At 39.0% G+C, this 144179-nt stretch overlaps 3 protein-coding genes across 3 annotated transcripts in view; 1 reads left to right on the top strand and 2 right to left on the bottom strand.

The window, feature by feature from the left end:
* The window catches only part of CERS3 (ceramide synthase 3), a gene marked incomplete at its 3' end in the record, with an annotated part of 111922 nt that extends 81185 nt beyond the window's left edge, over positions 1 to 30737 (bottom strand). Inside the window, exons 1-3 of the mRNA XM_082649175.1 lie at positions 30659 to 30737; positions 17523 to 17696; positions 477 to 594 (exon numbers count right to left, since the gene is read on the bottom strand). Of these exons, the coding sequence (XP_082505301.1) occupies positions 477 to 594; positions 17523 to 17695 (291 nt within the window). The 5' untranslated portion in view covers position 17696; positions 30659 to 30737. The remainder of the gene's footprint in view (positions 1 to 476; positions 595 to 17522; positions 17697 to 30658) is intronic.
* A 28189-nt stretch (positions 30738 to 58926) lies between these two features.
* On the bottom strand, positions 58927 to 82089 carry LINS1 (lines homolog 1). Its single transcript, XM_082648418.1, has 7 exons — positions 82009 to 82089; positions 66216 to 66710; positions 66024 to 66113; positions 65047 to 65188; positions 63998 to 64588; positions 62613 to 62784; positions 58927 to 60759 (listed from the first exon to the last, which is right to left on the bottom strand). Exons 2-7 carry the CDS (start codon positions 66612 to 66614, stop codon positions 59874 to 59876), a joined length of 2280 nt encoding a protein of 759 aa, XP_082504544.1. The 5' UTR covers positions 66615 to 66710; positions 82009 to 82089; the 3' UTR covers positions 58927 to 59873.
* Positions 82090 to 82628: 539 nt separating this feature from the next.
* ASB7 (ankyrin repeat and SOCS box containing 7) lies at positions 82629 to 128502 on the top strand. Its single transcript, XM_082649180.1, has 6 exons — positions 82629 to 82916; positions 83087 to 83181; positions 89821 to 89944; positions 91851 to 92112; positions 113300 to 113905; positions 128149 to 128502. The coding sequence occupies exons 4-6, from the start codon at positions 91902 to 91904 to the stop codon at positions 128286 to 128288; spliced, it is 957 nt and encodes a 318-aa protein (XP_082505306.1). The 5' UTR covers positions 82629 to 82916; positions 83087 to 83181; positions 89821 to 89944; positions 91851 to 91901; the 3' UTR covers positions 128289 to 128502.
* Positions 128503 to 144179: the final 15677 nt, after the last annotated feature.

The raw sequence follows: 144179 nt of genomic DNA, 5'->3' as shown, positions 1-144179 counted from the left end.
GGGCACAGTATATTTCTGAGTATTTCGAGGCCTTGGATAAAGTAAAGTGTCCTGCTCAGGAAAGCCACCCAATAGACACTTTCATAGTGTGTGTAGTGTATATTGATGGTGTCACAATTATCAAAAGTGTCAGATATGGGCAACTCTGCCTTAACAATGATCTTTTTTCATTAGTATATTTGTATATATGCTACCATTAAAAATTAAATTTTGACATGTACACCCAAATTATGGCATTGATTGTTAGCATTCAACACTAGCAATGTTTGTAGTTTTATATTATAATATTTATTTGTCATTTTATATTATGCTCAGAATGCTGTATAACTTATCAATAAAGAAAAAAAAATCAAATGATTCAAGTCATTTGCTGCTCAACTGAAACAGATTTTTTTGCACAGATAAGGTAAACCACAGATGATTGAAACATTAAGAAAGGAGATTTTAAAATCCAAAAACGAAGAATCTGTACTTACTTGAGATGGTTTCCTTGTGGAATGTTTGAAAAAATTCTCTAAAACAGTATTTGGTATAATCTTCTTTCGAACTTCCTCTTTAATGCCAATTGTTTTTGCTAGAGGTGAAGCAATAAACCTACAAAAATATGAACAAAAGTAAGTTCAAAATCTGAGAATGAATTCACAATGTCACCAGAAAACTCAAGCTGTAATTTTAGATTCCAAATGAAAGATCAGTCATTGGGCTATCTAAAGCCAGTATCTGCCTTACAGAAACTCAAAGAGAGCAAAATTTGAGAACTTTTATACACGCAATAACTTAAAAAAATAAAATATAGTTGACTCTTTAACAACATGGGGGTTAGGGGTGTCAACCCTCAGCAGCACAGTTGAAAATCCTCCTTGTATAGCTTATAGTCAGCCCCCGTGTAAGTGGTTCCTCCATATCTGAGGTTCCACATCCATGGATTCAACCAACTAGTTGTACAGTACTAGATCTAGTACTGTAGTACTTACTATTGTAAAAATTCTGCTTATACGTGGAGCCTGCAGTTCAAACCCTTGTTGTTCAAGGGTCAACTGTACTTGCACAGTTCTAAAATCCATTTTATGTAAACCCAAATATATTTATATACAAGATCCAGGAACTGAGATAAGCCATTTTACTTAGAGTTTCATTTTTAAGACTACCAGGGATTAAAATAAATAATAGTTTTGTTATTATGGTTTTCTTTGGTGATACTATCTTCAAGAAATTATTATGTCCCTATTTGAAGTTCTAACTTATGAAAAATGGCATGACTCTTGGGTAAATATCTAGGAAAGGGATTGATGGGTTGTATGGCAAGTATACGTTTAACTTTATAAGAAACTGGCCCAATGTTTTCCAAAGTGTCTGCACTATTTTACATTCCCATCAATAAGGTGCCAGAGTTCCATTTATTCCATATCTCTGCCAGTAGATGATATTGCCAGTCTTTTTAATTTTAAATTCTATTGCAATTTTAAATTCTATTGCAATTCTATTGCATGTGTGGTGGTTTTTATTGATTTTTACATTCTAGTTTTTATTTCCTAACTTCTGCTTATTATAAATTTAGTTTGCTTTTTCCCCTTGTTTTTTAAGGTAGAAGGTATTGATTTGAGATCTTTCTTCTTTTTAAATATAGGTGTTTACAGCTATGAATGTCCCTCTAAGCACTGCTTTTGCTGAATCTCATAAGTTTTCGTATGGTGCTTTCTTTTTCACTCATCTCAAACTATTTGCTAATTTACCGTGTGATTTCTCCTTTGACCCATTGGTTATTTAGAAGTATGCTGTTTAATTTCCACATATTTGCTTATTTCTCAATTTCCTTCTGTTATGGACTTCTAATTTCACTCCATTGTGATCAGAAAACATGCTTTGTACGATTTCAATCCTCTCACATGTATTGAGATTTGTTTTATGGTTTACACGTGATCTATTCTGGAGAATGTTCCTTGTGCACACGAGAAGAATGTGTATTCTGCTATTATTGGTGGTGTGCTCTACAGATGTCTGTTAGGTCTAGTTTGTTTATAATGTTAATCAAGTCTTCTATTTTCTTGTTGATTTTCTGCCTAGTTGTTCTATCCATTATTGAAAATGGGGTACTGAAGTCTACAACTGTTATTGTTGAATTGTCGATTTCTCCCTTCAATTCTGTTTGTTTTTGCTTCACGTTTTTGGGACTATGTTGCCAGTTACATATATATTTATAAATGTTATATCTTCTTGATAGATTTACCCTGTTATAGTATAAAATGTCCTTTGTCTCTAATAACAATTTAAAGGCTGTTAAATTGTCTGGTATTAGTATAGCCACTCCAGCTCTCTTTTGGTTACTGCTTGCATGGTATATATTTTCTCATCCTTTTACTTTCAACCTATTTATTTCTTTGAACCTAAAGTGTTTCTCTTGTAGAAGCCATATAGTTGGATCATATATATCTATCAAGTCCTCCTATCTATGCCTTTTAGTTGGAGTATTTAATTCATTTACATTTAATGTAAATTACATTTAATTACTGATAAGACAGGATTTATATCTGCCATTTTGCTATTTATTTTCTGTATAGCTTATGCCTTTTTGTTTCTCATATCTTCTATTACTATCTTGTTCTGTGTTAAATAGATATTCTGGCGTACTTTTTAAATTTTTCTTTTACTGTTTTTAAAAATTACCTTCTTAGTGGTTCATCTAGGGATTACAATTAACATCTTAATTTATAACCTCCTAGCTCAGATTAATAGCCAAATAATTTCAGCACTATACAAAAATTCCATGATCTCTCCTCTCTGTGCTGTTACTGTCATATAAATTATATATTTATAAATTGTGTTCACATCAACATACATTTATGATTACTATTTTATGCAGTTGCCTTATAAATCAGATAGGAGAAAAACATGTTACAAGCAAAAAATGCATTTATATTTTCTTTTTATTTCTTATGTAGGTAACTTTACTGGTGTTCTTTATTTCTTCATGTGGATTCAAGTTAATGTCTGTGTCCTCTAATTTCAGCCTGTAGGACTCCCTTTATTATTTCTCATAGGGTAGGTCTGCTTAGCAACAAATTCTTCCAGGTTTTGTTTATCTGGGAATGTCTTAATTTCTCTTTCATTTTGAAGGATAGTTGTGCTTGTTTGACAGTTTTTTCTTTCTTTTTATTTGTCCTCCCATTGCCTTTGGCTTCTATGGTTGTTGATGAGAAATCAATTCAATCTTACTGAGGATCCCTTTTATGTGATGAGATGCTCCTTTCTTGCTGCTTTCAAGATTCTTTCTTTGTCTTTCAACATTTTGCTTATGATGTATCTAGATATGGATCTCTCTAAGTTCATCCTACTTGGAATTTGTTTAGCTTCTTGGATATATAGATTAATGTTTGTCATCAAATTTTGGGAAATTTTTAGCCAATTATTTCTTCAAATATTTTCAATTCTGTTCATTTTCTCCTCCTCTTCTGGAGTTCCTGTTATGCATATGTTGCTGTGCTTGATGGTGTCCCACAGGTCTCTGAGGCTCTTTGTTTTTCTACATTTTTTTTTTTCCTCAGACTGCTGACTTTTTCTTTTGCCTGCTCAAATATGCTGTTAAGGCCCTCCAGTGAATTTTTAATATAAGTTATTGTACTTTTCAAGTCCCAATTTCTATTTGATTTCTTTTTATAATTTTTATCTCTTTATTGATATTCTTAATTTAGTGAGACATTGTTCTCATTCTTTCCTTAGTTTTTAAGCATGGTTTTCTTTAGTTCTCTGAACATATTTAAAATAGCTGACTTAAAGTCTTGTCTAATGAGAAGTCCAACATCTAGGCTTTGTAAGGGACACTCTATTGATTGCTGTTTTTTTCCTGTGTATGGGCCATACTTTCTTGTTTCTTTGCATGTCTTATAATTTTTTGTTGAAAAGTGGACAAGTTTAATAATATAATGTGACAACTCTGGAAATCAGATTATCCCCATACTCAGAGTTTGTTGTTGTCCATTTGTTTGTTTACATTTTTGAACTGATCTGTAAAGTCTGTATTCTTTGTCATGTGTGGGCACTAAAGTATCTATTAGGTTAGCTTAGTGGTCTCCTAATGATTAGACAGATATTTCCTTAAATGCCTGGAACCAATAAGTCTTCCAGTGTTTACTAAGGGGCTCTGTGTATGTTTCAGGGCACACCTTCAACACTAAGATAGTGGGCAACTCTGCCTTAGCCTTCACTTCCTGTTTGCACAGAGCCTCAAGGTCATCCAGAGGTGAGAACTTAAGGTCTACTAAGGTCTTACCTGAGCATGTGGATGGCCCTGGGCATGCCCAAAGCTCTACAAATTCAAGTGGTCTTCTAATTTCCAAGAATAAGTCAGAGCTTTTCAAAACCCCCTATGGACATATCATTTCCCAGCTTATCCTTTAAAAAGAAAAGCTGTTAGTTTATTGTTTGCCCCAACTGCTATCCATTACCTCAGGCAGTTCCAAAGTTAATCGATTGCATTTAATTGTTTTAGACAAGCACCCTTCTTCTCCCCAAGGAAAAAGGCAAACAAAGACAGCTTGTGAGTAATGCCCTTCCAGGGAACCACTAGACAGGTCAGATAATGACAGCTTTTTGGGAATGATGCTTTGAAGGAGCTCCAACTCTGTTCTGCTTCCTTCAACGGCTGCCAGGCTGCTGGTTTCCACTGAAATTGTGGGCTGTTGGTTTTTCAAGACTATCACAGAGGAAGAAAGGTAAGGACAGAAATAGGGCAAGTTAAAATGCCACAAAGCTTGCTGTTCTTTCCAACAGTCAGCTATTTTTCTTAAATAACACTCTCCAGATTGCTGCAAGTCTTTGACTAATTCTAAATTTTGAAAAGTTGATCTTGACAGTTTTTGCTAGTTTTCTGATTTTAGGAAGGAGAAAATTTTCAGAGGCCCTTACTCTGACATTTTTGTTAACTTTCAGTGTGTAGTGGTTTTAATTTGCATTTTGCTAATGACTAATGATGTTGAACATCTCTTTATGTGTTTACTTGCTATTTGTATATCTCCTTTGGTGAGGTTTCTGCTCAAATATTCTGCCCATTAAAAAAAATCAAGTTATTTATTATTGAGTTACATATTCTGAATTTAATATATTATTGAGTTATATATTCTGAATTTAAGTCCCTCATCAGATATATGTTTTGTTCACATTTTCTCCTAGTCTGTCTTATCTTTTAATTTTACTGACATCTTTTAAAAATAACAATTAATGCATTTTTACATATCGTATAATTCACCATTTTCAAGTATACTACTCAGTGATTTTTTTCTTTTTTATTAAATTTACCAAACTGTACATTATCACCATGAGTCAGCTTTAGAACATTTTCATCATCCCACTATAATACCTCATACATATTTACGTTAGTCCCTCTTTCCTGTTAATCATGCCACAGGCAGTCACTAATCTACTTCCTGTCTTTATAGCTGTACCTTTTGTGGATATTTAACATAATGGAATCATACAATATGTGGTTGCTTGTGCCTGGCTTCTTTCATTGAGTTTAATGTTTTTGAGATACATCAAGGTATTTGGACGCATTTGGAGTTCAGTCCTTTTTATTGCCAAATAATCTATTGTATAGATACACATACATTAACAATGTCTTTTGAAGAACATTTTAGCAATTTAACAAGAGAAATAAAAGCATATGCCCAAATTCTTCTATTCAAATATTCAGAGAAGTTTTATTCATTATAGCCAAAAACTGTAAAGAATCCAAATTTCCATCAACTAATTAAAGGATAATAAATTGCAATATATCAATATGTTGAGACTACTCAGAAATGACAAGGAATCATTGATACATATAATGACATGAAAAAAATCTCAAAAGCATTATGCTAAGTGAAAGAAATCAGACACAAAAGACTATAATCTATATGATTCCATCTATAGGAGATCTTAGAAAAGGCAAAATTATACTGACAGAAAGCATTTTAGTGATTGTGAGGAGATAGTAAGTAGGAAGAGGATTAACTGAATAGGGTACAGGGGTGTTTTCAGCCAATGGAAATCTCCTATATCATAATCGTGGTGATAGTTACATGACTGTTTACTTTTGTCAAAATGTGTCAAATTTTGGATGAACTTTCTTGTATGTAAATCATACCTCAGTAAAGATGATTTTTTAAAAGCATGATATGTCCCTATTCTTCCTTCATTTCTAACAAAGGCTCCATTATCTGCCGGGTCAGGCTATTCTAGTACTTACTTAGAAGTTTCTGTGTTTAATTAAATGCTGGAAATTTTAGTTATGAATGATCATTTAACCCTTAAATTCATTGTTTATAACCACGGAGTTGAATAACAATTTTCCTAGGGACTTCCCTGGCGGTCCAGTGGTTGAGACTCCACATTCCCAATGCATGGGGCATGGGTTCAATCCCTGATAAGGGAACTAAGATCCCACATGCCACACTGCATGGCCAAAAATAAAAAAATAAAAATAAAAAAATTTTCCTAAAATACTCTGATAAAATATATAAGCCAATCCAACTTCCAGATGGCCTAAGTTCTCCTGAAAATGACCTATACATTTCAGAGACATAAAAAACAAACTTATTATGCACCATATGTACACAGAGCAATGTGGATAGATCATAAAGCACAGTGCTATATTAAAAAAAAAAGAAGATATGGAAGAAGGTCTTCTTACTATACCATTTATGTCAACTAACAATACATGTACTTTATGTTCATTCTCATGTTTGACTGGGTTATACAAACAAAAAGCCATCAAATACCTACAGCAAGAATGGCAACAGGACTAGGAAATGAGGATAAAAGGTAGTTAATGAAAAAGTTAATTGAAATCAGTCAATCAATCAAAAGAGATCTAATACAGACCAAAGACATGCTGTGGTTCAAGGAATATGATTAACTCCCCCTCTGCATAAAAGTTCCAAATAAAACAAAAACTTAGATGATCTTAAAACTAACAAAGACTCAAAAAACATATATGACAGGATTTTGGATAAATAACAGAATTGGGTCATTTATCTAACCTACTAGTTAAAAATTTTTATTGGAGAAAACACTCACTGTCTTTACTAGTAGAATAACGCAAATACAAAATGGTTTAATATGGCAGGGTTCTCAATCACACTCACTCAATGTTATCTCCTCAAATATTAGAAATGAAGAAATTAGCAAAAATAAAAAAGCAAAGCAGGATTAAGAAAAGAAGATTTATTCAGTAAGGGGTTACAACCAATCTCAAAGCCAAACGAAGTATAACATTCCCCTCTAGGGAATCATGTGAGAGATAAAGTGTGGATAAGTATAGACAATGGATAAAAATACATATCCATAGCATATTTGTGGATATGAGGATCATATCTACAGTCAAAGCATTAATTTAAAGAAGACTTGCTCCTTGGCAGGTACGGCACAAATTATGTGGTCTCGTCTGATCCCAGCAGGTCTGGGCCAAACCAGTGCCTAGCAGGTTCGAAGAGAAGAGAGCCATGTGGATGAAACGCTCTTGGTGCTGCAGCCAGGAGTCAGTGCTGTGCCTCTGAGGTGGGAGAGCCAACTTCAGGACACTGGTCCACAAGAGACCTCCCAGCTCCACATAAAAATCTCCCAGAGATCTCCATCTCAACACCAGCACCCAGCTTCACTCAACGACCACCAAGCTACAGTGCTGGACACCCTATGCCAAACAACTAGCAAGACAGGAACACAACCCCACCCATTAGCAGAGAGGCTGCCTAAAATCATAATAAGTCCACAGACACCCCAAAACATACCACCAGAGGTGGACCTGCCCACCAGAAAGACAAGATCCAGCCTCATCCACCAGAATACAGGCACTAGTCCCCTCCACCAGGAAGCCTACACAGCCCACTGAACCACCTTTAGCCACTGGGGACAGACACCGAAAACAACGGGAACTATGAACCTGCAGCGTGCGAAAAGGAGACCCCAAACACAGTAAGATAAGCAAAATGAGAAGACAGAAAAACACTCAGCAGATGAAGGAGCAAGATAAAAACCCAGCAGACCTAACAAATGAAGAGGAAATAGGCAGTCTACATGAAAAAGAATTCAGAATAATGATAGTAAAGATGATCCAAAATCTTGGAAATAGAATAGAGAAAATGCAAGAAACATTTAACAAGGATCTAGAAGAACTAAAGATACAAGCAACGATGAACAACACAATAAATGAAATTAAAAACACTCTAGATCGGGCTTCCCTGGTGGCACAGTGGTTGGGAGTCCGCCTGCCGATGCAGGGGGCGCGGGTTCGTGCCCCAGTCTGGGACGATCCCACATGCCACGGACTGGCTGGGCCTGTGAGCCATGGCTGCTGAGCCTGCGCGTCTGGAGCCTGTGCTCCGCAAAGGGAGAGGCCACAGCAGTGAAAGGCCCATGTACTGCAGAAAAATAAATAAATAAATAAATAAAATAAATACTCTAGAAGGGATCAATAGCAGAACAACTGAGGCAGAAGAACGGATAAGTGACCTGGAAGATAAAATAGTGGAAATAACTACTGCAGAGCAGAATAAAGAAAAAAGAATGAAAAGAACTAAGGACAGTCTCAGAGACCTCTGGGACAACCTTAAATGCACCAACATTCGAATTATAGGGGTTCCAGAAGAGGAAGAGAAAAAGAAAGGGACTGAGAAAATATTTGAAGAGATTATAGTTGAAAACTTCCCTAATCTGGGAAAGGAAATAGTTAATCAAGTCCAGGAAGCACAGAGAGTCCCATACAGGATAAATCCAAGGAGAAACACGCCAAGATACATATTAATCAAACTGTCAAAAATTAAATAGAAAGAAAACATATTAAAAGCAGCAAGGGAAAAACAACAAATAACACACAAAGGAATCCCCATAAGGTTAACAGCTGATCTTTCAGCAGAAACTCTGCAAGCTAGAAGGGACTGGCAGGATATATTTAAAGTGATGAAGGAGAAAAACCCAAAACCAAGATTACTCTACCCAGCAAGGATCTCATCCAGATTTGATGGAGAAATTAAAACCTTTACAGACAAGCAAAAGCTGAGAGAGTTCAGCACCACCAAACCAGCTTTACAGCAAATGCTAAAGGACCTTCTCTAGGCAAGAAACACAAGAGAAGGAAACGACCTACAATAACGAACCCAAAACAATTAAGAAAATGGGAATAGGAACATACATATTGATAATTACCTTAAATGTAAATGGATTAAATGCTCCCACCAAAAGACACAGATTGGCTGAATGGATACAAAAACAAGACCCATATATATGCTGTCTACAAGAGACCCACTTCAGACCTAGAGACACATACAGACTGAAAGTGAGGGGATGGAAAAAGATATTCCATGCAAATGGAAACCAAAAGAAAGCTGGAGTAGCAATTCTCATATCAGACAAAATAGACTTTAAAATAAAGACTATTACAAGAAACAAAGAAGGACACTACATAATGATCAAGGGATTGATCCAAGAAGAAGATATAACAATTGTAAATATTTATGCACCCAACATAGGAGCACCTCAATACATAAGGCAAATACTAACAGCCATTAATGGGGAAATCAACAGTAACACATTCATAGTAGGGGACTTTAACACCCCACTTTCACCAATGGACAGATCATCCAAAATGAAAATAAATAAGGAAACACAAGCTTTAAATGATACATTAAACAATATGGACTTAATTGATATCTATAGGACATTCCATCCAAAAACAACAGAATGCACACTTTTCTCAAGTGCTCATGGAACATTCTCCAGGATAGATCATATCTTGGGTCACAAATCAAGCCTTGGTAAATTTAAGAAAATTGAAATTGTATCAAGTATCTTTTCCGACCAAAATGCTATGAGACTAGATATCAATTACAGGAAAACATCTGTAAAAAATACAAACCCATGGAGGCTAAACAATACAGTACTTAATAACGAAGCGATCACCGAAGAAATCAAAGAGGAAATAAAAAAATACCTACAAACAAATGACAATGGAGACACGACGACCCAAAACCTATGGGATGCAGCAAAAGCAGTTCTAAGAGGGAAGTTTATAGTAATACAATCCTACTTTAAGAAACAGGAAACATCTCGAATAAAAAACCTAATCTTGCACCTAAAGCAATTAGAGAAAGAAGAAAAAAAAAAACCCAAAGTTAGCAGAAGGAAAGAAATCATAAAAATCAGATCAGAAATAAATGAAAAATAAATGAAGGAAACTATAGCAAAGATCCATAAAACTAAAAGCTGGTTCTTTGAGAAGATAAACAAAATGGATAAACCATTAGCCAGACTCATCAAGAAAAAAAGGGAGAAGACTCAAATCAATAGAATTAGAAATGAAAAAGGAGAAGTAACAACTGACACTGCAGAAATACAAAAGATCATGAGAGATTACTACAAGCAACTCTATGCCAATAAAATGGACAACCTGGAAGAAATGAACAAATTCTTAGAAAAGCACAACCTGCCAAGACTAAATCAGGAAGAAATAGAAAATATGAACAGACCGATCACAAGCACTGAAATTGAAACTGTGATTAAAAATCTTCCAACACACAAAAGCCCAGGACCAGATGGCTTTACAGGCAAATTCTATCAAACATTTAGAGAAGAGCTAACACCTATCCTTCTCAAACTCTTCCAAAATATAGCAGAGGGAGGAACACTCCCAAACTCATTCTACGAAGCCACCATCACCTTGATACCAAAACCAGACAAGGATGTCACAAAGAAAGAAAACTACAGCCCAATATCACTGATAAACATAGATGCAAAAATCCTCAACAAAATACTAGCGAACAGAATCCAACAGCACATTAAAAGGATCATACACCATGATCAAGTGGGGTTTATTCCTGGAATGCAAGGATTCTTCAATATATGCAAATCAATCAACGTGATACACCATATTAACAAATTGAAGGACAAAAACCATATGGTCATCTCAATAGATACAGAGAAAGCTTCTGAGAAAATTCAATACCCATTTATGATTAAAAAAAACCCTGCAGAAAGTAGGCATAGAGGGAACTTTCCTCAACATAATAAAGGCCATATATGACAAACCCACAGCCAAAATCGTCCTCGGTGGTGAAAAAGTGAAAGCATTTCCACTAAGATCAGGAAGAAGACAAGGTTGCCCACTCTCACCACTCTTATTCAACATAGTTTTGGAAGTTTTAGCCACAGCAATCAGAGAAGAAAAGGAAAGAAAAGGAATCCAAATTCGAAAAGAAGAAGTAAAGCTGTCACTTTTTGCAGATGACATGATACTATACATAGAGAATCCTAAAGATGCTACCAGAAAACTACTAGAGCTAAGCAATGAATTTGGTAAAGTAGCAGGATACAAAATTAATGCACAGAAATCTCTCGCATTCCTATACACTAATGATGAAAAATCTGAAAGTGAAATCAAGAAAACACTCCCATTTACCATTGCAACAAAAAGAATAAAATATCTAGGAATAAACCTACCTAAGGAGACCAAAGACCTATATGCAGAAAATTATAAGACACTGATGAAAGAAATTAAAGATGATACAAATAAATGGAGAGATATACCATGTTCTTCGATTGGAAGAATCAACATTGTGAAAATGACTCTACTACCCAAAGCAATCTACAGATTCAATGCAATTCCTATCAAACTACCACTGGCATTTTTCACAGAACTAGAAAAAAAAATTTCACAATTTGTACGGAAACACAAAAGACCCCAAAAAGCCAAAGCAATCTTGAGAACGAAAAACGGAGCTGGAGGAATCAGGCTCCCTGACTTCAGACTATACTACAAAGCTACAGTAATCAAGATAGTATGGTACTGGCACAAAAACAGAAATATAGATCAATAGAACAGGATAGAAAGTCCAGAGATAAACCCATGCACATATGGTCACCTTATCTTCGATAAAGGAGGCAGGAATGTACAGTGGAAAAAGGACAGCCTCTTCAATAAGTGGTGCTGTGGGCTTCCCTGGTGGCGCAGTGGTTGAGAATCTGCCTGCCAATGCAGGGGACACGGGTTCAAGCCCTGGTCTGGGAAGGTCCCACATGCCGCAGAGCAACTAGGCCCATGAGCCACACTACTGAGCCTGCAAGTCTGGAGCTTGTGCTCTGCAACAAGAGAGGCCGCGACAATGAGAGGCCCGCACACCACTATGAAGAGTGGCCCCCACTCGCCGCAACTAGAGAAAGCCCTCGCACAGAAACAAAGACCCAACACATCCCAAAATAAATAAATTAATTAATTAAAATTTAAAAAAATAAAAATAAATAAGTGGTGCTGGGAAAACAGACAGGTACATGTAAAAGTATGAGATTAGATCACTCCCTAACACCATACACAAAAATAAACTCAAAATGGTTTAAAGACCTAAATGTAAGGCCAGACACTATCAAACTCTTAAGAGGAAAACATAGGCAGAACACTCTATGACATAAAACACAGCAAGATCCTTTTTGACCCAACTCCCAGAGAAATGTAAATAAAAACAAAAATAAACAAATGGGACCTAAAGAAACTTCAAAGCTTTTGCACAGCAACGGAAACCATAAACAAGACCAAAACAGAACCCTCAGAATGGGAGAAAATATTTGCAAATGAAGCAACTGACAAAGGATTAATCTCCAAAATTTACAAGCAGCTCATGCAGCTCAATAACAAAAAAACAAACAACCCAATCCAAAAATGGGCAGAAGACCTAAATAGACATTTCTCCAAAGAAGATATACAGACTGCCAACAAACACATGAAAGAATGCTCAACATTATTAATCATTAGAGAAATGCAGATCAAAACTACAATGAGATATCATCTCACACCAGTCAGAATGGCCATCATCAAAAAATCTAGAAACAATAAATGCTGGAGAGGTTGTGGAGAAAAGGGAACACTCTTACACTGATGGTGGGAATGTGAATTGGTATAGCCACTATGGAGAACAGTATGGAGGTTCCTTAAAAAACTACAAATAGAACTACATTATGACCCAGCAATTGTACTACTGGGCATATACCCTGAGAAAACCATAATTCAAAAAGAGTCATGTACCAAAATGTTCATTGCAGCTCTATTTACAATAGCCAGGAGATGGAAACAACCTAAGTGTCCATTAGAGGATGAATGGATAAAGAAGATGTGGCACATATATACAATGGAATATTACTCAGCCATAAAAAGAAATGAAATTAAGCTATTTGTAATGAGGTGGATGGACCTGGAGTCTGTCTTATAGAGTGAAGTAAGTCAGAAAGAGAAAGACAAATACCATATGCTAACACATATATATGGAATTAAAAAAAAATGTCATGAAGAACCTAGGGGTAAGACAGGAGTAAAGACACAGACCTACTAGAGAATGGACTTGAAGATATGGGGAGGGGGAAGGGTAAGCTGTGACAAAGTAAGAGAGTGGCATGGACATATACACACTACCAAATGTAAAATAGATAGCTAGTGGGAAGCAGCCGCATAGCACAGGGAGATCAGCTCGGTGCTTTGTGACCACCTAGAGGTGTGGGATAAGGAGGGTGGGAGGGAGGGAGATGCAAGAGGTAAGGGATATGGGAACATATGTATATGTATAACTCATTCACTTTGTTATACAGCAGAAACTAGCACACCATTGTAAAGCAAATATACTCCAATAAAGATGAAAGAAAGAAAGAAAAGAAAGAAAGAAAGAAAGAAAGAGAAAGAAAGAAAGAAAGGAAAGAAAGAAAGAAAGGAAGGAAGGAAGGAAGGAAGGAAGGAAGGAAGAAAGAAAGAAAGAAAGAAAGAAAGAAAGAAAGAAAGAAAGAAAGAAAGAAAAAAAAAGAGAAATAATGGTCCTGTTTGTTAACATGTCCAGGCTTCAAGGACAGAAATAACATTTTCAGTAGAACAGAGGAAGTATATAAGTACAGTTTTCTACTTTAGCATTATCTTTTCATTTCAAAGAAATCTAGAAAATCAATCAATTCATGTTATGTAAGTGTAAATAAATATGAATAGGTACTTAATTAAAAACCTATTTTGAAAAAGGAGAGAATAAAGAAGCACAATAAGTATTTGATAAACTGAACTGAAGAGGGAAATGACAGATCTTAGCTCTAGAAGGACCTTAGACTAAGATGAAATTTCCTGAACTTTCATTTTATTGATATAGAATAGAAGGGAAAAGTCCAAGAGGAAGAAAAGAGAACGTGAACTTCTGCTCCCATGTAAATGGTTCAAAGTTAGGTTAATTACCAGGGAATGAGTCTCAGGTTTGCTACTACTGCAGAACTGAGCCCTCAGATGGCCTCATTCAGACACCCACATAGCCCGCTCTTCCTTTAGCACTACATCAGTTACCTGTGAGCCAAAAGCCAAGGAATCCCAGAGCACTACGCCCCACATATTTTTTTTTTCAATATTGTTTTGTAGAATAAAAAAGAAGGCAGGCCTAGGCTGATATTAAGCATGTGAGGGCTTCCCTGGTGGCGCAGTGGTTGAGAGTCCGCCTGCCGATGCAGGGGACGCGGGTTCATGCCACGGTCTGGGAGGATCCCACGTGCCGCGGAGCAGCTGCGCCCGTGGGCCATAGCCGCTGAGCCTGCGCGTCCGGAGCCTGTGCTCGGCAACGGGAGAGGCCACAGCAGTGAAAGGCCTGCGGCCCTCGAACCGCAAAAAAAAAAAAAAGCATGTGAAGTTTAAATACTTCTCCTAAACAGAAACAAGAGCCTATTGCCATTAAGATTGATTCCCATTTCCTAAGGTTTGAAAGGCTCTTTGACCAGATTTAATCAGAGGGTTTTATATGAGAGAACAAAATATCTGAAGTAATGCAAGTCTCAGATAACATTTAAGTCCAATGTACTATTTTGAGACTGTTTCAATTGAAGACGGTTAGCAACAATCCTTTTTCAACTCCTGTAAACTGCTACACCTACCCTTCTTTAAAGAATCCCATCATGCCCTCATGTTGCTCAGTGGAAATGGTAGAGGTGGGGTATCTATTCATTGTACCATTAAGTAAAAGCAAAAAGATTACCTTCTGATTTTACCACCCCCATCCCTGCCTTGGACTCTTCCAGGACCATAATTTACTCTGAGATAATGTGCTTATTCCACAAGTGCTTAAATTTGAGTAGCTTAGATCCTCTCTAAATCATACTTCAGACACAAAAAAGAATGTATAGAAGAGTCTGGATATACTAGTTAGAAATTGTTATTCTAGACCCCTCCCCACCAAAAAAATTAAAACATAAGGTAAAACTTGTAAGGAAAGGAAATTCTAAATACAAAGCAAATGTCAGTCACTTTCAAATGATCTACTTGTTTGTTCTTTATCCATCTGTCTCTCTACTCCTTTCTGGGAAGGGCCCTTACTTCCTCATCTTAAATGGCTCCTGGTTAGTACTAAAAGATAAAAATAAGCCAGCCAAATCACAACTCCTGGTCACTTCCTAGAATGAGGAGGTGTAACACAAACACAGTCCAGGACAAAAGAAGGAAGCGTTCTTGTGATACATATACCATAGGATATGCTGAAACACTGTGTCAAATTTATACGAATTTTTGATGGTTAAGAAAAGTTCACATTTGCTATCATTCCCTTAAGCCATGTCTTCTATACTCCCAAAGGATATTAATTTACTCTCTTTTGCCACCAGGAGTATTTCATTGTGAAAGTCCAAGAAGTACCGGTACAGGGGAAAATAAAAACCCAGCAACCCTGAACCTGGTGTCATACCATGGGGGTTAAAGTCCCAGATCTACTCCCGACATACTAACCATGTGACCTTGGCCATCTCACTTACCTCTCATTTTCTTGACTGAGATCACACCACTTATGATTTTCTGTACCTCTTAAAATATAAGTTTCTATTCAAATGCAAGGTGTAAGTAATATTTTATTTATGATCTAAGTGGTTTAGTCTAAGGCAAATGATATAGAAGCCCTGAAAAAATATAAACTTATACTTCAAAAAGCATGATCTTGCTCCCATGTTAAATTTTCCTTCCTTCTATTGCATTAAAAGAAATATGAAAAAAAAGAGAGATATGAGATTAGTGGAGCAACACATAGTTTTCTGTAGTGTCATGGGATGGAAAAAACTAAGCGTGAGTAATTGGTAGTTAAAGTTGTAAGGAGTTACAAAAGACTATACTTAACCCCTTGAGAAGAAGCAAGAATGGTCCTAGGAATTAAAAGAAGATTGGATTCCTTCCTGATAATTGTTGGAGAGGCCAAGACCAGGGCATAACAAGTTGGTCCTCCACAACTATGCTGCTTTGGCAAACAAAAATTTTTCTAGTTCACTGTCTGATCAAAATGTTAAAAATGGATCTGTCCACCAAAAAGTAGGAAATCTGCAGTGCAAATAAGTAGAGGACCTGGATGACAAGTTCAAAGATCACCAGACACTGCAAGAAAAGCAAGTATTTCAGGACAGCAGAGTAATTTGCTAATTTGGAAGTGCAGTGGCACAATGCTACTTTATTTAGGCATTCTTTGATGAATCCAAACATGTGAGTAAAAGTAAAATTAACTGTCAAAAAGGGAGAACATTTTCAAATGTTCTCAGCTAGAGCTTAGTGGTATTGAGGGGCTTTCTTTTCCTCCCAATAGCAATAGCACATTGTTGGCCCAAGTGAAGCTGTTATTTGTACAAAAACCTTTTGGACAATCCATGAAACAGAGTTGGTCAAACTAACTCTTGAGATAAGGACCCTGCAAATGGTTATAAACATGTGATCTGCATTACAGTTAGTCTTGGACAAAATGATCTTTATCAGATTTTGTCTTAAGTTTATCCAAATCTTGACATTTGAATATTGTTTTTGCTCCAAAAAAATTAATGTGCTAATAACAGTTTTTTGAAATAGAGACAACTACAGAGATTATAGATGAACATTTATCTTCAGTTATCATAACATTAGTACAGTTTTAATAGAAGGTTGGAGGTAATATCTATTTAAATTAAATTAAGAAAAAGAAAAGAAGTTTACTTTTTCTGAGAAAGCAAATTGATATTTTTCTTTGATTTCCTTATACCTTGGAATGAAGGTCTGCTATTAAAACTTTCAATAAACCTTTAAAGTAAACTATGCTATAAAGCAATATTAAGTTTGGTCTTTAATGAGCCATTTTTGCTATTTTATAGGCATTCTAAAATGATAATGCATCCCCTAGTCACACTCTCCTAATACTGCCAACAAAGACATGGGGATGCATATCCATTGTCAGACAACATGGTACATGGAACATAAGCTGAGTTCTTGTACCGTCATTGACACTAATAAGCTCTGTGATCCTTAACCTCTCTTGATCTCAATTTTCTTCATTGTAAAACTAATGTACTTGAGGAGATTGTGTTTCTAATTTTTATTTGTTCAGTCTAGATAATATTTAGTGTGCATTTAATTTCATGAACTCCCCTAAGAACCTGTAGCCCATTAGTGGTGACCTCCGAACAACACATTCTTTAAGAATCTTACCAAAATTCTTTATTCTAGAGGTGGGGCAAAGAAGGGGAATGGGGAGGAAAGACATACAAACACTACTTACTTTTCAAAAAAATGTCTGATAATTATCAAGACAAAAGCATATGGAATGGTCATACATAAATGAGAGGGTTTCACAAAGACGAGTCCATCATGATCTTCAAGATCTGACCACTTTATTGTTGGAGGAAGCCAGAATCTTTCCAACCAAAACCATTCTTTAAACATCTGAAACATTCTAGAGAGATGGAAAAAGAATACATTAGACTTATAGAACAAATACTTAAAATTGAGACAACATTGACACCTTTAATCAAAATACCTAAACCCGAGAGTTTAGAACACAGGGTACTATTATTGAACAGAACGGAGTACTATTATTTACCGGGCTTCATGGAGCTTCATTGCATTAAACAGGAATTACTCTGCCAACACTCTCAGAAGAATTTCAGCTGTGGCATGGCAAACTGAAGTTTAATACACCACTGTTCACACTCTTGGCACAACATGTGTTAATATTATGGGTATGTGTCTTCCTCTTATATGTTTCTATCATATGAAAATTAATCTAACAATAATCTCTACAACTTCAACATGCCAAAGGCCAACCTCATGAAAGTTCCAAGTATGTATAAACCTTCGCTAGTATCCTAAGAACTTCTCCAGGAGATAAAGGGCAAGCATATTTAACTTTGTATTACAATAAAGAATTCAAATTAGTCCATGTCAACAAATATTTACAGAGATTCTATTATTTGTCAAGCCCTGTGCTAGGCACTGAGGATGCAAAGATTAAAAAGACAGCGTTCTTGCCTTAAGGACCTTATATTCTGTGGGCAAGGCAGGCCTGACAGACGACTCTGACACACTTTTTTCAGGTACAATGAAACAGGTTTGTAGTGGGTGCTGTGGGAACAAGGTGACCAGCACTGAGCCCAGCCAAGATGCGTCGGGAAAGCCCACTGGAGCAGATGATATTGAACAATGTTCAAGATGTCTTAAACGGTAAGTGGAAGTAAACCAGAGAAAGGCAGGAAAATGGGAAAGAGGGAATAGAAGTTTTAAGGAGAGAAAGTACACTGATCAAGTAACCAGAAACATAGAAGAACATTTAGATGCTCCAATCTCATCATGTAGGCTATGACAATTTTAATCTTGACATTTTGACCTTGAGGATGTTTTGATGTAATCCTTTAACAGTTAATCAGACAAAGAAGTCAAACGTCCACAGATTCACAGCAGGGTGGTCAAAATAACTCTGTCAAAACCTCTTGATTTGTAAATACCACGTGCCCATGGAACACCACCAGCAGTGTGGTTCCACCACAGCCTAAGAATCCAAGGTGTGGGATGCTGGGTCACACACAAGTGCCCAGAGTCTCGGTTTATTGTCCTGGCATAATTAATAATAGTGCCCCTTCCTTTCATAAGTGTCCCAGTTTGGGTAATAAATCATACAGTAACTCTCATCAAAAGGCTGGTGAGGGCTTCCCTGGTGGCGCAGCGGTTGAGAATCTGCCTGCTAATGCAGGGGACACGGGTTTGAGCCCTGGTCTGGGAGGATCCCACATGCCGCAGAGCAACTAGGCCTGTGAGCCATAACTACTGAGCCTGCGCGTCTGGAGCCTGTGCTCCGCAACAAGAGAGGCCACGATAGTGAGAGGCCCACGCACCGTGATGAAGAGTGGCCCCCGTTTGCCACAACTAGAGAAAGCCCTCACACAGAAATGAAGACCCAACACAGCAAAAATAAATAAATTAATTAATAAACTCCTACTCCCAACATCTTCTTAAAAAAAAAAAAATGGCTGGTGAGACAGTTCAGACTTGGTCACAGAGTGTCTGCAATCCAGGCTAAGGAGCTTGGGCTTTAACCAATGGAACCCAGGAAGAGTATTATGCAGAGGAATAAAATAATCAGATATTTTAGAAAGGCTGCTTGGGCAGCCAGGTCCTCTGAGAGCCCACGTGGTATCTTTGTGTCGATTACAGGATGGTGTCCCCTCTGGGCAGACACAGCCCTTCTTGCCAGCAGAATGAGATCTGGGTTTCAGCCTCCAGAACCCTCGGCCAGGCACACACATGGCTGCTCTCTGGCAGCAATATGGAGTACATTTCAGGACACAGGAAGACTGAAGAGCAATTAGGAGTTTGAAGCACTAAATATGGTCAGAAATTGGAAGCTGCAGAGAGCAGTGGTATCAGGCAGCTGAACCTGCTGATCACGCCATTTATGAGATTACACGTGAGATCTAAACTGGGTAGAGAATAAAGAGAGGCCAAGAAAGAAATGAGAAGGAGGGAAAAAAATACAAAACTCAAGGGACCAGAGGCCAAAGAACAAGTCTGTTGGAAGTGGGACCCAAGAGAGCGGAAAGACTCAATCAGAGATGAGGATCAGAGTGGAGTATCAGCATTACAGATTTCTGATTTCAGATGAAGAAGAATTCCAGAGTGTGGACATCAATATGCTTCAGAAAAATCCACACCAAAACCAAATAACTAACCATGGTGAGATATTCCCTACTTTATTTCATTTCTCATCTGCTGCTCAGAGACACGTGCGTGCAAAGTAGCAGGAAACTGGTCACACCCACACCTGCAAGCCTTGTGTGGAGAAGGAGAGGGGCTGCCTTCTTTTTCATGTATTAATCATTTTACTGTAACTTCTACCCTGGAGGAGGGTAAGTAGCATTAATACAGTCGCAAAATTGTGCAAATATGGTGGAATAAAGATCATCAGGAAATATTTACTGAATACTTCCTATCAGTCTTTGGGTCTACAGAAAGGAAAGGGATGATCCTAGACTTCAGGGAGCTTACAACTGAGCCAGGACTGACCTGGATTTGGACTAGGGAGGAGACAGTGAGAACTGATGAAAGAGTTGTTAGGAAGGAAGAATTAACACACTTTGGCAAGGGAGCTGAGGATTCCAGCCTGGCTGCCTGGGCCATCTGACATAACTAACCAAAGAGGGAATTAAGAGAGGAAATCTGCATTGAAGTGCACAGCCGGATTGGGTCAGAACAAGAGCAGGCACAATTCTTTGAGTGAGACTACAGCTAAAATTCAAAATTCCTACAGATCTTAGAAATGAGCCCAGGTCACGGGAGTCTCTCCTGTAACGGACAAACCTTGTACCGTGCCTGTGTCCCTCACTGCGTCAGAACGACCTACTCCTGCAAGGGGAGGTCTATTTCTTCCTAAAAGTTTGCCTTAGCATGTTCATTACTATATTAGCTCCAAATTTAATAGGCTATGACTCAGGGAACAAATAGCAATGGCAGTGAGTTAGTTTTGATACTATTATAATAATCATTATACAAAATAGTTTGCTCACTCCTAAAATGTAACTCCAGGCAGTAAAGATTATTTTGTCCAGTGTGAAATATAACTAAATAAACAGCTTACAATGGTTATATAGGGGTTGCCACGCTAAATAATATGCAAGCAATGAAAAAAGATTTGTTGAAAGCCTAATAACTTTAATATCAAACAACCAAAAACATATATGGGGAGAGAGAAAGAACTCAGAAGTTAAGGGTGGCCCCCGGGTATATGTAGTTCAAATTGAGAAAAAAAATCTACACTATTTCCTCTTTCTTCATGTGCTGCCACCAAACATCAATTACTGCTGCTTCAAAAGAGTTAAGAATCTCTTCTTCACAGGACATACAAAAATTAACTCAAAATGAAGCACAGATCTAAATATAAGGGCTAAAATAATAACACTCTTAGAATATTATATAGGAGTAAATCTTCAACACCTGGGGTTAAGCAAAGCCTTCTTGCATATGACACCCAAAGCACAAACAACAAAATAAAAAATAGATAAATCGGACTTCATCAAAATTAACACATTTTGTGTTTCAATGGATACCATCAAGAAAGTTAAAAGACAATCCATATACAGAGTGTGGAGAAAAGGGAACCCTCTTGCACTGTTGGTGGGAATGTAAATTGATACAGCCACTATGGAGAACAGTATGGAGGTCCCTTAAAAAACTAAAAATAGAACTACCATACGACCCAGCAATCCCACTACTGGGCATATACCCTGAGAAAACCATAATTCAAAAAGAGTCATGTACCAAAATGTTCATTGCAGCTCTATTTACAATAGCCAGGACATGGAAGCAACCTAAGTGTCCATCGACAGATGAATGGATAAAGAAGATGTGGCACATATATACAATGGAATATTACTCAGCCATAAAAAGAAATAAATTGAGTTATTTGTAGTGAGATGGATGGACCTAGAGTCTGTCATACAGAGTGAAGTAAGTCCAAAAGAGAAAAACAAATACCCTATGCCAACACATATATATGGAAGCTAAGAAAAAAAAAAAAAAGGTCATGAAGAACCTAGGGGCAAGAAGGGAATAAAGACACAGACCTACTAGAGAATGGACTTGAGGATATGGGGAGGGGGAAGGGTAAGCTGTGACAAAGTGAGAGAGTGGCATGGACATATATACACTACCAAACGTAAAATAGATAGCTAGTGGGAAGCAGCCGCATAGCACAGGGAGATCAGCTCGGTGCTTTGTGACCACCTAGAGGTGTGGGATAGGGAGCGTGGGAGGGAGGGATACGCTAGAGGGAAGAGATATGGGAACATATGTATAACTCATTCACTTTGTTATAAAGCAGAAACTAACACACCATTGTAAAGCAATTATACTCCAATAAAGATGTTAAAAAAAAACAGACAATCCATCGAATGGGAGGAAATATTTGAAAATCATATATCTGATAAGGGACTTGTATTTAGAATATATGAAGAACACTTAGAACTCAATAATAAAAGGACAAATAACCCAATTTAAAAATGGGCAAAGGATCTTGAATAGACATTTCATCAAAGAAGATATACAAATGGCCAATAGGCACATGGAAAAATGCTCAACATCATTAACCATGAGGGGAATGCAAATAAGAAACAAACCCAGAGATATCCTTCATTATACCCACTAAGATGGCTATAATCAAAAAGATAACAATGTTGGCAGGATGTGGAGAAATTGGAACCCTCATATATTGCTTGAGGGAAAGTAAAATGGTGCAGCTGCTGTGGAAAATAGTCCGCAGTTCCTTGAAATGTTAAACACGGAGTTATCATATGACCCAGCAATTCTACTCCTAGGTATATACTCAAGAGAATTGAAAGGATTCATGCTACGACATGGATGGCTCTTGAAAACATGCTAAGTAAAAGAAGCCAGGCAGAAAAGGCACATATTGTATAATTCCGGTCATGTGAAATGTTCAGAATAGGCAAATATAGGGAGACAAACAGTAGTTTAGTAGTTCCTTAGGGTGTACACGGGGGTGTGGGGGGAAGTGGGGAGTGGCTGCTAATGGGTACAGGGTTTCTTTTGGGGGTGATGAAAATGTTCATAAATTGAATGTGGTGCTGGTTGCACAACTCTGTGAATATACTAAAAAAAACATTAAATTGCACACTTTGGGTGAATTCTATGGTATGTGAGTTATATCTAAAATAAAAAAAGTTAAAGTCTCCTTCTGACTTATATATACTACCAAATGTAAAATAGATAGCTAGTGGGAAGCAGCCACATAGTACAGGGAGATCAGCTCGGTGCTTTGTGACCACCTAGAGGGGTGGGATAGGGAGGGTGGGAGGGAGACGCAAGAGGGGATATGGGGATATATGTGTATGTATAGCTGATTCACTTTGTTATAAAGCAGAAACTAACACACCATTGCAAATCAATTATACTCCAATAAAGATGTTAAAAAAATTTTTTAATAAAATAAATAAATAAAAGTCTCCTTCTCAGCTTCATCCTCCTTTAACTTTTATATCTTTTAATCCATGACTCAGCCTGAACTTCATGCTAAAGCTTCCTATCATCTCATTTAAGGGTCTTGAGTTTTACCTCCCAAATTCACCTGAGTCAAGGTTGTGTCCACGGGAAATTCCCAGGCAGTGCAGTGGTTAGTGCTCCGCACTTTCACCGCCAAGGACGCGTGTTTGCTCCCTGGTCAAGGAACTAAGATCCCACAAGCTGTGTGGTGCAGCCAAAAAAAAAAAAAAAAAAAAAAAAAGATTGTGTTCATGAACCCAGAAAAATAAATAGTGAAGGAAAGACTATATCCAGATTCAGACTTCAGCATGATTTTGAAGTTAATGGCTTTCTGGGAGAAAATAAAAATTTCATGCTTTAAAACGTAAAAACAGACTAACTCCTCTGAAGGAGAAATGGCTCTCTCAGATGACAGACTTCGGTATAGAGTGTTCAGGTCAACAGTCTAGCTCTGGGCAGTGGGCTTTACTCATCCAGGCTAACCCTCCAGCCAGCCTCTCTACCATACTTGCTCTCAAGACGAGATCCAGGGCTAAGCAGAGAGAGAACTGGGACTGGCACTCTCCTCCTCTTTTCTGCCATTTCATTCTAGTAGCAAGAAGCAAGTCACATTCTCTTAGCCTCTCAGTAGCTGTCTTAAGGCCACAAGCCTGTTCCAGGACCTCTGGCATCCTTTACAGTCATCTTTCCCTGACTCTAGTGTACAGGACGTGCTGTTCTAGAGGTAGCCCAGCTTTCAGCCCTCCTAGTAGCAGAGGAAATCAGCAATGTGTGTAGAGTTGGTACCATGCCTTTCCCACTGTGAAAGCCAAGATGGACAATTTTCCATCTGCTAGCAGTTGACCTGGGATGGCCTGGGGTTGGCAAAATGGAAGCTTTACTCAGGACTTTGAATCTGGACCAGACCGGGACGAGCTGCATCAGCAGCAGATGGCATTCTGCCTAGGCTACTGCTGCTGAGAACACAGTTGTCATCTCTCAGCTTCCTGGCTTTCCTGATCACCTTAGTCTCTTGGTTTCTACTGTGGTCCAGGTCTGGTCCATCAGACCTGGTGCTGTGAGTCACTTTCAGTGAAGCCTTTTGTTTAAGGTAGTAAGAAAGAGGTGGATTCCATTGCTTACAATCAAGAGCACTGACTGATACACCTAGCATTTTCCCCACTCTCCTTCAGGAGAAACAGACAGCTCCAATTCAGTTGTCTGGACCTTAAATTTAGCAGAAGTGCCTGTTCTTAGGATTTCCTTCTAAAGTTTAAATGGGGAAGCAGGAACTCCCTTGAGTAACTGAGGAGGGACTGGCAGCCTGTAGCATCTGTCAGTTTCTCCCTCTGGTTAGCCTTCGATCTCATCTTGCCCACAATGGGCACTTGTTGGTCCCCTTTTCTTTCTTTCTCTCCCATTTTTGCTCCTGTTCCGCCTACATTTCAAATGCGACAGTGGCACTCAGTCACTACTTAAGGGTTTTTTGGTTGTTCAGTGTAACAGAGGCTGCTGGCTTCCCTGACTCAGCCTTAAAAAGATGCCTGGTGAATGACAAACATTCACACAGTGAGTGGAACAGTACCTGTATGCTGTGTTAACTAACTATTGTGATATTTAAACAATCCTCAGATGGAAAGAGAATTAGAAAATATTGAGATGGAGAGATACCTGTGTTTTTAAAACCCCACAAGTTACTGCTCTAAAAAAAAAAAAAATCCTGAGCATTTGCAACAATGAATCTGTCATTCAGGAGCCCTGCCTGTGACTCAGTCACTTTTGAACACTCTGAGAAGCTCACTGACTCCCACATCAAACTCATAGCCCATATCTCATCTTGATTCATTTGGCTGAACTCTAGGCCTTTCTGGCAACTGAAAATTGCCAACCGTATTGACAACTTTTCAGTCTCTGCTTAGTGTTCTCTCAGAAGCAAACGTATTCATTTACTCCTTGGCCATTCTCAGTCCCTTTTTTATCATCAGCTACTCAAACTCCATTTTTTCCCATCCTTCGTACATTCTCTAAGTACTGAAATTCCTACTTAACATAAAAAAAATCTGAAGGAACTACAATTTTTATTTATATAAAAGAATCTGAAGCTATTTTTAAAAATAGGAAATATTTACAAGAAAAGTACCTGCAGTTATTTCTTTTTACTTTGGGGAAGTTCAGTAATGGAGGTGGCATCATAGCCCAGCTGTGTTTTCCCACTAATACTGTGGAAATTTTAAACCCTATTTTCAACTCCAGCTACCAGTAGTTTGCAGGAAGACAATCTAATGAATGTAGGTTTTTATGACTCATTATTTTCTGACCTCATGGATACAGAACCCATCAGGGTGAAGGAAGCCTGTTGAGCCACTTTCTCAGACACACACCATTAAATCTGACCTTAGTACTTGAAGAAATAAAATTATCTGGGTTACAAGTTTATCACTATTTGAAGCAACATTTTTGTAAAGTACTGAAAAAATGTGGTACTCTAACTATTGCTGAGGTAAGAACTCCAAGTCAGGCTGAGTCTTTGGACAGCTTCTGGTAACTATCCATCTAATCCCTACTGTAAACATCACATCAGTTTAGAAGATAACTCTACAGAACATATCTCTTGGACGGAGGGGAGTGACAAGAAAGTATCTCTACAGAACAGAAAATATCTCTCAGATAGAGGACGGTGATGAGAAATGGGAAGTTAGGAAAACAAGTTAAATTGAAGTAAAGGCATATTCCTGAGCAATGCAGTGAGAGACACTCTTGAATCAGTATTCACAATTTCTGAGTATTATTATGGTTGGAGGATATGAGAGTTGGTGAGCGTTTTTGTGACTGGGTGACCAGCTGGATTACAGAGGGGCCAGGGTTCTCTGGTGAAGAGAAAGTCAGCTCCAGAAGAGCAAGGACTTTGCGTGGCTCATACACTACTGTATACCCAAAGTTTGCCACACAGTAGACACTATACAAGTGCTTGCTGAATGAACTGATGGAGGGTTTACTGAGGCTGGAATGGAGTTTTGAACAATAAAGGCATGACACTATGGCCAGAAATTATATCTAATTTATTGATAACTATGTACAACTTCATTTTCGTTAGCTGGAGAACAATTTTTAAAATTTGGTGTAGGAGGTCAGGTAAACATGTTTATCTAACTTTAGTCTACCTTAACTCTACTAACTCAACCAAAAGAACTGGTTTATGCCTTTAAGATAAAACACAAAAGAAAACATGAGCAGCTACTTGCTTCCTGTGAACAGTGTAAGGACTGAGCCAGCTGTAACTTCCAATTCTGAAAGCATTTTGAGTTGTGCCATTTCAAATGGATAAGACAATGCAAATGACAGAGCAACTTAACTCTGAAGGATATTTATTATGACTAAGTTAGTTTATAAAAATATAATAAATGCCTGGGCTTATAACTTTAGAAAACTGAAGAGAAGGAAAAAAAAAAAACCCTATACTTTATGTAAAGAAGTAATTAACTTACAACAAGATAAAAACAATTTTAATTCCCTCATATTGCATTTTACAATTATACCAATTTAAAGCCTCAAAGAAATTCAGAACAGATTTAGAAATGAAAAAGAAAATTTCAGAAGATCTGTAGCAGAAACATGGTATTGCCTCAAAGATGCCGTTGAGGGGTGTCGGGATGTCCTAAGTATCCATTGATTCTGCCTTTTAGTTACAGACACCACCCCCCCACCCCCAGTTTAACCTGGCATGTGGCTACCCTGCCACACGAGGCAACATTTCCCAACCTCCCTCTATCACGGCTAGGTGCGGCCATGCGTGACCATGTCTGGGTCAATGACACAGGAGTAGGAACTGATTTGGGTAATCTCCCTAAAGACCAAGCTGCATGTCCTGGCTTCTCTCTGTCTTCCTTCCTGACAGCTGGAAATGGGGATGACAGAACTGGAGCAATTTTTGAAGCCAATTAGCACATTAGCCCTGGTCCACCCATATCTGAACTGTTATGTACAAGAGAAATAAACTTCTATTTCATGTAAGTCATTAGATTTTGACCCTGTTTGCCTGCTCTGTGAAATAAGTCTGGTCCCTTTGGTCCCTTTACCTACTTCCTTTGCCAGCTGGCCCAGGACCTTTCCAAGTAGGGAGTAGTGGAGAGATACTGCAGGAGGAAGAAGTTTCGCTTTTGGCTCTGGTGCACTCCCAGTGAAGCCTCCAGCAGCCCCCATCAGCCAGCAGAATCCACCAGCACCTTCCTGGGGAGTTTTGTGGCCAGAGTGTCTCCAGCGAGACACCTCCCGATGAACAGCACCCTAGAGGGCAGATTTCCCGCAAGTTTCTGAGGGCTAGTTCCATAGCCAGCCAGTTCTGCTGGTTTTCCATAGCGACCCCTCTGTGCCCTCTTCATCAGGGTCTGCACATCAGCCCTGGAGGCCTCTTCCTTGTGTACTGTATCTCCGCCCCAGGGGTCGTGACTGCTTCCTATAGCTGTGATTCCTATACTCTTTAGAGTTCTTCCTACTGGCCAATCCTTCATTCTCTAATCCTGATTGACTTGATGGAAAAGTTCAACAAACTTTATGTGCTTACTCTAACACTAATTAACAAAAGCTTAAGTTATATGGAGCAAATCAAAAAGGCCTCTGAAATTGAAATTAGAAGAAAGGGCCTTCTCGTTTTCCCCTTCTAATACTGTATATAGAGTTTGCTTATAGAGTAAAAGTTGACTTGAGATTTTAGGAAGATGTGCTTCAGCCTTTTTGCTTCCACTGATTCCAAAGCATAGGTTAATGTCCCCATGAGCCAGCTATCACTTTCTACTAGAACAATACTCTTTCATTGTTAGTACACATTATGGAAAAATTTCCAGCAAAACTAATAAACCCCTAAAATGCCAACAAGGCACTTGGCATCTGTACGGGGTCATGTTCTCCCTCAAGCGAAGGCTCTCCCCTGGTGCTGTTCTCTTCAGGCCATGTTTCTCTTGGCTCTATAATAAGACTTCACAATATGCCTTGATCTAGGTTCCTAACTTAAATATCCCCTTCCTAACTCAAATAATGAGCCAGTGAAGTTTTAATTCCTAGAAAAGCACAGGCAGGGTCACCATTTGCTGTTGTGTGCAGAAGAAACCCCACCTGGGGATGGCTCTGCCTGAGGCTTATTGCCCAAAACAAACTCCAGCTGTGTCTGGAGGCAGCGCTCACCTTCCTCCCCCTGTGTGCACTCTTCTGTGAGTGAGAAGCTTGTGGCATGGCCCTGGACCACTGGACCCCTGTCTGCTTTTCCAGGCTCACTTGTGCATCCCCTTCCCCTCACTTTGTGATCCCACAAGCAAGCCGGTCAGCTTTATGACCCTTAGAGCAGAAGGGAAAGTCCTTTCCTGCCTCAGGGCATATGCATAGACTATTCCTTCTGCCTAGAATGCTCTTTTCACCCATCTTCACCCTACTCTCTCCTCCTTATCCTTCAAGTCTCAGTTTAAGTATCTCTAAGATCTTCACCAAGACTTTCCATGACCCCTGCACCCCCATCACTCTTACAGCTAAAAGAAATATTCCTGTTAGATGCTACCATCACTCCATTCTTTTTCTTCAAACATGTATCAAATTTGTAATTACATGTATGTTGATTTGATTAAAGTCTGGTTCCCTCTCCAGACTTCCAGATCCATGAGGTCAGGGGCTAAAATTGTTTTACTCACAATAGCACCCATAACTTGGCATACGGAAAGCGTACAAACAGTAAATGCTAAATAGATATTAAGGGAGCCAGTATAACACAGTCGTCAAGCACATGGACTCTGGAGCCAGACTGCCTGGGTTCTGACACTTAACTAGCTATGTGCCCTTGGACAACTAACTTAATGTCAGTTTCCCCATCTACAAAATGGAAATAATAATTGTACCACCGTGATGAGGTTGTTTAAATAACAAAGTGAGTAAATATTTGTAAATCACTGTATTACATGCCTGTTAAACGTAAATTGGAGTCAAGCTATCAAATACCAGGTTGCCCTTCTAAAGAGAGCAACTAAATGAACTTCCAGGTCATAAAATTCTATAATTTACACCTATTAAATTAGAAGACATTATTTAAAAATAATACTCAGTGCTAACTATGCTATAAATGTCTCATATATATCATTTACATATAAATGTACATTCCTATGTTACTGGTGGCAACGTAAATGATACTACCCTTTTGGAATCGGATAATAAATTTTAGGAGTCACCAAAATGTTCCTGCCTACCTAGAAATACATGTAAACTGGAAAGAAAACTTTTTAAACTATAGTTAATAAGTAACACTTCAGTACTAGTAAATAATGGATTTTTAAAATATGGAATGTTTAAGTACATTTTGAAATGTTAACTCTAATAATAATCAATGCTAAAATTGTAAAATTTATAAACATGAAAAGTGTTATGACACGTTTAAAAAAGAAAATTCAAAATTATATCTATACTATGATCATATGACAGTATATGATCTCGTATAATATACTATTTTAATCATACACATATATGTGTGTGAGCGTGTGTGTAAAGACAAAAACTAGAAAGAAACATGAAAAAATAATTGATATGCTAGAACAGTAAAACTCTGCATATTTAAGATTTTAAATTATTGTTTTCCCAGTATGCACCCAGCTTCCCATACTAAAAGGTGTTATTAAGGTGATTTATTTCACATTAATATATTTTAAGAGGCTAACTTTTTAAGTTAATGTTTCATATACAAAAAGTAATAGATGATTTGAAGTAAGGCAAGTTTGCTATCTACGTAAAACTTATCACAGCCTTTTTACACACACAAACAAACAGGTAACTGAAAATTTAAAATGTGCTTCCTTGGTCAACAGGAAGACAGGCTCTTGTGACCTATCTATAAACTGACTTTAGATTCTGGAGATAATAAAGATAATGCAGAAAAAGCCATTTAAGGAGGGAGTATTCACCAAAAAGTAATTCTCCTGGATGCCTCTTCACCTTTATCGGATCTCTGGTTCATCTCTGTCCTGGTCATTAATTGACAAAGATTGCCAAAGGCCAGCTCAGGAACAAGAGAGGTAAGTGACTGAGGAAGTTTATTTAGACTGGTAACATGGATAGGAGGTTGCAGAAAAACAGGTAAGACTGAAATCAGAAGGGTGTAAAGCAAAGTTACACAATGGATATGTTTTAGAAGAATGCAAATCCTGGGGTTCAAAGAAAAGGGGTCCAAGATGATTGAGAAGAAATCTATGAAAAAGTTACATAGATTTGATAATTCTGCCTTCAAAGGTGGAATTCCCTTCCCCTCTTCCCCCTGTTCCCGCCCCCGTTTTTAGTTAACTTTAGAAGTCTAAAATATAAATTAACAGCTGGGTAACCACGCAATGGTGTTGCAATGTAAAGAAATTTTAACCCAATTACCATCATGTCAGCATTTCCTTTCCAGTTGCTGTTAAATATGTTGCTCCTCTCCGCCGCGTCCTTCCTTGCAAGCTCTCCTCCCTTGCCTGGTGAGTCACACATCTTGCTTCATAAATTATACTGTTATTAGTCTCAGGCACAAGGGACTGATGCAGGCAAAAGCAAGGGAGTTGAGAACCTCGCTGCTGCTAGTGACTCACAGAGGAACCCGAGGTCAGGCCCTGATTCTGTCTCAGGTTTTCCCACTGGAGAAACTGGAGGATTGGCTGGGTGCAAAGCCCTCCTGTGCACTGTGGCAGGTTCTGCAGAAGCTCCCCACAGGCAAAAGCAAGGGAGTTGAGAACCTCGCTGCTGCTAGTGACTCACAGAGGAACCTGAGGCCAGGCCCTGATTCTGTCTCAGGTTTTCCCACTGGAGAAACTGGAGGATTGGCTGGGTGCAAAGCCCTCCTGTGCACTGTGGCAGGTTCTGCAGAAGCTCCCCACTCACTTAGCCTCAGGTCAGGAAGACCACCATACAAATCGCAAGCCTGCAATTTAAGAATTTTTTAAAAAGAATGCAGTGCTACATACACTGCCTCAAGTAGCTCACTGTCTTTCAAACACCTGAAAAAGAAAGAACCTTGGCCCTGGAGTCAGACAGCCCATTCAAGGGCCAGACCTGTCAATAGCTAGGTCTTGGACAACTCAATCTCTGAATCTTCGTCTGAATTAAATGGTGCTAATTCTACCTACTGCAAAGACCTGCTGTGGATTAGAGTGATTAGGTATGTATGTACTTTACCTGAATACAGTAAAGTACAGAATCATTGTTATGTAATGATACTATCTTATTATCCTGACTTTATTGGGTAGGGGCAAGAATCCCATGTCAGGCTGGTTTAAATAATAAGATTAAATGCTAAGTTTAAAAAGATTCTCCAAGGGAGAGGAATGGGACATCTGCTCCTTCACAGCTGCCTTCCCGCCACTATTTCCACATCTTTCACTACTGGGAAAAGATAACTGGTTTCATATTCTTCTTTCAGTAAAGGAAGCCCACATAATGGGCAAAAACTCTGCTAAACAGAAAGTCCAGAGACAAGTCCTGGAGAGGCTGTCCTGCATAGAGTCACCTAGTTCCAACCTTCCCAATGATCAGACTCACCTGGGGGGATGCCCAGACCTTCCCCCCACAACACACTGGGATAGAATTTCAGGACAGGACGCGTAGGAACCCAAGGCCTATTGGCTTGTCAATAATAGATGTTTGGGAATCTGAATGCCCATCCTACCCCTTTCCAGCTATATGACCTCATCTGTAAAACAAATATAATGATTTTTATGTTTGTAAACTCTAGGTCAGGATGAAATGAGGTCATGTGTCTAAATCACTTTGTAACGCTCGGTGTATAGTAAGTGCCCAGTAAGCTGCAAGTGTTGGTACTGTGGTCACTATTTACATTTCCTCATCAATGGCACTATGGATTTCCAAGTGGCATAACAGCCAGCCGTCATTCACTAATTTCCTATAATACCCTGATCAGTATTGAGGTTACCCGACCAAGTGTTGGTGGCAGAGCAGCTTTTCTGAGGGATAATCCATTTCCTTGACAGGGTAATTCATTTCCTCAGTGTCAGCAGGATTTCTTACAACACGGTAGTCGTCAGGGGCAGTGTCACCAAAGGAATCTCTTTTGAAAGAGAGTGAAATCTATAGAAGGGTACAGAGCCACACCTTGATCAAGAAGGAATCTGGAACATCTGTCTCACTCACTGATAAAGAGGAAGCAAGTTACTTTTAGGGAAGGACTTGGTGTTATTAGAGAACTGATGAAGAAAGCCTCCAATTTTAATATTTAAAATATATGCTTATGAAGTGTTTCCACTGCAGAAGGAAACATCCCTTAGAAAAGAACAAGATGACAAAGATTCCCATAATCTTCAGATGAGGGTGAGGTGCAGTGGGTGTGAGAACCTAGAGCAGAGGGCAGGGAAGCAGTGAAGGAGTACAGAAAAATAATCTCAATTACACGTTCCCAACAGTTTCCTTCTTTAACTCAGAAATCATTAATAAATAAATAAATAAATAAAAGGGGAGATTTCCCCCTGGCAAGAAGTGCTGGCATGAGATTAGGAAATTGGGCACCTGCTGGGATAGTCACTGTTTCCTCCTCTGAGCAAACAGGGATGGGTCATCTCCCTTTCTCAGCCCAGCCTCTCCCTCTGTCCATGGCCACTAGCTCTTGCTATTTACTCACCAAGAGTAAGTAACTCATAAGATCTCAAAACTGAAAAGAACTAGTCATTCCTATCTAGCTCTATCTAATGCAAGAAGCCCCTTAAAGAAAAAAAAAAATGCATAACACCCAGATTTTAAGTAGATAGGGGGAAAGACAGAGACACCGAGACAGACAGAGACATATAGGGTATCTGCAAAGTCTGCAACATAGAGAAAATATTTCATTTATTAATTATACTTTTGGGGGAGATTAATGATTAAATCCATGGCTTTAAATTTAGGCATCTTTTGGGATTTCCCCGGTGGTCCAGTGGTTAAGACTCCGTGCGCCCAATGCAGGGGGCCCAGGTTCAATCCCTAGTCAGGGAACTAGATCCTGAATGCTGCAACGAAGATCCCACGTGACGCAACTAAGACCCAGCATAGCCAAATAAATAAATATATTTTATTTATTTTATTTTATAAAAAATTAGGGATCTTTTGACTGCAAAAGTATCTGGAAGAAAAAACATTCTGGGTATATTATACGAAAATGTAACATATTTTAAAATAAAAATTTCCCTAGGTTTCCAGACTTTTCAAATATACATTCTTTTCAAAAGGGCATCCTTAAATTTCTGTCCAATATATATTTATATGATTTTCATTTGTCTCTGATTTCTGCCATTAGCTGTTGTGAATCAGAGAAAACACCATGCTGACACGTACCAAGCAAGGTACCAGGTCAGTGTCATGTCAGGCACAGAGCCAACTCCCGTTTCCCTGGTCGGGGGAAGTCCAACATGTGCCATGTGATCTGCTGGCTACTCCTTTATTGATCTTGATCTGGGGTCTATGGGTTTCTAAGCCTTCTTTTTAAAATCTTCTTCTCTAAACTAAGACTTATTGGGTATTTCCTCAGATTTTTTTCTGCCAAAACATACAGTTGCCATTAGTGCTACCATGAATGACTAGTCTGATTCTGTAAAGCAGGACCACATGTGAACCTAGATGAAAGTGGTGGAACTGGGGTTGGGTTGACTCGCAGGGCAGGTTGCTGGCTCCACATGCTGTAAGAGAGGATTCAAGTTCCCCTGTGTCATTCATGTCAGTGAAATTTAATTATAAATGTCTTAAGGTTAACCAAAAAGAAAAAGATGCTCTGAACGTGAACAAGAGAATCATGATATTCAATTTCTACTGCATGGAACAGTACAGATCCAGAAGTTATATTATTTTACCTGTCACATCCATACTAACATTTAGGTCTCTATATATTTTGAGGTTAGAAACAAGGTTAATTTTTTTCCATATGGATATTCAAATGGTCATTCTTTCCTTATATTATCAATACTGTCATAAATCAAGGGTCCAATATGTATTGGAGTAAATGTGTCCAATATGTAAAGTGGAGGTTTATTTCTGGAATTTCTAGTCCATTTTATTGGTCTGTTGTGCCTTTGGCTTTAGTATTTTTTTTAAAGTTTCCTAGTTGATTCTTACTTTCAGCCAGTATGGAGAACCACTACCAGCTACAAAATTAATTAGTAGATCATGACCAGAAATTTTATAGAGTGGAATGGAATAGAAGAGAAAACATCAATACATATCAAGTATTGTTTTGTGAAACTTTTATTCCAGTTAATGTGTGTGTGTGTTCTGAGTTGAGATCTAAAAGTATTTACCATCAGTGATCATTAAAAGAGGTTTGAAAACCACTGCAATAGTGTAATCTGTGAAACAATTACTTAGGAAAATCCAACTTGAATATTATTTTACAGTCATCATCTAGTAATGCTCTGACGTTTTCTCTTCCACAATTGGTTGTAGACCAGCATTCCACAGAAAGTGTATTTCCATTGGAAACAAGTCAGGGAAAGTCAGTTACAGCTAATGGAACAGGAGGAGCTCATTATAAGCCCTGTAACGCTGACCCAAGGTCAGAAGTGACAGTGAGCCTGTGGGAACATCACAAATGAAAATTGCGCATCTGTGCAGTTTGAGATTTGCTCAGCATCAGCATATTTTACATTTTTAATCAGATGGCAAGCAAGAAAACAAAATTTGAAGGGAAGAAATTGAAGCCAATTTAGTTATTAAATGATGTCAAGTCATCTTCATTATTGAAGAAAATGCTCTCAGAATTTTTGCTTGAATCTTGAAATAATTATTCTTCAGCCTGTGTCAGGATCAATCTAACCAACAAGTATTTATTGACTACCTGCTAAAGTATGTCTGGCAAATGAATCAAAATAAAACAAATAGGGCTTCCCTGGTGGCGCAGTGGTTGAGAATCCGCCTGCCGATGCAGGGGACACGGGTTCGTGCCCTGGTCCGGGAAGATCCCACATGCCGTGGAGCGGCTATGCCCGTGAGCCATGGCTGCTGAGCCTGCGCGTCCGGAGCCTGTGCTCCGCAACGGGAGAGACCACAACAGTGAGAGGCCCACGTACCGCAAAAAAACAAAATTAAAAAATAAATAAATAAAAGAAATAAGACTTGTTCTTGAACACAAGTACTCTATAAAGAACAAATGGATTGTGGCATATGCTTTTTCCTCCCTAATCACTTCATTTAAGAACATGGAAATATAAATAAAAATTATTTCAAGTCCCTTAATGTAATATTTTATCTCTTCATATAACCTAAATATATGCATTAGCTGTGAATTTTACAGTTTTCCCATTAACGAGAATTATGTTTGGTGATTATTTCACAATATATACAAATATTTAATTATTATGTAACAACACCTGAAGCCAGTATGTCAATTATATCTCAGTTTTAAAAAAAGCTAGAAAACTGCTTCCATTTCTCCCTTCTCCAGGCCCAGTGACCACACGTCACATGTTTCAGAAGGCAGAGCTACAGGATGGAAGAAGGCAGCACAATCTATGACAGGAGAACTAAACCGTTGCTGCACACATGCAAAAAGTATGTATCTTTTGATTTTGTTTTTATATTGTGCACATGCACACGAACGTGTGTGTGTGTCTGTGTAGTGTGTGTATGTGTATGTTTGTGTGTATCTGTGTCTATGTCGTGTGTGTGTGTATGTGCATCTGTGTGTCTGTGTGGTGTGTGTTTGTGTGTACCAATACTGAGCAGACAAATTTGGAAATTTTGATTAAATGTATTAGTTTCCTGGTATTTCCTGAAGATAAAATTCAGGGAAAAAAAAAAGGAAAGTTTCCATTGAATTGGAACTTCTGTAAACCGAATGCCAGCTATGCGTAAGGCCTCTGGTCTGTTCAGTTCACACTCCTTAGAACGCTGTACAGATACCCTCCACAGACTTTCCAGCAACCAGGTTGGCAAAAAAAAAAAAAAGAGGAAATGGTTTTTTAAATGAACCAAAACCCTTTAACTTTATATTTGAGCAGCATGTAAACACTCCCTGCCTGAGAAATTTTAAATCCTCCTACTTGGGAAAGGGGAAATGTGTCTCAAGGTCAAACTCCCTCTCACACAGCCCTCTTCTACTTGTTAATGGGCTTCCTCAGACTTTAAGGTCTGATAATAATGAAATTTGGAAATAATTTAACTGTTTCAAAAATACAGTGATTGCTGAAGTCCATTTACAATGGAATGTCTGTCTCCTATCCACAGAAATTCCTGGGGAAAGTTTAGGCTGTTACAGTGTTGTATAAGGTCAAAGGTTCTTTTTTAAAAAAATATTTATTTATTTTGGCTGTGCTGAGTCTTAGTTGCAGCATGCGGGCTCTTCGTTGAGACTTGCAGACTTCTTGGTTGTGGCATGCATGCGGGATCTAGTTCTCCAATCAGGGATTGAACCCAGGCCCCCTGCCTTGGGAGTGTGGAATCTCACCCTCTGGACCACCAGGGAAGTCCCAAGGTCAAAGGTTCTTAATCTCTCCATCCACGTGCTGTTTGATGTTTTTATACCTAAGCCCTAATTTATTCTAATTAGGCTTTTAACTTAGTTTATATTTTCATCATTTAAAATCCTTGCTATAAGACACAATCTTAAGGCAATATATAGTATGGCCCATAAAATGATGAGACTGATTGTTGCACTGGGCTTAGGAAAGTAAGTCCTGCCACTTAAGAAAGTCTTCTTTCAGAGTGCCAATTGTCTGGTCTGTCTGGGATGACACAAAGATTTCTTCAATCATTCTGGGTCTACCAGCTAAATAAAAACAAACTCACGATGTGTAAGACCAATAAGGTCAGTGGTATTGTGTGTGCAGGTGTCTCCAGGAAAAGGAAGAATACAATTGCATTTGATTCCAGAGGGAGCTTCCCTGTGTTCCTCTCCTATCTCTCTGCTATGACCTGCAGTTCAGTGGGATTCAAAGTTAGGGACAGATGCCGAAATGCCATTCCTGATGCCAACTGGCTTACTTAACTCCAGGCTTTTAGCCAGTAAATAAATCAATCACTCTTGTCCTGAATCTGTCTTTATAAAGGTATATTATCTCCAGTCAAGCTTTGTATTGCATCCCTAAATTCACACTATGAAGGCCTTGGAAAGCCCAAGGCTCCTGAGTAGATGGCCTGGGGCCCAAAGCAAATGAATGGTTGCCACACTATACTCTGTTCCATGAGTTCTTGGAGCCAGACCCTCCTCCCACATGCATCCTGCCAACAAGGTTTCTGCTATGGCTTTGGGAGCCCAGGAAAACTCAGATGAACTCTGTGTGTGTGTGTGTGTGTGTGTGTGTGTGTGTGTGTGTATGTATGTGTGAATGTGTGCATAAAAACACATCTTTCCTGACCTCTAACTCTGAAATGATTAGCACAACAAACTGACTTTTGTAAAACAAGTATCTGATGTTCTTGCTTTTTGCCTGATTTTACTATGCTTTAGGGGAATCTTGGCACAGGACTTTCACTACCCTGTTTCAGAGGCTATGTCAAAGCTGGATGGTAACCACTATAAAGGATCTCAATAATTACAACGTGATATTCAAAGAAAGTCAATCACACGATGTTATAATAAACAAGCACCAGGCAGCTCCATGAGGGCAGGTTCTTGCCTCCATTGTTCACTGCTGATACCCCCATGCCCAGAACAGGATCTAGCATGACAAAGCATCAACAAATAATTGGAGAAATGACTACTATTTATCGAAAGCCTACCATTTTTCAGTCATGCAGATGACACACTGCATAACTTGTCTCTCTATTCCTTATAACAAACAATGCCATGTGATGGACGTTATAATAAATAGCTTATAAATAAGGAAAGTGAGGTTTGAAGAATTTCACTGACTTGCCTAGGTCACATAATTAGTAACCAGGAAGGAGCTATTCAAATCTAGGTCTGTCTGCCTTTCTAGCCCATGTTCAGTCCACTTCATCATGCCTTCACCCCAAGAGTAGAAGCAAATTATAGATTGGCACTTGATCTTGCTATGACACCAAATTAACATATTTGCATATTATTTTGGATTCAGAAACACCTCCAGGTGACAAGGACTCTGTAAAGGGCTGATGGAATACAATAGGAGAATAGAAGGCTCCAATCATATATATATATGATTGTATATATATATATCTGTGTGTAGGAAGGCAACAGAGTTCTGGCTTTCTCACTTCCCTATTATACTGCTAAAATCTCACTGAGCCTAAATATCCTTATCTGAAAACTGCATAAGATGAGTCTTGCCTCACTGAATTAAATGGGAAATGCATATACATACAGCAAGAACCCAATAAGTGCAGACTATTGCTAACCCAGAATTATCTTCAGACTTATATAAATTTGATTGCTTTTAGAAAAGACAGAATATTTTTAATGGGAAGACTATACAATTACTGTCAGCATGAACATATGCCTATTTTTCCCTTCAAGAATTTGTACCTTTGTCCAGCAATCCTACTGATGAAATTTTAAGTGGAAACCCCCTTTTTAAAAAAGGCTTGTAGGGGAGAGGAATGAAAGGTGTTTAAAGTCTGAATCCTCACTCATGGTAGAGAAGGACCTTGGACATTATAGATTAATGAATAAATTAATATTCATCATCTGGTGAGTCCCAAAGGTTTCTTTCCTTTGCTCTGTGTAAGGCTTTTCAGGAAATAAAATTGCTTAAAAGAACATCTTCACTAAACATGGGTTAGAAAAAATAAAGTTTTGTTTTGGTTTCGTTTTTCTTCACAAAGCTGGCAGTTTTAGAATTAATCACCTAATGTCTTCTGGACATGACATTTAGACTATCTCCCTTAAGACAGAACCAGCTTAGAAAACCTTCTTACTGTGAGATGAGCAAATTCTGCCTTGTTCCAAATTTAAGACATTCTGAAATGGCTTTTGCTATGCTGCCTGGAGATCCTCGGTCACCCTTTGCATTTCAGCTTGAGTCAAGGCTTTCCAAATAAACCAAGCTATGCCGATTGAGCGTTCAGCCTCATGTGATTTCACTCTCTGAACAATTCTTCCTGTCCCTTCAGTGAATCAGTTTAAACTCGCCAAAGAGCAAGTAATACAAGTTAGAAGTTTGAATTCAACATTTACTCTCCACTACTAAAGACTTCTGTAGTAAAACTCATCAAGCAAATGGCTTCAAAGCTCTCTTTTCTGTATCTCTCCCACAATCAGGCCAAAAACAAACATTTTCATCATTTCTCTCTCCCTCTCTCTCTCTCTCTCTCTCTCTCTCTCTGTCTCTGTCTCTGTCTCTCTCTCTCTCTCTCACACACACACACAAACACACACACACACACACACAGAGCCAAGGCCAACTTGGTTTTGAAGTTTCTCAAATAGTAACAACATCCACAAGATGATGCCTACCTTTCTGAAACTTCAGTCCACAAAGATGCCCCTTGGTTGTGAAGAGACAGAGCCAGACTCTCAGTGCTCCAGCCAGCTTTGTTCTCATCAGAGAGCAACACACCTCAGCTCTGTGTAAGCTCTGAAATTCTTTCAGAGACCCACCCTCTAAAGTTGCAGGTCAAGATTTCTGACTGAGGGCAGTCAGTGACGTGAGGCACAGCTACTGGATGGCACCTTCAGATTCTTTCCTGATGCAATGTTGTTTCCTGTTTGACCACATGGAGAGGAGAAAACTGGAATTCAGTGGGACACCGAGTCACAAATGCATCAACTGCTTCATCATCATTGCATTTCAGTGCACACAGTCTTTAGTCAACTACTGAACAGGATAGTCTTGCTGTTTGTATTAAAAGGAAGGGGTTTATGTGGCAGAAAGAGACCTGCAACACTGCTGACAGCCCTGCACTATCCTCTGAGCTAGTCTGACAGCCGTAGTACTCTCCAGAAGCCTGGAACACAGGCAGGGCTTTTTGCTAACTAAATCACTACCACCAGCACTGCACCACAAAACTCATTACCAAGGAGCATCAGTCTCAGAAATGCAACTTTTCCACCTGTTTCCTAGCAATTGAAAAAGAAAACCCTTTTTTGAACCATAAAATGACCAAAAAAAGAAAAAAATCAGATCATCTTTTCTTTTTAGAATAGTTGGATGCGATTCGCTTTGTTTTTATTTGTGTCTCAAAGAACAATCATCACAGACAAGGAAAGACAAATCTATTAGTAGCACAATATAAATGTTGTTTGTCTGCTTGAGACACTTCAACTTTAAAGGCAAGTGTCCCTCATTTTATAGTGTTTATTTGAGATGTTGCACCTTTTGGGGCCATTTTCACTTTCTCTTGCCTGAAGATGAAACTGCTGCAGGCGTGGATTATTTAAAGGTGCTTTGACAAGAAAACTTCAACAAGTTTATTCCTGTCCGTCTTATAAGCTGAACCTTGCCTCCCAGGAGGTCTGGGCAGGAGGTGCTGCCTCCTCTGAATGCCTGATTCAAAGCTCTTCTCATTGGCTGACTTCAACTGCTGAAAGACAGCTTTTTTCTTCTATCAGCTTAATAGCTAAGAGCAAATTAAAAGCTGACTAGAGACGGAGAAGGGGAAACGCCAGTTTCAAGTTCTTTGAAACTCCATAGTTTCTCAAATTTCTCTAATGAATTCAGTTCAAAGAAGGAAGCCTGGTCAAGGCCCTTTCACTCAACACTTGTTCACTCAGTTCTCCTAGGCTGTTTTTCTCTACCCAGACTTTCTTTTTTCTATTAAGGTGGTCATAAAATTTAAAGCTCATCTGGCAGGTGGTGAACTTCCAGCAGAGTGGGCACTAAATGCGCAGATTGTGGTTCAGACCCTCATCAGATCTTGCCAGGAGACTATGCAGAGTTACCTCACACTATCCATTTCTAGTCTATTGTCTTCTAACTGCCACCAGACTTATTGTAATAGGCAAGAACAAATCTAACTTCATGTTGGATCTGTTTCTTTTTCTTTAAACCTTGTATTCTATTGCTTTGGCTACAAGTTAAGAATGTTGCCTATAGCCTGAAATATACAGGATAGCTCATTCACAAGGCTCTGACCTTTAAATATATAACACTTTTCCATTCACATGGAGATAAAAAGTTGCAGAACAGAGAATAACATTTGTCTTGTTGGAAGTTTATAGGATCATTGTGACTGGACCTCTGCAAGGACAAAGGATTCTGGCACCAAGAAACTGCAGAACCAAATGCACCCCCAGTATAAAAGAAGCTTGAATTCTAACTCAGGGAAGATGGTTCTTTGGGACACTAGTCCACTATTTTCTTGGTCTGCTGGCTTTCTGAATAAAGTTGCTACTCCTCACCCCAACAACTCATTTCTCAGCTTATTGGCCTGTTGTACAGTAAGCAGTACGAGCTTGGACTGTGTAACATTATCTTCCCAATTAAGTTTTTTTTCTTTATCATGTCTCTTTCCCCTGCTGATAGAGCTCCACCAGCCACCTTTTCCTATAGGTCTCCTTAGCACAGGAGATAGCTACTCCTCCAGAATCTTCTCTTGTCTCTTCCCACTACCTTCCAGGCAAAGCAAACAGGCAGCTTCCATGCCCTTCCATTGACTGCTCTCTGCCCTCTCTGAGTGATGAAAGTCTGACTCCCCTGCCAAGTCCTGCAGCTTTCAGCCCTCCCTGTTCTGTGTTTATACCTATATTACAATGCTCACTCTACTATTACTACTTAGCTCGTTCTGTTTCTGCTTCCCCACTACACTGGGAATCCCTCTGGGACATGCCTTACACATCCTTATATTCCTGGAGCTTAGCACAGTGCTGAGCTGTTCAATACTTGTCAACAGTTAACACTTGTCAACAGTTAAACTGTGGGCATCAAACACTCAATTTCACTTTGCAGATATCTGGGGAAGAGGATACTCCTGAACTCTACTCTGGATGCCCTTTCTCAGAATTAAACAAGCCAAGAGTGTTGTAGGACCACATTTTTTTGTTTGTCAATTATATAACTAAATACATGTCATCTACTGATGAGATACAATGTTCAAATCAAATATGAAGTATTTATACATAGCTCAATACCTTCTCTATCATTAAAAGAATTTCACATCTGCTGTATTTTTTGAGTCAAGGTCAAGGTGTAGTTCCTCCTTCTTTAGAGACAGATGAAAAACCTATGCAACAGGGGACAACAGCTAGAGGGATGGAAGAGAGGAATTCTGGAGGTTTGCTAGTTGTGACTTGGGGGAGCTGTGAATTGGGGGAACTCCCAGACATGTAAGCCTCATGTCTGGGAGTTCCTCTGAGGAAGATAAATAAATATAAACATGGTTCTTTCCAGGACTCCTACAGTAATGCTTTTCTTTTTCTCTTTTTTTTTCTCTCTTTCTCACTTGTGCTTCATGATAAATGTATCAGTTCATTGCTAACAGAAAACAGAGAACCTGAAGGAAGCATGATAGAGCAAGATGCATGTGTGGGTGTCACTTCTAGGCAATACTTAACTGTTTCATTTTATGAGAAAACTTTAGGAGTTAAGACATTGAATCAGTTTTATATATTTGAATCTACATTATGGATAGTAAATCATTTATTAAAATCTTAATGATCATTGCTTTTTAAAAAGTGAATATTACCTCTGACAATTAAATGTAGGCAATTAAGCCTGATAAGAGTGGAGAAGTTTCGAGGGGAGCAATAGGGGGTACATTACAAAACTGATGCGTTTTTACACACAGACCAATCTTGTCACTAAAGGTTACTAATGTATATAAAGGATATTTCACAGAGTAAAAGAGGGGCAGGGGATAAGAGCAGTGTGGACTCAGGTAAATCCAATCAAGATTCTGGAAGGCTACTTAGGATCTCAGAAGAGGAAAACAGAGGAAGCAGGACACAGGAAAATGGACTGTGGGCCCCAGCAGGAAGCCGACTAGACATGGTGCCACAGCTCTGCTAGCAAGGAGCAGAGGGTACACAGCTGCACGTGGTGTGGGTGTGGAGGAACGGGAAGTGGGGCAACTTCTGATATTCTAAGCTGCATGTTATGTTTGACACTGAACCTTAATCTAACTTTCCAGAGAAGAAAATATAAGTTTAATAGAACTGATCTGCTTTTCTCCTCAAAGGAGAAAATCCCTTCCAAGAAACATAATAAATACAGTTTTGGCCATGTCGATCTTAACCTAACCAGTCAAATTTTCTGAGCTTTTGCTATCAACAAACTCTGTTTTCTTGTAATGTTTCATCTCATCGTTTTCACAGAGTTTTCAAATGCAAAGGTTTGCTCAGAGATAGAAATACTAACTCAAAATGCTACCAAACCGTGTATTCTTTAAATAGGTATATGGGAAAACTCATATGGGATATAATGAAACAAGGAAATGTCTGCACAAATACCTACACCGATTGAAAAATTGACATAAAATAGTCCCCCTGCCTCCATGATTCAATCTCCACAGTAGAGTACAGACTGTAGGAACTGAATTGTGTCTCCCTTACCTCAACCACCAGGGTCCACACTTTCCCTGGCCCAGTGTTGCAAGGGTCCCTGACAGGTGATTTGAGAGGCTACTTCGTGAGAAAGTGAGGAAACTGAAGAGAGAATCATCAGAACTAAGGGTTCTCCTGCACTCAAGTGCCCTCCCTTTCCCAAAGCTCCATCCCCTCTCCTGCTTTGTTTCCCCTGGTCACTCCTCACTATCTCTTACTTCTTTGTTTTACTGTCTGTCTCCCCATTAGAATGGCAGCTCCATGAGGACTGGGACTTCTATCTGCCTTGTTCACTGCTGAGTCCTCAGGAGTCCAAACAGTTCTTGGCAGAGTGGACACTCAGTGCTGAGAGAGTACATTCAGTTATCTAGCTATTTACCATTGTAACTTCCTCTCTACCACAACGGGTAGTTACTTTCTCAAAGGTAATTCACTGGGCTTTTTCAAAATTGAAAGTCGGCATTTGTGTGTCGAGAAAATGGCCAGTTCTACTTTGAGCTTGTTAGGAGAAGGGGAGAGTCTTCCCTTGAAGACTTAAGTCTGTCACATATTGAGTACTTGAAGCAAAGGAACTTTAGAATCCAGCTGGCACATTCTCTGGGAAGGCTGTGGTGTCACGTGCCAGCCAGATCACACATCTCCACAGCTTCGTTTACCACCCCCAGTGATGGCCAGCAGATGGTCTCTGCCTCAGTGATGGGGCAGGCCACATCTCAACTCGCCTCCTGCAGAAAGGTTTTGTTGCTAAGCCCCAGTGCCACTTTGTGCTCATTATGTGATCTTATTCTTATTGACTGTGTGAGTCTAGACAAGTCATTTAACCTCTCAGTTCCTCAGGTTTCTCAACTGCAAAATGGGGAAGACAACAGCAATACCTTATAGAGTTAGGAAAACATTAAATTAGTTAATATCCATCAAAGCACTTAGGAGAGTACCTGGCATATAGTAAGCACTCTGTGAATTTTAGCTATGATTATAATAATAATTATTATTAATATATTTAATCTATAGGTTTTATTCCTATGTTTATTCCTAATAGACTTTATTTCTTGCACATAGACTTAGTTTCTCCAATTAAATCTTGAGTATAAGGACTGTATAAAGTTTCCAAGTAGCACCCATTACCATTCTCTGAACAGAGTATTTGTTATTCAATGAATAAATACTCATTCAGCAAGTATTTATTGGGTTCATACTAGTGCCAGGCACATCACATTATGTCTTTTGAAGGAGCTAAGGATCTCAAGAATAACAATATAGCATGACTGCCCAAACTGACACAGATGCATACTCACACAAATGAGCAGAACTGTTCACTAACCCTATTATACAGAGTGTAGAGGGAAACAGACACATGTGTATGTGGTGTGGGTCTATTTATATGTTCTACCCAGGTACAAATTGGGAGGATAGAGGAGATGGACTTCAAAATTTATTATTTCATATCCTTCGTGCATGCAAGCATAAGCCATGGATTTTAAATGAGGAGTTCAGACTACACAGTATGGCATCAGGAATCAGACTGGAGTGGGCAGATAAACTTTTCATCCTCAAAATCATTAATCCCATGATTATCTCAGTCTGTGAAGGCTGGACTTGGCAGCTTTAACATCTACAGTCCCTTTATCCAGCATTGTGCTGGGCATTCCATGTGCTTTATGAGTTGCATCAGCACTAAACAGGTAGGAAGGAAGAGGAGGTAGGAAGAAGATGAGTGTTTGAATAAATATCTGGGCCATTGATACCATGTTATGTGTGACTAGACCGTAAGGAAACAAAATGCCCCTTATCCAACCATCCATCATTCATTCAACACATTTATTATATAAGCTGCTTGAAACACAAAGATGAACACAAGACCCCTGATCTCAAGGAGCTTACTGTCTATCTTTTCCCTCCCATTCTCCCTCTTACCCCATACCCTACATGCCACTTGCCGACAAAGAACTGGGAGAAGATGTGCTTGGCAACCTGAGACCCCCAAGGATGGGTACCTCTCTTCAGCTTATGAATTTTGGGGAGCAATTTTTTAAAAATCAGGATGGAGTGCTTTATGGAAAACAGAAGCTGGACTAAATTTCATGAGATCAGTAACTAAGACTCATTCCCAAGAACAAGAACTCACACTTCTGCCTCCTTGTTAATAAAAGACTTTGTTACTCCACAGGGCATTAGAAACACAGACAGGCTTGAGGTTGGGAGTGAGCATGTGTAGTTCTGTGGCAGTTGAGCAGACTTGGTCACCCTTTAGTCATTTCCAGACCCTCCTAAAGTGGAGTTCTAGGCCAAAGGCATTTCCCCTCATCAGTTGCTTTTGTACCACCAAAGCATCCAAAGTGACCAGAACATCCTGGTGTAACTGAAAGTGGTGCTGAGGTTCCAATCCTGAGGGCTGCTTCCTGTCCCTTTCTGATCTCTGAGGGAGAGCTGCCCTCCTGCTTGCAGCTACCAAGTACTCTGAAAACACAGCCTTCAACAAAATGCTTCCTTGCTCCAGAACTTATGGCTTCTTTATGCTGGTTACATGAAATCTAACTTCCATGACTATCTATTTCCTAACCTCTCCTCCAAAATATAATCTCCACCCAGGCTATCCCACTTTACTCTCCACTGTACCCCAATACAAATCTCCCCTTGGCCTGAGCCAGTGGCTATGCGCATGCCCCACCTGTGATCCCTCCTTATCCCAGCCCCACACATTTCCTCTGGGAAACTTTGCCTCTCAAATCAACCTGAATCAACCTTTCTCTTTACACTTATTATCCAGATCACACCATTAGCCCCATTTTATGTGCAGCCCCATTTTTTAATAGTAGTACAGAAAATCCTCCTGTAACACAACTTGATCAGTATGTGCCTTGTCTCCCCTAGGCTGTAAACAGCCCATGAGCCTAGAAACACTACCAGATTCATAGGAGACCCTCAATAAATATTAAGGATCTGATAATACTCTTTCCCCCATGTTTTAAGCTATATGTACCTTCTGCTGCTGCTCTTCCTCCTTCCATGGTATTTTCATTCCTTCAACAATTATTTATTGAGCACTTCCTACGTGCCTGAAAATAGGAAATCACAGTGAACAAGGCAGCTCTGGTCCCTGCTTTCTAGCTACTTAAGAGTCTCAAGCTTTGGTTATGGCTGGAAAAAGCAAGTACATTCCCTGAATGTCCGCAGTCATTTACTCTCTCTTTGTGGGAGACTATCAACAGATCAGCTGAACTACACAGCAATTGCTGGGGTCTAACACTTTGAAAGAGACTAAAGGGATATGAGCAAAATACCACATACTAAGTTGATTATAAAATGCCCCTCACTGGCTTCTCCTGAGACCTCAAATAAGGAAAAATAATACCCCCTCCCCCTTTTTTAACCTCTTTTGTGTTAGGCTGGTTTTGAATTAGAAATTCAGATGTCACATAACTTGTTTCACTGTTAGGTGCTGTTTGAAAGTGTTCTATAAGAAAAGATGACTTCTATTCGCTTATTTCATTTAAAATAGATGCCTTACAATTTCTGTGGACTAAACCTGCCAAATATGTTTCTCTTAAAAGAAACCAGTTTCTCTTAAAAGTTGCTACTCAACTACACAACCTTTCCAGGTATAAAAATCGTTTTACTAAAAACTAATAATACGTATCACCAAATGTTTACATGAATAATTTATAGTGTTCATTCATTCATACATTTATGGAATTCCTATCATAGCAGTTACTACACCAGTAAGCATGGTTAAAATAAAAATATAATAGTTTGCTTGATCACGTTAAACTGTCTGCAAGGCCCATTTGCAAAATAAAATACTAGCCATTTACAATTAAATGTCTGGCCTAAACATTAGAGGATAAATTGTACACTGGGAAATTAGTTTCAACAACTATAGTCCAAACTGATAGTTATTTAAATCCTTAAAATCAAAATCAACCAACTAATCATTCAACAAATAAATACAAATACAAAATATAAAAAATAATTATTACAGTAAGATTTAAGAGCTTTAAATTTTAGTCAAAAATTAAAAACAAAAATCTTTTGGGCCTTGCCTGGTGGTGCAGTGGTTAAGAATCCGCCTGCCAATGCAGGGAACTCGGGTTCAAGACCTGGTCTGGGAAGATCCCACATGCCGTGGAGCAACTAAGCCCGTGTGCTACAACTACTGAGCCTACGCTCTAGAGCCTGCGTGCCACAGCTACTGAGCCCGCATGTCACAACTACTGAAGCCCACGTGCCTAAAGTCTGTGCTCCGCAACAAGAGAAGCCACGGCAATGAGAAGCCCGCGCACCGCAACGAAGAGTAGCCCCCCCCGGCCGCAACTAGAAAAAGGCCGTGTGCAGCAACGAAGACCCAACACAGCCAAAAATAAATAAATAAATAGATTTAAAAAAAATCTTTTATCAAAGCTGAAAAGAAAAATATCTTTCAATAGCAAAAACCCTTTGACCTCAGATATGCTCTGCATCAAGTTTTCAGAGAAAGTAACATCATAACTAGAACAGACCAGAAAACACTCAGACTGTTCAACGTCACCACTGGCTTTTAGTAAGGACAATGTAAAGCAAAGATCTTCATATGGTCACACATGGTAACAACAGACATAACCTATAAATCATGCATATTTTCACAGTAACAATGATGGCTTGTGGCTTCTATAATCGGCAACCACCAGAGTGTCTGATCTCATATATTGGAGCAATTCTGCCATTCCATTCCTTACACATCAGCAATGATCTATAATGAATGTGAAGGATCAGATACCCAAATACATGCCATGCTAATACCATGTAAAGTAAATATCAAACATGAAGCTAATTAGGGCAGAAATACCATTTGACTCTTTCATAGTTCCAATCTTTGCAAATAATTGTTATCAAGATAGATTATCACTACTGCAAGGGTACTTTGTATATATGTAACATATTTGTCCTGATCTAAACCTGTAACTTAATTTTTAAAATGTAATTCACAATAAATACATTTTGCATCACAACCTAGTACAAATACACCCATAAATATATATATATAACTGAAACCAAAGTTTTGCACAACAATACTTATCCATACTATTTTTGATGTACTCTATTGTCTATTCTAGTCTAATCTTTTAGAAAAATGCTGGTCTGGACTTACTAAATTGGTTTACTGGCCTATTAATGGATTATGAGGCACAATTTACAGTGCCCAAACCAACCTAACTGGATCGACTTACCCTTTCTACAACTCCACATACTACTTAGATGTTTCCTCCCCTCATTTCAGTTGATTTAAAGACATTTTCTGATGGGGTAAAAGAAAAATTGGAGTAAGCATCAAATATCGGAGGGTGATTTAGGCCTCCAAACTATGACTATGGGGAATAGGATGGGTGCCTTTTTCATTTTTGAGGTCCCAGCACTCAGATCTCATACTGGGTCTAGGCACATACTGGGTCCTTGATACATTATGTTGAATTTTTAGAGTAAATAAAAGGGTATTGTTAGAGTTTGTTTAAAGTCACATAGGGATAATAACTTTCACCTGAGAAAAAGCCCACACAGAAAGATGTCCTGGACAGGAGTACAAAGCCCACAGTGGCCTGTGGAATCAAGTCTAGGCCTTCAGTCCACTTCCCGACAGTCTCTGAGGTTCCCTTACTTCGAACTCGGCAGAAATCTGGGCTTGACCTCTACTCACCTGGGTGAGAAGATGGAGCCAACCCAGCGATTCACAAAAACCCATGAAGGCAAAGACAAAGGCAAAGATGGAAACCTGCTTGGCACTGTAGCCCTGGGACGCGCCTAACTGACTTTGCAAGGCCTGATAAGCAGGGGCTGCAGCAGGAGGGGCACAGACTCGGCCTAGGACGTGGCCTCGGCCTGCGTGGGGACAGGTAGCCGGACCCGGCCTCGGCCTGGGCGAGGAAGGGGCCCGGTATACAGCCTGCATGGGGACAGGGGCACAGCCTTGGCCTGCGTGGGCACAGAGACCCAGACTCAGCCTCGCCCTGCGCAGCGACGTCTCCCGGCGGTGAGGTATGGCCCGCCCGGTGCACACCGGCCGCAGGGCCCCTGAGCCGCATCCTTCCCACGCACCTTTCTCCTCCTTCGTCCTGAGGCCGAGGCTCCAATCGCTAAGTTGGGCTGGGCGGTCAGCGCAGCGGTGCATCCTGGGACGCGGGCCGCTCGAGGCCTGAGGGCGTGGGACCCCTGGGTGGGGCCGAGAGGGAGCCCCAACAGGCCACCATGCTGCACCGTAGTAACAACAGCTTGCTTTTGGTGGCAGGAATTTACCTGGGCCGACACCTCTCCTCCTAATAGGCACACTGACCTCGTAACACAGGCATGTAACGGAGGAGCTAAGTAACTTGCCCAAGCTACACAGCTCGTACATAGCACAGCTAGGGCTCGAATCTGGGTTTTTCGTGAGTCCAAACCCAGTGCCCTTGCTACTCAACTACACAACGTTTCTAGGGGGAAAATAACATTGTAACTGGCCTATAGACTGTTCACAATTCGGGGGGTAGGGAGAGGAAGAGGAAACTTCTAGAATAATTGCATAAACCCAGGTCTGCAGTGATCTCTCATTACAAGGTTGAATTAACAAAGATAGATCATAAGTAGAAGACAGATAAAATGGGGCAATGAAAAAAAAAACCCTCCAGTAAAAGTGGGAGTATTATTCCTCTGAATATTTTATTAAATATAAACCTATGAAAATCATTTATAGAGAAGATAGAATAGTGTAGTAAGGAAAACAGGCTTTGGAGCCAGACAGCCCTGGGTTTAAACTACGACTCTTCAGCTTATTAACTTTGGGATGTGTGACCTTGGGCTTTTTAATAGTCCTTTTAAATGCTATTTTCCTCATGAGTAAAATAAGGATAATAATTCCTCATTGCAGGGTGTCCTGAGGATTAAATGAGGAGAAAAAAAGTCTAGAAAGCATTTAGCATAATATCTGGAAAAATTAAGCACTCAGAAAATGACAGCTATTTTTACTATTTGAGTGCACAAAAAATGTAGAAAATGTTCTTAATAATGAGCAACTTAGTGATTAAGTCTTATTAAGTGCTAAGTCTTAATTAGTTCTCCATGAAATAAAAACAAAAAGGCATCAAGGAGAGCTCAGGATGAGATAAGAAAACAAGGAGCTGGGATGCAGGTAATATATGAATAGAGATGGATGAAAGGAGATTTCAAGGAAGTAGAAAAATAACCATAATTTAACACCTGCTTTGGAGGTGATGATGAGCTGAACTGACATTGAGGAACATCAAATCAGGTATGAAGAAGGAAAGAGTTCAGATATTCCACCAGAACACTCAGAAAAAAGAACAAAGATGAGGGTGTTAAGAGAGGAAAGTAAGCATGGAGATTAGAAAGCAGAAACTCAATCTACAAATGATGATTTAAAAAATGAAATGTAAAGAATACTGAAGGAATGGCAAAAGAGAACCTAGAAAACATATCTGGGATGGTATGTAAGACTCATCTTGTTCTAGGCAAGAATACTCAAAAGAGAACCAGACGTAGTCAGAACCTCAGGAAATTTCTGGATTTCAAGGACAAGAAATTATTTTGGATGCATCCATCAGAAAATTAGTTAACCTAAAAATAATCAAATGAGGATGGATTTAGCTTTCTTCTCCAGAAGCTAAGGATAGAAAACAAGAGCAAAATGGCAATGGTTTAAGAAAAGTTGTAACACAAAAACTATTCTCAAACAAGTTGTTATTCAGGTCAACAAAGGAATGGCAACCAAAAGACATTCCGATATATGAGGTCTCAGAAAATATATCCCCCTTCCTGGAAAAATTGCTGAGAGACATACCCTAGACTTCCTTCTTGGAAACATTACCCGAGAGGAACCAAAATTGAGATTAGTTCATTGGACAGATTGTGAAACAGAGTTAAGACTAAGTAATAAATAAATATAATGGTTATAATAAAATGGAATGTAAAAGGAAAAAGTAAAATTGGGAGAAGCTATATAATGTACAAATTTTGGGGAAAAAGCAATTTGGTTTATGAATTCAGATGAAATTAACAATGGCCAGAAAACTGGAGGGGGCAGGAAAAGTGAAAGTGAACTAAATTTGCATATAATGGAGTCTACACTTATGGCTTCAGTCTTGGCTTTGATGAAAAAGGAATTTTCAAACATTTTTTTGAAAGCATAAAAGGTAATGATTTGTATAGTTAAAAAAGTAGGTATGTTTTCCAAATAGCTACAAGACTTAGTACAAATTATTAACAACCCATCTGCAACCCAAGAGTAAACAAAGGAAATAACAAGAAAGAATAAACTGTAATGGCAAAAATGTAATTTATGACAAGAAAAATCATTTTAAGCTTAAAACTATGTATGCTATACTTCAATAAAAAGGAACAACTTTTCAACTATTAAAAAGGAACAACTTTTTGATTGTTTATAATATAAAGTCCATTTATTTATTGTCTGCTGCTTGTACATGACCAGACCAAAGAACTCTTACCCAAAGGTTTAGGTTAAAAGTCACATAATACAGTTGGAACCTCAAACGCTGGTCTTGGGTGGTCCCAAAGCACTTTTCTTGAGATACTACAGTGATTTTTTTTTCATCAGCTGGTTCACAAATCAAGTTGCACAGCCCGGGTGTATAACACAGATGGCATAAGAGTTCTAGCATCATATTTTCTACTTATCACTGTCCCACATGGCATGCTACTGTGTTTGTGAGTCCAGCCTCCCATGGTGGGTATGTCACCACTGACCTATAACACCTGGAATGACATACCTTTGCTGTAGATGGTCCTTTGCCACCCTCCATAACAGACTATTAAAGAACAAAATAAACAATACTGTTAACTAACTTTTTATAATGCTGTTAAAAGAAAAACTTCTGATGGAATCTTGGTTGTTTCTTCTCTCTCCATGCCGATCTAGGAAGTGCAAGTGCTGTTCAAGATCCATTTCCAAATCCCTATCTGAAGGTGTCTTGACATACTTTTTTGTCCATACGGACCTTTCAGAGAATCAGGCTGTTTGTGATTACTCCTAAATGTTACTCTAATTTCACTCTTAGTTGTTAATAAAACTCATTAGTATAAAGCTGTTGCCAATCAATTTTATTTTCTAGTTCACCACTCATTTTCACTTCCATATAACCATCAAATCATTCATTATACATATTAAAAGTGACACACAAGAGGACATATGCCATATTCAAGCAAAGAATGCTACATGACACCAAAAATGCTTTACTTGTCAACAATCTAGTAAGGGGAATCTTTCCACTTTATTACAGAAAAAAATAGCAAAATCAGAAAAAAAATTTAAAAGACAATTTATAGGAAAATCGGCAGTCAAAAATCCAATTCTATTTTACAGTAGTGGGCTATACTACTCTTATGTTTTACAGAAATGAACAAACAAAGTCAGCAATTTAGAAATGGAAAATAAACTTCCTTTCTTAGCACATAAAAAAAAGTTCAGCTGCAGGAAAACCTGTGCTTCCTTATTATAGTTTGTTAAATAACTTAAAAAACAAAGTCATAAGCAATCATAAATGTGCTGCTGGTGTGTTCACTTTGTGGGCCTCAAGGGAGAAATGTGTCTGGCAGGAGGTCTAAAGCACTGTAAAAAAACCCCACATGCTATCATGATGCCACAGACAATCCCAATCCCCACTCCTAGACAATATCTTTAATGTAAACCCATGTTTTAAACTCTACGGCTTTCAATGATTAGGTAGACTCTTGTCTCAAACCAGACTAAAAACACCTGAACTTTTCTCACTGGAAAGGAAATCATACCCTGATCACATTCCATTTCTCAGTTCTTCTAAGTATTAGAAAACTGTACTTTCTTTGAAAAAATAGCTAAAGTTCCAAAGAGAAAAAAAACCCACAAGCGATCCAGGGTATATATAAACATGTATTTTACCCAACACAGAGTAACTGTACTACAGTTTAGTCAATCTACTTGAAAAGGTTAATGCCAATGGCAAATTTAGAAGGGGATCCCTGTTTTTTCTATATCTTAAAAAATACTAGTGAGCTGTATAGTTAGGAGGGGATACATGGGGTTAACTGTAAAGGCTTTGATCTGCTTTGTTCAGCTCCACTTTCCTTAGAATAATTAGAAAAACTTACAGTTGGTTTGCTAGTCTGACCTATAATAATATAGTCAGAAAAGGCATTTTATCAACCACAATTTTCAAATGAGTATTTTAATATAAAGCAAGACAACTCTATACGGTGTCACAAATGACAATTCATAAAAGACCAATTAAAGTTCAGTATTTAGGTCAAGTTTTTCCAAACCCCTGGGCAGCCCAGGTGGGCTAAATGCAGCATGAGTGGGCCACATGTGCCCTGAGGAGAGGTCAGGAGGCAGGTCAGAGTCCCAGCAGGTGCTTGGTGACCACAATGTTGCCTCTGGGGATGGCATTCAAGTCAGTGATGACACAGTCATGTCACAGGTGCCACAACAAATCCCAGTATTCAGATGGCACAGAGAACACAAATAAGTTGAAAATCACTGTCCTGGTGGTTTCTACCTCCTCTCTGTCTCCTCTCTCCGGGTCCAACTAAAGCTGGTTTGTCACAAGTGAACAACAGCTTCCTGATGGTCAAAACGCCCAGCGTCTTCTTCTCAGATACTAAACTCCATATACATTTCCCTTCTCAAAGCCCTACCTGACCTTAGTTTCTGCAAAGTATTTCTTGTTCTCTGGCCTCTGTAATTTTTTTCACTTTCCTTCTTCATCCAGATCTCTTTCCCTTCCTCTCCCTAGTCTCAGGGAAATCAGACCTTCTGTGATTTTCATAATGCATAGGCAAATGACTCCTATGTCTTGCTCTAACGCTGATCTTCTCATTTTCAACACAGGATTTCTGTCTGCTGGGCATGAATATGTGCTGAAGACAGCGCCCAAGTCACTCTGGTGAAGATGGAACTCATTTTCCTCGAGACTGTAACGATCTACTTCCCCTATTTCTGTGAACAGCAGCAGCTGCATCTCCACCGTGCATGTGCGAGTGAGAAAACACCTCCTGTCTCAGGCTGATCCTCTCCGTCCTTTGTAAAATTTAGGTGTATTTTTTTTCCAGTTATATATTCACACATTGTTGAAAGACTCAGTCTTTCAGTTCTGGAAATTTTTCCTGGATTACTTTAGTACTTTTCCCTCTCTGTTTCCACTTTTCTGTCTAGAACTTCTGCTATTCAGTTATTGAACCTCGTGAACTGTCCTCAAATTTTGTCATTTCTCTTTATTTTCCAATTTTTTTCGTCCTGCTGTTTTCCTCAACTTACATTTCTATTGAGTTTTTCATTTCTGCTATTGCATTATTCATTTATAAGAAGTTTGTTTCTCCTGAATATTTTTTTATGTATTATCTTTTATAACCATTTATCTCTGAGGATATTACTAGATTAATCTCCTCCTTGCCTAATCTGTCTTGTTTTGGCCTCTGTCATGTTAAGAGGCTTTCCGCAAACGCCTCGTGATCCTTGGCTGTTCACTCCTATGTAAGAGTTGGGCACATAAATGCCAACTAGAAACTCTGCCCATGGGTGGTTTGTGACTGTGGGCTTCATAGTTGGGAGACTTGGCCGAGTAATTTCTTTGGGGACCGCCCCCCTCCACACACACACAATGTATCTTTAGATCTTTCCTCTTAAATCTGTGTCTGATTCCACAGAACTCTCTTCTAATTTCCTGGGGGAAAAGGTTAGGGGTGGTGGTGGTTCTCAACATTCAGTATGTGTCTAATTAATCCCATTTCAGTGTGGTAGCCCTGTCCTCAGCTGTGCCTGCTGTTCCTCAGTCCAAAGACCTGCTAAGGATTTGGCTTTCTTGGACTGCTCAGTCAGTGCTTGTGTGTCTCACTGCTCCTTTACTCATGTCTTAGTGGGTCTATGGAGGGAGGGGGCCTGATGCAGGCATTCAGCAAGAAGGCCTTGCTCCCCCTCTTCCATTCCCATTGCCCCTGATGCCAGTGGGACTTCCCCAGGATTCTTTTCAATCTTTCTACTTGTCTGCCTAGCCAATATATTGCTACAGAAGTCACTTTCTTCAAACACAAAACCAGTCACTTACTTGAAAACCACACTGGCTCTCCACTGCCTACAAAACAGTCAAAACTCCTTAGCACAGCACACAAGGTCTTGGATGCTCTGACCCCAGCATAGCTTGCCAGCATGACTTCTCTTCATACCACTTACCACACATAGTACAACGTTAATTTTAATAGTGCACGTGTACCACCCTCTGCTTGAAGACAGGCAGTTATGGAGAGAAGGTTGGAACTAGACTGACTAGATCCACTGTCTCGGCTCTGCCACTTTACCAGTTTACCAAGTTAATCTCATCTGCAAAATAGGGATCATAATAGTACCTATTATTGTGAGGATTTATCAGAGCACTTGGAACAGCAACCGGCATATATGCGTTAAAGATTTTAGGTCTCTGCACACCTGTCTGCCCCAGAAGACTATCAAGTCCTTGGAGAGGATCTCTTCTCATTTGCTTAACATTTGTGGTGTGTTTATAATAATGGGGCAGACATGATGCTGTTCACAAGGGACAATGTAAAAAGAGCATGGCAAATGGAGACGGTTGGCAAATTATTAAAACATAATGTGACAAATGCTACAATACAGGAAAGAGCACAGTGAAGAGAACATAAAGCATGTAAGATCTAATGGTTCAAAACAGGTGGAGAAGGCTTCACAGGTCCAACATTTAAGATGGGGCTTGACCAAAAAAAAAAAAAAAAAAAGATGGAGCTTGATGAATGAATATGTAAGGCAAAAGGTGGTACTCCTAAGACAGTGAGTGGGGCGAGAACCACAGGTGAGACTAGAGGAACAGGTTGGGGCCAACTGCACAAGGCCCTGTATAACCTGTTTGAGTCTCTATTTTGTTTCAACCACTGTTTGTCAATTTCACCGTCCTAGCACACTGGGAGTGCCATAGACAATTTTGAGGAGTTATAAGTATTTTGTTACTAATAGCTGAAATGCAGCTACTTGGCAATTATTTAAAAAATAAATTAGAACACGCTTCCAAATAATGTTGAAGAAACCAGATATAAAAGAACACATACTCTATGATTCCATTTACATAAAAGACAAAGCTAGGCAAAATTAATCTATGTTGTCTCAATTTAGGGTATAGTTACCTTTACCGGTGGATAGTGACTGGATGGGGATCCAAGGGGGACCCCTGAGTGCCAGTAACGTTGTTTCTTGATCTGGATACTGGTTTCACAGGTATGTTGTTTGTGAAAATTCATCAAGTCGTATACATGTATTTTGCTGTATCTGTTGTATTTTAAGTTAAAACAATAAATTAGATTCATGACACTTAGTGGTCACTTGGACACACATGCGTTTACTTGAAGAAGAGGTGGAGTTACAGACTGGAAACTCATCGTGCAAATATCACTAGTTTTGTGTTCCTTTATGGACTACCTCAGGACAGCTCTGGTACTCTGAACAGCCAGGAAAGTTATCACATGGCCAGAGTCAAGTCACCTTCACCAACAGCAGGGCTTCAGTGAGGGTAGGAGGAATTGGCTTACACCTAAGGGTTAGTTATATTGAATATATGTAGCGTCTCTGAAATGCCAACATTCTGCATACATAAGAGACTGCCTTTTCCTAATTTTAGATATTATAACAAGGGACTGATGGTTCCTTATTAACCTTATAGAGAAACACAGGTCAAAAACACATCTTTATAAGCATGACTTTTAATGCATTTAACATTTATGTACCCTTAGGAACATAAAGAATCAAGTTTGTTTTTTTCCTTTCCTTAAAAAAATTTTAACTAAAAAAAAAGGTACCCAATTAAAAACAAGTAAGAGTAGAAAGAGATATATAATGAGAAGTCAAATTTTCTACTTCAGATCTGTTTCCCAGGGCAACCACTATTAGTATTTTCTTATATGTTCCTACATAAATATTTTATAAACACACAAAGGCATATATAAATGTGTATTACTCCTTCCCCACCTTCTTTTCTTAAACAAATGGGAGCCCAGTATACTCACTTTTTTTAACTGTAGATGTTTCATTTCTGTAAACATGAATACAGCTCATTCTTTCCACAAGTATATATAACTAAGCATACATACTATGAATATATATATTATGACTTACTTAACCAGATTATTTCTAGTCTTTCGCTTTTATAAACAATGTGGCATTGAAAATCCTTGAAGATACATACTTTTTAATTTATGTAGAAGCTGCCCCAATGTATACCCCCAACTCTGTTACCAAACAGAGTTTTTGACCTCTGCATTTCTCTTTGGTTAACATTAGTATCTGTTATTTTGATTAGCCATCCTCTGTTTAGTTCCACTGATCTTCCCATTTCTACCTGAATGAGTACTACCCTGTTTTGATTAACACAGCCTTAAAATATATTTTAATGTCTGATAGGTTCAGTCTCCTTATATTTCTCTATAAAAGGATCATTTAAAAAATATTTTAAGAACATTGCAGACTGTCTTAATGACAGACTGACCAGCGCAATATAGTTATGCTCTCAGTATATAAATCCATCACAGACCTTGGAGATATTGTGGATTCAGTTCCAGATCACCACAATAAAGCAAATATCACAAGGTGAGTCACACGGATTTTTTGGTTTTCCAGTGCATATGAAAGTTATGTTTACACTATACTGTAGTCTAGTAAGTGTGCAATGGCATTATGCCTATATATCTTAATAAAGAAATACTTTATTGCTAAAACATGCTAACCATCATCTAAGCCTTCAGCGAGGTGTAATCTTTTTGCTGGTGGAGAGTCTTGCCTCGATGTTGATGGCTGCTGACTGATCACGGTGGCCGTGGCAATTTCTTAAAATAAGACAGCCATGAAGTTTGCCCCACTGATGGACTCTGCCTTTCATGAACCATTCCTCTGTAGCAAGCAATGCATTTGACAGCAGTTTACCCATAGTAGAAGTGCTTTCAAAATTGGAGTCAATCCTCTCAATCCCTGCCGCTGCTTTATCAACTAAGTTTATATAATATTTTAAATCCTTTGTTGTCATTTCAACAACCTTCACAGAATCTTCACCGGGAGCAGATTCCATCTTAAGAAACCACTTTCTTTGCTCATCCATAAGAAGCAACTCCTCATCCATTAGTTTTATATTTGTAACAAATAATGAAAAAGTTTGAAATATTGCAATTACTAAAATGTGACACAAAGACACAAAGTGAGCAAATGTTGTTGGAAAAACGGCACCAAAAGACTTGTATGACACAGGATTGCCACAAACCTTCAATTTGTAAAAAATGCAGTATCTACAAAACACAATAAAGTGAAGCACAATAAAATGAGGTATGCCTGTAATGACGTGAAAACTTGAATTTACTGCCTCCTCTCAAAAAGACAGAATATAATTATCCATATCACAACAATTTTAAATAGGAAAATTACCTATTAAAACTCTTTTTAAAGAATACATTTGTGTTCGTAGACCACATATATACATATAGAGCTAATCACCTCTCTTTAAAAAACTGCTAAGATTCAAGTTTTTTACATATTACATTACACGTAAATACCTCAGGGGGAAATAATAGCCATACTGGCTTAAACAGCATCCCTCCCCAAATTCACATCTACCCAGAACCTGTGAATGTGGCCTTATTTGGAGATAGGGTACCTGCTGATATAATTAAGCTAAGATGCGGTCACACTGGATGAGAGTGGGCCCTAACCCAGTGACTGGTGTCCTTACAAGAGGGAAACTGGATACAGATAGACACACAGGGAAAATGTCATGTGACAACAGAGAAAGCGACTGGAGTGATGTCCAGGAAGTCCAGGAATACCAAGGATTGCCAGCAATGGCCAGAAGCTAGGAAGAGGCAGGGAAGGATTCTCCTCTAGAGCCTTGAGAGAAAGTGTGGCCCTGTAGCCATCTTGATTTTGAACTTCTAGCCTCCAGAACTGTGAAAGGATAAATCTCTGTTGTTTTAAGCCACCAAGTTTGTGGTAATTTTTACAGCAGCAATAAGAAAGTAATACAATAACTATCCCAAATTTGTGTAAGTTGAACTACCATAAATTTTGAGTGCTGTACTTGTATCAAGTGACTTATCATTTGATATATCTTTTTCAGTCACTAGGCAGCTTCCAAAAGGCAAAGGAAAAGCATGTTAGAAAACCCTTTTGAAGTTTTTTGTTTTTTTTTTTACTGTTACCTCATTAAGGCACAATTATATTACGGAAAACCAGTTCCTGTTTTACAAAGGAGTCATACTTCTATTATATATTGTCTCAATATGTTTTAACAACTTCAAAAGTGCTGTTGGATTATATGGGAACAGATTTTTCTTCTGCAAACGATAAATGGCACCTTGTAGCTCTTCAAAGCACTTTACTGTTCTGTAAGATATTCCCACTTTAGAAACAATGTTATTTGGGCCTATGTCACAATCAACAGAGAAGGGAGTATTAGATTCTTTGGGAACCAGAGACCTCGACTGAGACTCCAGGATAAGTTCTTTTTTATCCCTACTTGTTCCAATTGTGTCCTGAATTTTCTTCATTGCTTCTTGGTGTAAAGATGTTAGTCTACTGTTTGCTAAACGCTGGTCTGTGGATTCTTCTTCAGAATCATCAGAGGTTTCATAATCTACCAGACTTTGAGAAGTTCGTTGGGGAGACAGATTATTAGCCTGGAGTGTGGCCTGGGCCTCCTCAGACATCACAGCATGGTTCAGTGGTTCAGAAGACGCTTCAGAAGCCCAGGAGACCCAAGCATGAGCATCTCTGTGATTACCAAGAACAGCCAAAGGACTAGGCTCTGTTTGGTTGCTGCTTCTGTCTTGGACAAGTGAGGAGATACAACAACAAATATTTACATTATCTTTAGATTCAGTTATATCAAAGTACTTGCAAATGGTGAAAAAATTATCCCAGTCTTTTTGCAATAATTTTAAATACCTAACAAAATACTCAAGAAAACAGGTTTCTGATGAAATCAAAAAATCAAGAAGAACTGTAGAATCAAATCCTATATTTTTTAATAAGAATAAAAAAATACAGTGTGGATTATAGCCATTTTCATGTGTGTGATGGTTCCACATTTCTTTTTCTTGGGTCAAGCTTTCAGTAGCTTCACATTCTCTGAAAACAAAGAGAGCAGAGACTTCAGATTAATGACTGTTTACAAATACAAGTTTTGACAGATGTAATTTACAAACCATAAATTCTCCTATCAGATTTCTTTTTAATGTATGCATTATTTTAAAAACAAAAAAAATTTCAAAACAATCTCTTTTTCCACAAACTCCATATAAATCTGATTCAGTAAAATAAATAAAATCCATTGACTTTGGTAGTTCTAGTTTTTACCTGCCCAATTAAAGTCCTCTGTCTTCCTGTCTCTTGACATCAGAATTCCTTGCTCCTACAGGTAACTAATTCCCTGTGGTAAGGTGGGAATTAACCTCCTTCCTTTCCTTCCACACTTGCCTCAACAGGGGTGGGAATGTGACCCAGAATGACCAATCAGAGTACCCAAGCTCCTGGCCACCATGATTCCAACATGAATCTGTGACCCACGTAGGCTAATCAGATCTCTCCAGGACTTCTGCTGGCACCATTAAAGATTATAACTGTAAGGCTGCTGTAAGCCTGGCACTGCTGGTGGCCCTGTCTGAGAATTAATTCAGAGCCGTGAGATAGAAACAAAGAGAAATAATCAATGACATGGTTTGAGTCATATACAGTTACACCTGATGCCAGTTTGACCCCTTAGAATTCCCAATTAAGAGCCAATAAATTCCATTTTTTTTTCACTTAGACTAACTTATGTTGATTTCTATCACTTATAGCCAGTCACTCTTAACTAATACAGTTACATTAAAAAAAATACATGTGACATGAGCACATGCCTCTGCGAGCACACTAAACTCAAGCTAAGAAAGTTAGAAATTCACATACAAAGTAAATTTAATTCAGAGGCTTCCTCTTTCTTGATGAGTAAGAAGTCAGCTTTGAATACAACTAAGATATACTCTACGAGGCATGTGCATTCAGACAGAATTTGTATTTGACCGTTTCTAAGCCTAATTCAAATCGCATGCAGGAATTCTGTGTTCTTGATTAGAACCTTTTGAAAATTGGCCCCAAACTCTTACAGTCTGAAAGCAGCCACTGCCAGCAGTGTCATAATACAAGTAAGAACTGGCAGCACAACACTGCACCGACAGTCATTAGTAAGAAATCCCTTTCTCTGAAGCCAAGAAAGAAATGGAAATAAAGCAAATACTTTAAGGTTTTAATAAAGCAGAAGCAGAAACAGTGTAAAAGGTCTTCAGTTATTAACTTCATTACCAATTACAGATATTTGCCACAAGAAGATTGACCCAAGATTGACCAAGTACAGCTGTTTTAATAAACAGAAATAGGATCAGTATAAAATGTCATCAGTAACGTAAGTTCATAATCAATTTCAGATATCTGCCTCAAGATGATATCAATCCCAGTTCAACTGTACATTAAAATGAAAATTTACAACAGCTCCTTTGATTACTTACAAGATTGTACTCACCTTTAGAAAGGCAAAAATCACCTTACAGAAGTTCAATACAGACAAGTTAGTCTTAGAGGTGAAGAGAGTTCTTAAACATCAATTAAATTAAGACTTAGACAAGTGTATTAACTTATTCCTGATCACACAGGTAAAGCAAAGGTGGTGACTCAGCCAGAACCCGTGCTGTCTAATATCAGTCTAGTTCTAATCCCTAGATCTGCCTAGCCAGCCAAGTTTTCATAATGAGAACTCAAATGTAATCTATTTTCATGTAGGGCAGAGTTAAAGAAAGGAATTGGAACTTATAAGGAAACCACAAGATTGTTAGGGATTTTTTTTTTCCCCTAATGATGGAAAGTAAATAGTATGTCCAACACATTATTAAAAATGTTTTCTGCTTTCCTGGGATGTAGTTAATAAAATTACTTTAAAATATACAAACCTGGTCAACTTCAGGTAGATGCCCATTGCTGTTTTGGCAGCCTCCAGCATGTCATCGTCTTGTTCTATGAAGACCCTAGACAACCACTCACAAAGATTGTGTGATCGCAGAGACGGCTGAAGGTGAGGCTTTAAGAAGGTCAGTAACTCAGACATGAACCTCTGTAAATCAACTTCAAAAAAATGCAAATTTCAAAGAGCAAGCAACAGTTTATGAATGCATTTATAATAACTTGCCTATATATAAATTTATAATATCTAGAGTATTTTAAAATTCATTTTCATAATTCACACTTTCAAAAAGTTTGTGAGTTAGGGATTATCTCCACTCTGTATATTAGGAAACTGAGCTTCAGAGAAAAAAATGACCCAGTCAGTAGGATACAGTTAAAATGTATAGCCAGATCATCTACTTCCCACGCTGCCAAATAACTAATTATCTCTGAGAAATAAAAGTTACATAAATTCTTGCTAAAAGCATATAAATGAATGAGTGGTAGGCAACAGAAATCACTTCACTGGATGTCACATGGTTTGTTACTAGAGGCAACAATGCACCCAAACAAAAATAATTTGCCCTCAAAATAACAGAAAAAAATTTTTTTGTTTGTTTAAAATTGTTTAAAGTATTAAAAGAAAGTACTACTATTAAGCACAAAAGTCAAAAAGGTTTTGAGGAGTTTTAACTGCAATTTAAAATTCTTGACATATAACACGCGCCATCTAGTGTTGTAAATGATAACTGCACAGGATTATATCTTGCAATGTTGTTACTACAAGCTAAATGTTACCTAAAGCAATTCAGGGAAGTCACTGCTTACAATTCAGACCTTTCACTGAAACTCTATGCTGCTTGCTTAGAGACGTTTACTATTCATTTTTCTCAAATGAAACAGAGCACCTACACTGAATACTTTAAATGGCTCTCTTTGGACTGTAAGTTAACATCCTGGAAATTTTATACAAAAATTTCTTCATCAATATAACTTCTGACATAATAGTTTCGATTCAACTCCTAATTGTCAAAAATCTGTATTAGTAGATATACCAATTTTATGAAGGAAAATATGAATAATATACTACAAGTATCTGAATATGAATTGACTTACATTGCTTACTTTGAAGTGACTCAACAGCATCTTTATTTTTTAAACACAATTATTAACTATACTATGCAAATTCAGTTTAGAGCACAAAACTGAAACTTTATTTCTTAAGGTAATTCTAGTTTTTTCTCTTTTTTTTGAAGAAAATTAATAAATTATAACTAGAATAACATATAGCTTAAATTGTGAAATTACAGTCCTGAGATTTGATAATTACGAATAATTTTACTTCAGTAAATAATTTATTACTTTGCATACAAAAGGAGTTTGAGAGAGTTACCTTTCATTTCATTTGCTGAAGCACCATTTTGAAACTTGATTTCTAAGGATCTAATGATAAGTAAGCTCGCTGCTCTAAGGATCACATGATCTGGACCAGGGACACATTCACATCCAGGTTGGACTTCATCGCCTCCAAAGCAGGAAGGTTTTCCATAGACAGACAGTGTCCTCAAAAAGCCCAAATCCACAGCTTGCAGAACAGCATCAGCCAAAGCCAACAGGTCCACATCTAAAGGATGATCTGGTGCCATGAAGGTAGGGACGGATCCCCGACAAAGGTCTTCACCCACTTTGCAGAGAAGGCACTTTTTGATGAATATGATGAATTGCCTTTTGACAAAAGCCTGAATAGGCCAGGTAATAACGTTGAACACACAAGAAGGTTTCAAAAATAACATCCTCTGGCAAGTGAAATGTAACTTCAGGTGGATTCTGGAGGCTATAAGAAGTTCAAGCAATTCCAGGAAACATATCAAGCTGTTTATTAGTTTAGAAGTATCTTGGTGGTTTTCAAAATGCTGAGAAAATAAGGAATTGTAAAAGACTTCAAAAATAGTGTCAAAAGGAGTCAGGAACTGCTTTAGAATTTCTGTGATTAAAAAAATAGTAATTATAAGCAACAGGAAAAACAAAGACTTCTTAAAAAGCAATTTTACAATTCAATTTTTATAATTATTATCCTTTTATAAGATGAAAAAATGGATTGGATTGTTTATCTCTAACATGAACAAATGAAGATACACAGACTAAGTAAGAGCTAATAACCATGGCTAATACCCATTTTACAAATATCAGTAACATCAGATGATGCAAAGGATATATAAAAATGAAAAGCTTTAATTTCAATTTTTAATAATAGTGAAGTTTTACTTTTTTTCCTTTTAAAAAGGTATCCTCAATCAAAAAATATGGGGCAAAATTCTTTAGTTTTTCATACTTCAAGACAGATCAGACGTTGTAAAGTAAGTTTTACTCTTCATTATATAACTATAATGCTCCTTGGGAACAAGATAATGACCATTGTTTACAGGGAAACATAATTCATACCTGTTTTTTGTGAACATGTATCTTTAAAGATTTCTTTTATTACAAAGGTAAGCATCCAGAGGCAGTGTACTACTTTATCACTTTCAGTATATTCAGAAAGATTTTTTTGGCAAAAAGAAATCCAGGAATTACTCAATGTTATCTAGAAGTTAGAAAAAATTTAAAGAAGTTATAATACAATATTTTCTTTACAATTACAAATTACCTATTATATACAACTCAATACAACATTGCTTACTCCCTTCCAAAAAAAAGTATGATAATATTTGTTAAAACAAGGACACAAATATCCTAATATTCCTTAAATCAAGAAATTCAATATGCCATAGAAATAAAAGATCAAAGGGAACATGAAAATATTACCAGTGATTATTATCTCTGGTACCTGGAATGATATGTAATTTTTATTTTGGTCTTTATACATTTTCTCTTTTCCCAAATTTTCTACTGCAAATACTGCCTTTTTTAATTCAGGAAAGAATGTTATTTTAAGAAAGGAACAAGCAATTATAGCTGAAAGAAGTCAGTAAATTTAGATTTGTTTATTAACTAATTCAGAGATAAGAGAAAAATCTGATAATTTGTTCATATTTTTTCATTATGCTGAGGATCACTCTTAGAATTTATTTATATTAAACCTGTGAAAATGGTCTTAGTCTCAAGCAGGGGTTCCTAAACCTTTTTTTGGAGGGGAGAAAGGAGGCCCACCTACTTCTTTGACAATCTGAAGAAAGTTATGAACTCTCTGATGTGAAACCCATCTTTTGGGTTAAGAATCTGATTTGTGAATATTTACAACATATTTAAGACTCTAATCCTTGATATAAGCCATCATCATATTATTCTATTCTTACACTTTTGTGGATTTACACGTTATTGTGTGAGCAAATATTTTATTGATAAAATATTGAATGCCAGAGAGCAATTTTAAAGAAACTATAAAAGAAACAGTAACATAATTTGATTACTTATCTTACCTTTTCCTTCAATTGGAAATACAGAAGTAGTGCAAGGCACTTTGCAGCCATGTGAGATAACAATTTATCCGAGTTTTGGAACATACAGGTCTATAAGAAAACAAATAAATTTACCTACTGTTACTGAATGTTAAAACTTATATTTTAAAAATCTAGATCTTAAAAAAAAAACCCAAAAGCAAATGGGCTTACTAATTTAGAATCGATGTCAGATGATTTTAAAAGCATTTTAATTATATCTCTATATTTCTCCTTTGCATGCAATTCAGTTTCGACAGATAATATTCTGGTCATCATCACTTTAATCACTGTTAACTGAAGGAGCATTATTTCTCGGGTACTGTTCATCTGAAAATGTCTCTGCAAACACACAGGTGCTACAGAAGGGGTAGCCAAATTGACAGAGGATGGCTGATGCTTGCCCTGAACATCAAGGATGTTTGAGCAGTCTGAGGAGGTGGCTGTAGAGCAATCTTGATCTGAAAATGCTGGGTTGAGATAAAAGATGTAATCATGGCTGTCATTTTCAAGTGTGGCTCCAAGAAGTACTTTCCTGTATAATTGTTCTAAAACTTCAAAGAAAGCTTTCATTTTGATTGCCAAATATATCTTACAAGAAGGTCGACAAATCCAAATTGTAAATATTAATCTTAGAAATGGGATGAATCTCTGTTTCTTCAATAAAACCTAAAATAGGAAAAATAATTTAAAAATATAAGTGTTATATACATTACATTACAAGGGAAAGGCATCTGTTTCCACTTAAACATTTAGTCTCTCAAGTTAAAGGTAATACTGATGGCTTAATTTCTAAAAATGGAAAATTGGTAATAAGATTATTTTAAAACAATAAAAATAAAATTTATGTTTTTCATATAGATTTAAGATCATAAAATTATTTTTAATTTTATTACAGTAAAACTTTAGCTTTCCTCTAACATTTTTCAATGGGCTGTCAGAGTTTCTCAACCTTGGCACTATTAACAGTAGGAACTGGGTAATTTTGCTTTGGGGGAGCTGTCTTGTGCATTGTAGGAAGTTTTAGCAGCATTCCTGGTCTCCACCCACTAGATGCCAGTAGCATGCCCTTGGGAGGCAAAATCATCCAGGTTGAGAACCATTTGGCTAATTACTCAAATTCATTAACTTTTACCTTCAACTTATAGATGAAAACCTAAAGTTAGATTGCTATGTGGTCAAACTATTATGGTTATTGCTGATTAACTCCCAACTTAAAATTATATGATAATATAAAGAAACCCTGGTTATCATTTATAACATCAAATTAAAAAATTTTAAATGCCATCCCAAGAAAAAGACAAGACATTAAGCAAAAGCAATCCAAACGTGAGCAAACTGTATTTTGTATTTGCAGCTGGATATAAATTTAGACATCCTGGTTGCCCCAGGCTCCTTTGACCTGATGGAGACCAGAAAGAGTGGGGAGAAAGGAAAGGATCAGACATGGCTTTTAAAGCAGAGAAATGGGCAATCAACTGATAACTGAATATTAGAGAAAGCATGTAGTTACTATACAGCAAGCGTGGCTAGGAAAAATGAAAGACTTTGGTGCAAGCAAAAGAGATTACTGAATATCCTTTCAATGGAATACTGGAGCCTCTGGGAATTATCGGATCCTACTAGGGCTTGGTCTTTTCACTGCCTTTGAGCTATTTTACACCTTGGTAAATTGTAGGTGACTGATAGCAATGCAAATAATTCTTGTCTGAGGACATGCTCATAATTGTCTGGTGAAGGGGCAACCCTTCCTGCAGTGGGAAAAGCCAGTTTTGCTTCCATCGGTAAACTCATTTCAACATTCCTTTACTCTATATAAAGTCAACTTTTCTTTTAAAATGGTTGTGACATTTGTCTAGTTCTTTCATTAATTAACTAGTTAAATAAAATCGTTGTTCCATGTTCATTTTATATGGGTCATGATTTTGTCCTTTTAAAATTTATATTTAACAAAATCCACAAAATTCCCTCCTTTACCCGGACCCACTTATAAATGCCCATCTTTAACCTCCTTCCTTCCTCACTGGAAGAGACCTCATAGGGAGGGCTGTCACTTTTATTGGGTCTCACTTTTACTATAGGGCTACTGGCCTGCCCTTGGTCTTCAAACCTCCCTCTCCACTGGTTTCTTCCCCTTGCTTAGCTTGTGAGGAATTTCAATTCCTGGTCACCCCTACAAGACAAAGCCACCCTGTTCTAGTCCTCCAGTGCAGAAATAAATATTAAGAAACCTATAGATTTTAAGGTTACAAATGAAGCTTCTGTAAAGTTTTCACTGAATTCTATTTTCAAACCGTGGTGTGTATCTCACACAATTTATAAACATAACTTAATACGGTAATATCAGTAACCTTCTTCCATCTGATAATGTTAAAATTTACCTGAGCCCTGTGCCTCCAGAAAGCAGCCATGGTTAAGAAGCACTGAACCTTCTGTGTTCCAAGAAAGGGCTGACTGTATTTCCAGATAGGAGCCACCTTCACCCTTCCTTACTGACTCCCTAGTTTTATAAAACTCCCCATTTTTTCCTTCTTTGAGAGGTTTTCCATTAATATACATCCTCCCTGTTGCAATACTTGAATAAAATCATCTCCTTAATTGTCTGGTATATTTTGTCTGTCACATACTAGAAATTAGTTTTCATATTCTACTTCGAAGATGAATTCCATCATACTTATTTTACTTTATATTTTAGTTATAACATTTCTTCCCAATAAAACTACTGACATTTTTATATATATCCTATTACATAAAATATTCTGTGACAATATTTTTTATTTTAAAACTAATTTAATCAGTAAATCTATCTAATTAGGTTTTAATATTATATGCTCAACTCTATTAATATAATTTTCAACCACAAATGGAATTATTTTTATTTCAATGTTATAGCAATAAAAATACTTCTAATAATATTCCTATACATCTTAAGTCCTTAAATTTTACCACAAATGAGAATAAAACTGCTATTTCAACTATTTTTCAACCTATAAAAAGACCCATTTCAAATGGTTCAATCATTTCAGCACACAAAACTAAAGTGAATGCCAATAAATAGGTAAACAAAAAAGCATTTTGGGGGTTTGGCGGGGGGGTTGGAGGGAAGGATGGGCTGTTTTCTATCACGGTGGGACCCAGGACCTTGATAAGAGTGGTTATGAGAAATCAGATTGAAAAGTTATAAACTTGAAGATACAAAGAGTCAAAATGATGCTTTATAGACAGAAAGAAAAACAAAAGCATCAGCTAGGGGTCACAAATGCCAGGCAGATAACAAATGAACGAAGACAATAGGTGCTAGGCTGCTTCTACTGTGACTATTATAAACCCTTCCTAATTACAGTGTCTTTTAAGATATTAATGCTGGCCAAAGAAACCTGCATTGAAACAAATGTCTATGGTAACCCACTGACAATTGAGAACTGCAGTTGTTGTTTTAAAGCAATCATAGCACTAAAGGAAAGGACAAACCCTGAAAAAACGAACTAGGGGATTAACCAACCACACTTTTTTACTCGTAGTGGCTGCTATGAGATTGGGACATCTCAACCTGCATTACCATGCTGGTCTGGAGGAAGGCATACCCCTCCGACACCAAGCTCTTACGAGACATCGTCAAAGCGAAGTGTCTGGGGAAGGATGCTCAGAATGCTGAGAGGCTGTGGAGCCAGCTATCCTGGATAAATGAGAGAGATCTGTCTAGCCTGTAAAGGACACAAACATTAGGAGAGACCTAATTAGGAAAAGTGAATGAGCAGTGCTTCTCAGAGTTCTTTCAGAAAATGCCTCCTGGAAAAGGAAAGTGAATTCCCACGTCAGGGGGCCTAAGGGGGTGCCCATTACAAACACAAAATTTGTTTAAAGTCTCTCTTTTATTGTTTAAGGACTGTAAACTATCTGAATTTTGCAGTCAAATCCTAATAGAATCATGCTTAATATAAAAAATATATTCCCCACCCAGCTTCACATAAAATCAATGATTTAGGGATAATAATTACTGAAGTTTATCGAGCGCCCACTATGTATCAGAAACTGTTTTAAGTGAGTAATAGCTTCATAACAACTGTAATAGGTGGGTACTTAATTACCACACCCATTTTATGATAAGGAAACTAAGGCAAAAAGAGATCAAGTTACAGAGCCAGTTAAGTGGCAGAATCAGGATTTGAACCCAGAAAGTCTAATTTCACAGCCAGTGCCCCTTCTCAAATTTCCTCTGACGTTCCAAAGCCTCAGGGCAATGGGTGAATAGAAGTTCTCTAATAAACTTCTTAAGTGTAAGGAGTAACTCGCACAGCCTAATCTTGAACAGTTTCTATAGGTACTCCCACAATAACTTAAAGCAGAATACTGATCCTCAGAATCATTTCTACATGCTGCACAAATTCTAAAATCAAGGCCAATTACTATACAACTTCCCAACTATGCAACTTCCCAGTGCAAACTACAATTAATTTTTTCAAATGATACTCAGCAACCAAAGGTTGAAACATTAATTAGGACACCCATTTGATTGATTTTTACATTAAATTACTTTTAGTAGCTACATCAAACCCAGGGTGAAAAGCCTAACTATCATACTTTGATATCAGTTCATCAACAGTTTAAAGGCAGTATAAATAGAAGTGACTAAGACCTTGATTTAACTTCATTTAAAATAATTTCAACCTTTTACAACAATTAACTCAAGATGGATCACAGGCTTAATACTTAAAATTAACCTTTTAGAAAAAAAAGGAGAAAATCTTTGGGATCCAACGCTAGGCAAACAGCTCTTAGACTTGGCCTTCAAAGCCCAATCCATAAAAGTAAAAACTGATAAACTGGACCTCAACAAAATTAAAAACTTTTGCTCTGTGAAAGACCCTATTAAGAGGACAAAAAGATAAGCACAGACTGAGAGAAAATATTTGCTAACCACATTTCCAACAATGGACTAGTATCTAGAATATATAAAGCACTCTCAAAACTCAACGTTAAAAAAGATAATAATAATTAGGAAATGGGCAAGAGACATGGACATGTTCACTAGAGAGGATACAGAGCAAGTAAGTACACAAAAAGATGTCCAACTACATTAGCCATTAGGGAAATGTAAATTAAAACCACAGTAAATACCACTATCAATATGATTGAAATAAAAATTAGTGACACCAAATTCTGGCCAGAACATGGAGAAAGTGGACCACTCTACATTGCTGGGGGGAACACAGAATGGTACAGTCACTGGAAGACAGTTTGGCTGTTTCTTAGAAAACTAAACATACTCTTACCACGTCGTTCCAGCAACTGCACTCCTCGGTGTTTCCCCAGAGGAGTTGAAAACTTATGCCCAGAAAAAAACCTGCACGTGCATAATTGCCAAAACTTGGCAGCAATGAAGATATCCTTAAGTAGGTGAATGAATATATATAAACCGTGGTACATCCACTCAATGGAATATTATTCATGCTAAAAAGAAAGTGCTATCAAGCCATGAAAAAGACATGGAGGAAACTTAAAAGCGTATTACTAAGTGAAAGAAGTCAATCTGAAAAGGCTACATAGTGTATGATTCCAATTATATGACACTCTGGAAAAGGCAAGACTATGGAGACGGTAAAAAGATCAGTGGTTGCCAGAAGTTGGGGGATGAGGGGAGGGATGAATACATGGAGCACAGGACTTTTAGGGCAGTGAAATTACTCTGAATGATACTACAATGATGTGATTATACATTTGTCTATTATAGTCTAAACCCATAGGATGTAAAACACCAAAAGTAAACCCTAATGTGAACTATGGATTTGGGTGATTATGACATATCAATGTAGGCTTATCAACTGTAACACATGTACCACTGTGGTATCCCATCTGCAGATGCTGATAATGGAGGAGACTATGCATGTGGGGGGCGGGCAGAAGGTATACAGGAAATCTCTGTACCATCCTCTCAATTTTGCTGTGAACCTAAAACTGTTCTAAAAAATATAGTCTTTAAAACAAAACAAAAAAGCTAAACATGCTACCATATGACCCAGTAATTACACTCTTGGGCGCTTATTCCAGCAAAATAAAGACTTATTTTCACACAAATACCTGTATGTGAAAGTCCGTAGTAGGTTTATTCACAGCAGCCCCAAACTAGAGACAATCCAGTTGTCCTTCAACGGATGAATAAACTGTGGTACATCCATACTACTCAGTAATAAGAAGGAAAGAACTATTGATACATGCAATAACTTGGATGACCCTTAAGGGAATCATGCTAAGAGAAAAAAGCCAATGTCAAAAGGCTGCATACTGTATGGTTCAATTCTTGAAATGACAAAATTAGAGAGCTGGAGAGCACATCAGTGGTGCCAGAGGTTAGTGAGGGCCCCTCCCACTTGGTGGGTAGGGTCATAATGGCCTTGTGATAATAGAACTGATGGGGAACACGCTAACCTATATATGCGATAAAATTGCGTTGAACTAAATACACACATGTAAATTAACAGAAGTAAAAGGGGAATCTGAGTTGGAGCAGCAGATTGATTGTATCAATGTCAATATCCTGGTTGTGATACTGTACTACAGTTTTGCAAGATGCTACCATTGGAGGAAACTAGTTGAAGGGTACACGAGATCTCTCTGTATTATTTCTTACAACTTCACGTGAATTTACATTTAGCTCAAAATAAAAAGTTAAATTAAAAAAAAACAATTTCAGCTATAGGCATCAGCCTTCTGATCCTTAGCAACAATATGCATAAGACTTCATTAATATCAACTAAAATATAAATGTAAACTCATTAGAACTTTGATTTTAAAAATTTCTAGACTGAAAACTGAGAATGGTATTTAAAAATATTTTCTTAAAAAGTATTCCTAAGAAATAGAGCTTTTAAGTGCATAGTCTATTCACTAGAAGACATTCTCCCACAACTTAATTTTAAAATTATCAGAAAACAAGCTGCTAGTAATTTACTCCTTTGTCTAAAAAAAAAAAAAAGATGACATTACTTTTAGGGAGTTTTTTTTTTTTACATAAACTCTACATTAAATTCAGAATACAGAAAAATAATTACTTTCATGGTCAGTATGTAAAGTAAAAAACTGCTTTTCTTTCTATGAGAAGCTAATGGTTTGCTAAGTGACTAGAATCTCTCAATACTGGGCTTTGGCCTAATGGAACAATAGGTTCAAATCTGACCACAGCCAGACAGGTTACTTAATCTCTCTCTCCAATAACAAGGCTGCTGTGATTCTTGAGGCAGAAGTTGAGGCACTCTAAACAAAGGCTGCTTCTAAGATTCCAGTTCCTTCCCCCAACTGAGATGGCATTTACTTTGTCCAAAAAATTAAAGTGGGTCTGGTTAGACTCCACAGAAAGTTGGGAGGGGGCGGGGAACCTGGGTGGCAGTGCCAAGATTAGGAAAGTCTGAGAGGGCAGTGAAGGCACTGAGAAGGCCCAGAAGATGAAAGGACAGAGGTTCCCATCATCCATGTCCACCATCAGGGCCATCATAGCTGGCCAACTCTGATTTCAAGAGCACCTCTCTACCCTATTGACAAGAGGGGGAAGGATATGTTCCAACAGCACATCCTGTGTTAGGCACCTTCCCTTCGCTCTGCTAGTTCTACTCTTCCCCTTTCTCTGCGTCCCAACATGCTCCTGTAGTAGATGGGGGGGGGGGGGAAGGGGGGAGAGGGAGAGCAGGAGACTGTTCTTTCCAGTTTCAGGAATGGCTCCTTCTACTTACCTCCAGGCCTAGAGCAGGTACTGGCAGTTACCAGCCCCCAGGGTACACCATCCCTTGCTCATTTCCTTAAAACAAGTTTTAGCTGCCTCAGAATCACTTGCCAAGGCACGTAAAAGCAGACTGCAGGCCTTACCCCAAGAGTTTCAGATATAGCAGTTCTGGGATGGGGCCCCCAAATTTTTATTTCTAACAAGTTTCCAGGTTATTGCTAAAACACTAAGAACACTTAGACCCTGCCTCATGTTTGTAAATCGTCCTCCTATTAAACTCTTGTTGGCAGGACTCTGATCCAGGTCAGGCATTTTTTTAGCATAAAGAAAAAACCTGATAATTAAGTTATAGATAAAAGATAAAATGTATGATTAAGACAATACTTAAAAGTGTTTTTCTGTCAACGTGGTATACTGGTAAGAACCTGGGATCTGGGATCTAGAGTCATATGTCTCTACCACATCAGGGTCACCATGGGGCAAGCTACCACCTCAGCTTCAGTCTCCTTCCATGTTCAAGGGCATAATGACGCTGGGAGGGTTAAGTTAAATGATTGTCTCCGTAATAATCCCCAGTGCACATCTGTCAGTGTTTCCTACGCCCCAGGTGGCCCTGTTAAACAAGATAACACACGGCAGGAATGACTCCAGGCCCTGCCCACCCCACTCCTTCCTTTTACTTCCTTTGCACTTCTATTTATGGTGTGAAATTGTTAAAAAAAAATGAATGAACATGATTTATTTTGAGAAAAAACAATGCTCCTCCCCCATTTCTTAAAGGAGTGGCAAGTTAAGAAAGGCGCAAATAGAAGACACCGTTTACCAGATTCTTTTTTTAATTGAGGTATAATTGACATATAACATTATATTAGTTTCAGGTGTACAACATAATGACTCTCTCTCTCTATATATATATATTGCAAAATGATCACTACAATAAATCCAGTTAACATCCATCAACATAGTTTCAAAAATTTTTTTGTGTGATGAGAACCGTTAAGATCTGCTCTCTTAGCAACTTTCAAATATGCAATACAGTATTATTAACCATAGTCACCATGCTGTACATGACATCCCCATGACTTATTTATTTTATAACTGGATGTTTGTAACTTTTGATCCCCTTCACTCATTTGCCCTCCACCTCCCCCCACCCCACCAATCTCTAACACCGATCTGTTTTCTGTATCTATGAGCTTGGTGTTTTTGTTATTTTCTTTATCATCCATCGACACATACTTAGGTTGTTTCCATTAATTGCAAGCAAACGAATCAGGCAGCAAATGCAAAGGCAACCTACAAAATGGGAGAAAATATGTGCAAACCATATATCTGATAAGGGGTTAATATCCAAAATATATAAAGAACTCATATAACTTGATAGCAAAAACAAAAAAAAACTGATTAAAAAATGGGCAGAGGATCTGAATAGACATTTTTCCAAAGACATACAGATGGCCAACAGGTAACACTAAAAGATGCTCAACATCATTGATCATCAGGGAAATTCAAGTCAAAACCACAGTGAGATACCACCTCATACCTATTAGATTGGCTGTTTATCAAAAAGACAAGAAATAACAAGTGTTGGTGAGGATGTGGAGAAAAGGGAACCCTTGTGGGAATGTAAATTAGTGCAGCCACTATGGAAAACAGTATGAAGGTCCCTTAAAAAAATTAAAACTAGAACTATTATATGATCCAGCAATTCCACTTCTGGGTATTTATCCAAAGGAAGTGAAAACACTAACTTGAAAAGATACATACATCCCTATGTTCACTGCAGCATTATCCACAACAGCCAATACATGGAAGCAACCTAAGTATCCATCAATGGATGAATGGATAAAGAAAATGTGATATCTATATATTTATATATCTATAGATATAGATATTATTGTTCAGCCATAAAAAAAGAACAAAATCTTGCCATTTGTGACAATGTGGATGGACCCTGAGGGCATTATACTAAGTGAAATAAGTCAGATTAAAAAGACAAATACCATATGATCTCTTTGATATGTGGAATCTAAAAAAAAACCCAAATTCATGGATACAGAGAACAGACTGGTGCTTACTAGAGGCAGGGGGTGGGGTGTGGGAAAAATGGTTGAAGGTGGTCAAAAATAAGTAAGTCATGGAATGGAATGTACAGCATGGTGACTATAGTTAACAATATTGTATATTTGAAAGTTGCTAAGGGAGTAGATCTTAAAAGTTCTCATCACACAAAAAATCTGTAACTATGTGAGAAGATGGATGTTAACTGGACTTATTGTGGTGATCATTTTGCAGTATATACAAATATTGAATCATTATGTTGCTCACCTGAAACTAATAATAATGACTTTCTCCATCAAGGTTGGGTCCTCCTGAGATACTCTCAGTCTCCCAGCACCACTGCTGTCTTACAGAATGTGTCACAATTGTACTTTAAGTTATCTGTGCAATAATTTGTAACACTCCTGCCTTAAGAGGAGTCTGGTTCATCACTTCTTCCCCAGCTCCTAGCACAATGCCAGGTACACAGTAGTATTAACAAATATTTATTGAATATGTTCATGGCTGAATATTCTGCTTCAGTCAAGTTCTCAGGGATTTATTAACTTCATTCATTTAGTGTCCATGAGTAGTGTGTATGTCCAAAATAATCCTAAAATCAGTTCCAAAGTTCATTTTAGTACTGTTTTGATCTCAAAAAAATTTTTAACTGCTGTGTAATTTTTAACTTATGAATTTTAAAATACAATAAAAATTTCATGTCAATAATTATAAATGCAGTACTATCTATAGCAGGGCTTGAGTTCTGAGCTCATTCAGTCTTTACTGTGTTACACACCTAACAATGTGCTCGAGCTGCACACGTTGAAGTCACAATAAAGTACAAATTAAAACTACCCTTGAGGGAAAAAAATCCCTTAAATTAGCAGAATCAGGGCTACAAGAAGCTCAAGAGCCAGTAGTTAGCTTCCTTTCTTTCAGCATTTTTTTTTGCTGGGACCGTGAGGTCAAAGCGGAATTTCTCTATCCATCCCCATCCTCCTTTCCTGCCAGGTACTGCTGAACAAAGTTAGGCTAAAAGGCAGATGATGGGACTGCGTGTCTGATGGCCCTATTTACAACACACAGGTCCCGATCTCCCTGCAGTCCCAAGAATGGTGTCTGCTGTCATCAGGGCATAACCTGCTTACCCTCTCCACCAATACTGCGTGCTTTAAGACACAGCCTCCTGGGCAGTGATTCTTGACTTCAGTCACACACTGAACTCTCTGGGGCACTAGGAAAAATGCCTGAGCCCTAGGCACCAACTGAATCAGAGTTGCTGCAGTGGGGCTTGAGCATTTTTCCAACGATCAAGTCCGCTTCCATGCAGGGTATAAACTCAATTCAGGTTGAGTCAGGGTTTTATGAACTAAAACATCATAAGCGTTGATCATGAATTATTTCATTTATATGTTGTAAAATTAGTGTTTCCATTTGTGTGAATTTGATATCACCTAACTGAATGGAAAATGAAGTATGTCTGGTGAAATCTAATCAATTTTAACTTGTTAAAAAATATTATGCAATCTAAACTTTTAAATCAATGAAAAGTTATAATTTAAGAATTACCAAATTTGAGAGCACCAATACAAGAAAGCAACTTAGAATTATCTAGTAGCACATTCTGTGAAAGTGTGGTAATACCATGTTTCCTGGTTGTGATATAACTGTATCTGTCCGTAATCTTAAAAATTGTTGCAACCTGACCAAAGGATTTCAAGTGAAAAATAAATGACCAGAGAAGTGGAAAAGCTAGGAAAAATTAGGATTCAACTCAGATACCAGTTTCTGTTAAGCAGCTCATAGACCTTCATGTCTTGGTTGAAGCAGCATTTTGCAAACACACTATCCAAACTGCGTGGGTGCTGAGGATGCTTTAAGACTGAATGTGTTCTCCATAACTATTCACATATTTATTCATTCCTTTCATTCCTTTTGGAATTCAAAACTGCCTGATTCTATAATCAGTAAACGTTATAAAACTGAACTTATAACTTACATTCATACTAGTAAAATACCACTTTTAATAGACTTTTTTACATTGGAGTCCCACTGCTACGAAAATTTGAAAATCACTGGACCAGGAGATTCCTAAAGCCTCTACGCAATTCCAGAAACCAAGAGTACTAGGGATGTCAGGTAGCAATCCAGATTCCCAAGAAGGAAGCAGTAATTATTTACACAGAATGCACAGATAAAGTCTAGAAATTTATGGCATGAGGTTTTTTTTTTTTTTTTTTTTTTTTGGCCACGCCATGTGGCTTGTGAGATTTTAGTTTCTCAACCAGGGATCGAACCTGGGCCCTCCGCAGTGACAGTGTGGGAGTCCCAACGACTGGACTGCCAGGGAATTCCCCATAGCACAAATACTGTTGGAACCATGTGAAATGTCTGAAGACAAAAAGAGTATGCAAAAATACAGTTGGGGTCTTCCCTGGTGGCGCAGTGGTTGAGATTCCGCCTGCCGATGCAGGGGACACGGGTCCGTGCCCCGGTCCGGGAAGATCCCACATGCCGCGGAGCGGCTGGGCCCGTGAGCCATGGTCGCTGAGCCTGCGCGTCCAGAGCCTGTGCTCCGCAACGGGAGAGGCCACAACAGTGACAGGTCCACGTACCGCCCCCCCCCAAAAAAAATACAGTTGGTGGTGGTACTGAAGTTGAGGTATTGTAAGTTGTTTTCCAAACTTTTTGTGATGTTATTTTGTTTTTATAATAAACCAGTAAGAAATCATGGCAGAATTGAAAGATCAGAAGTTGCTAATATGTAATATCATTTAATATGTCTGAATATAACTGGTTTCTAATTATAATTCAGCTATGTACTTCAAGGAGGAAGGGAAATTTAGAAATTCAAAGTTATGAAATATTGCTGAGAAGTATAAAGATATAAAAAATAGCTTATTTTTTATTTATTTATTTTATTTTTTTTTGCTGTATGCGGGCCTCTCCCGTTGTGGAGCACAGGCTCCGGACGCGCAGGCTCTGCGGCCATGGCTCACGGGCCCAGCTGCTCCGCAGCATGTGGGATCTTCCCGGACCGGGGCACGAACCCGCGTCCCCTGCATCGGCAGGCGGACTCCCAACCACTGCGCCACCAGGGAAGCCCTAATTTTTAAAAAATTGGAAATTATACACCAAAAATATGTAGTAGCCTTCAAAGTAGTTTTTTTATGAAGTTACCTCCAAATAGAGTACCTCTGTTCCAGGCTCTTGTTGAAACCCCTTTGGAAACTGCTCGCAGAGTTTTGCACTGTATATTCTTTTGAATATACAGTTAGATATGATACTTTCTGGGTGGATTTGGTTTAAAGGAACAGCCAGAAGTAATTAAAAACTTTTCTTGTATAATTTGCAGCCTGGCTTTTAATAATACACAACTTTAATTTTTTCTAATCTAAGCAAATGTTTAGCAAGAATGTTCTTTTAAGAATTTGTATTTTCTGAAAAGCCTTACACAGGACAAAGGAAAGAAGTCTTTAGGGCTCACCAGATGTGAATATTAATTTAATCATCAATCCACAGAATTTCAGTGCCTTCTCTATCCCGCATGAGGGTTCTCACTTTATAATACATCTTTTCATTCCCCTCCCCCTGCAAGTCTTCAAGTTTTCTTCTTAAAAGGGGCTTCTGCTTACAATTTCATCAGTAGACTTGCTGGCCAAACGGGTATATTCTTTAAAGGAAAAACGGGCACATGTTCACACAGATAATAATTGTGTAGTCCTTCCATTAAAAGTATTTTTGCCTTTTTCTAAACACACACTAATCCTTGACAAGTCAATTTCTCTTGGACTTCCTTCTTCCTCTCTGGAGATTCCTTCTCAGACACGCTTGCTGGACCCCTTTCCTTCTACAGTCATTTCTGGGTATGAGACTGGTTCTGGACCCCTCCGGGATACCAAAATCAGTGGATGCTCAAGTCCCTTACATAAAATGGCATTGTATTTGCATAGAACCTACGCACATCCTCCCTTATACTTTAAATCATCTCGTACTTACAATACCTTATACAACATAAATGGTATATAAATAGTTGCTAAGCTGGTGGCAAGTTCAAGTTTTGGTTTTTGGAACTTTCTGGAATGTTTTTCTTTTTACAAATATTTTTGATCTGAGGTTGGTTGAACGTGGAACCCTTGAATACAGAGGGTTGACTGTAGTCCCTTAAATGTTTCAGGGACTTTCAATGTCTTCAATTAATATCTACATGCTAACAACTCAGAACCCACAGTTAGGTCTAGCTCTCTTCTGGGCTCCACACTCATGTATCTAAATGCCAGTGGAGAACTGTACTTGGAGTTTCCACAGCACCTTCAATACAAACTCAACTCAGTCTATGGCCTCTCAAACTTGCCATCTCAGTGTACGGCACCTGTATCTCACAGTCACCCAAGTGAGAAACCTGGCTATGTTCCTGGACCCTTCCTAACCTCACTTCTCTCTATCCTCACTGCCACTGTTACAGTACACCACTCCTACCCTGGACAACCACAACAGAGTCCATGCTAAGCGGCTGTTTCTTCGCCCACCCTACACCAACTTCTTTCTGAAAGACATCTCAACTTTCATTCGGATAAAGTCCAAATCCTTGAACATGGCTTAGCATGTCCTTTGAGATCTGGCTCTTGGGGTCTTCTCACCTCTGTGCCCCACAAACTTAGCTCCAGGCTTTCTCTGAGGGCCTCAGAAACTCTGTGCACTTTAAGGATTCCCAAGCTTTGCTTGGCCCATTCTTTCTAAATCACACTCAACCACTTCCCTCCCACTCTCAACCTTCAACTAGGAAACCTCCAGTCTTGGGGAGCCCTCCACATATCCAAGTCAGGATTAGAGGGCCCTGCCAAGTGCTCCCTCAGCCTATACACAGTATTTCTCTCACTGAATTGTCCATAACTATTTTCTAGTTTGGTTCCCCTATGCTTGACTACAAGCTTCCCTGGGCAGGCCTGAACCCAGTTTGCCCACCTAAGCCAATAAGTAGCTCATGTAGAAGGCACCAAAACTAGTATTCTTGATAAATGAATGATAATGTACAATAAAATACGAGGATATCAATTTAAAGTGTTTGCAGTGACCCCCATCTGCCACAAAACATCTTAATATATTTTATTAAACAAAAACAGCTGATACGTTGAAATGCATACTTCCTTTATACAATTAGGCCTTTCTTTGAGGACATCGGTGGTAGTCAAACGTCTGGTGTACTGGGTGGCTTAGTTTAAGATAATGTCAACTACTGCCTGGACTACTGCAACAGTCTTTCACATTTGCCTTAACCTCACTCCCCGCTGCAGTCTTCTCCACTGAGCAGCCAGTGATCTTTTCAAAACATAAACAGATACGATAACTTTCCGACCACCCGCTACAAGGTCTTGCAAGATCCGCAGCCTGTCGCACCCCCCCTCCCCCACCCTCAACTTCATTACTAACCATGCTCCCTCTTACGCTGCTTGACTACCTGGCCTTCTTTCTTGCAGTTCCTGTCAACAGCAAAGATTATTCCAGCGTCAGAAGCTTTGCCCTTTTGATGTCTCTGCCTGAAAAATTCTTCCCTCAGTTCTTGGCATGGCTAGCTCTTCCTCACTCAGATCGATACTCAAATGTCACTTCCTCAGAGACCTTTCCTATCTAAAATAGCCATCGCGCCCTAGCCAATCTCGATCCCATTATTCTGCTTTTCTTTACATAACCTATCCCTATCTGATAAATAATTTTGTGTTTGTCGGTCTCTCTGTTAAAGTGACGAGGGCAAATGATTGCATCTATCCTATCTCGTTCACCGTTGTCTCCCTAACGGCTAGAACAGTGACCGGAGGGTAAATACCGGCTAAACGAAAAAAATGCACTTAATAAACACGTCCATCTCCCATAGTTTCCACTCTTTTCCCTTTCATTCACAGGAATTCGTGAGGGTCGCTGTTCTGGCAGGAAAGCCCTTGAAGCGTTACCGTCACCCCACAGAGAGTCCTCTTTGCCACGCTAGGCGAGGCACGCCCAGCCTGGGAGCTAGCGGAGCCTCAGGGACCGAGAGAGGAGCCCAGGACCCGGCAGTCGCGTCTAAAAAGCTCTGAGGAGAGCGGCGGGACAAGGCGCCCCTCTCCTGGCTTCCTGGGGACTGACGCCTCCGCAATCCTAAGCCCTGGAACAGCCTCTCAGTCGGCCGCACACACGCCTCCCCCGCCGCCGAGGTCAGCGGCTGCGCCCACTTACCTGCCAGGGATCTGACTCAAGCCACTCTGCTTTTGCACCGCCATTCGAGCAAACCCCGGCCCCTTCCGAGACACCGTAGTTCACGGAAAGTACAAGGCGTTTCCTCTTCCGCATGCGCAGAGGACCTGTTCGGCCTACAGTGTTTCTTAGCAACCGCTTCGAGTCCATCCGCCAGGGGCGGAGCAGCGGAAGCCACGGGGAGGGGGAAGTGACTGAGCCCAATCGGAGACGAGTCCTAACCTCGATCGGCACGCCTCCTCTTATTGTCGCGAATGCACAGGCGGCTTTACGGCAGACTAGGGGTGGGTGCTGCTGGGGTAAGGAGGAGGGAAGGAAGCAACCAACCAACCAAGTCGCCTCCACCCCCCACCCCCACCCACCCCGGACCTAGTTTACGGCTCCGGGCTCAGGCTCCAGTGCGGCCGCTGATTGGCTGCTGAAGGCTTGGTCCCATCCCAGTGACCCCAAAGTGCTGGAGGGAGGGGGCGGGGGTGGATCAGTGCAAAGTGCATCCCGAAAGCCCCCTGCCTGGATCCCCCGCGGCTGGCACTTCGGACCCTGAATGACCTGGGACCTCGCTGCCCCGAGACCTCCTGTGTCCCCTCGTAGCTGGGAGCCTCCGGCCCGGAGCGCGGCAGCCCCCTGCTCCGAGCCCTCAGACGGGCACTGCCCCCCCACCCGAGCCGGGACTTCCTCCCTGCACCCCTGCCCCGAGGCTGCCCGGCGGCCAGGACCGCCGCCTCCAGTCTTTTCGGCAGTCTGGATGCTAGCCGGGCTGGGGCCGTGAGGCATCGAGGAGGATCAAGAACACCCGTGTCCGGCCCTGCCTGGGCTGTTTCTTCAATGGAGAAGTTGGTGAGTGTGGAGGAGGCTGAAAGAAAGAAGAGAAGCAGCAGCTGAGGAGACAGGTAAAGTCAGTTACCTCCCCTGAGGGGAAGGGGGCTAGCCTGGGAGGGAGGAGAATCACTGTTTCTTCCTGCTTGCCTTTTACCAGTCTCTTCCTCTGCTGCCCCTTCCTCAGAGCCCCCTCCTCCTCGCCCCCGGGGTATTGCACCACTCACAGGTTTCTGATTTCCAGGTTTGAGCTGGCTAGGGGAGGCGAGAGAGCAGGAACGGGGCTGCCCACCCACCAGAGAAGCAGCAGAGAGCCTCTGACCAGCATCCTCCATAAAGGTAATAAGCCAGCCCTCCCCTCCCCCACTGTTTATTCCTGGCCCCAACTCATTAAGCCGTGCTTTATTTTCAGGATGGTTACCTGGGAATGCAACCCTTTCCTGGCTCCCAGTTTCCCAGCAAAAACAAAAACACTGTCCGTGCCCCAATCCTTAACATTTTAATAACTTTTCTTTCCCAGGAACATGTTTTCCCCCTTTCTCTCTGTACAGTGTGTTTCCGTGTTTTGCTTTATCTTTTGGTGCACTGTACCATTTACCCAGCTCAGAGACTTTGAGACCTTTTTGTAGCTCCCCCTGCCCCTCTTACTCTCATAGGAATTCCTCAGTTCCTTGTTAATGGCTTGTTAGTTCTGAATGACTCTGCTTTTCAGTTAAACCACAATTTTCTGTTTTCCCCTGTTCTTTCCTATCATCTTTCCTCTACCTCCATCAGAAAATCTTTTGAGTTACCTAACTGACAGGGGTTTGGTAGAGGATGGTACAGTAATACCTTGAAATTTGTAAGTTTCAGAAAATAATGTGACTTTTTTTTCTCTAGTAAAAAGTGAATCTGTGTACCTTAGTAGTATGAATGGTATGAAAGGAATACTCCCTCCCGAAGCACTTATGTATAATTAACTCTTTGAGCTTTTGTGTGTTTCTGTGTGACAGATGTGGATGGGCTCTGAAACTCTTATAAAAAGATAAATCGTATTTGTTATACCTCATTTTCTAATACTTATAAAACTTTACAGAATGTCTTGTTAATCATTTGACAGTCAGGAATTTTAAAACAAAAGAATGTTTTGGTGTGTTTAGAATCTAGGGTTTTATTTTGGCACTCTTCATAAGATTTCTCATTTCAAAACCTTTACAGAGAATTTGTTAAATTGAAATTTAAGCATCTAATTCATGTGATCACATTTCTGCTGCTGTATTTCGTTGCTGCTTCTGAAAATGCACTAAAGGTAGGTTTAGGACATTCATGTAAGTCCTAAAGAGGGGATGTGAACAGGGAAATTATGTAAGAGTTAATTCAGAAATTAGCCAAATGAATAGCTTCTCCAACATCCAATAGCAGGAGTATAAAGTGACTTGTTAATCTCAGAGTTATTTTAATATCTCAGATTGTTTAGGGAATTTTAGGTACAAAGAAGTACTTAAAATAGCAGAAGTTGTTAGGAAATCTTTGACTTACTCTGTTCTACTGGACTTTCTGCCTTCCAGAAGAGGAAATTAATGTCTTTCCTGATTCTTCTAATTGTCAAGGTACAGCTAAAGAGACTTTTAAGGGGCTCTGAGGGTTTGCATATTCTTGAAACCTGGAACTGGACACCAAAATGAGAGCGTATGCTACTGAATGGGATTTAAAATCAGTATCTACCAATGACTATTACACAGTGAGCATTTAGGGCACCCTTTGTATGTATATGTAGGGTCCACTTCATTTCAGTAAAAGCTAGGTAGAATGCGTCTTTCATTATTTAAATATGTGAATCACTAGAGAAATGCCTAATGATTCCTTTAGAACTTTTAAAAAATGCTAAAATACTTGAAATATGTTTTTAAGGTAAAAATGAATTATGTATTTTTTATTCAGGCCTTCTCAGTTAAATATATTTCTGCTTTAGATTGAACTCTAGCATGTTTTCATTTCTGAGGGATATTATCACCTGTGCTGAGTCAAGTATGTAAGGTAAAGAGAGGAACACTGCTTTCCTCTGGTTTCCAGTGAGTTCATTCTCATTGCTTAAATAATGTTTCGTTGATCCTCTCAGCTTTTAATGATTTTTCTAAGATTACAGAATATATATAAATTGTCAGCATCTGTTCTTAATATTAGCATGATTGAGAGTATTTGGTCTAGGTTATGCCAGTCATGTAAAATATTTAATTTAGTACTTCGTTACCAACATCGCCAGTTAGGTAGTTTATCTTTTTCAATCTGGTAGTTAACTTTGTGTTAATTCTGTTGTCAGTCACATTGTTTTGAAAGGAAAAAAAATTTTAAATACCCAATTTTTTTGGTAACCAAGTAAGATTTATGATCACATAGGAAGAATCACTGATTTTAATTGAAGTGTTGTATTTTGAGTATGCTATGGCCAGTACTTATTTTCTTCATACCTAAAGTGGTGCCATTCACAATTATGACACGTACAATATCTCTTTATTTGATAACACAGAAGTACATACTGTCCCTAAAAAGTCTAAAGTCAGGTAGTTTCTATAAGCATATCTAATACGTGACTTTTAGCCTTTCATTTCATTCTCAACAGAAGGCATGCCTTATGTGGAATGCTTGTCTCATTTCTTACAAACTTAGGTACCGACATGAGGTTGCTAAGGTGGTAATGCCAGACATGGGTTAATGAGATAAGATTGACAAGACTTCATCATTTATAATACTTGTGATTTATGCTTTGAATTGGGTCTGGGTAAGTGAATTACGAAATTTCCTCTATTGCCTTGTCCACGTTTCATGAAATTTGTTGGTCTTTCTGTTAGAACTTAGGAGACTTATAGATTAAGTCTTGCATGATAATAACTCCTTATGTTATTTGGAGGCCCAGTAATTTGAAGGGATACCCTCACTTGTTTTGGAACATAAACACTATGGTGCTTTGTTGAGTGTTACTAAAATAACACTTCTACTTCATTTTGGGTTCCAGGCTCTTAGTTATATGAGTAGACCTCGTTAACATCCATCTCACCCATGTTGCACACTTCGGGCATTGTAGTGTTTCTGCACCCATCTTCCTTCTTAGGACTTGTGAACTATTGGTTTTTTTGTTTTTTGTTTTTTTTTCTCTCCTCAGGGCCAGTATCCTTGGAGTTGCTGATTTTCTTTCCTTTCCAGCCTGTATCTCTGTTTACTCTGCAAAGAAATGCTTATTTCTTCTTTTGAGTAGCAAGCTGTTATCTTGTTTCTAGTTTGTGTGAAATCTGAAAGCACAGTTCTAATGTGTGTCACTTAATCAAAAAAATGTGTGGCCTTTTAGTGAAAATAATATGTAAAAAGCCATTAATGACTAATCATTTATGCCAAAGGAAACTGGGGACACGTGGGCAAATTCGGTGGAAGTTATATAATTTTAGACAGATCTTAAATATATTTTGTTTTATAGCTATTTTATTCTTTATTCTGTGAATATAGATTTCTTTTAATTATATGAAGCAAGAAGCTTTGGTTTTAACTTAATGAGGTTCACTTGGCATCTATATAGAAATTAGATGGCAACATTTTAATTCCTAAATTTATAGTTTCTAATACAGTCAACAGTATAAAAGCTCGGATGCCTAGATTGTTTTCTTTTGTAAGAAAAGTGTAGAGTAGAAAAGATGAATTCGTAAAATTTAAACACACCATTAACATTGGGCAGTAAAATCTTATCTAAAAGTGATATACATTGGGAAGCAGCTCATTTTGATACATAATTCTGAAGTCTTCCTTGTTAGTATGTTTTTTTTTCTTTTTCTGACTGTGAAACCTAGAATGGGATTTCTAAAGATTGCACCTTCAGAGTTTTAGTCATTCTGAGTCAACTTACATTGTACATATGTTTATTTAGAAAATTGCCTCCTTTGCCGTATTTTTTTATTTTATAGGTCACTACCATGAGCTATCAGACTTTCAAACTTGCACTTTTTGAGAGGGAATAGACTTTTTTCCATTCTCATCTCTGGGCTTCCTTTGTAGTTTTTAATAGGTAACTTTACCACTGGATATTATATTTACTAAGTTCAACAGTCTTTTTTCCCTGTACTTATACATACATGGATGGTTCTACTCTAGTAAGTACAAACTCTCATAAAATTACACCAGGATGAAATTAACTCATCTGTTGCTTTGAACTATTAGGATGTTTTGCTAATAAGTCATTGGCCTTCATAATTTAAGGTATGCAGTTGACAGGGGTCATGTGTGCATGTTATGTGTGTGTCTGTGTTTTTTCCCATAGAGACTGAAGCGCTTTTTTGGTTTAAACCTATGGTTATTATTTATAGAGCTTGGTATTGTCAGAAAAGAGAAAAAGGATCTTAACCATTCTAGGAGTATTTGATTCATTTGAAGTATGCAAAACTCTCTATTAAAGTTCTACCCAGGAATAATACCAGTGGCCAAAGCCTAGTAGTATGCCAGGCATGTGTCAGGCACTCAGTAGACTTTCATTTGTCTAATTGAAGCAGACCATGTGGGATTATCACAAGTTACTATTGTTTGTGCATCTTTCTTATAAGAGAGAAATAGTTGAGTCACTTTGACTTTTAACAAAGCCTTTCTTGATATTATTAATAAATTAATACCATTTCATATTCTTCTCAACCCCCACCTCACATGTCCTCCCCACCACTCCACTGCATTCATGGAAGTGATGATGGCTATATGGAAAGCAACAACAAGAACAAGGACTCTTAAAGACTCAAGACCATAGAGGGTCGTCTCCACTTTTCTTGGGAGGCAGGGCGCACTTAGAAGTAAGGCTTCAGTGGTGTTCATTCTTGCACTGTAGGTGTAGCTCACATGTGAAGTAATCACATGTTCCTTTGTGGAAATGCTGCAGGCTCATCATTGGAGACATTGGTTTGCATTTTTTATTTTAGTACAGTTCTAGATTTATGGAAAAATTGCAAAGGTAATACAGGATTCCCATATACTGCACACTCACCTTCCCCTAATTAACATCTTATATTAATAGATACGTTTGCCACAATTAATGAACCAGTAATGAACATTCTTATTAACTAAAACCCATACTGTATTCAGATTTCTTTAGTTTTTACCTAATATCTTTTTTTCTGTTCTAGGATCCCATCAAGGATATCACATTCCATTTAGTCGTTTCTTTAGGCTCCTCTTGGCTATGACTGTTTCTCAGACTTCTTTGTTTCCTTGCTTTTGATGACCTTGACATTTTGAAGAGTACTGGTCAGGTATTTTGTAGAATGCCCCTCAATTGGAATTAGTCTGATATTTTCCTCATGATTAGGCTAGGTCTATGGGTTTGGGGGAGAAAGAGCACAGAGGTAAATTGCCATTCTCATCATATCATACTAACAACATGACTTGGCACTCTTGATTTTGACCATGATCACCTGGCTGAGGCAGTGTTTTTCAGGTTTCCCACTGTAAAGTTTCTTCCCCCCTCCCCCATACTATCCTCTTTGAAAGGAAGTCACATTTAAGGAGAGAGGAGTTGTGCACCACCTCCTTGAGGGGAGAGAATTTACACAAATTATTTGGAATTTTGCACAGGAGATTTGTTTCTTCTCCCCCTTTAAAAATTTAATTAGTTATTTATATCAATACAGACTTATTGATATTTATTCTGTACTTTGGGTTAGACTCTAATAGTACTTTGACTATCTTCTTGTTCGAATTGTTCCATCTTGGCTATTGAGAGCTCTTTTGGTTGGCTCCTGTGTCCCTTTGACATACCCCCATCATTGCATTTTTCTTGGAGCACTTCCTTGCTTTTTGGCACTGTGAGATGCTCTAGGCTCATCTTCTATATTTCTTGCCCAGTCTTAGAATCAGCCATTTCTGTAAGGATAACTGTGCATTTTTTACAGCTTGCCATGTAGGAGTTGTTCTGATCATGCCTAGTTCAGTTAGAAGTGTTAAGCAGAGTTTTAAACCAAATATTATTTATTTCCAAGTGCATGTTTGCAAAGTCTTTGGCCTTCCTTGAAGAAATTTGACAAGGAAAAATAAGGTGTGAAAAGAGGAAAGGTTCAAAGTAGACCATACTAATTTGGATTGGTTGAAAATTCTGGTCTGTAGCCACCACCACCTATGACTGTCACTTTTCTCCATAGCTCATCAGGTTGCCAGGCAGCTTGACCATTCCTTGTTTAAGTGATGGAGGGCTTATTAGCACATCCACCCCACTGGGATGGGGTGGCAGTTCTCCCAGTGAGTAATTCCTAGAGGGATTCTGGTGTAATGCATGGAAGTCACTTTGCCTGTGTTCTTAACCTTAATGGAATTCACAGATCTAGGATTTATCTGACATGGAGAAAGATCCCTATTCTTTTAGTTGCAGAGAATTTTTTCAGAATCCATATGGAGAAGCTGGCAAGACTGTTAATCTTTTACCTAGTTTGGTGTATGCATAAAGGAATAAAAAAGTTTCAAAATTATTAACGTGATGCCTTTTGCATGTATGAAGAACCAGCATTTAAAGAAAATCTCCTTTTAGTTGTCATAGATTTCATTTTGACCCTGGCCACCTATTGTATTGAATGCAGATATATTCTCATTTTAATTGTTTAGAAAGAGTAAGAAACTTGCGATGTCAATTAAAAAGTAATTCAGTACTGAAAATATATTTTGAATAGAGCAAAAAGAAGAATTTGTGTTTGCATCCAAATTCCAAGTGTGTGATTTATTATTTTCCTTATTCATTAAAAAAAAAACCCTGCCTTTTTAGAAAAAAAAAAATTCCTGAAAATAAGTCATATCCTGTACCACCTTGCGGGTTAATGTAGATTTGAGATCATTTTTTCTAAGCATTGATTTAAGTTCTTTCTTTGCTCTGTAAGTTTGTTGTAAAGTGCTAAAATATAAGCTCATCAAAAGGTAGACTACTCAGGCAGCTATGTTTCTTTATTTTTTTAGAAAATTTCCCGTGATTGTTATTTCATTCGTTTTTAGGTTAAGAAAGAGCTCATTGACACTGGAATCTGGACACACTCTGAGCCCCTACTCACGATGCTGTATGTGCACAATGGTTATTAGGCGATCCACGTATCAGGAAAAGGGGCATTCTTCCCGTAAGGTAAGTGACTGAGGGTCATAGGTCATCTGTGCTGTTCTGGGGGAAAATCCATTTAGCTTTTATTTCTCCTTCAGATCACCTAATTCATACTAAACACAGCACTTGCTAAAAGAAAATCCAGGTTTGTTTTGATATTGTTTGAATCTTTTTCCTTGCATAGTATGCCTTAAGTGCCAAGGTGATCATCCCAATTAAAAAAGAAAAATCTGTTAAAGATGATTGTTTTGAGTATATGGTAGTAGTTTCTATTAACTCCTTCTAATGGTCTTCATCTTTCCTTATAATGCTAAAAATAAGCAAAAACCTATTCCAAAAGGATTCTTGGTTTTAAAATTTCTAAGACAAGAGACTTAATTTTAGTGTCAGTTGAAAAAGTAAGTGAAGAGATGGGGGAAATCACGTTTATTAAGAAAACAAATTGTCAGGAAATTTCTAATTTCCCAATTTTCCTTGAGGAGATAGCCTGATATTTTTAAATTACATTACTTAGTAGTGATACTTAGGAGTTTTGTAATAACCATTTTCTATGTATGAAACAAGGTAGGATATGTGATTATACTATTAAGCTGTGATAATATGACCTAAGTTATGACCTAAGTTAGGCTTAAGTTGACCTTTGTACAGTCTATAAGGAGAAGTTTTACAAGGTAAACTATTATTGGTAACAAGATTATCCCAAGATGTCTAACCTACATATGAGACCAGAATGTCTTTAAAGGACTTTCACATAATTTTTTATTTTTAGAAGTGGAAGCTACTAATTAGGAGGTGAGTTTAATCTATACCTTAAAGTTAGCCCAGATGCAATGGCTTCCTAGAATTATGTAGTTTAAGTTTCTGTATGTATTTAAAAGCTTAAAAATGCACTAAAAAAGTTTTTGTATACACACATATAAGATGTAACTTTTCACCAGTTCAGTTTGGACTTCCCTGTTTGCATGAAGGAGATCTCATTTTACATTGAGTTTGAGTACACACCTCGTTTGTGACCTATTAGAGAGTGTTAGAATTCTGTATACTGCTTTTACCTTTTTCATGTGGTTAATCAACAGATTGATTAGATTCCTTTAGTTTTTAAATATTTTGTATGATCTTGCTACTTTGAGTATTTGTAGAATAAAACTTCTGGAAAATGGAAATTAAAAAAGTACAAAAGAAATGTGGCAGAAAAAGAGTAGTAGTAAATCGTGCCTCAGAGGACATAAAGTGGGGAGGATAGAAAGAGACAGAAACAAAAGGAAAGTAAATATAATCTACACATTTTTCTCTAATTTACTTAAACCCCACCCACTTCCCCTTCCCCCCAACTTTCCACTCTTTGGGGCTAAAAATAAAATATTGTTGAAATACTTTAGGGGACCAGCCTAAAGGTTTTTGCTTTTTTAAAATTTTAGACTACTTCTCATAGCTGGAGGTCTTTAGTCCTAATCTATGAATTGTCCATTTGATACTCGATATGTACTCACTGATCTGTGATAGAATCCTTGAATGGTTTATAACTTAAATTTTCCGTGTGCATCAGGTAAATGCGAACTCCTAAGACAAGTACTCATTTGCTTCCTCTGTTGTCTCCATCTTCAGCTGCCTAGCATCACTTTCCATTTTACCTAAAATAAATGTTGTGTTCGTTGGTGTTTGCTTTGAGTTTACAAAAGGCTGCAGAAGAAATTGCCTGTTTTGGCATTTTAGGGCTTTATGCCTCACTTTCTTTCTGAAATCTTTTATAATCTTAGGGAAATAACTGAAAGTTTTGGTCAAAACTGATACATGTTAATTTGTTATAGTAGTATGAACTGTCATCACTAAAGTTTACATGATTTAGCAATGGAAACTTCTGTGCTATTTAATGAACACACTGTCAGGTGTCAAGTATTCTAAATTTTATGTATTCTACCTACCCTTCAAGGCTGATCCCTGTGACCTAATGAATCCTTTGTAAAAAGTGGACTCAGCTAGGATGTTACACCACCATTGTCGAAGGAACCCTGAACTCCAGGAAGAGTTGCAGATTCAAGCTGCAGTGGCTGCTGGGGATGTTCACACGGTACGAAAGATGTTAGAACAAGGCTATTCTCCAAATGGCCGGGATGCTAATGGCTGGACCCTGCTTCATTTCTCTGCAGCAAGAGGAAAGGAAAGATGTGTTCGAGTATTTCTAGAACATGGAGGTGAGTTTATTAGAAGCAAACCCTTTTTTCCCAAGGAGAAACTTAAAATGAAATTCTATTTAGTTTAAAATATATGAGTGCTTGTGTATATAATTTCTAATGCTTCTTTTTGCTAATACTCTACTTCTTATTCTCTCCTTTGTGAAGATGTGTTAAAATTATGCTGAGTCTTGTTTAAAACCAGATTGTCTAAAAAATCAGTTTGTTGAATGTGCTTTTTTCCCCTTGTAACTCTAGTTTCTGTACAGCCAGATTTCCCCAGATTATTTCAACCAAAAGCAGCCCTTCTTCAGGTTGTCAAGTTGCTTTGTTTCAGAAGCAGAAGTGGCTGTGGTCCCAACAACTGAGAGTTGCTCAAGCTCCCCCTTTTGAGACTTGCTCAAGCTAACTGAGCTGACACAGGCCCCCTGATAATACCATGGCCTTCAGGATACCCTACCTTTTGAATTTACCTCTTCATAAAAAAATTTTAGTTGCTTTTATTACTGTTTTAGAGCACTTGCCTTTTCTAGAATTGTACATAGTTTCTAGGTATCCTACAAGATTGGTTAGCTGAGGTCTAATTTTGTGTAAACATATGCAGTTGGAAACTACATTTGACATTTAATGTTTTTGCTTGAAAAACTGTCCATTCCTGTAATTAATAGTAACTAATAATTGTCTTAAAGTAGTTTACTTTTTTCTCCCATTATATTTTCACTTAATTTATTTTCCTAAAGATGAACAAGTGTATTTTGTCATTTGTACCCATATTATTTTTGTAAATTATGGTGTAAAACAGCTTGGTTGGGACTCAGGATCCATTATGTACCATTCTAGGGCCTGGATTGCTTATTAACAGTCATTTAGTTCCATTTCTATGGTGTACTTTGTTACAAGACTAGTCAAACTTACTTGCAAACTAATTTGAAGTACAGAAAATGTTAGAAGTCACACAGCTCTCATTAGGGTCTTGTGAATTATGTGAAGATAAGAATACAAAGGCTATGAGCGTGGACTTACTGCGAAGTCCTGCTATACCTGAGACTAGGAGTCATCACACATCCGAGTGGCCCTGAAATAAGAATTATATCCCCGAAATAGTTGACTGTTGACAGGACACCACCATTTGCTAGCCTGTGCCTCCTTTGTAGCCATCCTCCATCCCTCCCTGCCACCCTTGCTCATATCTCATTTCACCTTGAAACTTGAAAACCTCAGCTCTGAAGGCAACGAAGGAGAAATGTAAGAGGAATGCCAGGAGAAAGAGCTGAAAAAACTAAGAAGTGGGTGTAGGATCAGAATACTTAAAATTCTGGCAGTGCTTAGTAATATTAAGACCAAGATCAGAACTCACATTTTTAAATTCTACCTAGTCCTGTTACTTTTCTGTTTCTGCCAGCCTTGCTTTTAAAATATTTTAAATATTAATTAAGAAAGAAAGTTCAATTACTCAGGTAATGTATGAACTTGTCTCCTTAAAACAAATAAAATACATTTTCAAATAAATTACAAATAAAGCCAAAGTCCCCTTTGGCCAACTCCCAATCCTTATCTGCCTACCCCTGCCCAGACGTAACTAATGGGTATGAGTTTGGTTTGGTCCTTATCTTTCTAGATCATTTCCTAAATGTACTTATAGAAAATATGTCTTACTGTGTTGTGTGTGGTTTTTAGAACATAAATGATATCATACTGACTGTATTATTCTGCAATTGTTAGTTTTTGCTCAGCTGTATATAACTTAAGACTTTTTAAATATTGGGTTGGCAAACTTTTTATGTAAAAGGCCAGATGGTAAAGATTTGGGGCTTTGCGAGCCCTCCTGTCTCTGTTGTTAACTACTCAACTCTGCCTTTGTAGCATGAAAGCAGCCATAGACAATATGTGGATGAATGAGTGTGGCCATGTGCTGATAAAACTATATTTATAAAAACCAGTGGTGTGCCGGATTCGGCCTCTGGTCCCAGTTTGCTGAATCCTATTTCCTCACCATCCCCCTCTCTCTTTTTGTGTATGTATGTGTGTATAGATATTTTTAACAGCTTTTATTGAGATAGAATTCACATACGTTACAATTCACCCTTTTAAAGTGTACAATTCAGTGGCTTTTAGTGTATTCATAGAGTTGGGCATCCATTACCACAGCCAATTTTAAAACATTTTCATTACCCCAAAAAGGAACCTTGTACCTATTCAGTATTAATACATATAGGTTTACTCTGTTCAACTGCTAGATATAGTATTTATTAGTATGGATATACTATCGTTTGTTTAAACCATTCTTTTTTATTTTTTGAGTGGATGAAATTTTCTCAGTAGGACATTTTATTAAGAAGGTAACACATACATATATATACATGGTTAAAAACAAAACGAAAGGTGATACGGACTGTTCAGTGAGGGGGAAATGTCTGCTCTTCAGCACTGGCCCCTCCTCTCCTTCCCAGAGGCAGTCACTCTTACTGGATTCTTTTGTGTCCCTGCAGAGATAGTCTGTGCATATAAGTGTGCATATTTTCCACCCTCCATCTTCTAGCGTGCTTCTCTTTTGTTAATGGTCTGTTCTGCATCTTGATTTTTTTTACAAAACAGTTTCTCTAAGTGATAGATCCTTGTCATTGATTCCATTGTATAGATGTAATTTATTTAAACTTATTCCCCATTGTTGGACATTCTAATTTTTCATTTTTCTGCTTCTAGAAACAGTATTACAGAGAATGTCCTTGACTAATCTTTTTACATATGTGAATTTATCTCTTGGATAATTCCAAGAAATACAACTGCCACATCAAAGGGTTGTTAGGTTTTGTTGTTGTTGTTTTGATGGATATTGACAAATTGTCCTCCAAAGAAGGTTGTTAATGGCTCTGCCCTTAACCAAGTGGGAGGGTGCCCAGTCCCCTGCCTTTGCCAGGAGTGTATCACTAAGTGGTTTGCTCTTCCTCTGTGTGATTTGCTTGCCTCCTTTTTTCCCGAAAATGACATATGAGTAACAAAGCATTGCAAGACTGGGCTGCTTGCTTGTCTTTTTCTTATGACTTGTAGGAGTTGTTTATGTATTCTCTGCTGTTAGTTATATGTTGCAACAGTCTTCTCTCAGCTTGTAGCTTTTCCACATTGTTGTTTTGCTTGTTTTTTGGGAGCAGAGTTTGCATTTTAAGTAGGTAAACTGTATTTTTCTTTTGGCTTATGGTTTGTGCTTTTTGTGTCTTGTACATCATACCACAGGGTCATTATTTGCCTATATTTTTTTCTAAAATGTTTCATGGCATTTAGGTCTTTAATCTATCCAGAATTGGTTTTGGTGTATAACATGAGGTGGTCAGGTACAATTGCATACATAAAGGTAGCCTAAATCATCCTTTCTTTCCTCATTGTTATGTCTTGCCAACTCAGGTATAAAGTTTTTATATACACATGGTTCCGTTAGTTCTATTGTCTGTTGTTATATCCCTGGGTCAGTATAATATTGTTGTAAATTATTATTATTCTCTAATACGTTTTAATATCTGGGGGAGCAAATCTCCTCTCCTTGTTCTTTAAGGATGTCTTGGCTATTCTTAGCACTTTACATTTCCATATAAAATTGTAAAACAACAAAATTACATATTTTGCAGAAGCCCCTCACTTATTCTTGTATAGCACCTTTTACTTCCTCCTTTTACCCTAGTACAATAAGAGATTCAGGGAGTAGTTTTTAATAGCACATTATGTATCAATTTGGAAACACAAATAGGAGAGGAGACTTCCTCCTCCTTGCTCCCGTTGGCCACATGTGATGCTTAGACTTGCTCTGTATTTAGTCTAGGCCTGGCTTCTGATTTCTAGACCAGTGTACCCAGCTGCCTGTTCAGCTTCTCCACAGTTGTGGCTCACAACACAGCGCAGCATGAGCTGCTGCTTTGACCGTGTTCTTTTGCAGTAGATGGCACTACAGCCTATGACTGCTGTGCCAGAAATCTAGAAACCATCCTTCTAAATAGTTGTCAGATCTTTTCACTTCCTTTCGTTGGAGGCACTGCCCCACCTTTGGGCAAGGAAACCTTGTTCCTCACCAGGACGGTTATGATGTCCCTGTCATCCCTGCTTCCAGTCCTACCCCCTTCCAACCAGTCTCTAAATGGAGTGATCTGTTAAAAATGGCAATTAAAATATTTCCTTTTAAAATCCGTCGGTGGTTTCCCACTTCTCTTGGGACAATATTGAGTCCTTAATGTGACCTACACGGCCCTGCAGCGTCTGCTCCTCTGCGATATCTTTCCAGCTTGTCTTTGAGCCGCAGCCCATCTGCATTCTTTCAGACTCACTGAGCTCAGAGGCGTGTGCCCAGGACCTGCTGGGGTCCCTCTGCTCCCTGCACTGCTGCCACCTTCGCCTGGCTCCTGCCTGCCTCTCCCTCACCTCTCCCTACACTTTCTCAGGGAAGCCTTCCCTTACCATCTGGACTTTGTCAGATCCTTCTATCGTGTGATACTATCGGGCTCTGTACCTTTTTATTGTAGTTCCTATCACAAGCATAATAAATTATTTTTGTAGTATTCTATTTAATTCTATTCTTGTTAGTCTGAGGCTTCATGAGGACAGAACCTGTATCTGTACTGTTCTCAATGAGAGAGAGAAAGAGGAAACAAACACCAGTTATCTAAAATAATTGTTCCCCAGCCTTACAGAGACAAGGCTGATCCTTTTCTTTTTTCTTTTTTTTTTAAAGAAGATATTGGGGTAGGAGTTTATTAATTAATTAATTAATTTTGCTGTGTTGGGTCTTCGTCTGTGTGCGAGGGCTTTCTCTAGTTGTGGCAAGCGGGGGCCACTCTTCATCGCGCTGCGCGGGCTTCTTACTATCACGGCCTCTCTCGTTGCGGAGCACAGGCTCCGGACGCGCAGGCTCAGTAGTTGTGGCTCACAGGCCCAGTTGCTCCACGGCATGTGGGATCTTCCCAGACCACGGCTCGAATCTGTGTCTCCTGCATTAGCAGGCAGACTCTCAACCACTGCGCCACCAGGGAAACCCCTGATCCTTTTCTTTTTATTAAAAAATGTTGATTGAAAATGGGCCAGGTGGGATTAGAAAAGTCCCTGAATTCATCATACCTGCTCTTTTCCTTAAACCACAGTTTCTTTAAGAGCTTATAAACTTCCAGTTAGATTGATCCCCTCCTGTTAATACGTTTATTTTGTGATGGACATTAAGGTGAAATGCAGTCAAAGATTCAAATATGGGAAAGTGAGCAAAGAAATGCACAAGAAACAAGGATTCACCTTCCTCTTTTCTTCTCTCTCCCCTCCCCCACCTCTGTGCCTGAGATAGAATTCATATAGATAGTTAGATGAGGATGAGGTGGCCAGTTGGTCACTTATTCTTATATTTATTCAGCAAATATTTATTGGGCACGTAACGTATGCCATGCTCTGGCCAGGCCCTGAGATATGGACGTAATCATTGTGCTCGCCTTCTGGCACTTCATAGTTTAGTGGGTGGATGGATTTGTAGCCAACATTTGTTGAGCATTTAGTATCAGCCTAATTCTTCACAACTATTCTGTGAGGGTAAGTAGTAATTTTTCCACTGAGAAAACTGAGCCACAGGATGGTAAGTAATTTGCTCACAGTCATTCACTTCATAAATTGTAGAGCCAGGATTCAAACCCATTGTCTTAACCATGATTCTGTATGACCTGTAAGAAAACAATGCAGTCCCAGCAGAGTGAGCTAAGCGCCGTGTATAAAAGACCACCCCATTTGTTGGGGCAAAGGTGGTGGGAGTGGCATGGAAGGCTTACTAGAGAAGGCATGGTTTGCATCAAGTTCTTGAAAGGTGAGGCTGCATGGGGTGCTGGAAGGGTGGAGGTGTGGGGTTCTTTCAAACACAGAAGACACTGAGTAAAGGGCTGAAGAAGAAAGGGAGCATGTTTGGTTTTAGGAACTGAAGAAAATTCAGTATGATTGGAGCATATCTGGTCATTTATTTGGGGGACAGTGGTGAGCCATTTGACAGAGAGGAGTGGGAGAAACAGCTGTGTGTTGTAGAAAGCTCACTGGGTGTAGTATTGGGAGCTTAGTGAAAGGGCCCAAGACCTCAGGCACTGCTGCCTGGTCAGGACTGCAGCCTCATTTCCTTGCACCCCACACGTATTTATTGAGCACTGCTATGTGCCAGGCACTGTTCTGAGGGCTGGGAATACAGTAACAAAGTCCCTGCTGTCGTGGCACTTACATTTCAGTAGTTGACAGTAAATATATGATATCAAGTCATGAAGAAAAGGAAGCAGAGAAGGGATAAAGAGGTACAGGCTTCTGTTTTAAATTAGGTATTCAGGGAATGCCTCTAATGTGACATGTTAGCTGAGGCCTGAAAGAAACGAAGACCAAACCATGTGTGTATCTGGGAGAAAAGTGTTAAAGTAAAAGTGTTAAAGTAAAAACTCTAGGCTGGGAACATGCTTAGCACTTTCAAGAAAAAGCCAGGAAGACGGTAGCTGGAGCAGAATAATGGGAGAGGGGGGCAAACAGGGCTAAAGAGAGTCAGCTGACATGTTCTGTAGCTCCTAGAAGGCATGGAAAAGACTTTGGACTTTGTTCTGAGTGAGAAAGGGGGTGGCATTGACTGCTTCTCAACTGAGCAACAATATGAACTTACTTAAGGGCTCACTCTGGCTGCTCTGAGGAAGATAGATTGTGGAGGAGCAGAGGAGAAGTAGGAAAACCTGTCCGGACGCTTTGGAATAGCTCAGGTGAGAGATGTTCGTGGCTTGGGCTACATGATAGCAGTGGATGTGTTGAGAAGTGGTCGGATTCTGGATATATTTTGAAAATGGAGTCAAGAGTATGTGCTGATAGATGGGCTATGAGGTGAGAGGGAAAGAAATTAAGAATAATAGGTTTGGGGGCTGAGGATCAGGAAGAAAAAAAAGAGTTGTCATTTACTGAATGAGCAGGGGAAAGATAGCCAAAGCAATTGAAAAGAAGAAAGGATATAGATGTTTAATATCAGCCATTTACCCTACCAGAAATTTTTAATCTCAAGTACATTAAAGGAGCAGATCTTATAATTAAATGTGTACACCTGCACCATGAAACCACCAATGAGTGATCACACAGAGCTTTCAAAACTCAGAGCTAAGAGGTTGCCTGTCTCTGTGCTGTGGTGACAGCCATGTGACCACAGAGGGAAGCCTGGTTGTGGAGCAGGTATGTGAAGTACGCTTGCTGCTGCTTGGGAGAAATCCAGTTTCATTGAGGAAATGAGCAAGTTTGACTTGAATCGCTAATACTGGCTATATTCCAAAAGGAAAAAAAAAAAGGGAGGCTCTCTTTAGTTTAATCTAAACCTGTGCTGTCTATAGCACGTGTGGCAGCAGGCATACCTCAGAGATACTGAGGGTTGGTTCCAGACCACCACAATAAAGCGAATATTGCAACAGAGGGAGTCACATGAATTTTTTGGTTTCCCAGTGTCTAAAGAAACAATGTACATATCTTAGTTAAAAAATACTTTATAGCTAAAAAATTGCTAACCATCATCTGAGCCTTCAGTGAGTCATAATCTTTTTGCTGGTGGAGGATCTTCCCTCATGTTGATGGCTGCTGAGTGACCAGGGTGGTGGTTGCTGAAGGCTGGAGTGGCAATTTCTTAAAATACGACAAAAATGAAGTTTGCCACCATTGATTAACTCTTCCTTTCACGAATGATTTCTCTGTAGCATGCAGTGTGTTTGATAGCATTTTATCCACAGCAGAACTGCTTTCAAGATTGGAGTCAATTCTCTTAAACCCTACTGCTACGTTATCAACTAAGTTTATGTAGTATTCTAAATCCTTTATTGTGATTTCAACAACCTCCACAGCATCTTCACTGAGAGTAAATTCCATCTCAAGAAATCACTTTCTTTGCTCATCCCTGAGAAGCAGCTCCTCACCTGTTAAAATTTTATCATGAGATTGCAGCAATTCAGTCATATCTTCAGGCTCCACTTCTAATTCTAGTTCTCTTGCTAAGTAATCTGCAGTTACTTCCTGCACTGAAGTCTTGAACCCCTCAGAGGCATCCATGAGGGTTGGAATCAACTTCTTCCAAACTCTTGTTAGTATTGATATTTTGTCCCCTTCCCATGAATTATGTATGTTCTTAATGGCATCTGGAATGGTGAATCCTTTCCAAAGAGTTTTCAATTTACTTTGCCCAAATCCATCAGAGGAATCACTAATTATGGCAGCTGTAACCTTAGGAAATGTATTTCTTCAATAATAAAACTTCATAGTCGAAATTACTCCTTGATCCATGGACTGCAGAATGGATATTGTGTTAGGCATGAAAACAACATTAATCTCATTGTATATCTCTATCAGAGCTCTTGGATGACTAGGTGCATTGTCAATGAGGAGTAATATTTTGAAAGGAGTCTTTATTTCTGAGCAGTGGATCTCGACGTCGAACTTTATATATTCAGTAAACTGTGTTGTACACAGATGTGCTGTCATCCAGGCTTTGTTGTTCCATTTATAGAGCACAGGCAGAGTAGATTTGGTAGAATTCTTAAGGGCACTAGGGTTTTGGGAATGGTAAATGTACACTGGCTTCAACTTAAAGTCACCAGCTACATTAACTCCTAACATTGAAACTTTGAAGCCGTGCTTTGACTTCTCTTCTCTAGCTATGAAGGTCCTAGGTAGCATCTTCTTCCAATATAACGCTGTTTCATCCATATTGAAACACTGTTGTTTAGTGTAGCCACCTTCATTAATTATCTTCTGGATAATTTGTTGCAGCTTCTACATCAGCACTTGCTGCTTCACCTTGCATTTTGATGTTATGGAGTTGGCTTCTTTCTTGGAACCTCGTGAATCAACCTCTGCTAGCTTCAGACTGTTCTTTGGACGTTTCCTCACCTCTCTCAGCTTTCACATAATTGAAGAGAGTTAGGGCCTTGCTTTGAATTAGACTTTGGCTAAATTAGGGAATGTCATGGCTGGTTTGATCTTCTAGTCAGCCCACTCAGACTTTCTCCATATCACCCAAAAGGGTGCTCTGCTTTCTTATTATTCCTGTGTTCACTGGATTAGCACTTTTAATTTCCTTTGAGAACATTTCCTTTGCATTCACAACTTGTCTACCTGTTTTGCACAAGAAGCCTAGCTTTTGGCCTATCTCAGTTTTCAACATGCCTTCCTCATTAAGTGTAATCATTTCTAGCTTTTGATTTAAAGTGAGAGACATGTGACTCTTCATTTGAACAGTTAAAGGCCTGATTTCAATATTGTTGTGTCCCAGGGGACAGGGAGGCCTGAGGAGAGGGAGAGAGACTGGGGAACGGCTGGTTGGTGGAGCAGTCAGAACACATAACAGCATGTATTGATTAAGTTCGCTGTCTTATTATGGGCGTGATTCATGGCAACCCTAAATAATTAAAATAGTCACATCTAAGATCACTGATCACCATAACAAGTAGAATAATGATGAAAAAGTTTGAAATATTTTGAGAATTATCCTAATGTGATACAGAGACAGAAAGTGAGCAAATGCTGTTGGAAAATGGCACCGATGGACTTGATCTAGGAGGGGTTGCCACAAACCTTCAATTTGTAAAAATTGCAGTCAGTATCTCTGAAGTGCAATAAAGTGAAGTGCAATAAAATATGTGCCTGTATTTACATTTAAAGTAAACAAAAAATTCAGTTCCGCAGTCACGCTAGCCACGTTTCAAGTGCTCAGTAGCCACACGTGACTAGTAGACATATTAGACCTTGTAGATACAAAATGTTGGCCTATGCAGATAAGTGATATTTTGCTGCTTTACTTTCAAGTATCCTGCTTCAAAATGATGAACACTTAGGGTTTTATAATGTCCAAAAATATTAGTGTTTCTAAACACAAATGTGATGCATATAATAGTACCTCTGTCCAAATCCTGGTAGTCTTTCTGACCAGGTTAGTGTGCTGTTGGAATTATGGGGAAGAGTCACTACTATAAGAGTGTGAATTTTAAGAAACCCACTATTACTATATTCATTTTCCCATTTTGAATCTTTCTGAAAATTCTAATACTACACTGGACATTTCAAGAGAGTAACATTAAGAGACCCTATATTAGCTAGTGTGTTTATTTATCTTCAGATTCAGTGTTTATGCAGACTGACCTGGAGGGCGGTCAGCTGAAGCTCTAGAAGTTAATTCCATAAAACACATCCCTGGAGGAACCTGAGATGAGACACCTGATAAGTGTCTCAGGTCTCCTCTTGGTACAGTAGGTAAAATCCTCTTGATGAAACACAAGAAAATAAATGAAAGAAATAAGTGATTAGAAAAATCCATAGCAGAATGGTGAGAAATTATTTTTAGCTTTTCAAAAATGAAAGATTTTACAAATGGTAATCCCAAATGTGATGAAACAGGAACATTGATGGTAGAAGTTTATTAAAGCAGTTGTGGAAAGAAGTTTAGTAGTATGTTAGATCCTGAGAAATGGGAGATTTTTTTGCCAATATATCTACTTCTATTAATTTATTCCAAGGAAGCAGTCTTAAGTACAGAAATTATTTTCTGTATGAAAATTTTACCCTTTATTATATATAATTTTAAAAATGGAGGCATTTTCAGTGCCCAAATATAGAGGAAAAATTAAGTAATTAGACTATGATTACAATTACGAGTAATTTTTTAAAATGTATAGAAGGAAAGCTGAAAGAAGTCTATCATCAGTGTTGACAGTAGTTATTAGAGAATGCTGGTTTTTGCTTTGATGCTTTTCTAAATTTTTAGTTTTTCATTAACAAAAAAGTAATATTACTTGGGGAAATTCTGTTTGGGAACATTATACCATCTGACTTTCTGGCTCTTTGTTCTGTGTTGAATTATTAGTCAAGTTTTAGGTTTTTGTCTAGATTTTTTATTTCCTCCATTGTTGCTTTTTTTTTCCTATAATAACATGGCACAATGCATAACTGGTTTTTAGAACTCCAAGCAGTGCCTGTGCCTGTGTAACTTAGCTAATTGCATTTGGTGCTTTCTAAAACTTTTAAGAAGAGTAATCACATAAATAGTAAATTATGGTATAATGCTTATACATATATTTTGTAAAATTCTGACTTTCCTGCTTTTAGGATTTTGTAATGTCCAAAAGTATTTGAGCTTTTAGACACAAATGGGAAGCTTATAATAACCTCTGTACAAATCCTGGTAATGTTTTTGAACAGTTCAGTTTATATATTCCAAGTCTCAGAGTAACCAGTAAAAAAAAAAAAAAAAAAAAGATAATGCAAAGAAGTATAGCTAAACTGTCAATGGAGACATTAAAATGGAATGTTAAAAAATGTTCTGATAGTACAAAGAAAAAAAATGGTAGTAAAGGGAAGAAGAGGGACAATAGAGGAGACAGATGGAAAACAAATAATAAAATGGTAAATCTAAACTCAACTATATCAATAATTATATTAAACATTAATGGACTGAACAATCCAATTAAAATTTAGAAATTATCAGAAAGGTAAGTAGACAAAACTCAATTACATGCTGACTACAAAGATAATACTTTAAATATAAAGGTACAGGTAGGTTGAAAGTAGATGAATGGATGGGATATATCATGGAAATATGTCATGCAAATGGCAAGCATGTGAAGGCCCAAGTGGCTACATTAATATCATATAAAATAGATTGCAAGACATAGACTATTACCAGAACTAAGGAGAGACATTTCACAGGGATATATGGGGCACTTCATTAGGAGGAATAATAGTCATAAAATGTACATACATCCAGGAAGAGAACTTCAAAATACGTGACGCAAAAAATTTGAAGGGAACTTCAAAATATGTGTTAAAGGGAGAAATGGACAGTTTCACAGTCTTGAATGTTGGAGATTTTAACATCTCTCAGCAATTGATAGAACATCTAGATATAAAAAATCAATAACTATAGAAAAATCTAAAAACCATTATCAAACACATTGACCTAATATTTTGGAAAATTGCATCCAGTACCTTCAGAATATACATTCTTTGGTGTGCATGCTGTGGACACTAGGATAAACCATATGCTGGCAATAAAATACGTGTCAGTAAATTTTAAAAGGCTGAAATCTTAAGGGTATATTCCCTAACTGCAATGGAATTCTGTTAGAAATCAACAACAATAACATGTCTAGGACAAACTCAGACATTTAGAAATTAAACAAATTTTGAACTGAATGATAGTGAAAGTACAATATATCAGAATTTGTGGGATGTACTAGAGCAGTGCTTAGGAATTTATAGCTATAAATGTTTGAATAGCAGAGAAGAACCATCTTAAATCAATTACTGAAGTTTTTACCTTAAGAAACTTGAAAAAGAAGAAATTGAGCCCAAAGTGGCTGTTGCCATTTACCCTCTCTGCTCCCCAACAGTCTCTGTGTCACATTATCATGGGAGCTGGAATCCTCCTCGATGATGCAAGGGACTGACCTGATTTTGGAGCCCATGGAAATTCCCCATGCCTGGAGCATTGTTGAAAATAACTGTGGTCTTGATCTAGGTGGCAAACAAACTGGGAAGGCCAACAGTAGTTGGCCTTTCTTAGGCTGTAACTGAGGCTGTAACACCAGTTGGGGCAAGCAATAGAGCAGCCTCACATTTAACAGGAGACCTGGCAAATGAGACAGCCATGTGGGCTTTGATAAGCTACTACATATTTCTGGGAATTTGGAAGGCTGATACATACTTAAGAAAGGCCAGAGAGGGCCCCAGTTATCTACTCACCCCTGGCTGAACATGAGACCAGAAAATGGAAGCTGTAAATTGTAAATTGTCTGTTTATTGAATGTGTGTCTCAACCTATACACAGATCTCTTGGGCAAAGGGTGGAAGCCTTACTGGCTCAAATTGTTTAAGCACAACCTCTGACCAGTTACTGGTCAAACGTAAGTTATTCCTAGGAGCGGCCCCTAGAAGCCAGACTTTAATAATAACAACTGAGCAGAGACGTAAGTGGCTGTATACTATAAGGGAGACAGACTATGTAGAATTAGTCTAGGCAATTCACTAAAACAAATAGCAGCAACAGCCCACCTGGAAGAGGTGAGGTTCAAAATCCAGGGGTGCTATGATATAGTCTAAAATCTTCAATTTTCAGTAAAATTATGAGACATGCTAAGAAACAGGAATGTATTGCTCATACACAAGAAATGAAACTAGCTAATAGAAAGTGTTTATGAAGGGGCCCAGATGTTACACTTAGTTAACAAAACTTCAGAATAGCTATTATAAATGTATTCAAAGAACTAAGGACACCATGTTCAAAGAATTAAATGAAAACATGTGACAGTGACAAATCAAATAGGAATGATCAATAAAGAGATAGAATACATATAATTTTATATATGAAAATGGGAATGTATGTATATACATATATATAAATAGAAATTCTAGAGTTGAAAGTACAGTAACTAAAATGAATTCATTAGAGTGCTTAACAGCAGATTGGAGCTGGCAAAAGAAGGAATCAGTGACCTTGAAAATTTATCAATAGACATTATCTAGTCTGAGGAACATATAGAAAAAAGAATTTTTAAAAATATCAACAACAATAAGATATGTAAGACATCTTATGGCCAAAATAACTTATGTTTGACCGGTAACTGGTCAGAGGTTTTGCTTAAGCAATTTGAGCCGGTAAGGCTTCTACCCTTTGCCAAGGAGATCTGTGTATAGGATGAGACACATTTAATAATCAGACAATTTACAAGTATGCCCCAGCTTCCATTTTCTGGCCTCATGTTCAGCCAGGGATGAGTAGATAACTGGGGTCCTCTCTGGTCTTTCTTAAGCATGCATCTGCCTTCCCAATTCCCAGAAATATGTAGCAGCTTATCAACGCCCACATGGCTGTCTCATTTGCCAGGTCTCCTGTTAAATGTGAGGCTGCTGTGTTGCTTGCTGCAAGCAGTATCACAGCCTCAACTCAGGGCCCCATAGACCTGTGGAACATTATCAAGCATACCAATATATGCATGAGGCATAATGGGAGCCAGAAAAGAGAGGGGAAAGCGAGAAAGGGAAAGAAAAAAATATTTGAAGAAGAAATGACTGAAAACTTCCTATATTTGTTGAAAAATGCTAAACTATACATCTGAGACACTCAGTGTCTCCAAGTAGGATATTCATCTAAGAGATGTAATTGTCAAACTGGGGAATGTTAAAAACAAAGAGAAAATCTTGAAAGCACCTAGAGAAGTGATGCATTATGTACGAGGGATCCTCAATGATAAGATTAACAGCTGATTTCTCATAAGAAACAACAGTGGCCAGAAGACAATGGGATGACATCTTGTAATTACTGAAAACAAATAACAGTCAACCAGCAATTTTAAATCCAGCCAAATTGTCCTTCAGAAATGAAGGTGATAGGGCTTCCCTGGTGCCACAGTGGTTAAGAATCCGCCTGCCAACGAAGGGGATATGGGTTCGAGCCCTGGTCCAGGAAAATCCCACAGGCCACGGAACAACTAAGCCCGTGAACCACAACTACCTAACCTGCGCTCTAGAGTCTGTGAGCCACAACTTCTGAGCCCTCACACCTAGAGCCCGTGCTCCGCAACAAGAGAAGCCACCACAATGAGAAGCCCGCACACCACAACAAAGAGTAGCCCCCACTTGCCGCAACCAGAGAAAGCCCACGTGCAGCAACAAAGACCCAACTCAGCCAAAAATAAATTAATTAATTTAAAAAAAGTAAAAGCCAATAAGAATATTTTAAAAAAAAATTTTAAGTGAAGGTGATATAAAGATGTTCCCAGATAAATAAAGGGAATTTGTTGCTCTCAGACCTGCCTTACGAGAAGTACTGAAAGAAGTCCTTCCAGCTGAAAGAAAAGGACCACGTGTAATCCAAATTCACAGAGCAAATAAAGATCACTGGTAAAGGTAATTATGCATGTAAAAAACAGTATATTTGTTTTCTATTGCTGTGTAACAAATTACACAAATATATGACAATACAAGATATACTTATTACCTCACAGTTTTAAGGTGTTGGCCAGACTGTTCTCATCTGTAGGCTTAAATGGAGAAGAATTTGCTTCCAAGCTCATTCAGGTTGTTAGCAGATGAATTCTCTTGGATGTACAGGACTGAGGGCCTCAGCTTCTTGCTGGCTACTGGCTGAAGGTTGCCAGTAGTTCCTAGAGATAACCTGCAGAGTCTTGGCCTGTGGGCTTTCCCATGAAGGCTCCTTAGTTCATCAAGGCAGCAGTGAAAGTTGCTACAGTGAGTCTGCTAGCAAGATGGAGTCTTGTGTATCATAACATAACCACAGTAGTGACATTCCGTCACCTTTGCCAGATTCTGTTGGTTAGAAGGAAGTCACAGTTCCTGCTCATACTCGAGGGGAGAGAATTACACAAAGGCATGAGCATCAAGAGGCAAGGATTATGGGAGGGGCCCCCTTAAAATTGTGCTGCCAGAGACAATGGAAATATATTCCCCCCTTTTCATCTCTTAAAAGACAACAACATAAAACAATAATTATAAAACTATTGTTGGGCTTATATAAAGATGTAATATGTATGACAATAATAGGACAAAGGAAGGGAGAGGAAAGGGGGCTATCTTGGAACAGTTTCTATATACTGCTACAATTAAATTCAAAGTAAGAATAGGAATGAAATAACAAAGAGAAGAAAAGAAATCCGTGGAATTGAAAATGGACAAATGATGGAGAAAATTTATGAAACAAAGAAAAAGCTGGTTCCTTGAAAAGATCAGTAAAATTGATAAAATCTCTAGCTAGACTGATGAAGAAAACAAAAGACAGGTGCCAATATCAAGTATGGAAAAAACTGTTTTCACTGTAGATCTTATAGATGCTAAAAGGATAATAAGGAATATAATGAACACCCTTCTGCCATTTAGAAGAAATGAACAGATTCCTCGAAAGACACATATGGCCACAACTGACCCAAGGGAAAAATAGAACAATCTAATAGTCCTACATCAAAGAAATTTAGTTCATAATTAAAACTTTACACTAAAAGTCTTTAGGTGGGCCCAGCTGCCTTTTCTGTTGAAATATTTCAAATATTAAAGGAAAAAACAATAACAGCACTACCCAAACTCTTTGAGGAAACACTTCCAAACTTATTGTATAAGGCATATAGTACCCTGAAACCAAATAAAGACATTGCAAGAAATGAAAACCACAGACCAGTTTCACTCATGACAAAAGTTAGAAATAACCTTAACAAAATACTATCAAATCTCATCCATCATTATATAAAAAAGAATATTACATCACGACCAAGTAGTGTTTATCCCAGGAATGCAAGCTTTGTTTAACATCTGAAAATATGATGAGTAATTTACCCTCTTAATAGAATAAAAGTAAATACCAAATGATCCTTTCAATAGATGCAGAAAATGCATGTGACAGTATAGTATACCCATTCATCATAAAGACTCTCAGCAAGCCAAAAGCAGAAGACAACTTCCAAACCCTAAGGAAAGACACCTGTGAAAAACTACAACTTACATCATAGTAAATGGTGAACTGCTGAATTCTTTCCCTCTGAGATTAGGAACATGGCAAGGGTATATGCTTTTACTACATTTTGTCAACATTTTATTGTTCAAATAAGGGTCCTGGGATTGGAAAGGAAGAAGTAAAGCTGTCTTTATTTGCAGAGAACATAATTGTATGTTTAGAAAATCGTAAGAAATCTCAAAAACATTCTAGAACTAAAAAGTGAATTTAGCTAGATTACAGAATACACAAGTTGGTATACAAAAATCAATTTTATTTCTCTATACCAGTAATGAACATTTAGAAAATGAAATGTAAAAACAATTCATTATGATAGCAACAAAGTTTAGTAATAAATGTAATGAAAGATGTGCAGTACTTGTATGCTGAAAAGTACAAAACATTGCTGAGGGAAATTAAAGAAGACCTAAATAAATAGAGAGGTATTCTGTGCTCATGGTTTGGAAGAATAAATATTATTTAGATAATTTGGGGCAGATTTACATTTTTAGAGTTGGTAGAGTTCCAGTCAACATTGTAACAGGCTTGTTTGAAGAAATTGGTAGGTTGATTCTAAAATTTATTGCCCAAAACAGTTTAAAGAAGGTTTGAGAATGTTACCTGCTATCAAAACTTACTATAAAGCTGCAGTAATCAAGACAATCTGGTACTGGTATATGGATACACTTTTAGATCAGTGGAACAGAATAGAGTTCAGAAATAGATCCACACTTGTATGGTAAATTGTTTTGTGGCAAAGGCACCAGGATAAATCATCGAGGAAAGGTAGTTTTTTAAACAAATTGTGCTGGATTAAATAGATATTTATATGGAGAATAATGAACGTTGATCTGATCTTACGCTGTACACAGAAATCAGCTAGGAATGGACCATTGCCCTAAATATAAGAGTTAAAAGTATAAAACTTCTAGAAGAAAACAAAACCTATAGTGACATTGTGTTGGGCAAAGATTTCTTAAACAGGACACAAAAAGCACAAACCATAGAAGAAAACAAATGACAGTAGATTTCATCAAAATTCAGAACTTTTGCTCTTCAAAAGACACAGTATAGGAAATGAAAAGGCAAGCCATAGACTAGGAGAAAATACAAAACATATCTGACAAAGGGGCTTGTATCCAGAATATATACACAATTGAGTTTTAAACTAATAATGAGAACAACTACACAATAAAAATGATTTCAACAGACACTTCACAAAAGAAAGTATATGAATAAGCCCAGTATCAGAACAAGCCCAGTATCAGTAGTCATCAGGGTAATGTATATTAAAATCCCAATAAGTTACCACTTTATACTCAATAGAATTGATAAAATTAAAATTACTAATAATGCCAAGTATTAGTGAACATGTAGAACATTAGGAACTCTCATACATTGCTGGTGGGAGTGTAATATTGTATAGTCGCTTAGAAAAACAGTTTGGCCCTTTTTTAGGAGGTTAAATGTACATTTAACATATGACCAGCAATTCTCTCCTAGGTATTTACCCAAGTGAACTGAAAACATATATCCACAAACAGACTTGTACATGAATGTTCACAGTAGCCTTATTCATTATAGCCTAGGAATAACCCATTTATCCATTTGCTACTGACTATATAAATAATAACTATATATCCATATTATGGAATACTGTTCAGCAATACAAAGGGATTAAATTTTTTTTTTACATCTTTATTGGAGTATAATTGCTTCACAATGGTGTGTTAGTTTCTGCTTTATAATAAAGTGAATCAGTTATATATATACATATGTTCCCATATCTCTTACCTCTTGCGTCTCCCTCCCTCCCATCCTCCCTATCCCACCCCTCCAGGCAGTCACAAAGCACCGAGCTGCAAAGGGACGAACTTTTGATGAACCACAACAACATGTATGAATTTCAGAAACATTATGATAAGTGAAATAAGTCAAATACAAAAGCCTAATACTCTATGATTCCACTTATATCAAATTATAGAAAGGCAAAACATTAGTGGTTGCCTGAGGTCTAGAGTCTGGGCAGGAAATTGTCTATAAAGAGGCAGGAAGGAACTTTTTGAGACGATGGGAATATTTTGATTGTAGTGGTAGTCACATGACTGTATACAATTCGTCAGAGTTCATCAACCTGTATACTTAAAATCGTTCAGTTTTATTGCACCTCAGTAAAGCTGTTGGAAAGAAAGAACCATATTGGTAGGGAATGTTTGTCTGCTTTTATTTATATATGCTTTCAAACTTTTCAAATGGGTTTCTTGAGACTGATACAATTTGTATTAAATAGTTTGCACCTGGGGGGAGAAAGCTTGCTAAAGCAGACAAAGTTATGAGGTGATGGGGCTACCATGTTAGTGTTCAGCGAAGGATTTTCTGTTGAAGGAACATTTGAACAGACACAGATGAAGTGAATTCAGTTAAGTCAAAAAAGGTCTCTTCACATGTGCCCTGCACATTTCTTACAGAATTTATATCTAGGTGTTTTGTAGTTTCTGCTACTATTACAAATAAGATCTTTTTCTTATCTTATTGCGTTGGCTAATAATCCTTAAATTAATTTTTGTTTTCATCTTTGTCTTATATTTCCTATTTGTTAATTTCTTGAGGAAAGTAACTATACAGATTGTATATGTTGTTAACCTACAGTCTTCCTTCTGTGCTGTGTTTCCAGTGTGTGCTCAATTAATGGATTTTAGTGGTTTTTACTTAGACTAAGCAGATCATTGCTGTATTTGTTAATCTTTGTTTTTCCTAGCTCAGTATAGCACCAAGTTGTAAGTAGAATCTAAAAAAGACCTGAGGTGGAAAACTAAAGATGCCAGTGCAATTTTATGTAACATAATTTTAATTTTACTGTCAAACAAAGCGAGTATAGGATGCACATGAGACTGTTTGCTGGCAACTTTAAAGGCACCCATGGTGGATGAAAGGTGGGAGAAGTGAAAACAGGTATTCTTGAATTTCACTAACAGATTAAAAGAGAATGTCTGGAAGCAGTTGATTGGTCAGGTATAGATTAGGGATGGCCATCTTGGCAAGATTTACGGTTTTATTTGAATAGAATGGGTTCTTTTATATTTCATGCCTGTCTTAGTCTACTTTAGGTAAGTGAGGTATCTGAAAACAGATTTGAGGGCTCAGCATCATCTGTCAAAATGGCAACAGTAGCTCATGTTCATGCCTTACCAGTAGATGGCAGCAATGTGCATTGTTTAAATATTCTTGCTCCTTTTTTTTTAATTAAGTAGTGAATAGGTACTGTATATTTTTCTTTTAGTGAAGACCAAGGCAGATATGATACCCTCATTTTCTTTAAACACATAAAAGTCATATTAGTGTTGTGTAATATCAGTTTATATGAAATAATCTTAGAAATTCAACTGATATAGCTTACCTAAAAAGTGTTAACTTTTTATAGCTTTTGTTGTAACTATTTCTTAATTGAAATTTGTATTCTCCACAGTATTATTACTATTTTAGATACAGTTTTCTGCCTCATAGGTTTTTCTAAGAGACCAAGCTGTCATAAAATGTTTTAGAACTAAGCAACATTTTACTAAACAAAATGCAAGTGTTTTGTTTAATCACATGACTGTGGAGGCTTTTTGTTTGTTTGTTTGAAGAACACTTATGAATTTTTCTCTTTCATGAACAAGCTAAAAATTAATGGTGACTTTTATAAGAAGAAAGTATTTTAATCCTTGGTAGTTTGGTCCAACCAGTTATCTTCACACAGAATTGCTGGCCTCCAGGAAGTGACCTACCTATAGCATATGAGGGTTCTTGCCCCTTTTCTGCCCTTGTCCAGGAAGGCTAGTGGGATGAGAGCTGTGTAGAACTGACCCTCAGCTTTAGGAAAGACTGGGGGCAGGTGACAAAAGTCTGTGACTTGAGGAGTCATACAGCAGATAAATCATTTTAGTTTCTTTTCTTCTCTTTTATTTCTTTTTTTTCTTCCAGAAATCTGTCGATTTAGGAGAGAGGTTTGGAACTGTTTTAGAAAATAATATTTATTCAGTGCTGAGGTTTCTCCCAATTTTTCACACAACGTGTGCTGTTTAATTCTTAAAAACTGCAAAGTTCTTGTAAAACGAAGAATTCAGAATAGAGTTTTATCTTATAAAAACATGATTTATCAAGATCACTTAACATATATCTTACATGTTTTGGAATTCTTACAGATCACAGAAAACCTTTTTTTTTTTTTAATTTTTACCTAATACACCCTAAAACAACACAGTCTGCCAGACCACAGTACATCCGTAATTTAGAGCAGCAGATGTTGCTACACATGCTTCTTTTTAAGACCAAGAAGCAGCAGAAGAGAAAATAAAACAAAAAGTTCAAAACAGAAGAGCAACATGAAACAGTACAGAGATGAGGGAGTTGGGAAGCCAAGGGCAATTGATGAAATTAGCAAAGAGAGGGGATGTGGTGATCTGGACTCTGTGTTTTTTGTATATAGCTTTTAAATGCTTTGTAAGTCATATACTCATCCTATTAATCGAGGTTTGATAACTTTCTACTAAAATTTTTTTTCCATTAAAACGGTATTTCAATTAAGCTGAGGCAAGAAGGAATTAATATTCATTATAGTGTTTAATCATTTCACATTTCATATGAGAATTGGCTAAGATGTGCTGTGCCATGGCAGAGTTCGTTGCTTTGTCTCAGAGTCTGCTAATGTTTTCATTTTGGTTTTAACTCTAGCTGATCCCACAGTTAAAGACTTAATCGGAGGCTTCACTGCACTTCATTACGCAGCCATGCATGGCCGGGCTCGGATTGCACGCCTGATGTTAGAATCTGAATACAGGAGCGACATTATTAATGCAAAAAGCAATGATGGCTGGACTCCCCTTCATGTGGCTGCTCACTATGGTAGGGACTCATTTGTCCGACTCCTACTGGAGTTCAAGGCTGAGGTTGACCCGCTCAGTGATAAAGGTACAACGCCGCTTCAGCTCGCCATTATCCGAGAGAGGTCAAGCTGTGTGAAAATCCTCCTGGACCACAATGCCAACATCGACATTCAGAACGGTTTCCTGTTGCGATACGCTGTGATCAAAAGCAATCACTCTTATTGCCGAATGTTCCTTCAGAGAGGAGCAGACACAAACTTGGGTCGCTTAGAAGATGGACAAACTCCTTTACATTTGTCTGCCCTTAGGGATGACGTGCTTTGTGCACGGATGTTATATAATTATGGAGCGGACACGAACACAAGGAACTATGAAGGACAGACCCCACTGGCTGTTTCAATAAGCATTTCTGGAAGTAGTCGACCGTGTTTGGATTTCTTACAAGAAGTCACAAGTATGTAATTTAATTATTACTACTATTACATTTTTTTTAAATTTTGCATCTTCTGAGGAGCTTAAGGTATTTTTACAACTTAAAATGACCAGACATTAATGATTCTTATTAGCGTTGCTCATTCCATTCATCTGAACTGAAAAGAAAGCTCTATATCACAGGATTTCATTAAAAATTCAGTTATGTTACTAAAAGTAAATGGGGGTAGATAGGGTGTTAGAACACCCTCGATGTTAGATGTTAAGATCGATGCTAGCACAAGGCAGTTCCTACTGGTCATAAACATAGTCTTTCCAGGCTTTCCTGGAATTGAGACTGAGGAATTAGGAGAATTTTGGATCTTAGCATCCATAGCTATGGAAGTGTCCTAGAATTTGTGCTTTATTGCTAAGCTGTTGCTCATGTTTTATTGTTGCTTTTCTTCTTCTTTACAATGTGAACACACATGAAATGGAACAGCAGTGTTATTTATCAGACATCCTAGTAATGCAGGTTAAGGATGATAGAAATCAGAAAGTGTTGTAAAGAAAAATTTGCTCCCAGTGGAAAATTTGGTGCCACTGTCTCTGGCCCACACAGGACTGTATAACTGACCTGTTTTTGTGTGGGCACTTTTTTTTAAAGCCAGGAAAAGTGTCTGACCCATTGTGTGTAGTGGTGCAAGTGTTCGTGTTGTTTTTCGGATAGAGGTATTAGTTTGTGTGGAGTAGCCACCCTCTCCTGTCCGACTTCCTTGTGACCAGTCGAGTATGTGTCTCAGAGCTTAACATCACACATGAAGCCACAGTCTATAAACAGAACATTTGTCTGCCACACTTTTTAATGAATTCCCCTTCCTTACCTAAGTTTTATGTTTCATTCATTGTTATGGAAGAAGAAACACATTCTGGGTACCAGGTACTGGAGGGTAAGGAGTTTACTTGACCTGCTTGTAAATAATCCACTGCCCCCCTGAGAGCTGAATTTGGGAGTAGAAAACTTATGAAGAAATGAAATGTAATTTGTATTTTGTTTATTCATAAGAAAGGAAGGATGAAATTATTACCACTAAGTATTTTCAGACTCAAGCATAAAAAGAAATCACACTCAGGATCTAACTCATGCTGTCCAATAGAACTTTCTGTAATGATGGAAATGGTCTCTGTGCTGTTGACTGTGGTAGCCACTAGCCCCATGTGGCTGTTGAACACTTATTATGTGGCAAGTGCCACCCAGGAACTGAATTTTTAATTTTATTTAATTAATTTAAATTTAAACATCCACAAGTGCCTAGTGGCTGTCGACTTGTACAGCACAGATATGCCTGCCTTGGGAGAGATGTTTTGGGCTATCTGGTAGGTGGTCCCTTGCAGAAAGCTTTTGAGGCACACTGATGTACCCAGAGACAGGAGATGTTATGTGTGCTGATTCCTCCCCAGCTGACCCTTCAGATCCAGGCCACATTTTAGGAAAAGACTACAGCAAAAATTCAAATGCTGATTCTCTCAGCAAATGTTCTAGCAGTTTTCATTTATATAGACCAGTAGGGGTGTTGGTGTAGTGAAAGATAAGATTACTCTTGAACTTGAGGTTAGAATTCTGTCGTGGTATGTAGCCTATAACGTATATCTTATTCTTAATAAATTCTGAATATATATTTGTTGTTGCTGCTATTGTTGTTGTTTTAACTTAACACTAGAGGCTCATGGTTAAATTACCTTGTCTGTCTTCAGGAAGGCATGTTACACACATAAATGCCGCAGCCTTGTTTGTTAAATACTTTGCTCCGTGGTTAATGGTGGTAGACTAGGGCTAGACTATGTTAGACCAGCCATGACTCTACCACATATTAGCTGTAACTTTGGGTGGGTTAGCTAACCACTTTGTGCCTCTGTGTCCTCATCTTAAAATTGGGGTAATTATATCTGTCTTACAGGCTTGTTGTGAGGATTGAATGAGTTAATATTTATAAAGCACTTAAAACAGTACCTGGCACATTTTAAGTGCTATATATGTTTTTTTTTAATAAAATAATTAATTAAGTGAGGGTAGATGAACAGCAAGAGCTGGCTTGCTACCTACAGAGTGAATCCCTTAGATTCTTATTCTACCCTAGCCTCTATTTTCAAATCTATAAACTGTTGTGTGGTCTGCATCTGGAGACAGGCAGCCAGGGGGATGGGGGGAGCTGCCCCTTCATCCCCCGGCCCTTGGAGCTGCTCAGTTCCACCATGGAGTGCTGCTGGTGAGCAAGAATGTTGAGTTAAAAAAGAGATTCACACATACCTTTAAAATTAGGACAGATAGAAAAATCGACGGGACTGCCTCTTTGTGTTTGAGTTCTCCACTGCACCTAGAGCAGAGCCATACACCTCAGTAAGTGTGGGTTGGCTGATTGGCTGCATCTGTAAGGATGGTAGCTGAGCAAACTTGGGATGCTTTTCAGAAGTGAAGGACCATCTGTCCTTGGAAGGCTGCAGTTATCCTCTGTCTTCAGGTGATGCAACATAATTCATTACTTCTTGACTTTGCTGTCAGTGGTGTTTCCTGCCAAAAGCAAATTAAGTGTTTCTGCTTCACCTGTGCATTATTTATTAGATTTTCTTTTCCTAGTGAATAATTATGTGCTAGAACGACCAACTGTAGCTGATGCCCTCTGGAGGTCTGTACTGGCTCTCTTGGAAACCAGAGTGAGGACTTCCCTGGTGGCGTAGTGGTTAAGGATCCACCTGCCAATGTAGGGGACATGGGTTCGAGCCCTGGTCCAGGAAGATCCCACATGCCGCGGAGCAGCTAAGCCTGTGTGCTGCAACTACTGAGCCTGCGCTCTAGAGCCCGCAAGCCACAACTACTGAGCCCATTGCCACAACTACTGAAGCCCACACGCCTAGAGCCTGTGCTCCGTAACAAGAGAAGCCACCGCAATGAGAAGCCCATGCACTGCAACAAAGAGTAGCCCCCCACTCGCCACAACTAGAGAAAGCCAGCATGCAGCAATGAAGACCAAATACAGCCAAAAATAAATAAATTAATCAAATAATTTTAAAAAAAGAAAAGAAAACCAGAGTGAAAGATGGTTGGGTGGTTCAGGGAGCCATCAAGTCAAATCCCTGAGCTCCTTTCAGTCTTTACTGCTGCTGAGAGCTACCGCTCTCTAGGCCCCGAGTCCTTGGCCTCACATCTGAGAACTCAGACTCCTGAGGTGTAAGGACAGCAGAAATACCACTTGGTGGTCTTTATTCAGGGCCATTTTACTAGAGAGCAAGTTATTTAAATTGGAAGAACTCAAAACAATCATAATCCTAGAATCTAAAAGCTACTGTGGCTTTTTAGAAAAATTGCCATAAAAACTCTGATACACACACTCCATAAAAACAGAGCAGGTCAAGTGGCTTAGTTATAAGGTAGTATCTGTGGGTGCCTTGTTGGTCACAGTAGAGGGAGAAGCCACAAAGAGGTGGTGTTAATTCTACAGACAGACTTCCAGAAACCTCTGCCTTCTAGAATGGCTGGTACTCAATGTGGTCACCTCCAGAAAGCCAGTCAACTGAAGGAGGAGCTTTTTTGTGCCCTGGAACGGTAAATACAGCTAAGAAGAGCCAAGGATCCTACCTGGAGAATGAGGATCACCTTGCTGAGGGAAAGGTGTTTCCTGCTTAGAGAAGCCAGTTTTTGGTCTTTTAGTTCTTTTACTAGATAAAAAAAGAGTGGCGCAAATAAACTAAAGGGACAACAACAGAGAGAGCAATGAAGATGTGACTGATGACAGGTAGAAATGGTGGTGATGACAGACAGCAGCAGACGTTCTGATGGAGGTCCATTGATGGAGGATGATGGAGGTCCGTTGATGGAGGTCTATTGGAGACAGTCATTCTGAGGGTCATGCAAATGCATGCAGTTAATTAAAGTAGAATAATTTGTACGTAGCATTTGCACAGACACCATTTGGAGCTAAGAGGATTATGGAAACTCTGGCATATAGGAATGGGCAAAAATTCTCTAGCTGAAGATAAAGAGCAGAGATTGTAGGAATGTCTGCCCAATTCAAAAGAAAAAATTAACATTTATGCACAAGAAAGGGCACAAGAAAGAGCACAAGAAAATGTTGTTAAAAGAGGTGCAACGTTAAAACTTCAAGAAAGACTATTTCGTAAGTAAAGCTTACCCTGAGAAATGGTTAAATAATAATAGAACTCTCCTTGAGCAATGGGATTTTAATCTAGTGCTCTTTTCCCCTTATCATCTCCCTGCCCTACAATGTAAACTTTCCGAGTCAAGGAGTTACTCAGAATATGAAAGTTTTTTAAGAAAGAGAGATTTCATGAGAAAGCAGTTTTGCCCTCTCCCCTGTTTCATGCCCTGCCCCCCACCCCCAAATACCCACACCTTGGTGAGCTAGGAGGACTGCAGTGACTGGAGTCAGAGAAACATTTATTCTCCAGGTGGGGTAAGACTCTGGTGAAGTCTCTTCCCTTGGAGAACAGACTTTGTTATGAAGTTTCTGAGTGTATGTCAGATAGTTATTCTCACCCTCCCCCTGGCAGAGCCATGAGGGGGTCTTTATTGGCTCTTCATGTGAGAACCTGATGGGGTTCCTGAAAGGAAAGCTCAGAACATCGGGTGTTTCCTAAGACTGTGGCTCTCCCTCTCAGGCTGGTCCATGCACAGCTCCTGGCAGTTTGTCACAATGACCATTTAAGTGTTCCTACCAGTTTGTGGCTCCAATAGCTACTGCTGCAGGTGCACAGATTTCAGCTGTGACTCTAGATCTGATTCTCTCTCCAGATTTTATGGTGGTTTGCCCTGTGACATCAGTTTACTGATGGGTCCTAGATAAGTCATTAATTTCAGTTTGTTTGGCTTTTTCTTCTTATAAGGACTGGAGCGAGGACTTCAAGTTCATTATATGTTGGAGCTGAAACCAGAAGTCTATTCATTATTTTTATCATTTTTACTTACAATGCGAAAATCATCCTATCCATGGTCCCTTGGGCTGAGTAGAATTTTGCCCACTTGTATTCAGAGGCATGTGTCTCCTTTATAGCGTCCTGAAGGTTTCTCAGCTGTGCCTGTGTCATGGGTGCTGTTGAATCAGCTGAGTCTGGTGGTGGAGAGAGCAGTTAATGGGCTCTTGACCCAGTGTCTGACTTACCTAATAAACTTGGGCAAGCTGATTAGCCTCCACCTGCCTCATGGGTCTGTTTCCTTCTCTGAAAGATGGGGGTATTAGACCATAGTCCGTGGAGTATTCTTGCCAATAAACACTCTTAAAGGGGATGATATCCTGCTGCTTGTGGTTTTATTTTATTTTGTTTCTGGATTCATGTAGAACAGTGTGGACTCTTGGGGGTCCTCAAGACAGTTTTAGGTGCCCATGAGGCCAAAACTAATTTCATAACAATACTAAGATATTATTTGCCTTTTCTTTTTTTTTTAATTGGAGTAAAATTGCTTTACAGTGTTGTGTTAGTTTCTGCTGTACAATGAAGTGAATCAGCTATATGTATACCTATATCCCCTCCCTCTTGGACCTCCCTCCCCCCCCATCAAGGTCATCACAGAGCAGGGAGCTGAGCTCCCTGTGCCGCACAGCAGGTTCCCATGAGCTATCTGTTTTACACATAGTAGTGTATTTATGTCAAACCTAGTCTCCCAATTCATCCCACCCTCCCCTTCCCCCCCGTGCCCACATGTCCGTTCTCTGCATCTGTGTCTCTGCACTGACTTTTGCACTGATGGTGTAAGAGCTGTGGTGGGTAAAATGGCAGGTACCTCAGCATTAATCAAGGCAGTAGTCCCAGAGGGTACTAGTAGTTGTGTTCTTCACCACAAGGCAATCTCAGTAAAGAGTGTTCCAGTTCCATTTAGGAATCTCTTTGATTTAATTTTATTAAATCTTATCCCTTTCAGTATGTACCTTTTAAATATTCTGTGGGATGGAAATTGAAAGTATTCTTACTGTGTAATGAAGTGCTGTGATTGAATGGAGGAAAAGTACATCTGTGATTTGTTTGAGCTGAACCAGCAGCATTTTTGGTGGAATACCATTTTTACCTGAAGGATGAATGGACAGCCAAACTATAGCTGTTTAGGCTTTGGTATTTGGTAGACATTTTGTTGAAAATGAATAAAGTGCGTTTGTCACCTTAAGGAAAACAACTTACAGTATTTATGGGGAGTCATAAAATTTGAGCTTTCAAGTGAAAGTTAGAATTTTGAAAAGCCTGTATTTTTGTATTTGCCACTGGGATATTGCCAGTTTCCCAACATGTAAAGACTTTTTTGAGATTAGTAGAGATAATAACAAAAGTAATTTTTTGATATCATGTAATAAATTGGGTCAACATTTGGAAGATCTGCATAATAACCCAGGTAACCAGTATTTTCCAAATGACTAATGCATGATGTTACAAAATCATGCATGGGTAAAAGATCCATTCATAGGGCAAAACAGACCAATGGATTTTAACGTGAAAGAGTATAAAGAAGTTCATTGTTGTGGTTTCAGATTCCATATTGCATCTAACCTTTAAAAAAACAACTCTTGTTGAGTTTTGGTGAAGTATCAAAGAAGATCCATGATTATCTAAAAAGGCCATTAAAATATTACTTCCTTTTCCAACTACCTATGTGAGTCTGGATTTTCTTCATCTGCTTCAATCACGACAGCATATTACAACAGATGGTACGCAGAAGCAGATCTGTAAATCCAGCAGTCTTCTCTGAAGCCAGACCTAAGAGATATCTGTAGAGATGTAAAACAGTGCCACTCTTCTCATGAAATCTTTCTTGTTTTGAAAAGCAGCTTTTTCTTCCCATAAAAACTTATTTCAACTGATAATAAATTTATTACTATTATTTTAAGTGAATCAATAAGTATTTTTAAAATTTCTGAAGTTTATTTTCTAGATATGATGAATATAGATGGATATAACACACATAAACAAAAATTCTTTGAGGTCCTATAATTTTAAGAGTGCAAGTCAGTTTAGAAGACTAGTACCCTGGATTCTAGATCCCAGTTTCAGAGATTCACCGTGCACAGCAGCATATCAGAGGTGCCAAGGAGTCCTTGAGTAAGTTATCCACTTAACTGTTCACTAAACACATTTTTTTTTTTTTTTTTTACATAGCATAGCAGGCTCTCGTATAAATTACTCTTAAGGCAGAGAATATGCCAATTGGGTTTGTGTTTAATATCCAGAGGAGTCTAAGGTAATGCACTGATCTGTGTTTCTAGTAGATGCTGTCCAAATACTTGAAGCAGCTGCTCAGTATGCTTCAGTGGTAGGTAAAAGGTAGTGCTGGGTTGTATCAGTATTTTGATTTGTATGTTTTAAGGAATTAAAGGAGTTAATAAAAGGAATTAATTATTTAAATTAAATTTTAAATAATTTTAATGTATTTAATAATTTTAAAATATTTTATTTAAATAAAAACTTTTTAAATAAGTAAATTGACCAAAAGGAATTTGAAAAATAAAGGGCTCATACTTCTAAGAGAAAAAGATTAGGTAAATGGGAATGAGTTGGATAAACTGTTTTGCAGAAAATTAATCCATCAAGTACTTAAGATTGTTACTTTCTAGAACATCAGTTACGGGCATTTAAAAATACTATTTTATAAACACTACAGTAACTGAAATCACAGGCATTTAAAAATACTGTTTTATAAACACTATATGTTTTTATTTAAATATGTCTTTAAATTTTAGTCATAGTCAAGTAGTATGTTTTAGCTGCAAAGTTTTAAACTTTAAAAAAAGTAAGAATATAAATCATGACTTTAATTTTAAGAAAGTGAAGTTTAGGCTGTGGCTTTCTCAGCTAAGTCCAGCACAGCAGCAGGTAGGTATGTAAGCAGATGACCCCATACAACCCCTCGGCATCAGGTGACCTTACTCCTGTGTTCCTTTCAAATGCTTCTTTAATCAATTTCTTCGCACTTTTTTTTTCTTTTTTTTTTTTTAGTATGACTTACCAAAATAGTGTTACCTTAGTATAACTCTTTGGGGAAATAATTTGTGTAACACATTTTAACTAAGGTTATTTTTGATTTTTGATTTTTCTTCTCATTGGGGATTTTGCTACACATCTACATTGTAGTCTTATTAGGTTATTTAGTCCCAATGATTAAAATCACTTTTAGAAATAAATAAATAGTACACAGTTTTAAGTCAAATTACACCACATTTTAAGGTTCTTTGATATGGAAAGTATTACCTTATTCTGTACTATTTCTGTCATATTTGTATTACTTTCTATTTTTTATGTAGGTTTCTAGGGATTTCTGTTATTTGTTAGGAAGCAATATATGCTTTTGTTTGGCTTAGTGCAAATGAGAAAAATAGGTCAAAGCTCGTGTGCCTGTGAAGAAAAATGTAACAAGTGGACAAATGTCATCAAGGCTGACATTGTGTACTTTTGGATTCTATCTAAGAGTTAAATCAGAGTAGCCTTTTATTTTACAATACCATGATTTTTATTTTGAGGTGAGCTCGCAACTACCTTTGTCCTGTAAAATAAGATTTAACACATTTCATACTAAGTCTCTGTGAAGGGAATTCAGAGGCAAGAGCAAAGGAATAAAACGTGTTTATGGTAGGGTCTTAAAATGGGAAACTGAAATAAAACAAAGAGGTATTGGGAGACCATTCCAGATGTTGACCAAAGATGGAGAGTGCTAAATAAATAAGTTTAGCCTATTATAAATGCAGTGGTGGTCATGTCAAAAGGAGGTGCTTTAGGATATTTAATTTTCAAAATTATGCTGCTGCCCTGGTTTTGTAATTATGCTAGACCAGACCCTTCAAAAGCTGATTTCCTATTTTATACCAGCCCAATTATTACTAATGATGGGCTTCTTTACCAAATGGAAAGACTAATAACCCTTTGAAGTATTATGTAATCCCATTGTAGTTCATTAGTATGAATAATAGTTTGTAGTGTTTCTGCATCCCCCATAGTGTTCATAATTCCTTAAATTATACTCTTTTTGTGAGATGTCCCCCAAGGTCTCCCCTGTCATCCCATGGACAAGGCAGTTGCTATTTAAGAGGACAGGAGTAATTTTCTAAGACGCCTGGTAAACAGCATGCACATGTGTTGGTTTTTTGCTTTTGTTCCCTTTATTCTCTTTCTCTGCCTTCTTTTCCTCTGCCACCACCTCCTTCTTTTTCTTGCCCCTTTAATCTCTGGGACAGTGCATTTTTAAGTACATAGTAGGTGCTCAATAAATACTTTTGAGTGATATATTGACAAGAAAATAAATAAGAGGCACATCTCAGAGATGCTGCAGGTTCTGTTCCAGACCACTGCAATAAAGTGACTGTTGCAATAAAGCAAGTCATACAAATTGTTTGGTTTCCCAGTGCATGGAAAAGTTATGTTTAGACTATATTGTAGTATATCAAGTGTGCAATAGCATTATGTCTAAAAAAACAATGTGCGTATCTTAATTTTAAAAATACTTTATTGCTAGAAAATGCTAATCATCATCTGAGCCTTTAGCCTAGTAGTAGCTTCAAGAAAAGGATCACTGATCACAGATCACCATAATAATATAATAATGGCAATGTTTGAAATATTGCAAGAACTACCAAAATGTGACACAGAGACATGAAGTGAGCAAATGCTGCTGGAAAAATGGCACTGATAGACTTCCTCAATTCAGGGTTGCCACAGACCTTCAATTTGTAAAAAATGCAGTATCTGCAAAACACAATAAAACGAGGTATGGCTGTACTTCTTTTTCAGTCATAATCTTCTATTCCTAAAATGATATTTTTGAAAAAATGGGTCCTTAAATAGTCTTAGAAATAACAGTCATTACAATTAGTCTTTATTACTCTTTATTATGTAGCCCGCTTTTCACTCAGTGCTACTACCTGGCAAGGTGAGGGAATATCTGTATATTTGTGGAGCAGTAGTATAACGACACAACCTCACTTCATCACTGCACAGCTTTTTTATACTAAGTTCTCACATCTCTGCCGAATCCAGGTCATGTAGTGATTTCCAGAATATGATTTCCATCAGTTTGCTCAGCACTGTTTCCCAGGACTAGATTACGAGTTGTTCTTTTACTGTTAAGTTGTCAGCTAGTTTTCTTACCGTCTTAACACCAGGAAGCTTCATCTTCCAAAAAGGAGCCCTCTACTTTTCTGAGAAGGGGAAGCAAAACATATCCTTACAAGTATTTAAAATTACTATTTTAACATTTATTTACCAAATACTCTATAGCTCTTACTATATGCCTGGGAACTATTGTAAGCACTTTACCAAAACTAATTCTTTTTGTGCTTGTAAGGCCTATTATGTAGATGGTGTTATCCTTAGTTCATAGATGCAGAAACCAAGGCAGGAGGCTAAGTAGCTCACCCAGGAGCTACTGGGGCCAGCACTTGATGCTGGCTGCAGAGTTGATGCTTTTAACCACTCTGGCCTTTACCGTTCAAGGTCTTTCTGCAGACAGGAATTATACATGGTCAGGAAATCTTCAAAAGATCACATTCTCCCCAAACATTAAAAGACTGCCACAACACACTGCTTAAGAAGAAGAAAATTCGGTAGCAAACTGAGTAAAACTTTCTGATATTTAGGCATAGAAAGTGCATTTTTCCCTGGGAAAGGCTAATGCACCAATAGCTTCTGAGGGTGGTAGTATTTCTGTAGCTGCCTCCCTTGAACTTATTAAACAATTAAAAGTCTCCCCTTTCCTCCAGCTTCTAGTAACATTTTTAAAACTTTCCTTTAAGCCCTGACCAACAGCCTCGTCAAAGCTTTTCCCCCCTGCCTGGTCCCAATGACAAAGCCATCTATTTTAGATTTTTTTTTTAATGACAACCCCCTACTTCCACGTCCCAAAATCTCACTTGGTTATCTAATGCTGCAAATTTTAGTGGCTTAAAATAATAATAATTGATTATTTTACTTCTCTACTCCAAGCAGTGTCATCTGGAGCCACTTGACTGGGGCCTCTCCACTGTCAAAAGGGCTCACCCTGATGGCTGGCTAGTTATGCGGGCACTTGGCTGGGAGCTCAGCCTGGATGTTGGGCAATGACCTCAGTTCCTTTTTGTAGACTGCTGAGACTTCTTCATGGCGTGGTGATAGCTGTGTGCCAAGAGTGAATGTCCCAAGAGCCAAGTGAAAGCTATGATCTGAGTTCCACCATAGTCATGAGCCCACCCAGTTTCAAGGAGAGGGAACCTAGATACTGTCTCTTAATGATGGGGTATCCAGTCACATTGTAAAAAAAAGAGCATGAGGCATAGGAGGTACTGTGGTCGTTTTTGGAGAGTATAATCTGCCACAAAATGAGACCATCAGAAGATCCCCTATTTGGAACCTATTGTCTCCATCTTTTCTATCTTAGCTAAGCAAATTCCAATAATACAGGTTTTCCACATTGTTAGATGATATGTTTTCATTTAAGTACACATGTATATTTATATATGTCAATTCTATGTCATCTGTTTTTTGCCTGAATACATCGTGGTTGTTCTTTTCATTAATATTATACTTGAAAAGAACCTGCCATCTATTAGGAAAATCAAATTCTTTAAAAAAAGAAGATTCAAATCTGATACATATTCTGGTTTGCATTTGCAGATCAAATACTATAAGCATTTATTGAAAAATGACAGTGATAATTTATTCTCTTCCTAAAGGTAGCCCATGAATGGTGATGAAAAATAATTCAAAACAGGTTAGAAAATGATTTGCTGTTGACATGGGTGTGTTTTGCAATGAGCTATTTTATACATTAAGGACAAGCCTATTAAGTGTTCATTTGTTCAACTAGTATTTGTTGAGTATTGTGTTAGGCATTGGACTTTTGCATTGGCAGCCAGAAATCATCTTACCCTCATGGAACATGTGAGGAAGATGGACATTAATGGGTAATCACCAAGTAAATGTAAAATCATAGCCTTGTTAAGTACTGTAGAGAAAAGGAGCTCGGAGAGAATCTGATGGGGAACCTGACCTCATCTCCCTTTCAGCAGTGCCCTTTTAGTAGAGATCTGGACGATGAGGGGGACGTACCTCACCAAGAGACTCATGAGTGAGTGCTACAGCCTCACAGGGATCCTTATGCAGACATCCACGGATACACGTGCCCCTAGCTTACAGCCATTTTTAGGAAAGCAGTAGCTTCAGCTGTGATTCTGTTAAGAGACCATGTATTAAGTACCTCTTGGAAAGCACAGGGCTTACAGAGCAGAGGTCTAAGTTTTAAGGACTCTTTTTCGTTTATAAAGAATTACTTAATTTTGAATAATGGTGATCCCTGTAAATGAGTACTATTCAAGTAAGTACTAAGTATAGCAGTAGTACTCCATGTGTGGCCTGGGGACCCCTGGAGTTAGCCAGACCCTTTCAGGATATCGAGGTCAAAGCAATTTTCATAATAATACTAAGACATTATTTGTCTTTTCCACATTCCTTCTTTTATGAGAGTAAGTGGACTTCCCCAGAGACTGGATGATGTGGTTTCATCACAACAGATTGGGTGTAGGAGCATATATGAGAGTTCAGCTATCATCTGTTAAGCCAGACCTTTAAAAGGTTTTCAGAAATGTGGAAGAATGCCATTCTTCTCATTTATTTTTGAGAATATTGTTACCTTCATAACAATGGTATTTATGCTAAGTAACATATAATGGGTTTATCTTTGTTATTTTTAAATGAATTAAGTATTTCTGAAATTTCTGTTTTAACTTCTAATATGGTGAAGTGTAAAGAGTTTTTTTTTTTAATTATTTATTTATTATTTATTTATGGCTGTGTTGGGTCCTCACTGCTAAGCACGGGCCCCCTCCAGTTGTGGCGAGCGGGGACCACTCTCTGCTGCGGTGCGCGGGCCTCTCATTGCGGTGCCCCCCCTGTTGCGGAGCCTGGCTCCAGGCGCACGGGCCCAGCAGTCGCAGCCCACAGGCTCTAGATCGCAGGCTCAGTAGTTGTGGCTGGTAGCTCTAGAGCGCAGGCTCAGCAGTTGTAGCTCACAGGCTCTAGAGCCCTGGCTCAGCAGCCGTGGTGCACAGACTTAGCCACTCCGCGGCACGTGGGATCCTCCCGGACCAGGGATCGAATCCGTGTCCTTTGCATTGGCAGGCGGATTCCCATCCACTGTGCCACCAAGGAAGTCCCTGTAAAGAGGTTTTGAGGCCAAGAAGTTTGAGAATCGCTGAAGTATAGCATCCTGCTTGACTTTGAGCATGTTACTTAGAGATGCAAGCAGTCTGTAAAATGGGGATGATGATCAAAGTACTTCCCTTGTAAAAGGATTAAACGAGTTAGTATATGTCGGGAGCTTAGAAGACTACATGGCACAGAGTACACATTCAACATGTGTTAGTTTGTATTATTATTACCATTTAACATGAAAGTAGAATTTATGTGAATCCAAACACTTCTGAGGCTCTGTGGCAAAGAATTTTTGCTTGTGTTTGTGGTCATCTGTATTGATTCGGTAAAGCGAAGTATTCAAAAGTGAAAGAAATTGCATTTTGTAATTTTTCTTTTGAGTTGGGTTATAGCAGAGGTTTTTATTGGCGGATGGTCAGGGTGGCATGTCTGAAGAGGTGGGGATTCAGAATAGCTTGGGGTGCTTTTTCCGCCCCCCCCTCCCGCCCTCCCAGTCCACGCTCTCCCCACAGCCAAGTTCTACTGTGTCCAGAATCATGGTGAACAGCGGGGCAGATGTCATTTGGGAGAGCTCCCCGGGATTGTGTTCTGTGCCCTGGACAGTGAGCTGACAGGAGGAGCCATGTTAGAAAGCATCTCTTTTAGTTCTCTCACTTTTCAGGTTGAGAAACTGAGGCCCAGAAGAGTGATTTGCCTCACACTGGTTCACCCAGCATATTAGAGGCCTACCTGGGACAAGAACTGACATTTCAGTTTGTACTGGTAGGCATACCAGGCTTAGAGTCAGAAGATATGGTTTTAGCCTCTGTCTAAAAAGCTTTAATTGGTCGTCTGACATTGAGCAATTGACTAAAATCCCTGATCTTTAGTGTCCCTATTTGTAAAATGGAGGTGAAAATATCGACCATCCCAGGGATGTGAAAAGGATCAAATGAGACGCCGTATGAAGGTACCCAGGACATGTCCTCTTAGCTAGAGTCTCTCTGATCCTTTGCATGTAAAGTCCACAGAGAGACACTTCCCAGTGAAATAAACTATTCTTTCCAGAACCTTAAAGCCCGCCTTAAATGTTGTGCTTTTCAGCTTTGTAACATTTTCTTTTTTGTGTCTTTATAGGACAGCCCAGAAACTTGCAGGACCTGTGCCGAATTAAAATTCGACAATGTATAGGCCTTCAAAACCTAAAGCTACTTGATGAACTACCAATTGCCAAGGTCATGAAAGACTACTTAAAACACAAATTTGATGATATCTGATATACACAGAACTGTGAGCAAGATTAGGAGTTATATTCCAGATACTTAAAAGGCTTTTTGCCTTGCACAAAGTATATCCTATGCAATTTCTGATTTGCTGTGAAATCAGAAAGCAGGTATACACTTTTAGGTTTTGTTTGTTTGTTTGTTTGGTTTTCATTGTAGGGGAGGGATGTTTTTATATATATAAACACACACACACACACACACACACACACACCCCACATGCTTGAAGGTCTTAATTTGGTTTCTTGGTCCAAGTTTACGAGGTTCAAGCTTTCTATACAATATTGCATTTAAAACAATTGTTTTTCCAAAATGACACAAGCAGGTTAGGAGTGGAGAATTTACCCTTTCCAAATTTATGGTTTCGTTGACGTGCACAATATTATAAACCAGCAGAGCACTTGTTACAGTTTGGAGGCACAGTTTTACCCGGGGCATCCTGGGTTCTACTGGAAAATGCTCTAAGAAAATTTTAAAGTAACGCTGTCACCTCAGTCATTTTTAATGAGTACAAATTGGCTGTTTCAAACTGTTCTTTTCCTAATTAATGTAGCTTTGGATGACATAAATCCATTACCTCTGCTTTCCTGTTGGTGTGCTCTTGTTTTAAACTTATTTTTTTAACAACTGTAGTACACTACCCAGAGACGTTGCGTCTCAACTTCTGTCTCTAGTTGAATTGTGCTTTTAAAAAAACTAATGGGAAAGAAAATAACTTTGTAAAGCCCGTGTATTCTGTTTTTAAAACAGTGCCTCCAGTGCAGTACTCTTTTCTGGTGTATTTTATCCATTATTTCACTTGATGTTCCTCATTCCACAGCTGGCTTTGACATGCCTGTGAGAACAGGAACCACCACTAATTTTAATTGCAGAACCATAGTATGTCAGTTGCAATTTCCATTTTAAGCTTTGTCTTTTACTTCACTTTAAGCCGAAAATTTCATGTCCTGGTGGTAGAGTATTCCCTAAAAATAGCCCCAAATATTGTTAAACCATTTGGCTTTAATGGTTAAATAATTTGGGGTGGTTTCATGGTGTTTTTTTCCTCCCAGTTGAAATAAAATTTCTAAAGGGTAAAATTTCTAATGGGTGCACATTTGTAAATCTGGTTAATTCCTAATATGCTAATTAAGCATTTCCTATCTATTTTAAAGTTATGCACAGTGACGCTCTTCAGAACAGTTATTTTCTGGGTTGATTGGCATATGTTTGCAGTGTAAACATAAATATGATAAAGTGTCAATAACAGTGGTTCTAGAGGCATTAGAGATCTATGGTGATGCCCTTGGAAATGAGTTCTGTGCTTGATTTGTCATCATATTAGTTTCAGAAGAAACTTTAAAAATATCCCAGTATTGTTCTTAGTGCTTTAGGAAATTTCAGAATAGTTACATACCAGTAATAAATTCGTTATCAGAAGTTTACAAGATGAAGGGCTTCTCTTGTCTGAATTTCACCTGAAAAGTATAACTAAGCAGAATTAGGAGTCTACTCTGGCTTTACCCTTTTCAGAGCCAGCAGTGTTATTTCCTCAAGCACAGAGTTTATTCTCTTGGATGCAGAGTAGCTGTGGCATCAGATGTCTGATCTGCTGGGCCTAGGCTGGGTACAGGTTTCTGAAGAACGGGCAGCTTCGGGAAGAGGTTGTTGTGGGGGATCACGGATGGGCTACATAGCCTCTTCTACAGGGAGCCACTAAGAGTGTGGCCAGTTTTGTAACCATCCCAAAACTGTAACTGGAACATGATGGATAGAAATGGGTGGTCTGTCTTTTTTTTTTCGTAAAAATATCTCCAAAAAGTTATCTTCTGAGAGAGAGTCCTTTATGAAGCTAGGAGCTGAGCTGTGTTCTCATTCTGGAAACCAATAGCCAGGTCAGAGCTAGGACACATTTGCGGCATCAGGGACCTGGCATGGCCAGAAATGAATTGTGTTACTTCTCCCTGAAACCCTGGGCCCAGGGAGACGAGGAGATGGGAGGGCTTGTGGGGTCCTGCACTCTGAGCAGTGGTGTTAATGTTACATTTGCACAGGACTTATTTCCTCATGTGTCTATTAATTTATTCAGTTAGTTCAAAATGATTTTCTTTCCCCAGCCAGTCAAAGGTTTCCAAATTAAGTTAGCCACTGAGTTTGAGTCAGGGAATTCCAAGTAAAAAGGTCAGATGAAGGTAAATTCTTTGTTCTGTATTGCTGCTGTGACTTCAGAAAAAAATTATGAATGCTCTTCCTGGAATCAAAATTTCTATTTAATGAAGAAGTGTATAATTCCATTATTTATTGTTTGAGGTTTCATTTTTCTGGAAGTTTAAAAAGAATGTTTTTGTTGTTGTTGTTAATAGAATCCCAATCACATATCATATTTAACAGTAACTAAAATGTCTCCAAGTTGGTAACTGGTGGAATATAGGGATGAACGTGCCGGTCTGCACTTGAATTTGATTGGCAGAGAAGCTTTCTGTAGTAACATAATGAGAACAAATATTTTCGGAAAATCAACTGATTGGTTTTTCCAGAATCTTGACTGAAATGTTCAGAATAGTATCAAATTTGTCACTGATCCTTCTATGTTTCTTTTGAAATTTATTATTTAAGCCTATTACTAAACCTTTATAGACATATATTTGGCAAGTACACCAAAGAAACCAGCTCATAAAAGATTATGATCATTAATGAACTGCAAACCTCATCTTTTAAAAACAGATTTTTTTGTGTGTAAATATTTGTGTTTATAAATGTACAGCAGAGTAAGTTTTTTAGATTATTTAATTCCCATATTTCTAAACTATTTACCACAGAATAATCCATGCTTGTTAGTTTGGAGGACTTGACTATTTTGTTTTTTTAATTCATTATCAGTCATGCTTGGAACAGCATTTCCGCTAGAGAATTCAGTGTTCTGGCAGTAGCAAGAGTACACATCTGGAGCGTGAGGGAGTCTAGCTTGATTTGTCAGATACACACCCTATGAGACGAAAATGTGTAGTTTAATTACCAGAGTGGACCATACAAAAACTGAGATTCTAACTTTCTTGCAGAATTGCTCATCAGCCCAGAATGTGATTGGGATGAGGCCCTTTGCCCACAAATTTAGCTTTCATGTAACTCCTAGTGTGTTATATCATAATGTATTTTGTTCTTCCTTTGTAATGTAAGTTTTGCTTTGGGTCAATTTGAATTAAAAAAAAAAACTTAAATCTGGTTTAAAACATATTGGAATTGTGTTTTATTTCTAGTCTACCTTAACTTTTTAATACTTCCAGCTATTTGGTCAAAAGAAACAGAACGCTGTCTTTCATTCCTCAGCATTTTAGATAATTGGGAATTGTGTAAGAATGTGATACAGAAAACAGCACCATTTTGGATCAGATAAGGAAGCCCCCCTCCCTTTTTTAAGGTATTCTGCAAATACCTACCAACAAAAGACTATCTATCCCATTCTTGAGTGTGTTGATCCAGCACTGAGCCTTTTGGGGCCGTATTCACCTCTGCCTCACCTTGACTGAGGACAGAGTTAGGACCACAGCATCTCTAAGCACAGAACAGTATATTCAGTTAAACAATGAATTTGACATAGTTTATTAGCTTACAGGAGATAGAAGGAAGATAATTTTGCTTTCATATTTCCTCTGTATATAAGCACAGCTTGATTTAGGAGAGACCTCAGACTAATGTGAATGATGCTGTGCTAAGAAGAAGGGAGGACAGACGACTTAGCACCCCGTGCAGAAACACAGTGTTTTGCTACCATAACCTTGTTAGAGACTTGTCCAGGGTTTGGCACAAATGAAAGCCAAGAATGGGACATCTGAAACTGTTCCTAATGATCAGCAGGGGAGTTCAGATGTGAAAAAGAGCTGTGTTGCTTGGAAATCTTGAGGTCATTCCTTTTCCAATATGATGTAAGTAGTGTATTGTTTTTTCAGCTGAAAGACAACTTAACAAAAATGGCCTTCTAGCTATTGATAAAACAGATTATCTACTTGATAAAAAAATATTTCCACATCCCATGTAGTTGGGTTTCAAAGGTAAAAGAAAGTGGATTTTTGTATCATCTTTGTATTTATGTAACAATGTAGCTTTGTGTTCTCTTAACACGTCTGACAAACTTTGATGTTAGCATTTATATTAGCTTAAATACCAGTAAAGATTTTAAATATCCACTGCCAGATACTGTTATTTAGGTTGATGTAGACTCCTAAGATACCAAGGCAAATTTGTCTTTATTTTATCATTGGTTACTCGGTCATTACCTATAAGGTCTCTTAAGTCTTAGATGAAAAGCAAAGGGTCAGCCAGCATATGGCTCTACTGGAGCCCATGACTCTTCTCGTATGCTGCTGATAAATAGTGTTCAAAATCTTGTACTATATTTCTCTAAGATCATTGTACATTTTATAGATACTTCTTTATCTTCCAGAAAAACTCTTGATTCCTGAGTGACAGTTAACATGCTCAATCCCATATGAAAAAAGACTGAGGTGCTTTGCACAAGGTCCTATGAGAGATCATCATTGTGTGAATAAAACCTGGTAATAGCTCTGTTGCTGCAGAGCGTGGTCTCTTGTCCTGCAGGGGTGGAGTGTCTTCCACCAAGTGTTGCTCTTTCCATTTCTCACTCACCTGTGCCCAGAGTGCCTTGTGCTGGGTTTCAGTTGTGCTAAAATGCTTTATCAATTCTGAAGACCCATAAACCATTAGAAGTAAAGGATCAGATTAAAGCAAAATATTTCTCTTCTGTTGCAGATATGACCTTTAAGAAAAAATCATGTAATTGTTTGTAGTTATTGTAAATATATTTTAAATTAAATCTTGGTTTGTTCCGGCATCTTAAAAATCACACTCAGAACCTTTTTTTAATGTTTTCTTGTAATTAGGAAATTGTTTTAAATGAATGCAAATGTAATTTATGTTACATTAGGTAGTAATTAAGTGACTCACTTTTCTGTGAAATAGTATTTTATGAATCAGAAATGAGATGGCTTAATTTGGATGAGGGGATTCAGTTGAAGCTGAGAAACTTGGTTATGTGCTGAGTAGACTGACCCTTTGTGACTGACACAGAGGTAATCCAGCTGCAGATATTTCCTATTTTATCTGGCAAACAGAGTCTTATTTTTCTTGCTGCTCAGTCTTGAGCTGATGTTGCTTTTCTTCCTCTGATAGTTTTGGGTCAGGTCACTGCTCAGTTTTCTTTTTCTTTACTGAAAAAGAAGAACACTTGTAGGGGTAGACTTACTGTACATGACCATTTTATATTTCTCTAGAGGTTTTCTAGATTTTCCCTCTCTTACTTCTGTCCACTTAACCCTTTTGTGAAGTACCCACACGTGCACAAATCATGGCCTCGCCAAGTTGCTTTTTTGACTTGAGTTCCCTGATTGCTTTCTTTCCCTGCCTTACCTGGATGGAAATACAGCTTAATATCATTAGGAAATATAGCATAATATCATTTAAGAAGCCTAATAAGTCTGGGCTACATCCATTTCCCATCTTGGGTAGCACCAGAGAGGAACAAATTGCATTTCTTCCTGGTTTATTACGTGTTCTTAAGAAATCATTTTCTGTGAGTCCATTGCCCAGTGGGCTCCTTGAGGATGGACCCTGGGTCTTATTTGCCTGAATCTCAAACAGTATTTGCTGAAAGAATCAGTTTTCCAGAGCCATAGGTACATGTGGCAGTTGGTCCTCAGCCAGTAACTTTATTCCTTCAAGCTTCCAAGGAACCCAGGGCCATGTGGATGACAGCATCAGCATTTCCCAGCTCCAAATCTCAGGTAAGTATTGTCCTCCTAATTCCTGCCAGTGTTGTCTTTTGCTGTTCCTTCCTCCCTTCTGCCCCCACCTCTCTGCCCTCCCCTCCATCATGGTCACTGAGCAGTGGACCCATATGATCAATGGTGTGTGGACACTGGGATGGCAGACTTCCAAAGAGATGCCACAGGGCTCTGGTCATGGGGAATTCTGCCTACTTGGAGTCTCCCTCCCTGCGCTCCCACAGTGTGTTGAGCCTCTGAAGGATCACACTTCTCCTGAGGACCCTCCATGCGTGTCTAGCTCAGAGCTTCCCAGCAGTGACCCCAGCTCACTGATGTGTCTCTATGGGTTACGCTGTGCTCTCCTCACATCTCAGGGCAGCTAGGTGGGGACTGAAGTAGAGCCCCTGGTTCATCACCCCCGGCTGTGCTCTTCCCCACTTTCCCACGGGCAGCACGAACGACATCACTGTTTACGTAGCAGGGGAGCACTGCATAGCTGGCTCCTGCGTTTAACTGTTGCTCCTCTCCATGGTGCCTGCCACACAGTGCCTTTCACATAGTGGGTGCTCAGTTGTTATTCTTCAAATGAATTAATCTAGTCCAAGCCCTTTCTTTTACAGGCAGGGAAGCCCTTTTTTATGGGTCGAGAATTGAGGTGACTCAGTAACTGTGGCCCTGCCTGTAGTGGCTGGCAGTGAAGGGCACAGTAGCCAGCACTCCTCAACCTCTGGTTCTTCAGCGATCCCAGCTTTGGGTGGCTTGGCCCTCACTTGCATCCGGTGTTTTCTGTGGAACAGAAACTGACCCCTTGTTAACAGAGCAATGATGGAATGAGTTACATTTTGGCAAGAGTTGGCAAGGTTCAGGACTCTATACGTATAGTTCCTGGATTAAAGCCCACACATCCATAAAACTGCCTCTAATTTCCTACAGAATGCTTCCTGAGGGTTCCATCTTGGTCTCCATTGTGCCTTTTTGAAAAATCATGACTGGGGCTTCCCTGGTGGCGCAGTGGTTGAGAGTCCGCCTGCCGATGCAGGGGACACGCGTTCGTGCCCTGGTCTGGGAGGATCCCACATGCCGTGGAGCGGCTGGGCCCGTGAGCCATGGCCGCTGAGCCTGCATGTCCAGAGCCTGTGCTCCGCAACGGGAGAGGCCACAACAGTGAGAGGCCTGCGTACCGCAAAAAAAAAAAAAAAAAAAAAAAATCATGACTGAAAGGGCTTAGGTTCTGGGGGCGACCTTAGGAACGGCATCGCCAGCCTCCTGAGCGTGGGGATAGGAATTCTCATTGTGCTGTGCTTTTGTTTTGCTCTGTGTTTACAAGGCGAGTTGAATAACTGCATATATGAGGCTGCTCAACGATGCCAGTGGCGTTTATACTCAGCATTTTTTCCCTTTAAGTTTTCATTACAGGCAGCTAAGAGATTGATCCACCAGTCTTTTCATCATATTTTATGATCCCTCACATTCACAGTATGTATTTCCATTGAGAGTTAAAGACACTTGTAGAGGAGTAGAGAGGAACTTGGACATTTTGACTTAGAATTAAAGTTGAACTGAAACAAATTGCACAAATCCTTGTATCACATAGCAATTGTTGTGTACACTTTAAAGTAAGCGTTTCTTACCTGGAGGCCTCAACTGAAATTTTTCTGTAAGAAGCTGATTGATAAATTTTTCTGTCAGGTATTTATCTCTAACAAATAGAAAATAAGACTTGTCAATTTAGATGTGGTTGGCTGAGTGGAGCTGCCGACTTGGAGGATGTCACCTTATTAGTTTACCCTAATTCATCAGTCCTTGAGACTAAAGTTATAATGCTTTTATTCCAGAAAGTACTGTCGACTCAAATATACTATCCATAGAACATTTTGAGGTCCCATGGTTAAAATTACAGTGGACATGTCAGCAACAAGGTGGTCATTTCTGTTCCAGCTTCCTGTTAAACCCAATGAAAGTCACCACCACCTCTCCACCCCTGGGAGGTGTTTCTAGAGCATGAGGTGTAGGGAGTTAGGGCCTCCACCTGCTGATGTAATATCAGTGGTGGAGAGATGGAAGTCCCTTGCCTCATGCCTCTCCTTTTGGGGAGAGTGGACCCTGCGAGAAATGGGCCAGGTACACAGCTACAGTCTGATGACAAACAAGGTGCACCAGGAACCTAGTTCTGAGCCAGGCAGAACTGGTAGCAATAACAGCCTTGCCTTGGCTCCTTAAAGAATGAGGGACACTGCCTTGCCTGGACCTGCACAGCGTTGCCACTGCCTCCTACACCCAGTATGGCCTAGGAAGCAGCAACTTTGCTGCAGCCTGTTCAGAACACTTGTCTTTAGTCCTGATTCCTATTAAATCTGTCCTTAGGCATATCTGCTCCGTAACGTGTTACTCTCCTCGCCAGGGAGTGGGGCGGGCCTGTGGTGCCTCTGCAGAGAGGTCAGCTGTGGTTGTGTGTTGTGAGCAGGGCTTCTGTGTTGAGAGTCGCCTGTGGACTTACAGTAATGGGCTGGTCAAGTCTGGAAGGGGATGGGAAACTAAGGAGTTGAGGGAGGGGGCTGGTACTCAGGTGTGAGTACCTGGTAGCTGGTAGTCCTGTGGCTGGGGAGAGCAAGGGATGGGTCCCATCCTGCTGGGCTGGTAGTCGGGCTGCCCTTGCGACTGCTTCTCCAAGGCATTCGTGTCCCAGCCATGAGGATGCCCTTCCCTCCCAGCCTCCCACCTCTTGGCCCTGCCCCTTCCTCTGGGAAGTCCTAGTTGGAGGCTTTGCCTTGCAGTTCCTCTTTCTAGGGGGGAAAGTGGTCTGCATGTTGGTGTCCACCTGCCATGCCAAGAAGCCTCTGGAAGGCAGGGATCTGGCCTTAGGCTTTGTGGCCCAACAACAAGACCAGCACCTGCGAGTAGACAGTCAGTTGCCTCCCATATGTTTGGGGAGTGAGGAGGTGGGTGTGATAGCCCCTTCAAAGCCCTGGTAGCAGGTAAGAAAGCCGGAAGGGAACCAACACTAGATTCACTGTGTGGACTCTAAGCTGTGTGGACTTATACTTATTCTAACTTACTTATCACCCCCATACTGCCAGGTAGGTGTTTTGGTCATCTTCACAATGAAGAGACTGAGGTTGAGTCTTCCCCACTCCAATTTTCCTGTCTGGCTCTGCCCGGCCCTGGCCCAGCCTTTCATGCCTCCTCACCAGGGGTGCTTCCCTAAGCCTCCCACCTGGGCTTACTCCCCCTTCCCCAGGCTCCCCAGAGTCTTTACTCCCTGTGTTATCACAGGTACCAGCCACTCGCTGTCTTGTTCTCTGTGTACCTCTGCTCCTCAGGTTCTTAATACAGAGCTAGGAACCCCGCACAAGGCTGTGCAAATGTGTGCTCGCACACGTGGCTTTTCCTGGGAGGAGAGTCTGGGCCATCAAGTCGTCAGAGGGGTCTGTAGCCCCCTAGTGTCAGAAACAGCACATTGACCGACCCCTGAAGCAGTTCCCGAGCATCTATCTCCCTGCCAGCCCAATGCCAAGGGCAGCTCGCCCACCACCTTGGGGGCCCTGTCCGTGTCCTTTGCCCAAGTTCCACGCTGAGCGTGGTGAGAGGTGTAGCACACACCTCCTGCCTCCTGGACATGGAGTCCCCATCTGGCCCTGACTGGGCTGGGGCTTGGGGTCTGCTTCCTTGGCCCTCTTCTCCCCGACCTTACCATTTCCTCGCTTAACTGTTTCCACATGGGTCCTGGACGTCTTTCTTCAGTGAGAAGGTTTTAGGGGGTAGAGAGACTTGTTAAGCTGGAGGAGACCTGCGGGATCCCACGCCGCAGATCAGGGATAGGAGAGGCTGGTGGGCTTTGCCTGCAGCCTGGCAGCAGGTGATGCTGCTAGACCAGCCTCCAGGTCATCGCACCATCAGTCTGTCCTCTGCAGGCTCCCGTGTTACCTTGAAAGGAAGACTCGCAGAGCTGGGAGGGGGACAGTAGCAACCTTGAGTGTCCTGGATGATGAGGCTTCATGTTACTCACCTGCCTGAGACAACCTGGAGGGTCACTATATCACCAGAGTAGGCCCTGCAGTGGCCCACAGTGAGCAGGGCCAGTGGCTGGAAACTAGGTTCCCAGTCTTGAGCCAGGCTGGCTCCCCAAAGTATGTAACCCCTCGTTGCATCCTCTTCTGGACACTTTTGTGCGTTAAGATAAAAGGGTGAGTATACAGGCTCCAAGTATGGAACATCTAAACCCTGTTATATGAGGATCCTGGCTATTCCTTTGAGAATTCTGTAGAAGTGCTTACTCATAAATCCTGTAATTAATTGGCTAGCTTCATGGAAATGCTTGATGTTTAAGAAGTTATTAGGTGGGCTTCCCTGGTGGCAGAGTGGTTGAGAGTCTGCCTGCCGATGCAGGGGACACGGGTTCGTGCCCCGGTCCGGGAAGATCCCACATGCCGTGGAGTGGCTAGGCGCGTGAGCCATGGCCGCTGAGCCTGCGTGTCCGGAGCCTGTGCTCCGCAACGGGAGAGGCCACAGCGGTGAGAGGCCCATGTACCGCAAAATAAATAAATAAATAAATACTTCTGCCTAAAATGTACTACTTAAAAGAAGTTATTAGGAGCTTCCAAAAAAACCTGACCTGAGATTAACTGATACCATTACTACCTTCTTCATTTAAAATTTTTATAAATTAAAAAGTGCTTGAATCACCTTCTGTTTTAATGGACAGAAATAAAAATCTTGCTTAGTAGAAGCTCATCATCACATGATAGACAAGTTGAATTGTTCCTCCAGTCAGACTGGACCCCTGGTAATGATAATAAAGCTCCTGAGAGCAGTCCCTTGGTCTTCCTGATGCAGTAGAACCCCAGCTTAGTGTTTCTGGGAGGTTCCTGATAAAACCTTCATAGATTCCACCCTCGTGTCGTTTACTGAGATGTTCACAAAATTGGGGAAAGTTTGGAAATGATCAGTTGAGGATTGGTTGCCCCTTAAATACATATTTTTGGAACACCTGTGCTGAGGTGCCAGCATCGTGCCAGCACTCATAGCCAGCAGCACCTGGGAAAAGAAGGAGGCAGGGCTGGTGTGGGGAGACCAGGTGTGTGGAGATCGGGTAGGGTTATGCTTGACCGAGGACTCCCACGTTCTAAATTCAAAATGTGTACAATTCCCGAGTGTGGAATTATGGTGCTCCACTGTATACATTGCCGGGTGTGGGTCTTAAACTTGAGTGGGCATCAGAATCCCCTGGAGAGCTTGTTAAAATATTGCTGAGCCTCCCAGAGTTTCTGATGCAGCAGGGCTAGGGTGGAGCCTGAGAATCTGCATTTCTAATGCAGATGATGTGGACGGTGCTGGTCTGGAGACCGTCTTAGAACCACTGCATTTGGGTATTTAGGTTCTTCCATGGCAAATGGAAGAGAGAGAAAAAGAGAAAAATCCAACAGTTACTATGAGATGTTTCAGAAACCACCTACCTACTTGTCCATGAGTTGTGCGTATAGTATTTCTAGTGATTCTCAGAAGCCACATGTGAAATGAGCCTTATTCTATGGGCAGCCTTGAATAGTTCTGTATGTGTTATGTGAACAAAGACTACAAATCTATCTTGCCATATTACAAGCTGACTCTACATCTGGGCCTTTATATCTCCAATTATCTTTTGCAACTGCTTAATTTAAGTTGGGCACAGACAAAACTGGTAGCCTGTAGTTCTGTTATCCTGCTGTTATTATTCTTCAGCCTAGTTTAGCAGCTCGTAAATAATATGTCTGCCCAACATTAATAATGACAGCCCTGGGTGGGGGAGACAATGACTCTGGCTGCTCCAGCCAGCATGTGCCTTGGTACTGCTGACAAGTCAGGCTGCCAATGGCGTGTCCTGAAGATGGGAGAAGCATCAGCAGCCTTGCCCCAAGCGCTGATGGCAGATGGGAGACACCTTGCCAGGTCAGGCTGGGTGCAGCCTGAGCTCCCAGAGGGGCCCAAGGGAACAACAGCACCCACGAATCCTAACCCAGCCCATGGATGCAGCCTGGGTTTCTTGGGAGCTAAGCTGGTGTTACCTGCTTTAAGAAAGAAAAACTAATCAGCTAGGAGATGAGTGTAGATTTGCACCCGATGCTGCTGCTACCGGTCCAGGAGCCGCTGACATGGAGTCGTCCCTGGATGGAATCTGCCTGCTAAAAGGAAGAACCAGTTACTTAAGGAAAAAAAAAAAAAAAAAAAAAAGTTTTATTGAGGTGTAATCATTAAAGAAAAAATTGCACATTTTAATGTTTACAATGTGATGGGTTTGATTGTTCTCACTGGAAAGTGGTAAAACAGACAACTTGAAGGAAGGGGAATGTCCCAAGTTCCTCCTCATGGTAGGATAAGCTACTGCACATAATCCAAGGCCTCAGACAGGTAATGAGTGGCACAAGTTTCTAGTCTCCAGGGGCAGGTGGCCTTGGGGTAGAGGAGCAGGTTGGAACTCATGTGGCAAGGACAGTACATAATGGTGTCCCAAATGTTCTGAGGGAACTCCCCAAGGGAGGCTCAGCCTATCCCTCGTTCCAAAGCCTGGCCTGGCAGGTCTTGGGAGGTGGCTGCAGGCAGCCCCCCCTGCCCCTGTCAGCCATGTGGCCTCCTTACAAGGGTACAGCTGGCTGAGGTGGAGGTACAGGGGGCCAGAAATCCTTTGTCAGGTAAACGTGCTTAATGAAATATTTAGGGTCTTTGGATTCTTGGAAGGATTTTAACAGCCCTATTCTCCAACCCCTGTATCTCCTAACTTACCTAATCGAGTAGTTTTCTAAAGGGAAATGTAGCGGAATCCCCAGCCTGGAAGTCCAGGGTCATGAGCAATCCCTGGCCTGCTGTAATATTGGTTTTATTTGTTTGGTTTTTGGCTTGGGGAGAGACCACGTGAATATAACAAAATTTATATGTCTGGGTTGTGAGTAAATGGGTGTTTGTGCTATTATTCTCTGAGCCTTCATTTAATATTTTACCCAAAAATGAAAAGAAAAATTGTCTTCTTGCCCACTTGACTGTAAGTTCTTTGCAGACTGGGTCTGTTTTTTCCTTTTTGGATTCCAGCACAGAGGCTGGCACATTGCAAACAACCACTCATTAGGTGGAAATTTTGGTCTATTTGAGTAGAGGAAAGTGATTCCTAAAATTCATTAGTTATTAGCATAGAGAGGTTTCTTTCTTTCAACACAGCTGTACCTAGTGCCTACTAACTGCTGCAGTTGACCCTCCGGTAATCGGAGAGATGGGGTCAGGAACCTGTCTTCCAAATGTTTAGAGCTTTGGGGAGAAGAGGAGGTAAACAGAAGTTACTAATGCAGTGGGAAAGCAGGGAGGGCCACAAAAGAGCACCAGACAGAAAGCTGCAGAGCAACACTTCTGATTTTGCCTCCTGAGATGCTGCTCCCTGTTTTTTCTTTCTTTTTTTTTTTATTCAAACAGAAAGTCACAAAAATTATAATCATCCTCATCAGTTCACTCAGTCCCATGTAATTAATTATTTTTTTCATCTTAATCTTTTGTTAGCACTTTTATGAATTCATCAGTTTTCCATTAGAGTTCTGAAAATGCTTATTCGTTCAGTTCGGCAGTATAGTCAGTTACCAGAAACCTGTACTTGTCAGAGTCTTTTCCATGAATTCCTTGAAGATGAAACCCTTTTACAGGAACATTTTTGCGAAAGCATCAGAGTACACCCAGAACTGTCTGTAAATGACAAAAGACTTAAAAATGACCATGGTTAAAGATTTGATGAAAGTTCATAATAATGCAGTTGACAAGGAAATTTAGCTATTTCTGAGATATACATTTTAAAGTAATAACTAGAATTATGACTTATAACATTATACCAGAACATATAAGACTTTTAGAAATTTCATGTAATGTCTGAAACATTTATATTAACATATTTCCATACAAATAACCCAAAGAAAGTTTAGTATTAGTTGGGTTTTTTTGTTTGTTTGTTTATACTGCAGGTTCTTATTAGTCATCAATTTTATACACATCAGTGTATACATGTCAATCCCAATTGCCCAATTCAGCACACCACCATCCCCAGCCCACTGCAGTTTTCCCCCCTTGGTGACTATACGTTTGTTCTCTACATCCGGGTCTCAACTTCTGCCCTGCAAACCAGTTCATCCGTACCATTTTTCTAGGTTCCACATACATGCGTTAATATACGATATTTGTTTTTCTCTTTCTGACTTACTTCACTCTGTATGACAGTCTCTAGATCCATCCACGTCTCAACAAATGACTCAATTTTGTTCCTTTTTATGGCTGAGTAATATTCCATTGTATATATGTACCACAACTTCTTTATCCATTCATCTGTCGATGGGCATTTAGGTTGCTTCCATGACCTGTCTATTGTAAATAGTGCTGCAATGAACATTGGGGTGCATGTGTCTTTTTGAATTATGGTTTTCTCTGGGTATATGCCCAGTAGTGGGATTGCTGGATCACATGGTAATTCTATTTTTAGTTTTTTAAAGAACCTGCATACTGTTCTCCATAGTGGCTGTTATCAATTTACATTCCCACCAACAGTGCAAGAGTGTTCCCTTTTCTCCACACCCTCTCCAGCATTTGTTTTTTGTATCCCTGTTCTTTCTGATTGGCTTGCTGAAGACAGAAAAGGTCTGTGACATGGACGTCACATGGCCTGGGTTTAATTGGCTTTGCTGGTAAATGGCCGTGTGCCCCTGGGCAAGTGCTTTGCCAAGGATTAGAGGATCTGAGCTAAGGGCTCCTTCACCCACCATCACTGTCTGATTCAAAAGTGACAGAGAAGACAGGAAGGGGAAGAATGGGCACCTAGGACAACAGACCAAACTGTGAGCTCCAGTGGGGGGGTGAGGGGATGTTCGTTACTCTCCTCCCCTCCCCTCCCCACCCATCCTATTACAGCAGCTTATTAGAGGTGGTTTATGAAAACACTGGAATCCATGCTCCGGGGTCTGTACTGCTCTGGCGGAGGGTTTAGCACCGTAAAACTCACTTTGTAAAAGTGCAGCAGCTGTGATAAATAAGCTTAAGTCTCGGTAATCACTTTTTCACTTTTACCAATTACGCTAGGCTGCTTTGTGACAGAAGTTAATACCAAGTAAGAATTTTAAAGAAGCCTCATTTTCCTTGTCTAATTAAATTAAATACTTGAAAGGTGATTCACATGTTGATTTTCCCACCATTAGTCAACTGAAAATTACAGGGTTTTTTAGGAGTTTGAGCCCCGTGATTCTCCTGCTCAGCCTGTAGGGTCAGGGAACCCTCACCCCTGGATGCTCTCCTGCCGGCATCCCACCCACCCGTTTTTTGTGTGCAGCTGTCCACGGTGGGGCTTTTTGGCCGCCACTGCCCAGGAGAATTTATGGAGGGCATGCTTGTTAGTTTTTTAATCCTTCCACAAAAATCTGCACAGGATGCCTTTGTTTCCAGGTGTTTGATATTCCCACCATGCGTCAGGTCTCTCTAGACTGAGAAACAAGGATAGGCTCGTCCTTCCTCGTTGGTCTTTTTTCACCTGGAGAGTTCATCCACTCAGAGTCTCTAATCTTCCTCCAAGGTGACGATCTGGGTTATTTAAATACCCGTAGGTCCTGACAATTTTATTTCAACAGTGTCACCCGGATGCTATAATTTGAAACGTGAAATACTTTTCTCTATTTTCTGTTTTTACACTTGCTTTCTGCTCCTTGTTTCTGAGATAACACATATGCATGCGTTAGAAAATGTAGCATGCTCCATACAGGTATTTCCTGGACACGTGCCAGGCCCGGAGGAGCATCAGGGAGCCTGGCTGATGGATGGCACTGAGTGTGAGTGAGCTTGCTTTGCCCAAACGTTTGAAGAGTCATCACCTGTAGAGTGACTATCTGGTATAAGTTTTCATGACTGGATCAAATTATTCACCAGTTTTCATGCTCCATTTCCAGGTCGCCCCTCTTGAAGCATATAATCATTGTGTACATATTTCTTTTTTTTTTTTAACATCTTTATTGGAATATAATTGCTTTACAATGGTGTGTTAGTTTCTGCTTTATAACAAAGTGAATCAGTTATACATATACATATGTTCCCATATCTCTTCCCTCTTGCATATCCCTCCCTCCCACCCTCCCTATCCCAC

This window comes from Grampus griseus (assembly GCF_964374135.1).
Source record: "Grampus griseus genome assembly, chromosome: 2".
Classification (NCBI taxonomy): domain Eukaryota; kingdom Metazoa; phylum Chordata; class Mammalia; order Artiodactyla; family Delphinidae; genus Grampus; species Grampus griseus.
This window is presented reverse-complemented; position numbering and strand designations above follow the sequence as displayed.

Coding starts and splice junctions, on each gene's coding strand:
- LINS1 (XM_082648418.1), bottom strand. CDS start 66,614: ATGAAAGCTTTCTTTGAAGTTTTAGAACAATTATACAGGAAAGTACTT. Junction 62,785..63,997: donor TTCAGCAAATGAAATGAAAG/GTAACTCTCTCA, acceptor ATTTTTTTGAAG/TTGATTTACAGAGGTTCATG. Junction 60,760..62,612: donor ATCTACCTGAAGTTGACCAG/GTTTGTATATTT, acceptor CTTTGTTTTCAG/AGAATGTGAAGCTACTGAAA.
- ASB7 (XM_082649180.1), top strand. CDS start 91,902: ATGTTACACCACCATTGTCGAAGGAACCCTGAACTCCAGGAAGAGTTG. Junction 92,113..113,299: donor AGTATTTCTAGAACATGGAG/GTGAGTTTATTA, acceptor TTTTAACTCTAG/CTGATCCCACAGTTAAAGAC. Junction 113,906..128,148: donor TTTCTTACAAGAAGTCACAA/GTATGTAATTTA, acceptor GTGTCTTTATAG/GACAGCCCAGAAACTTGCAG.